Source organism: Oncorhynchus masou, chromosome 7 (genome assembly GCF_036934945.1).
Source record: "Oncorhynchus masou masou isolate Uvic2021 chromosome 7, UVic_Omas_1.1, whole genome shotgun sequence".
In the NCBI taxonomy this organism is placed as follows: domain Eukaryota; kingdom Metazoa; phylum Chordata; class Actinopteri; order Salmoniformes; family Salmonidae; genus Oncorhynchus; species Oncorhynchus masou.
Window position 1 is genome coordinate 22,541,321 of NC_088218.1, and position 135,812 is coordinate 22,677,132.

At 44.6% G+C, this 135,812-nt stretch overlaps 3 protein-coding genes across 5 annotated transcripts; all 3 read right to left on the minus strand.

Moving 5' to 3' along the window:
• Window positions 1–34,740: 34,740 nt before the first annotated feature.
• Window positions 34,741–40,598, minus strand: LOC135543055 (augurin-A-like). The gene is made up of 4 exons (XM_064970159.1): window positions 40,463–40,598; window positions 38,702–38,749; window positions 37,964–38,124; window positions 34,741–35,319 (listed from the first exon to the last, which is right to left on the minus strand). Exons 1-4 carry the CDS (start codon window positions 40,530–40,532, stop codon window positions 35,170–35,172), a joined length of 429 nt encoding a protein of 142 aa, XP_064826231.1. The 5' UTR covers window positions 40,533–40,598; the 3' UTR covers window positions 34,741–35,169.
• Window positions 40,599–54,340: 13,742 nt separating this feature from the next.
• Window positions 54,341–109,392, minus strand: LOC135543510 (cytoplasmic protein NCK2-like). Of its 3 annotated transcripts, none has more exons than XM_064970826.1 (4): window positions 109,303–109,392; window positions 71,801–72,042; window positions 55,905–56,659; window positions 54,341–55,621 (listed from the first exon to the last, which is right to left on the minus strand). In XM_064970826.1, the coding sequence occupies exons 2-4, from the start codon at window positions 72,024–72,026 to the stop codon at window positions 55,427–55,429; spliced, it is 1,176 nt and encodes a 391-aa protein (XP_064826898.1). In that variant the 5' UTR covers window positions 72,027–72,042; window positions 109,303–109,392; the 3' UTR covers window positions 54,341–55,426. The 3 variants fall into 3 exon arrangements, with proteins under 3 accessions (XP_064826898.1, XP_064826901.1, XP_064826900.1); XM_064970829.1 differs by lacking the exon at window positions 109,303–109,392 and adding an exon at window positions 97,544–97,719; XM_064970828.1 differs by lacking the exon at window positions 109,303–109,392 and adding an exon at window positions 73,869–74,236.
• Window positions 109,393–110,860: 1,468 nt separating this feature from the next.
• On the minus strand, window positions 110,861–111,758 carry LOC135543511 (diphthamide biosynthesis protein 3-like). Its single transcript, XM_064970830.1, has 3 exons — window positions 111,561–111,758; window positions 111,399–111,473; window positions 110,861–111,215 (listed from the first exon to the last, which is right to left on the minus strand). The coding sequence occupies exons 1-3, from the start codon at window positions 111,666–111,668 to the stop codon at window positions 111,141–111,143; spliced, it is 258 nt and encodes an 85-aa protein (XP_064826902.1). The 5' UTR covers window positions 111,669–111,758; the 3' UTR covers window positions 110,861–111,140.
• Window positions 111,759–135,812: the final 24,054 nt, after the last annotated feature.

Sequence of the window (135,812 nt, forward strand, 5' to 3'; positions counted from 1 at the left end):
GCCACCATTGTTCCTGTTCCCAAGAAAGCTAAGGTAACTGAGCTAAACGACTACCGCCCCGTAGCACTCAATTCCGTCATCATGAAGTGCTTTGAGAGACTAGTCAAGGACCATATCACCTCCACCCTACCTGACACCCTAGAACCACTCCAATTTGCTTACCGCCCAAATAGGTCCACCGACGATGCAATCTCAACCACACTGCACACTGCCCTAACCCATCTGGACAAGAGGAATACCTATGTGAGAATGCTGTTCATCGACTACAGCTCGGCATTTAACACCATAGTACCCTCCAAGCTCGTCATCAAGCTCGAGACCCTGGGTCTCGACCCCGCCCTGTGCAACTGGGTACTGGACTTCCTGACGGGCCGCCCCCAGGTGGTGAGGGTAGGCAACAACATCTCCACCCCGCTGATCCTCAACACTGGGGCCCCACAAGGGTGCGTTCTGAGCCCTCTCCTGTACTCTCTGTTCACCCACGACTGCGTGGCCACGCACGCCTCCAACTCAATCATCAAGTTTGCGGACGACACAACAGTGGTAGGCTTGATTACCAACAACGACGAGACGACCTACAGGGAGGAGGTGAGGGCCCTCGGAGTGTGGTGTCAGGAAAATAACCTCACACTCAACGTCAACAAAATGAAGGAGATGATTGTGGACTTCAGGAAACAGCAGAGGGAACACCCCCCTATCCACATCGATGGAACAGTAGTGGAGAGGGTAGTACGTTTTAAGTTCCTCTGCATACACATCACAGACAAACTGAATTGGTCCACCCACACAGACAGCATTGTGAAGAAGGCGCAGCAGCGCCTCTTCAACCTCAGGAGGCTGAAGAAATTCGGCTTGTCACCAAAAGCACTCACAAACTTCTACAGATGCACAATCGAGAGCATCCTGGCGGGCTGTATCACCGCCTGGTACGGCAACTGCTCCGCCCTCAACCGTAAGGCTCTCCAGAGGGTAGTGAGGTCTGCACAACGCATCACCGGGGCAAACTACCTGCCCTCCAGGACACCTACACCACCCGATGTTACAGGAAGGCCATAAAGATCATCAAGGACAACAACCACCCGAGCCACTGCCTGTTCACCCCGCTATCATCCAGAAGGCGAGGTCAGTACAGGTGCATCAAAGCTGGGACCGAGAGACTGAAAAACAGCCTCTATCTCAAGGCCATCAGACTGTTAAACAGCAACCACTAACATTGAGTGGCTGCTGCCAACACACTGACTCCATCAACTCCAGCCACTTTAATAATGGGAATTGATGGGAAATTATGTAAAATATATCACTAGCCACTTTAAACAATGCTACCTAATATAATGTTTACATACCCTACATTATTCATCTCATATGTATACGTATATACTGTACGCTATATCATCTACTGCATCTTTATGTAATACATGTATCACTAGCCACTTTAACTATGCCACTTTGTTTACATACTCATCTCATATGTATATACTGTACTCGATACCATCTACTGTATCTTGCCTATGCTGCTCTGTACCATCACTCATTCATATATCTTTATGTACATATTCTTTATCCCCTTACACTTGTGTGTATAAGACAGTAGTTTTGGAATTGTTAGTTAGATTACTTGTTGGTTATTACTGCATTGTCAGAACTAGAAGCACAAGCATTTCGCTACACTCGCATTAACATCTGCTAACTATGTGTATGTGACAAATAAAATTTGATTTGATTTTGATTTGTGTGCAAATGGCATGAGGAGGTAAGGCAATAAATAGGCCATAGTAGCAAAGTAATTACAAGTTAGCAGATTAACACTGGAGTGATAGATGAGCAGATGTTGATGAACAGATGATGGTGTGTAGTAAGTAGTGATACTGGTGTGCAAAAGAGCAGCAAAGTAAATGAAAACAATATTGGGATGAGGTTGGTAGATTGGGTGGGCTATTTACAGATGGACTATGTACAGCTGCAGCGATCGGTTAGCTGCTCAGATAGCTGATGTTTAAAGTTAGTGAGGGAATTGTAGGTCTCCAGCTTCAGCGATTTTTGCAATTTGTTCCAGTCACTGGCAGCAGAGAACTGGAAGGAAAGGGAGCCAAAGGTGGTGTTGGCTTTGGGGATGACCAGTGAGATATGCCTGCTGGATCGCGTGCTACGAGTGGGTGTTGTTATCGTGACCAGTGAGCTGAGATAAGGCGGAGCTTTACCTAGCATAGACTTATAGATGACCTGGAGCCAGTCGGTCTGGTGATGAATATGTAGCGAGTGCCAGCCGACTAGAGCATACAGATTGCAGTGGTGGGTGGTATAAGGCGCTTTTGTAACAAAAAGGATGGCACTGTGATAGACTGCATCCAATTAGCTGATTATAGTATTGGAGGCGTTTTTGTAAATGACATCGCCGAAGTCGAGGATCGGTAGGATGGTCAGTTTTACTAGGGTAAGTTTGGCGGTGTGAGTGAAAGAGGCTTTGTTGCGAAATAGAAAGCCGATTCTAGGTTTGATTTTGGATTGGAGATGTTTGATATGAGTCTGGAAGGAGAGTTTACAGTCTAGCCAGACACCTAGGTATTTGTAGTTGTCCACGTTTTCTAGGTCAGAATCGTCCAGAGTAGTGATGCTAGTCGGGCGGGCAGGTGCGGGCAGTGAACGGTTGAAAAGCATGCATTTGGTTTTGCTAGCGTTTAAGAGCAGTTGGAGGCCACGGAAAGAGAGTTGTATCACATTGAAGCTCGTTTGGAGGTTAGTTAACACAGTGTCCAAAGAAGGGCCAGATATACACAGTCTGCATAGAGGTGGATCAGGGAATCACCCGCAGCAAGAGCGACATCGTTAATATATACAGAGAAAAGAGTGGGCCTGAGAATTGAACCCTGTGGTACCCCCATAGAGACTGCCAGAGGTCCGGACAACAGTCCCTCCGATTTTACACACTGAACTCTGTCTGCGAAGTAGTTGGTGAACCAGGCGAGGCAATCATTTAAGAAACCAAGGCTGTTGAGTCTGCCGATAAGAATACGGTGATTGATAGAGTCAAAAGCCTTGGCCAGGTCGATGCACAGTACTGTCTTTTATCGATGCGGTTATGATATCGTTTACTACCTTGAGCGTGGCTGAGGTGCACCCGTGACCAGCTCAGAAACCGGATTGCACAGCGGAGAAGGGACGGGGGGATTCAAAATGGTCAGTGATCTGTTTATTAACTTGTCTTTCAAAGACTTTAGAAAGGTAGGGCAGGATGGATATACGTAGGTCTGTAACAGTCTAGAGTCTCACCCCCCTTTGAAGAGGGGGATATCCGCGGCAGCTTTCCAATCTTTAGGGATCTCGGAACGAAACGAAAGAGAGGTTGAACAGACTGGTAATAGGGGTTGCAACAATGGCGGCAGATAATTTTAGAAAGAGAGGGTCCGGATTGTCTAACCCAGCTGATTTGTACGGGTCCATATTTTGCAGCTCTTTTAGACAGTTGATCATAGAGCCTCAAGGAGATGCTGGATATACATCCCTTCACATCTCTTTTGAAGAGCTCCTTCCTGTCCATGTGCAGCTGATCTCCAGCACTAACCTGTCATCTTCACTGGCAATATGTCAAACATGGACAGGCGCAGTTGTTATGATTTGACTGGCACACATTCCAACAACACTTAGCCAGCCTACTCTTTTTCCTGGAAATGTATTTATCAGAACACTATATAAGAGCAGGCAGGCCGGCGTTAATTAAAGATGTTGAATGGATGATCTGCTGTGTTTGGGTGAGATCAGTCAATGCAAGTGTCATGTATTGAGCCCACAGTATAATACTTATTTTTTTCAGAGTGTGGAGGAACAAAACCTTATCAACCGAGAGTAAAGAGAGAAAAACAGGGATATGTAAAAGTAATTGGATGATTATGTAATCAGATAGTGTGTGTTCCGTTCCATGGCTGGGGAGAGGACAGGACGATGCCTCTACCAGACTGTTTAGAAATTGTGTGTGCGTGTGTGTGTGTGTGTGTGTGTGTGTGGTTTGGTTGGTTCTTCTATCCTTGTGGGGACCTAAAATCCCGAAAAGTCCCCACAAGGATTGTAAAACAAAGAGAATTCTCCCTCGTGGGGACATTTCCCATTAAGGGTTAGGGAAAATTTTGAATGGAAATTAATTTTAGGTCCCCATGACAATAACATAACGTGTGTGTGTGTGTGCTTGTTTGTGGTTTTTTTGTATGTGCGTGTGTGTGTGTGTGTGTGTGTTTGTGTGCAGCCAGTAGCCCATTATAGCTCATCTGGCCACCTGTTCTGATTGTACACTACATAACCAAAAGTATGTGGACACCTGCTTGTCGAACATCTCATTTCAAAATCATGGGCATTAATAAGGAGTTGGTTCCCCCTTTGCTGCTATAACAGCCTCCACTCTTCTGGTAAGGATTTACACTAGATGTTGGAACATTGCTAAAGGGACTTGCTTCCATTCAGCCACAAGAGCTTTAGTGAGGTCGGGCACAAATGTTGGCCGATTAGACCTGGCTCGCAGTCAGCGTTCAGGGCTCTGTGCAGGTCAGTTAAGTTCTTCCACACTGATCTCAACAAACCATTTCTGTATGGACCTCACTTTGTGCACGGGGCAATTGTCATACTGAAGCAGGAAAGGACCTTCCCCAAACTGTTGCCACAAAGTTGGAAGTACAGAATCGTCTAGAATGTCATTGTATGCTGTAGCATTAAGATTTCCCTTCACTGATACTAAGGGGCCTTGCCCAAACCATAACAAACAGCCCCAGACCATTATTCCTCCTCCACCAAACTTTGCAGTCAGCATTATGTATTGGGGCAGGTAGAGTTCTCCTGACATCCACCAAACCCAGATTCGTCTGTCAGACTGCCAGATGGGGAAGCGTGATTCATCACTCCAGAAAACGCATTTCCACTGCTCCACATGCTTCAGCACTCGTGTTCTGTGAGCTTGTGTGGCCTACCACTTTGTGGCTGAGCCGTTGTTGCTCCAAGACGTTTCCACTTCACAATAATTGCGTTGACAGTTGACCTGGGCAGCACAATTTGGACAAACTGACTTGTTGGAAAGGTGGCATCATATGTCGGTGCCAGGTTTAAAGACGCTGAGCTCTTCAGTAAGGCCATTCTACTGTCAACGTTTCTTTATGGAGATGGCTGTGTGTTCGATTTTATACATGTAGATGAAATAGCCAAATTCACTAATTTGAAGGGGTTTCGACATACTTTTGTATACTGTATATAGTGTAGCTGGCTACAATAACCTACTGTGGGGATCGTTACTCAGTGTACTGAACTTCATGATCAACCCTGTCCAATCACATGACTGTCTGGGGTTTATTTCGTTACTTTTAAATGTGTTAAATGCAACAGCTGTTGTTTCTGAAAATACTACATATGGGCTGCAGCGGGTCTCGGGGGCCCATCCGTGTGCCTGTCTGTTTACGGCAGGCGATCCCTCCGCACACAGCATGTTTGGGTGACTCTTCAGTCTCTCTCTCTAGGCTCATCTAGACACCCATGCTCGCTGCCATGTTTCTTGACCCCTCGAGACCTCAGGCCCGGCTGGGGTTGGAACTCTCTATTGGGAGACTTCCTTCCAGTGCTAGACTGACACTGACACTCCACAAAGTACCCTGTATCAATATCAAAATAATTAGTTTTAGCAAAGCCTCCTGCGAAGATGCAACAATTGATATGGTATGTGGTCAAAATTCTGAATGATTTCTTATGGAGAACCCTCCTGGCAAAGACAAAGGGAGTATGGATTTCAGTAAATCTATGGAACAGTAGTGTACTAAGTTCATCATTCAATGAGGCTCCTTTCCTGAATTTCACCGGCTTGGCAACAAATGTAATGAATAAACAAACAATCACTATCAGGTATGAAGGCCAGACGACCCAGATGCAGACACCTCAAATTAACAATGGTTTAATAATCCAACAGGGCAGGCAAAAGACAAGTCAAGGCAGGCAGGGGTCAGTAAACCAGAGGAGGCAATGGTACCGGATGGCAGGCAGGGTCAGGGTAGGCAGAGGTCAATAATCCAGAGGTGGGGCAAAGGTAACAGGATGGCAGGCAGGCTCAGGGTCAGGCAGAGTGGTCAGGCAGGCGGGTTCAGAGACGGGATAGGCAAGGGTCAAAACCAGGAGGGCAAGAAAAAGAGAGACTGGGAAAAGCAGGCGCTGAGAACAAAAACACTGGTTGACTTGACAAACAAGATGAACTGGCAACAGACAAACAGAGAACACAGGTATAAATACACAGGGGTTAATGGGCAACACCTGGAGGGGGGTGGAGACAATCACAAAAACATGTGAAACTGATCAGGGTGTGAATCACACATACACAGAAACCAAAACAAATACTTTCAAAGGAATGCACAGAAACAGTCACAGAAGAAGTGATCAAACAATTTTCTGGCCTACTTTTCAATCCTGTAGTGCAAAACTGCCATTCTTGAAGCAATTGCATACGGATTGCATTGCCTTGCAATCAGTGTGGCTCGAGTTGGCTCGTGTCCACTGTCAATCAACAACTCCTCATCTGTCAATCAACAACGATTCCTCAAACTTTGCTTCTCTTTGACCACGTCTTCAACTTATTCGTCTTTAGATCTTTGTATGAGTAGTTTCTCTAAATTCACTTATAAGTTCACTTTGGGTGACTTCTCAAACTGTAGAATGTTTCTACCATAAACGTGAGATTCTAGAGCCATATAGGCCTTTTTCTTTAGCCTTGTGTTGTCCTTGAATAGGGTTTATTCTCCCATTTTCGTTTCCATTATTGTAACATGTTGCTGGTCGAGACACTGTTCAGTGGGGCACATTAGTCAAAATGACAAGATAACAGCGCACTGAGGAGTCGATATTAAAGCAAAGTCTTCACTGAAGGTGAGCTGCTGCTTTGCAAGTCAAGTTAAGAACGCTTCCAGTCAGATACAGTAAAGAATCTATATATAGAGAACAGACAAGATGGGAGGAATTAATTTGGATTGAATTCATCCCTCATCAATTTGACTGAAGCTTTATATAAGGACTGCCTGTTTTGATCGAGGTAGGGTGTTATAGTGATACAAAATGTCCTGGGAAAGGTGATAAAACAAACCAAAAGGCTTATGGTACTCACAGACTGTTACCCCTCAAAGGATAATCACATTTAGGTTCAGAAGGGCCGGTGAACAGCGTCCAGACTGTCCACTTGGTGTCTAGACAGATGCTGCCCCAAACCATAGACATTAAGCACAGTAGTGTGAACCCCATATGATCTAATCCTCATTGTTCTGGAGAGGTGAAGGATTACATTGCCTTTTAATGAGGTGATCTTCTGATTTTGGTGCCAGAAAACATTGGAAAGTATTTTAAAGAGAGGTAATTCCTGGATTAAACGGTAACTCATGAGAGCTCTTGGGCCTGCTCCAAAACGTATCCTAGGTTAACAAGGTAAAAGATCTGGTTCAAGATCTGGTTGACAGAACATAACACTAATGTGACAGGGGAGGATAATCTCTGAGGGTACGTGTCTGAGGCTGCATCAGTGTTCCCTATTATGTTAACCATAATTCCTTCATTCCTAACACTCATTTGAACACAAAATACATCAGTAAATAAAGGTTGAGACTCAATGGTTGTAACAACAACATCCCTACAACATTATTCATAGACACATGCTTCTACCTTTGTTATAAGGGCACAAGGCGATGCAGACACTGGAGGCAGATGGTTCGAGTCTGATATTTATTATAATCCAAGGGGTAGGCAAGAGAATGGTCCAGGACAGGCAAAATATCAAAAACAGGTCAGAGTCCAGGAGGTGCAGAGTGGCAGGCAGACTCAAGGTCAGGGCAGGCAGAAAGGTCAGGCAGGCGGGTTCTGAGTCCAGACAGGCAAGGGTCACAACCGGGAGGACTAGCGAAAACAAAGCGAAGGAAAAAGCAAGAGAACAGAATAACTGGTTGACTTGACAAACTGGCAACAGACAAGAAGAACAACAACACAGGAATAAGTACCCAGTGAGGAAAACAGGTGACACCTGGAGGTGAGTGGAGACAATCACAAAGACAGGTGAAACAGATCAGGGCGTGACATTTGTAATGTATTCCAGGGCCATGAACTGACGTTTTGGGGGGTATGTGCTCCAAAACTAAAAGGTCCCCCCCAAAAAAAGAAAATGAGGTCACAGACTCGTTGAGTAATTATTACTTTGATTATTTAGTAGAAGTATTGTAGAGCAGTGAGGTTGAAGGTCACTTCAGGGATACAGCTGCTCCTCGACACTATCTCTAAATAAGACAGTAATGAGGGCAAATGAATAGAATACTGTGAGAAATACTGTAGCATACAATCACTACACCCTATATTAATATAATGTTGTTAGCAAACTCACTAGGCTATCATAAACTACAGCTAACGAAATGGCTAGCTAGATTACTGGATTAGTCCATTTTCTTTTATACATTGTGATTTATCACCAATGTTTTTAAATAATAACTTCATAATCTAATATCCAACATCTTTTAACTTCACTAGTATAATTTTATAATAATATAATTAATAATTACTCTAGCTATAGTTATGTAGCACATTGGTTGATTTGCTTAACATAATTAGAATATTTATTATTTGTCATATAAACATGATGATGACAATGATCATACACTATTTCATATTCATGATATATATAGCTTGCTGGCAAGTGGCTTGTGTGGTTATTTTTAGGGATGCACGATACATCTGTGAACATCTCGGAATCGGACGATATTAGCTAAAAATGCAAACATCGTTATCGGCCGATGTCTAGTTTAATGCCGATGTGCAAAACCGATGTCGAGGCTGACGTGCATACCTGCATACCTATATAACGAAGGTACATGACGTAATGACGCCACGTACAATTGTCCACTATACGTGCAACACAGCATTCCTAAACTAGCCCACAATGTCTGCTGTGTGGATCAAGCAAGTCAAGCAGTCATTTGAAAGAGTAACAACATTTCAGCGAGACAACTCAAAGGCGAAAATCATTAAAGCCAAGATAATGGAATTCATTGCCCTTGACAATCAACCGTTCTCTGCCGTGGGTGATGTTGGCTTTCGCCGACTGGTTGAGCATCGGTTAACACTACCAAGTGCTCTGTTTTTCGATGCTGCCCTACCGGAGTTACACAGTAATAGCATCACTGCTATTATCTTCACGACATACATACTATGGAATGCCGTTTGGGTCTTTGCGTGTCAAAAAGATACAATAGCACTGTCAAAGCTGTACAAAAAAGTCAGCAAACAAACAAACACCAGCCACAAACAATGTGTTTACAATACCGCATAGGTAATAAAGCATCATTTGTTCGACCGCAACTTCTGGGGTAGCTAGCTTTAGCTTGGTACCTAGCTAGCACCAATACAACCAGCCTGAAAACAATGACCATGTAGAAACTGCAGTCATTTTCATTATTCTTTGCATTTTGGAATCCTTGTGAGTAAGTATTAGCTGGGTTGCCACTTGTTGTTCGCCTATTGAAATTGAACTTCGGTTAATGAAAATAAATAGCTAGCCAGCTACTTAACCCTGTTGCCCAAAGCTAACGTTATAAGCAGCCAGCAAGCTTCATCTGACTAGTGAGGCTCGACCGGGCCGTGTAATGTGTTGTGAAACTAGCCACAATAAGGATTAGGCACAATAGTTGAATTTGTTGTTTGCCTTCAAAATAAAAGTATGTAATTGACAGTGATACAAATGAATACTAACCGCCACTGTTGTGGCTAATCCTTATTGTGACGAGCTTCACATAGATGGGTCCAACAACCATTAATCAAATAAGAACTGTCTTGTAAATTAGGGTTATTTTCGATGATGACGCCTAGCTATATAGTTAGCTAGCTAACCATCGTTAATGAAACAGATTTCGTTTTGCTATGTTTTTGGGAAAGAACATTGTTTGCATCCATGAGCTAGCTAGCTATTTGTTATGACCAGCACTGTAGGTGCGCGAGACAACTTTACCAGCATCATAGCATACGTATCGATGAATCGTGACATATGAAATACGAGTGATAGTGTAACCAATGTGTAATAACTACGTAAAAAATGTATGAACGCGTTCAATTATTATGTGATGTGCAGTCATATTCAGGTCCTGATTGGTCAACAAACTTAATTGACAGATCAAATAGTGTTATTTGACGGGTCAAATAGTGTTGAATAGTATATTTTTTTGACACGCAAGACCCAAACGGCGTTCCATAGAAATCCTGGTTGAGAATGAAACGACTAAACAAATGAACAACGAAACAGCACCGCAAGAAAGTGAAAGAAATCGATTTTGATTATGTTTTACTGGTAATGGGGACATACGTAAATGCCAACAAAATAACTTTTTGGTCAGTGTGGTGTGTGTGTGTGGGTGTAATCTTTATTTAACTAGGCAAGTCAATTATGAACAAATTCTTATAAAAAACTATCGGCCTATATCAAATCTTCCATTCCTCTCAAAAATGTTAGAAAAGGCTGTTGCGCAGCAACTCACTGCCTTCCTGAAGACAAACAATGTATACGAAATGCTTCAGTCTGGTTTTAGACCCCATCATAGTACTGAGACTGCACTTGTGAAGGTGGTAAATTACCTTTTAATGGCATCAGACCGAGGCTCTGCATCTGTCCTCGTGCTCCTACCCCTTGGTGCTGCTTTTGATACTATCGATCACCACATTCTTTTGGAGAGATTGGAGACCCAAATTGGTCTACACGGACAAGTTCTGGCCTGGTTTAGATCTTATCTGTCGGAAAGATATCAGTTTGTCTCTGTGAATGGTTTGTCCTCTGACAAATCAACTGTAAATTTTGGTTCCGTTTTAGGACCGCTATTGTTTTCACTATATATTTTACCTCTTGGGGATGTCATTCGAAAACACAATGTTAACAGCTGTACATTTCAATGAAACATGGTGAAGCCCAAAATTGCCCTCGCTAGAAGCCTGTATTTCAGACATAAGGACGTGGATGGCTGCAAACTTTCTACTTTTAAACTCAGAAAAAACAGAGATGCTTGTTCTAGGTCCCAAGAAACAAATAGATCTTCTGTTGAATCTGACAATTACTCTTAATGGTTGTACAGTCGTCTCAAATAAAACTGTGAAGGACCTCTGCGTTACTCTGGACCTTGATCTCTCTTTTGACAAACATATCAAGACTGTTTCATGGACAGCTTTTTTCCATCTACGTAACATTGCAAAAATCAGAAACGTTCTGTCCAAAAATGATGCAGAAAAATTAATCTATGCTTTTGTTACTTCTAGGTTAGACTACTGCAATGCTCTACTTTCCGGCTACCCGGATAAAGCACTAAATAAACTTCAGTTAGTGCTAAATAAGGCTGCTAGAATCCTGACTAGAACCAAAAAATGCGATCATATTACTCCAGTGCTAGCCTCCCTACACTGTCAAGGCAAGGGCTTATTTCAAGGTTTTACTGCTAAACTACAAAGCATTACATGGGCTTGCTCCTGCCTATCTCTCTGATTTGGTCCTGCCGTACATACCTACACGTACGCTACAGTCACAAGACGCAGGCCTCCTAATTATTCCTAGAATTTCTAAGCAAACAGCTGGAGGCAGGGCTTTCTCCTACTCCATTTTTATGGAATAGTCTGCCTACCCATGTGAGAGATGCAAACTCGGGCTCAACCTTTAAGTCTTTACTGAAGACTCATCTCTTCAGTGGGTCATGTGATTGAGTGTAGTCTGGCCCAGGAGTGTGAAGGTGAACGGAAAGGCTCTGGAGCAACAAACCGCCCTTGCTGTCTCTGCCTGGCCGGTTCTCCTCTTTCCACTGGGATTCTCTGCCTCTAACCCTATTACATGGGCTGAGTCACTGGCTTACTAGTGCTCTTTCATGCCGTCACTAGGAGCGGTGCGTCACTTGAGTGGGTTGAGTCACTGATGTGATCTTCCTGTCTGGGTTGGCACCCCCCCTTGGGTTGTGCCGTGGCGGAGATCTTAGGGGCTATACTCGGCCTTGTATCAGGATAGTAAGTTGGTGGTTGAAGATATCCCTCTGGTGGTGTGGGGGCTGTGCTTTGGCAAAGTGGGTGGGGTTATATCCTTCCTGTTTGGCCCTGACCGGGGGTATCATCGGATGGGGCCACAGTGTCTCCTGACCCCTCCTGTCTCAGCCTCCAGTATTTATGCTGCAGTAGTTTATGTGTCGTGGGGCTAGGGTCAGTTTGTTATATCTGGAGTGCTTCTCCTGTCTTATCCGGTGTCCTGTGTGAATTTAAGTATGCTCTCTCTAATTCTGAATCCTCTGGGTCATTGTTATTAGTTAAATACAGAGGGTGTGAGCTGAGGGTGTATATGCTTGCACTGAATGCACACGGAGTGGAAGATACAGTATGGGGCATGCGCTAGTGTATAAACTAATCATTAGTCTTAGCTTATACTCGTAACATTCTCCAATCTAATGTATTAGTGCAAGATGGGAAACAACACTTTTTTAATCAGTCTTCCCCAGTAATATCAGCCGACAGGGGAGCCAGGGTTTGATTTGCTTTGCGTTTAATGCAGAGTGATATAATTCATAATTCTGTTAATTGGTGGATAAAGAGTATGGATGGAGGGACACATCAGGGTTAAAGGTGATTCATCTTTATTTTTAAAGTGGATCCAACAGCGTTTTAGCAACATGAAATCTTGTTAAAAATCTGTTCATATACAACCCCAGGAAGAATATGACACCTACATTTTCTGACAAGCGAGCGCTTAAGATATGGTCGTTTTCATAAATTCATAGAATGACGTATAGTAAGGCATTTGTGAAAATTCTACAGCGTGGGAAAGCGCCTGTGCATTTGGACAATTAATAGACACGGCAGTAAATAAAAACCTAATAAAAAAACACGTGTCCAGGACAGGAGTCTAACCAATCAGAGGTACAGTAGGCCTATATGCAAATAAGCCATTTGCCACATGGGCCTACCGTCATACAGTTTGAACTGGACTGTGTGTTTACAGGCAGTAGCAACAGCACGACTTTAGATCACTAAAATGTATTTGCAAAAAGCCACAAAATACACCTGAATGGATTTCTGCAAACATGGAAATACCTCTGGAGTCCTCTTACATTTGGGAACTTTACAGTTCCTACTGATCAAACGACCATGGAAAAGGTAGGCTCTCTCACTCAGTAGCCCATGCACATCAACAAGATCCACAACTAATGCTCCACAGAGCAGGATGAGCTAAAATCTAACAAGGGAACATTAGATGCACCCTCTCAAACCCTTTCAGCTAGTTGGCCTTCTGAAGCTTACTTCCCACATATTTACAACTGAATGGAAACTTGCCAGCCTGCCCGCCTATTTGATCAAAGCCAAATACATTTAATTGTCAATTAAGAGATATGCTAAGTGTGGATAGCAGTCATTCAATTTCAGCTAGCTAACCAAATGACACCTTTTATTTTTTTTATTTAACCTTTATTTAACCAGGTAGGCAAGTTGAGAACAAGTTCTCATTTACAATTGCGACCTGGCCAAGATAAAGCAAAGCAGTTCGACACATACAACAACACAGAGTTACACATGGAGTAAAGCAAACATACAGTCAATAATACAGTAGAAAAATAAGTCTATATACAATGTGAGCAAATGAGGTGAGATAAGGGAGGTAAAGGCAAAACAAATGCCATGGTGGTGTCGTGTCTTTGGCTATGCCAGATTAAGTGATATGACATGCTATTCTATAAAATAATTCATGTTACCTAATTGAGCTAATCATGTACATGTAATTAACTAGAGAGTCGGGCTCCACAAAATAATATTTATAGAGCTGTTATCTTCCGAATAAACTCTTAAAGACCTAGTAATATTTTACATCAATAGCAGTCAATTTTTAATCGTCATCTTAATTCAGTCTCATCTGCAAGTTGTAAATTCTTGGTTATCTGCACGAACCCTGGCAAACAATTTGAATCAGCAATGCAAAATTGGGTTTAATTATTTATTTACTAAATACCTAACTAATCACCCAGAATTACACATACACATAATTAAATCATAACTTGATTACAAATTACGTCATAAAGGAAAATGTCCCTAGCGGGCGGAACAGATATGACAGCTTGTTACACAAAAGAAAAGGGGCTGGGTTTGAGTGAAAGAGCGGGAAGACTGAGGAACAAAGGGCGAAGCTGTGCTATTGTAAATACAGTATCTTATGCATTCTAAATTACCGCCAATTTGGAACAGGAAAATGCAATAAATATTTACTCTGAGCTGCGCTTCGGTAGGTTGGTGGTAGATGGAAGGCCGTGTTGTCCAACCGATTCCTTTGTCCTTTGAAGAATGTCTCTGGTTGTCAATTGGATACGTTGTAGTAACGTCGTTGTGTGATAGACGGGATACTCTGTCTGTTCCTTCCTAACCCTCGTTTGCAGCGGCAGTTGCTAACTCAACGGCTAGGAGGTATCACTTCTGTAGTGAATAAGAGTTCAAAGTTCATACCATTCGCAACCAAAGCTCACGCTGATGTTGGCTTCGTTCTATAGTTATTATCTGAACCATTCTGACAACAGACCGTCGTCCTCACGTCCTCGGAGCAGGAGGTTACATTGTCGTCAAGGGCTTATATAGGATGGGAGAGGAGGGCGTGTTTGAAAAGTTTTATAGCCCATGTCCCTTCACCGGGGCGGGCCACTGATTGAGCAGAGCCATATCTTATGAAAACCCAAATCTCACATTTTAGACGCTAAAATCACATTTCGTCCCATCACAAATAATTTCATATTCAAACATTTAAATTAAACAACAATTCCATGTGAATCTGATAACTCTGATGTGTTGACTTTCCACTGTAGAGTTTATGTCTTCTTATCATTGATGAGAATGTCTCAGATGACAACCGAACTGACATCATATTCATTAAGTACCACCGCATATGTTCAATTGGTTGGATTACCAGAATATTGTTCATTTCCACCCACCTTCTGATGTTCCCATAATCTCTATGTAAACCAAGGGTTTTTCAAATGTAACATCAGTAGGGTAGAGAGAGAGGAAAAAGGGGGGAAGAGGTATTTATGACTGTCATAAACCTATCCCCAGACCAACGTCATGACAGTGGTGAAGTAAATACAATATAGCAAGGTAAACACTGGAATGGTAGATTTGCAGTGGAAGAATGTGCAAAGTAGAGATAGAAATAATGGGGTGCAAAGGAGCAAAATAAATAAATACAGTAGGGGAAGCGATAGTTGTTTGGGTTAAATTATAGATGGGCTATGTACAGGTGCAGTAATCTGTGAGCTGCTCTGACAGCTGGTGCTTAAAGCTAGTGAGGGAGATAAGTGTTTCCAGTTTCAGAGATTTGTGTAGTTCGTTTCAGTCATTGGCAGCAGAGAAATGGAAGGAGAGGGGGCCAAAGGAAGAATTGGTTTTGGGGGTGACCAGAGAGATATACCTGCTAGAGGGCGTGCTACAGGTGGATGCTGCTATGGTGACCAGCGAGCTGAGATAAGGGGGGACTTTACCTAGCAGGGTCTTGTAGATGACCTGAAGCCAGTGGGTTTTGGCGACGAGTATGAAGCGAGGGCCAGCCAACGAGAGCGTACAGGTCGCAGTGGTGGGTAGTACAGTGCCCCCTTGAACTTTGCGACATTTTGCCACATTTCAGGCTTCAAACATAAAGATATAAAACTGTATTTTTTGTGAAGAATCAACAACAAGTGGGACACAATCATGAAGTGGAACGACATTTATTGCATATTTCAAACTTTTACAACAAATCAAAAACTGAAAAATTGGGCGTGCAAAATTATTCAGCCCGTTTACTTTCAGTGCAGCAAACTCTCTCCAGAAGTTCAGTGAGGATCTCTGAATGATCCAATGTTGACCTAAATGACTAATGATGATAAATACAATCCACCTGTGTGTAATCAAGTCTCCGTATAAATGCACCTGCACTGTGATAGTCTCAGAGGTCCGTTAAAAGCGCAGAGAGCATCATGAAGAACAAGGAACACACCAGGCAGGTCCGAGATACTGTTGTGAAGAAGTTTAAAGCCGGATTTGGATACAAAAAGATTTCCCAAGCTTTAAACATCCCAAGGAGCACTGTGCAAGCGATAAAATTGAAATGGAAGGAGTATCAGACCACTGCAAATCTACCAAGACCTGGCCGTCCCTCTAAACTTTCAGCTCATACAAGGAGAAGACTGATCAGAGATGCAGCCAAGAGGCCCATGATCACTCTGGATGAACTGCAGAGATCTACAGCTGAGGTGGGAGACTCTGTCCATAGGACAACAATCAGTCGTATATTGCACAAATCTGGCCTTTATGGAAGAGTTACAAGAAGAAAGCCATTTCTTAAAGATATCCATAAAAAGTGTCATTGAAAGTTTGCCACAAGCCACCTGGGAGACACACCAAACATGTGGAAGAAGGTGCTCTGGTCAGATGAAACCAAAATGGAACTTTGTGGCAACAATGCAAAACGTTATGTTTGGTGTAAAAGCAACACAGCTCATCACCCTGCACACACCATAACCACTGTCAAACATGGTGGTGGCAGCATCATGGTTTGGGCCTGCTTTTCTTCAGCAGGGACAGGGAAGATGTTTAAAATTGATGGGAAGATGGATGGAGCCAAATACAGGACCATTCTGGAAGAAAACCTGATGGAGTCTGCAAAAGACCTGAGCCTGGGACGGAGATTTGTCTTAAAACAAGACAATGATCCAAAACATAAAGCAAAATCTAGAATGGAATGGTTGAAAAATAAACATATCCAGGTGTTAGAATGGCCAAGTCAAAGTCCAGACCTGAATCCAATCGAGAATCTGTGGAAAGAACTGCAAACTACTGTTCACAAATGCTTTCCATCCAACCTCACTGAGCTCGAGCTGTTTTGCAAGGAGGAATGGGAAAAAAATTCAGTCTCTCGATGTGCAAAACTGATAGAGACATACCCCAAGCGACTTACAGCTGTCATCGCAGCAAAAGGTGGCGCTACAAAGTATTAACTTAAGGGGGCTGAATAATTTTGCATCCCCAATTTTTCAGTTTTTGATTTGTTAAAAAAGTTTGAAATATCCAATAAATGTCGTTCCACTTCATGATTGTGTCCCACTTGTTGTTGATTCTTCACAAAAAAATACAGTTTTATATCTTTATGTTTGAAGCCTGAAATGTGGCAAAAGGTCGCAAAGTTCAAGGGGGCCGAATACATTCGCAAGGCACTGTATATGGGGCTTTGTCATTTTGTAAATGACATCTGCACCTGCACCTCCGGCTGTAGCCACCGAAAAATTATGAGGGTAAAATGCCGGTCACTCACACACTCCTCCAGTAGATATGCTAGCTCAGGGGTGTCAAACTCAAATCAGTGCATGGGCCATATTAAAAAAACTACATTATTCGTGGGCCAGACATAGCCTATTTGTTCTTACAAAAAAAAAAAAATTTGCATCTGTGACACAAACTGGCCATTGTTTTATTAGAAATAATATGTCCTTTTATATTGTCTACTTATGTTCATAGGTTGCTGTATATAGCATTTTAGCATATTGAAATAAAAGAAGAGATAGATAATGTGTCCAGCCTTTGCTGCTATGCTTGCAGATGTACATCACATGCTGCGACAGTAAACAAAAAATATTTAACTCTAAATAACAAAAAAGTAGTTATAGGTTGTTGTAACGTTTATACATGTTTTACATTTTCTGTTATTTAGCATTTTGTTATTTAGCATTGCTGTATGGTGCACTTAACATGTATTGTATTGTATTGTAGTAGCCAGCCGAGGCTACTGCTCAAATGTTGCTGTCACTGGCCTACATGTTTATCCATTGCATGATGTTTTGTTGCAGGTTTTTTTTTTTTTGGTAATTAATGTCAAGCTTTAAAAGCCAAAGCCAGACTGCAACATTTTAGAAGCCTAGCTAGGACTGTGGCATGTGTCTGTACACATTCCCCCCACTGCACGCTGTAAACCGGACACACAAAGGCAGCACAATTGAAGTTGAATTCATTAATGCGAGTGTGTCAGGCTGTATTTTCATGAAGTAGATGACTCAACTGTTGACTCATTTATACTCACTTGTGTGTCCTATTCGGCACGCTGGCCTTGTTTGACACATGTGCGCTAGCCTAATAGCCACGTTACTGTATGACAGATTTGCGATCATTGCCCTTGCTAGTTTGAGTGTACAGGCATTCCTAGCCTTAGTTGTACAGTTGAAGTCGGAAGTTTACATACACTTAGGTTGGAGTCAATAAAACTTGTTTTTCAACCACTCCACAAATTTCTTGTTAACAAACTATAGTTTTGGCAAGTCGGTTAGGACATCTACTTTGTGCATGACACAAGGAATTTTTCTAACAATTGTTTACAGACAGATTATTTCACTTACAATTCACTGTATCACAATTCCAATGGGTCAGAAGTTTACATACACTAAGTTGACTGTGCTTTTAAACAGCATTCAAAATTTCCATAAAATTATGTCATGGCTTTAGAAGCTTATAATAGGCTAATTGACATCATTTGAGTCAATTGGAGGTGTACCTGTCGATGTATTTCAAGGCCTACCTTCAAACTCAGTGCCTCTTTGCTTGACATTATGGGAAAATCAAAAGAAATCAGCCAAGACCTCAGGAAAAAATTGTAGATCTCCACAGGTCTGGTTCATCCTTAGGAGCAATTTCCAAATGCCTGAAGGTACCACGTTCATCTGTACAAACAATAGTATGCAAATATAAACAGCATGGGACCACGCAGCCATCATACCGCTCAGGAAGGAGACACGTTCCGTCTCCTAGAGATGAACATACTATGGTGCGAAAAGTGCAAATCAATCCCAGAATAACAGCAAAGGACCTTGTGAAGATGCTGGAGGAAACAGACACAAATGTATCTATATCCACAGTAAAATGAGTCCTATATCGACATAACCTGAAAGGCCACTCAGCAAGGAAGAAGCCACTGCTCCAAAACTGCCATAAAAAAGCCAGACAACGGTTTGCAACTGCACATGGGGACAAAGATTGTAGTTTTTGGAGAAATGTCCTCTGGTCTGATGAAACAAAAACAGAACTGTTTGGCCATAATGACCATCGTTATGTTTGGAGGAAAAAGGGGGAGACTTGCAAGCCGAAGTACACCATCCCAATCGTTGTAAGGGATTTCCTCCTCTTCTTCCGAAGAGGAGAGGCGAAAAGGATCAGAGGACCAATATGCGGCGTGGTAAGTGTCCATGGTTCTTTTTAATACGTAATGTACAGATGAACAACTGACTACATAAAACAAGAAATGTGAAAACCCTAACAGTCCTATCTGGTGCAAACACAGAGACAGGAACAATCACCCACAAACACACAGTGAAACCCAGGCTACCTAAGTATGATTCTCAATCAGAGACAACTAATGACACCTGCCTCTGATTGAGAACCATACTAGGCCGAACATAGAAATACCCAAAATATAGAACAAACAAACATAGACTGCCCACCCAACTCACGCCCTGACCATACTAAATAAAGACAAAACAAAGGAAATAAAGGTCAGAACGTGACAATCGTGAAGCACGGTTAGATGGCATCATGAGGTAGGAAAATTTTGTGGATATATTGAAACAACATCTCAAGACATCAGTCAGGAAGTTAAAGCTTGGTCGCAAATGGGTCTTCCAAATGGACAATGACACCAAGCATACTTCCAAAGTTGTGGAAAATGGCTTAACGACAACAAAGTCAAGGTATTGGAGTGGCCACAAAGCCCTGACCTCAATCCTATAGAAAATGTGTGGGCAGAACTGAAAAACATGTGCGTGCAAGGAGGCCAACAAACCTGACTCAGTTACACCAGCTCTGTCAGGAGGAATGGGCCAAGATTCACCCAACCTATTGTGGGAAGGCTGTGGAAGGCTACTCGAAATGTTTGACCAATTGAAAGGCAATGCTATCAAATACTAATTGAGTGTATGTAAACTTCTGACACACTGGGAATGTGGTGAAAGAAATAAAGCTGAATAAATCATTTTCTCTGCTATTATTCTGACATTTCACATTCTTAAAATATAGTGGTGATCCTAACTGACCTAAGACAGGGAATTTTTACTAGGATTAAATGTCAGAAAAACTGAGTTTAAATGCATTTGGCTAAGGTGTATGTAAACTTTCGACTTCAACTGTATGTGCCAGTGTACCAGGCCAGCTGTGATTTACAACCTGATTTACATTTTTTGGGGACTATCAGCAAATGTATTGATGAATTATATTAATCATGCATTGAACTGCGTCTATCTATTCTGCCAACAATACCTTGAATTTGTGTCATTGAATTTTGACTCAAATGGAAAACCTCTTCTAAAGTTGGTTTTAAATCATAAGCTGGGAATTTGATATTTTTGACTGATATTATGACTGACTGTTTGTTTCATAGCTGCAAAGTAGTTAAAACGCTGTCATTTCCACTTTAATGACTTGTGTAGTGTTAACATTACATTATTCATCTCAGCACTCAAAATTAAATCTAGGTCACAAAAGACTGGGGATGTGTCCCAAATGTCACCCTATATCCTAATATTGCACTACTTTCCCATAGGGCTCTGGTCAAAAGTAGTGCACTACATATATAGACAAAATAGGGTGCCATTTAGGACGTGCCCTATGACATTATGCATTGTGGAAAAACATGATCAAACCCTCCTGCTAAATGCAGTTTTTAGTTTCACCTCAACAAGTCTTAATTCACATCCACATGGTAAATGCTAACTAAAATTGTTGAGTGTAGTTTCTCACCACGTTACTGTGCAAACCAATTTCAAGGTGAGAAAAGATAGCACTAAAGCTGTGTTTCTATCCATTCAGACAAAAGGATGGAAGTAGAAAGGACAGTAGGAAAGAGAGGGAAGAGGGTTCATCTTTAGAAGAAAACTGAGAACATCAGATCTCCGATACGTAAAGAAGGTAGGTAAGGAGATATTATGCTTTTGGGAATCAATCTGTTTTTATATTTTTGATATGGTTTTCATATAATAATTTTCAATTTAAACATTTAGTTTGCTTTAGGTATTCAACAAATAGATGCTGTATTTGTATTTGTTCTTCACCCCTGAATGACTGGAGTTATATTTCAAATTAATATTTCTCACATTCAGCTAGAAATAATGTATTATAATCTATTTATTACAATATAATGAGGTCAGGGCTCACTAGATATCCAAAACAGAGATACAGTATCAATCTCACAGTGACTGTGGCTAAATAAGTGATAAAAACAATAAATGAACAGAGGGGGGAATGGCAACACCATATATTGCACTGTGGTTGAGAGCATTGGGCCAGTAACTGAACGGCCACTGGTTCGAATCACTGAGCTTACTAGGTGAAAAATATTCTGATGTGCCCTTGAGCAAGGCTCTTAACCCTAATTGCTCATGTACGTCCCTCTGGATAAGACCGTCTGCTAAATGACTAAAATGTAAATGCAAATTAATCACTAGACGCTGTTAAAGATGCAGGACAGGAGGGAAAAATAATTGTTTCATCTTTCAGAAAACAAGTCAGAGATAATAGACATAACACTGTTTTTTGGTGCACAGGGGAAGCAGGACGCAGGCAAGATGCCAGAACAGCCAAGGTTGGGTCTAGCAAAATATTGGTGGTCCCCTTCCCGCTGGGACCACCCATATGTAAAAGTAGTGGCCCCAGCCGACTTGTAAGTCGCTTTGGACAAAAGCGTCTGCTAAATGGGATATATTATTATATATTATATTTATTTCAGAATTCGTCCTTTCTGACCATTCTGTGTCAACTTCATTGATTTTGATTGCTGACAACTGTCTGGTACCGTTACATTCAAGCTATCTTCCCAATAAACGGAATGTTTTCTCAGAAGTGGGATCCTGTTGAATATCATATCAAGATAAAATAACGTGTATTCAACTCAAGGGTAACACTGATTTCCATGGGAATGACCACTCAGAGCCTTATAACATGACACCTGATTGCAAGGGTTCACATTCAAAGGTCATTTCCGATTGAGCCGACATATGCAGCGTTTACCGAGTCTCTGCGACCCCGGGAACATTGCCTTTAATTGTCAGTCGCGCAATAAAGTGGATTAAATTGAGCCTGACGTCATCAATCGGACCTTCACTGTCATGAGACGTCTTGTAATTCGGCATCAATAATAACTGAAAATGAGATCAATTCAAAGTACTGCAGGCCCTCTCAACTAACTAGCTCTACAAACCTTTGAGTCCCCTCAGAATGGCTCTCTCTTCTGAGTTTCACACATTTAGTCACACTGTTGATGTAGGACAAGGCAGATGAGGTTTCTCCCCTCTCTCCACTTCTTCCAAATCCCCCTTTTATCGCTATGTGACTATTGGTGCATATTCTCAGAGCAGGAGAGTGGATAGTTTAGAGATTCAGATTGCACGTAAATTGGCTGTTAGTTAACTTAACAAGCCACTGTTCTTCCAGCAATAACAACACATTGTCCTGTTACTAACTGTGTTTGCTTGACTATGCCCTTAGACGTTTTTCACAGGAAACAGCTTTTTCCCCATGGTTTGTGCTGCATGAGAGTTTTCTACGTTGTTCTGTTCCCTTAGCCTCTCTTTGTTTTTGCTTCTTCTTATAATTGTGAGTCTCTCCCATCATCTCTGTCTGCTATTTCCTGTATTCCTTTGGTAATCCCCTAACACTTTGTAACACTGCCGACATTATGGAATTAAATATATTTTTAAAAAAATGATATATCGAGGCATTGTTGAGAATGTAAGGGCTATTAGTCAAGGGCCATGACCTTATCATGCTGTGCCAGTAGCGATAAACCCCTGGAGCGGCACATGTGGTGCATTGGGGAATCGTGTAACATAATACAACATACAGGTTACCTGTACACCTCATTTGCCATGGAAAGAAAATGCTACGCCATGCCATAAGTTCAACATTCTAAATATGTCTGAACAGCATAAGTTTGGGCTGGTACACCTGGTGTTTGACTGAGAGTGTTCCTCTCTTTATCTCCTATAGGTGTCACGCCTGCTCCCGATCTTCCCCCCTGACGCTCGAGGGTGCCAGGCTCCATAGCATTGCGCACTCCTGCCATCATCATTACGCACACCTGCCTTCCCCCATCACACGCATCAGCGATTATTGGACTCACCTGGACTCAATCACCCCTGTCATTACCTTCCCTATATCTGTCTGGTTCCCCGCTATGTTCCCTGCTTCTGCATTGATTGTCAAATGTCCTTGTTCACCCATGTGCTGACGCTGTTACCTGTCTGTTCCTCATTAAATGTTCAACTCCACATACCTGCTTCTCATTGCCGGCGTCGGTCCTTACGATAGAGACAGCTCGTCTCCTATAAAAACAACCCCCCCCCCCGTCCACACACACACACACACACACACACACACACTGCGGAACCCTATCATGACTATTTTCATGGAACATTAGGAACATCATGAGACTGCTGGGCGTAACCTTGATTGATATGTAGGCAGAGCTTCAGGGCACGGATTGAGCCGACATATGCAGCATTTACCGTGAATGCAGCGACCACGTGGAGACGTGGTGAAGAGTACGAAGACACCGATTGCCAAAATATGAATGCATACACATCCTTGCCGCTGCATTAAGGCTAACCTAACCTCTCCAGAGTTGAGAGTCTGAAAGCAAGAAGACCTGAAACAGTACTTTCATATTTCTTCTGGGTTTTGAAACAGTTTCAGGGTCCAAGCGGCATTAGCAGCATGTGGTTGAACACACGAAGCCTGACAGTCTCACATTAAGACTAGTTGCTCCAGCAGCAGTGAGAGAGGAACACAGGCTGGGGAGTTGTGTGGGTCTTATTATCATCAGAGGGAAGGCTAGTCCATGTCTTGTCTGCCAATTATCTGTAATAAAGCTGAAGGAGCCCTTGTTCAATGTGTGGTGGTGCCACTGAGGAGAGAAGAAGAGGGTCAGTCTCATGATACAGTGCATTTGGAAAGTATTCAGACCCTGTCACTTTTGCTACATCTTGTTACGTTCTAGCCGTATTCTACAATGGAACAGATGTATGGTTTTCCTCATCAATCTAAACACAATACACTGTAATGGCAAAGTGAAAACAGGTTAGTAGAAATGTTTGCAAATGTATAAAAAAACAGAAATGCCTTATTTACATACATATTCAGACCCTTTGCTATGAGACTCGAAATTGAGCTCAGGCGCATCCTGCTTCCATTGATCATCCATGAGATGTTTCTAAAATCAAATCAGCTTTTATTGGTCACATACACATATTTAGTGGATGTTATTGCGGGTGTAGCGAAATGTTTGTGTTCCTCGCTCCAACAGTGCAGTAGTATCTAACAATACACACACATCTACAAGTAAAAGAATGGAATTAAGAAATATATAAATATTAGGATGAGCAATGTCGGAGTGGCATTGACTAAAGTACAGTAGAATAGAATACAGTATATACATATGAGATGAGTAAAGCAGTATGTAAAAATTATTAAAGTGACGAGTGTTCCATTATTAAAGTGACTAGTGTTCCATTATTAAAGTGGCAAGGGATTCCATGTCTATGTACAGTTGAAGTCAGAAGATTACACACACCTTAGCCAAATACATTTAAACTCAGTTTTTCACAATTCTTGACATGTAAACATATTTAGAATTCCCTGTCTTAGTTTGGTTAGGATCACCACTTTATTTTAAGAATGTCAAATGTCAGAAAAATAGTAGAGAGAATGATTTATTTCAGCTTTTATTTCTTTCATCACATTCCCAGTGGGTCAGAAGTTTACATACACTCAATTAGTATTTGGTAGCATTGCCTTTAAATTGTTTAACTTGGGTCAAAATGTTTCGGGTAGCCTTCCACAAGCTTCCCACAATAAGTTCAATGAATTTTGGCTGTTCCTCCTGACAGAGCTGGTGTAACTGAGTCAGGTTTGTAGGCCTCCTTTCTCGCACACGCTTTTTCAGTTCTGCCCACAAATTTTCTATAGGATTGAGGTCAGGGCTTTGGGATGGCCACTCCAATTCCTTGATTTTGTTGTGGTTAAGCCATTTTGCCACAACTTTGGAAGTATGCTTGGGGTCATTGTCCATTTCAAAGACCCATTTGCTGTCACAGCCGTTGAAAGAACTGGACCAAGGTGCAGCGTGGTGAGCGTACATGTTCTCTTTATTATATCGCTGAACAAAACAATAAACACTACAAAAACAAACCGTGCAGCTTAAGGCTATGTGCCAACTTCCCACAAAGACAGGTGGGAAAAAAGGCTACCCAAGTATGGTTCTCATTCAGAGACAACGATAGACAGCTGTCCCTGATTGCTAACCCTAACCGGCAAAACATAGAAATAGAAATAATAGAACATAGAATACCCACCCAAACTCACACCCTGACCAAACCAAAATAGAGACATTAACAGGATCTCTAAGGTCAGGGCGTGACATTTGCGACCAAGCTTTAACTTCCTGACTGATGTGGGAAGAAAGATGCATATGCAGAAAATAAACCCATACAGTATGTTACAATACCGTATTTTAGGGTATCCAATAGTGTTACTGTGATATTTATTTTTACCATAAAACAGTACAGTGCATTATTGTAATCGTATTATGGTAGTGGTAAAGAATGGATGAATTAAACTCAATAAGGGCAGATTGGGGTTGTGTTTTACAGTATTTTACCGTAATTGCATGGGATTGGTGAAAGCAGGTTGACTGCTAGGTAATGTGTTTACATATTACAGAATATCAATGAATGCCAGTTTGGAAGCCTTTGCTAAGGCCTCTAAAATGGCAAGTGCTATAAAATACCACCTTTTGGTATTCCAAACTGAAGGTGACTACAGGGCAAAGGACATGGCAAATATTCAACCATTAAAGGTTTGAGACTTGCTGCCACTTCAATCTGTCCCCAATACTCATTTAATTGTTGGGGCAGTTCTACTGCATATCAGTTCAATTGGTTCAGCATTCTCACTAATGGTAGCACAAATGTAGCTTCTTTCTGGCTCATTAAAATAGGTTAATGAGCCAGAAACAACCACAAAATAACTTATTATAGCCACAAAATCAACATATCTTAAACCAATTTCTTTGGAATTAGCGGTAACAGTAACTTACAGGCTGCCAATAAGTTACCGTAAAAACAAGTTAAAGTTTTTACAGTGTGGTCAAATGGTTTTTGGCGCTCCAAAAATATGGTACAGTACTGTATTCTGTGGGGTAGAATTAAAGTACCCTTTTGAAATACAGCAATTATTTCCTTGCCAACAACATTTTCCCACAATGCATCATCATTCACAGTATCCTGGAGTATACTACAGTGCTTCACGGTATTTTACTGTTGATAAATGTAAAAATGTACCATGTAGATCACAGTTTTTCATTACAGTATAATATCCAGATGTCTCTCAACCCAATTACTCACAATTGTTTGAAAAAGTTGCCAGTTGCCAATCCAACAATGCCCTGCAGTTACAGTAATGTACTGTTAAACCAAAGTTTCTTTGGAATTTACGTTATCATTTACTGTTTACGCCTAAAATCACCCAGAGTGCATTGTCATTTACCACAATTTACTGAACATTATTAACATGATACTTTATTGTTAGTTTTATTGTATAATCCTGTCAAAACAACAAGACAGTTTTAAAGTGTGGTGGAGAGAGAGGTGGTGCGGGAGGGTGTTAGAAGGGTTGGGGGAAGTGTTGCACTTTGCATGTAAATGGTTGTTAGAGTGCTGCAGGGACCTGTATAGAGCCTGAAAGAGAATAATGACGACGATAGGAAAGATAGTTGAGGACACAGTGGTAATCAAGGGCAACTATTTGGATGTACTGTGACCTGGAATGACTTATGATCCGATCTATGACGTCTCAGAAAAAGCGGAAAGGGTTAATTTCTGCTGGGAGGTGATGAGAGCACTTTGTACACCCCACCAAGACCTGAAGTGTGAGGATTATTTAACCCCATCAGTCCCGAGACCCCAGAAAAAAAACACATCTCCATGTCCAGCCCATATATTTAGACTCACAATGAAATGTTTGACCATTTTATTTTCAGAATAACCAGGGCTACAATTAGAACATTAAACTAATTGACATAAACAGTTGCAATTGTGAGTTTTATTGACAAATGTCAATTTTTTTTAAACGATAAGAAGGAATTGATTAATGCTGTAAGTGCAGAAATTGTTTTCTCACTGGGAAATGAATACCCAACTAGTCAGTGACAACTGTTGAGTTGAGCTGGTGACCGCAACAATGTAAGCGGTATGATAGATACTATGTCCTGGGATTTACTATTATCTTCTAGGTAGAAGTGTCAGAGCAACCATGTGCGTGTTCGTGAGAGTCTCAGCTTTTCATAGATAGCTACAAACCATTCAGACTCTATAGACGTTTCTGTAAAAAGACCTGGCACCGGACCCCTTCAAGCATCTGCCCTTGTCTCACAAACAGAGCTCTAGCTCAGCCCCTGTTAATCACACAGACTAATGGTACCAACGGATGCGGAAGAAACAGACCAATCAAATGTTACAACCCAGATGTCTGCTCAAACGCACAATGTTTAAAATGAATTAGAAGTCAAAAACATGCTGGCGTCGTGGGGGGACTCATTGGGTTAAGGACAATTTAATATTTATTTAACTAGGCAAGCCAGTTTACAATGATGGCCTATAAAGGCCAAACCCTAACCCGGGACAACGCTGCGCCAATTGTGCGCCTCCCTATGGGACTCCCAATCACGGCCGGTTGTGATACAGCCTGGAATCAAACCAGGGTCTGTAGTGACACCTCTAGCCCTGAGACGCAGTGCCTTAGACCGCTGCGCCACTCAGGATCTCAATGCAGTGTTTGAACATCTTGTCATTTGAGGTTTGCTAGTGCATTAAAAAGGTATTTGGTGAAGCAGAAAGAAAGTTAACAGTGAAGGTGCTATCAAATGTTTCAGACAAATCTGTCTATTGTTTAATAGTTGGTTTTAAATTCTCATAATTTGGATACAAAAGAGTGACAGACTCTGTCTCATCAAGATGACTCAATCGATTTTGTGCCACAATCATGAGATTGCCTGTTAGTGGTGGGTGTAGCTGGTGCATGGAAGTCAGACACAGGAGAGCAGAGATGAATGGACAAAGCACTTTACTTAGGCAACCATGTCAGAACACAACTGCCCAAAGAACAAGTGAGGCAGCACAAAGTACAAAACCCAAGTACAAAGTACCGGCTGCCACAAAGCATGGGTATAAAACAAAACTCGGCACAAACCAGACAGACGTGTACCAACCTTGACAATATACAATACCCCACACAGACATGGAGGTAACTGAGGGCTAAATACACATGCTAATTAGTAGGAGATGTAAACCAGGTGTGCAGGAAGACAAGACAAAACAAATGGAAAATGAAAGGTGGATCGGCGATGGCTAGAAGACCCGGAGACCGAACGTCGCCCGAACAAGGAGAGGAACCTACTTTGGCGGAAGTCGTGACATTACCTTTCTAAAGCAAAAACCCATCAGGACTTCAAATTTATTTGGTTTTCCCGAAATTCAAAACAACAATCCCTTTTCTGTGAAATGAGTCTGATACCTAATTTTAAAAGGTCACCATTGTCTTCGTGATCGACTGAACAAGACTATAACATAAGATATCACACATCATGCAAAAGACAACTTTGTTGGGACAAACTTTATATTGCTACTGATATTTTATATGGTATATTTTTAAGAGATACCATAAATACAATATTTTATTTAAAGAATGAATGACGAAAGAAAAACGTTTGTGTCACTTGAATAGATGTATGCCTCATATTCCAGTTACCTCTGTTTGGTTTCCATGTCTGTATTCCGCCCAGAGCATCTAAGTGAAATATGTTCACAGCATATGCCATGTACAGAGATGGCATCAGGAGGCCGGGGAGTCGGAATAAGTTCATTAAACGCTGAGGTGGTAGCTAGGCATGGCACTGGGCTGCCCTTCAGCTATAAGACAAAGTCGCTCACGCTACAACTGTCCCCCACGCTCTGGTGAGAAAACAAACCTCAAGACGGACCAGTAGAGGACCTGTGTGACCATTATTTTTTTATGATTTTGTTTTAGATTACATTAGAAAACTTTATTATCCTCTATCATTTCCCTCTATAGATTGAAAGGTCGCATTTTGTCATTGTATAATAATTCTGGAGGGTCATTAAAAATTCCCTGTGAGTCAATGTATACGTACGAGACTGTCCTCCTCCATCCCTGTCAGTAATTTCGTGGCCGGTCTTCAGTACGTACTGCATAAAAGCCAGACATGACAAGTAATCTCTCTGAGGGGTTGGAACATGTCTTGTCAATCACACAGAGAGGCTTTGGTGTGAGCCCAGGGGAATACTGGATGAATACTGGATGTGAAAAGAGAGAGGACGTTTACATTTCTTCTGTTTCCTCTTTCGCTTCTAACCAGCCCAGGCCTGGCTTCTGTCTTAAGGTCCTAGAGGGCAGAGGGTGATTTAGTTAGAGTAGACCTTTCATGCAGACATACAGTATGTAGAGGCTAGATCTTTTGAGTCATGTCTGAAGACACAAGTTGGTGATGAAAGTGATTGTTTTCAGTAGGCGTTTGTGCCATTTAGGATGAAAGCCTGTGACAGAGGCTGAGGGATCGTTGTAGAACGAGGTCTGTCTGACGAGGCGACCGAAACATCATATCCACTTCCCCTTTTCCTCATCTCACATGTCAATAAGCAACACTGATCTTTGCTGATTATTCTCCAGTGTCATGTGACCATGTCACCTGCAGCTTCAGGGAAGTGCTTTCATCAAGTTCTGCCTGTCCTGTGTGGATTAGGATAATGCATAGGAACCATCTATCTGGACCATCATAAATTACACACTTCAATTTGAGCTATTCTCATTTCTCTAACTGGAATAATCTAGAGGAGCTGGGATCATTTGAAAATGTCTCTTTTTTTTAAATCTGCAGGCATCCTCTACCATGGGGGGGTTATCTGTCAATGGAGCTTCTACTGTAGTTGTTCTAATTTGTCTGTTTGAGGAGCCAGATTCTCACCCCAAAGGGGTTTTACTTCATAGCATGTGGTGCAGAGAGGATGTGCTTAGGTTGTTAGCAAGCTGTGCTGGAATCGAACAAGCCTTGAATGACATACATTTTCAAACACATCTACATTGACTGAACCTGGGGCCTACTTCCATTATTCTTGATAGAAAAATATGTATACCAGTATTCTATTTTTTATAAATTACAGGAAGCATGTCAGTGACACTCGCAACTATATTGTCTTTAATTAGTGCATCATAAAAATGTGTGTGTGTGTCTCAGCGTGTGTGGCATCAGTTTCATCAACACTAAATGACCCATTTTGAACGTTACATCGTATTTGTGCATCTTTGAGCTATTCACCATGCAAGCCGGCAGAAATACAGCCAGTTTGACGCGTCATACTGGCTGTATTTCGGCCTGCTTGAGCGGCATTATCGCTCAGATACATATGAAAACATGAAATGCACCGGGAATCGATAGAACACAAATACGACATAACATTCCATTGACCACCACATTTCTACCGCTTCTTCAATTTCTTCATACAAATCTATAATATGATGGATTGTTTGAAAATGAAGATAGGGTCTAACAAGTAATTCTATATTCCGATGGCTTGTTTCAAAATGAATATAAAATAACTTGTTAGACCCTATATTCCATTAAACACTCCAGTCTCCAAGTGTCTTGCTAGTATTTATCTACAACACCTGCCTCTTAGACCTCTTCTCATGAGACAGAGAGTTATTGAGCCCTCTGGCTCAGTCCTTGTTTCGCTCTGTAGCCTATGACCATAGAATACACATCCTCCACTAAGCAAAGTGCTGATAAACAAACACAGATCAATTAAATGAATCCATTCCCCCTCCCGAGAGCTATGGCTCTGAAAGAGCATTTGTCTAATGAACTGTCATGTAGAAGCTATGTTGTGCTGATGGGTTAGGCTGTTTGCTGTGTTGTATAGTGTCCCAGAGGCATGCATCCAAGGTTGTTGATTAAATAATAGTCAACATGCCATTTTTTAAACCTATAATCCTTAGTTGCTACATAAATTATTTGAGTTATAAAGTAATGATATATACCCATTGATTGTCAAAGAATATAACAAATGACTAATGAGCTTAGTTCAACTCTCATACCCCATCAGAACCCAAAATACAAGCTTATTTTACTCCGATGTCTGCAAACAACACTGTATAGCATAAAAACATGGTTATAACTAAAATGTAAATATCATGATTCGTCAGTCCTTGCATCCCAAGCGTTCTCTATGAATTTGAGAGTGGTTATGTTTCTCCAGGCCCATCCCTCTGCTTTTTACTAAATAGAGACAGGGAGATACTTTGTTATTTTTTCAATTAAGGATTCTAGCTTCAAGGCAATATATTCTCCTTGGAGTCTCTCATTCTTTTTTATAGCAGGTTTCCAGTTGCATGCATTCCAATTCTGGTGTCCCCTCTATGCCCACTTCACCCTTCCGGCTCAAAGTCACGGGCTCAAAGTCACGGGTGTACGAACAACTGGTCCTGGAAATCTAAATTGAGCACACCTGCTTCCCCATCGTTACGCACACCTGCTCCCCATCGTTACGCACACCTGCTCCCCATCCTTACGCACACCTGTTCCCCATCGTTACGCACACCTGGACTTCATCACCACCCTGATTACTCTCCCTCCATATATCCCTCAGTAAGTCTCAGTCTTCAGGCAGTATTGGTTTTTGGTTACGTTTAGTACGCGGATTCGGGTTAGTATTGATGATGATGATTAATTAAATTCACTTTCTGTTCCCTGACTCCCTGCATATATGTTACATCTGATCTTGGTAGTGGGTACCCACAGGGATGAAGGTTTGTATTTTCACCCAGCACTAACATACCTGATTCAACTAATCAACAAGCACCTTGATGGGCTGAATCAGGTGCGCTGGATGGACAGGATTGTGTATGCTACAGTGTGCTACAGTTTGCCATGTACTGTGTATTTAATACTGTATTCTCGACAAAGCTCATTGTAATTTCTACTACTGTACATTGCATTATAGTTACAGTTTTATACTGAACATATAGATTGCAGTTAATGTTATTTAGTGGATTCGTTGTGATGTTCTAGATGAATATTTGTAAAAACATGTTTTTTTGTGGAACTGTGTACGTGACCCATAAACGTTGATTTGTCATGCCAATGCCTCATGTGCATACAAATCCTTCAACTTGGAAATGTTGCTGTGAAATATTGCAAACCTCAGTGTCGGTTTATAAATATAATTTGATTGATTTATCCCGACAGCATGGAAATAGGTTATTGGATCTGCGCTGTGAGGAGGATAAGGTGTGTGTGTGTGAGCCATTAGTGTAGGTTCATATATATGCACATGGACAGATGTGGACAAGTGTGTAAGGGGAAGAAAATACACAATTCCCAGAACCCCCAGATAATAGCCTGAATGTTCTCCTCTGACAGCCATAATAGTCTAAAACTATTTCATTAACATTTCTCAGAACTGTCCATTGTATCTAGAAAGAAAAGCAATCAAGGTATGGTTGAGGTTTCATGGTCAGAAGGTATAGAAAAATAATAGTATTTTATATGCTACAACATCAGAGATGTGTTTTTTTTTTTGAAGGCAGAAAATGGACAAAGGAAAATGACATTGACCCACGGCATAGTGTCCACTTGCGGTTCCTGGGCTCCAAACAGCCCTGAGGGATGAGATGTCTCTCGCTGCCCAAGCACTTTGACACCTCGTAACCAGAGCCATTACGCAACAAAAAAACACATCAGCTTCCAGCCCACAAGACCCCCTTAAGCATTCCACAGAGAGGGACCATGGCTCTCTTGTTGCCCTCTTAAAAAGCACAAGTGCGCATCCCAAATGACAACCTATGCTCTTTATATTGTACTACTCTTGACCAGAGCACTATGGGGGGAATATGGTGCCATTTGAGACATACTCTTGGAGGTGACATCATCCTATGGCATTCACTAACCTAATTTGAACTTTCTCTTTATTTTCTATTATGCATATTTAATCATCTTCTCTCATATTGGGTGACTTAGCCTCCTGAGAGAATCCATAGTGATCTGTTGATGGCCTGTGTAGAGTTAAATAACAATGATAGAGAGATACTGTGTCCTAATATTTCTTCATTATTTTACTTGTAGGTATGTGCGTACTGTTGTGAATTGTTAGATATTACTGCACTGCTAAGCTAAGACCCTCAATAACATCTGCTAAATATGTGTATGAGACCAATCAAATTGGATTTGATTCAGAGGGACAGGGGGAAAACAACCTAAAAAGTCTATGGGAATGGAGTAGACCTGCTGAATGCAGTTACTCATGGGTTTTTATGATGGCCACAAATAACTGTAATTATGGTGTCCTTGATTTGTTGGTCACATGATGTCTTTCCTTATGGTTTGTATAGCCTTTATCTGTTGGGGCATCTGTATGTTTATCCAAATAATGCAGACTTCAGCATCTAAACTAATACTTCACAGCCAAACCATACGAGAAAGTAAATATTTGCGCTCAATTACTTTCCTTAACTGATCAAATGCATGGTAAACAACGTACATTTCCACACTAGACTAAACGTTTCTCTGTGAACATAATTCCCAGTTGGACGTGGCCTCATCTCTCATATGTGATTTCTAGCGCCCCTCTCTGGACAACATCTGAATAACACAACACGGAGCAGAATGAAGCAGGATCAGAGACGCATGTTGCGCATTCCAACAAGGATAAGTGGAAGTGACACTACGGTGTTTTATGGAATCAAAACATTGAAATTAGTATGGATGTTATCACCCACATGTACATTATTATTCAAATCTTTGACAGATCAACTTGTTTGTGTTATCAATTAGGGGCAGGAAATCTAACTGGCTGCGTGCCATAAGGCTGATTTGTGTGAATTAGAAAGATGGGAAACAGTGATGTGTGAGTGTAGCTATTCTCAGAAGAAATATTCTGGCTTCTGTCAATGTGGTGAGCAGGGAGTGGTGTAGTGTTGACAGAGATGTAGTTTTGACAAGATGGTATACAGCTTATTTCAGAAATGACTTTTCGTAGCAGGTTAGGATAACTTATGAGATGTAAGCTTGGGATCTGAAAGCAATAACATATGGCTCAGAACTTTACTCCCCTGTTTGACAGTTGTATAAGGCAGCCCTATCACAGGGAGCAACTCAAACAACTCAAATACAACACACTTTAATTACACAATAGTAGCAGAAACCGTCCCAATCGGTCAGTGCTATCTGGGAACCTTGGGAGGTCCCAACTCAACAATGAAGTTGACATGTTATAAATGGTTACGGTAAGGGTTAAGGTTAGGGTTGTGTTAGGGTTTAGGGTAGGGTTGTGTAAGGGTTTAGGGTAGGGACATCCCAAGGATCCCGGATAGCACTAACTCAGTGGGACAAACCACAGGTTAGAAGGGATAGCACTCACTCCCTAGTTTCTCTTCTCTTTTTCTTCCATTAAACTGTTGACTGTGGTTGGTGCCGCCATCTCGTCAGCTTGCTGTGTCGCCCCCCGTTTGCCATTATGTCACCACAATGTTTTGTGATAGATTGGCATCCAATCTACAGCCTGGTTGAGGTACTGCCTGTATCTGTACGGTCTGCTGGTTCACCACACTGGACACAACATGTACAAGAGTCATGAATTATTAAAGGTTTTGACTGTCTTTATTTAGTTATTCAGACAGATCAACCCAATGCATTGTGGGTCCCATCACAGCATGTACATCAGCAGGTCTCAATCTCCCAGACAGCAAAGGATACAATGTAGAGACAGTGAAACCCAATCCATAGTCTCGGACAAGCATGTCTTAGCTCTATTTCTTGCATTACAGAGAAGGCTACATTACTGTAGGTGTGCAGAATAGCATCAGAGGGATAAGTTGCAGAAGAGAGAAGCACTTATGTGATTGGGACAGTTCAGCGATTTTACATAACATATTTGTTTCCTTCCTTTGAAGTAGTCTTCAGGAAGGGAACACATATCTTAATATGTAAAATATCAGAACTATCCCTTTACGCTCATGTGATTTTTATGTTGAGACAGAGAAGCTGAGTAAATCACAGTGGGCCAATTAATAGTAGTCATAATTGACATTGGCGCCGTGTCTGTAGGAATCGGGGTCCTGGGGCCCGAAGGGAGCATTCTCGTCATAATGGTGCTGGCGACCTTGGTCTGACGACCGGGCCAGGTCCATCCAGTAGGACAGGTCAGTCTCAAGCCTCTGTGGGATGGATGGACAGCAAGAGATTAAACGTTAATGAAATCAAGCTAGAAGACTCGTGAACTTGTTTGAATGAGAGTGATTAGACAAGGTATTAGAAGAGGTAGTGTGTGTATTTGTGTGACAGTTGTAGTTGGAGAGATCCATCTCAAGGACAACTGGAGATACAATGAAATAAGATCATAGCAGATGCTTTGATCCAAAGTGACTTGCAGTACATTGAGTGCATTTTCACATATATATATATATATATATACTACCATTCAAAAGTTTGGGGTCACTTAGATATATCCTTGTTTTTTAAATAACAGCACATGTTTTATCCATTAAAATGACATCAAATTGATCAGAAATACAGTGTAGACATTGTTAATGTTGTAAATGGCTATTGTAGCTGGAAACGGCAGATTTTTAATGGAATATCTAGATAGGCGTACAGAGGCCCATTATCAGCAACCATCACTCCTGTGTTCCAATGGCATGTTGTGCTAGACGCCTCATAAGTCCTCAACTGTCAGCTTCATTAAATAGTACTCAACGTCAACAGTGAAGAGGAGACTCCGGGATGCTGGCCTTCTAGGCAGAGTTCCTCTGTCCAGTGTCTGTGTACACTTGGCCATCTTAATCTTTTATTTTTATTGTCCAGTCTGAGATATGGCTTTTTCTCAGTCGCCTCTTGACGTTGAGACTGGTGTTTTGTGGGTACTATTTAATGAAGCTGCCAGTTGAGGATTTGTGAGGTGTCTGTTTCTCAAACTAGACACTCTAATGTACTTGTCCTCTTGCTCAGTTGTGCACTGGGGCCTCCCACTCTTCTTTCTATTCTGGTTAGAGCCAGTTTGCGCTGTTCTGTGAAGGGAATAGTACACAGCGTTGTACGAGATCTTCAGTTTCTTGGCAATTTCTCACATGGAATAGCCTTCATTTCTCAGAACAAGAATAGACTGACAAGTTTCAGAAGAAATTCCTTTGTTTCTGGACATTTTGAGCCTGTAATCGAACCCACAAATGCTGATGCTCCAGATACTCAACTAGTCTAAAGAAGGCCAGTTTTATTGCTTCTTTAATCAGAACAACAGTTTTCAGCTGTGCTAACATAACTCCAAATATGGTTTTCTAATGATCAATTAGCCTTTAAAAATACTAAACTTGGATTAGCTAACACAACATGCCATTGGAACACAGGAGTGATGGTTGCTGATAATGGGCCTCTGTACGCCTACTGTATGTAGTAGATATTCCATAAAAAAATCTGCCGTTTCCAGCTACAATAGTCATTTACAACATTAATAATGTCTACACTGTGTTTCTGATCAATTTGATGTTATTTTAATGGACAAAAAACGTGCTTTTCATTCAAAAGCAAGGACATTTCTAAGTGACCCCAAACTTTTGAACGGTAGAGTATATAAGGTATGACACCAGTGGGAAATCAGCCTAAAGTAGTGTAAACATGTTTAAATAGATGAGGTTTTGGAAGGGACGGTGTGTCTGAGCTGGAGTATGACTGGCGTTAGAGGGCAACCTCACGTTCGTCTTGAATAATTAACTGACACGTTTTCTATTAGGCATTTCTGAAGTCAGGGGGCTTTATGTGGCGAGACGGTTTGGACAGGTCTGTCACTGTTGGACGATGGCCGCAGATGTGAGAATAATATTATGGCCCCTCATCGACTGATGTTGGAGCTGGGATGAACTGACACACGCACACACACACACACACGGGGGCAGCTGCTGAGCCCGCTTGGAGACAGGTGTCACAGATACCGACATTAACCCAATCACACAGCCTCGCTAACGGTTATAAAGAATATCAACACACACCTTATAATAGAGCTGTCTGGACAGTGGAGAGAGGTTACACACACACACACACACACACACACACACACTTTCTAATAGAACTGTCTGGATGGCGGAGTGGTTGCTTTATGTTGCTAACACATTGCTGTAGACGGGAAGTCATGTGTCTGTACAGCCTCCATGAGTCTGAAGCAAACACAAAGACTGACCTTTTCATATGTTCACCTATCATTCCTGTAAATGCCACCATGGGACTTATACAAGGATGGAAAAATAATCAGAGGTTCTATAACCATATTAAAGGGAAATAATTCAGATTAGATTAAAGGTAGAAGGAACATAATTAGGAACATAATAGGAATGTGCTTGCACTGTGCTCTACATTCTTCCTGTAAGTCAGTTATTTGTAATATCACATGGAATTGTATATTTAAGTAATAAGGCATGAGGGGTGTGGTATATGGCCTATACACCACGGCTAGCGGCAGTTCTTCCGTCGTACCTGGATACAGCCCTTAGCCATGGTATATTGGTCAGATACCACAAACAACCGAGGTGCCTTATTGGTATTATAAACTGGTTACCAACGTAATTAGAGCAGTAAAAATAAATGTTCTGTCATACACGTGGTATACGGTCTGATATAACACGGCTGTCAGCCAATCAGCATTCAGGGCTCAAACCACCCAGTTTATAATACATGATAGTATAAGATGCAGTTGTAGTTTACTAGATCGGATTACTGTAAGGACTGCAGGAATGTTTTACTGACCAATTGGTAAAGCATCTGTGTGTGCAGAGTGCAGTGCATTGTGAAGGCCGCAGTGTGCAGTGCACCTACCGCCTCGTCATAACCCATGTGCATAAACTGCATGATCCATTGCTGCACATCTGGCCTGCTGCGGTCCCAGATGTTCCTCTTGGGCCTCCGTAGGGAGGTCAGGAACTCTTTGGCCTTGGAGGGGGTCACCGCCACCCCCGCAGGCTTCGTACCTCCGCCCACTACGGAAATACAGGCAGGAGAGGTTAAGGGACAGGTTGCGGATGTAAAGAAGTCAATAAGCACACCTGTTTGCCCACAGCAGGGTCAGAGGCAGGGGGAAGTGTGCAGGGAGCAGGGGAGCTGTCAGTGACTGAGAGACAGAGTGGTTCTGACCGACTAGCAGTAGCCAGGACAGACAGGAGAGGAGCCTAAGGCTGCATCAGCGACACTCTATAAATATCAACGGGTGTCTTTAGATTATTTATAAGACTCATAAAGGCATCATCATCTGAAACTGTCACTTATCAAATCCAGACACGGATCCCACAGAGGACTGCGTGTGTGGAGGTCTGTCTGAACTTGACAGGGCTATTCCAAGCTAGACAAGTGTGAAAACTTTACCACCTGAGGTGGATTGTCGATAAAGTTATTTTTTAAAACATTTTTATTGAACCTTTAACTAAACGAGTGAAAAAGGTGAATTGTTTTCCTGGTGTGTATGACGTATGTGGATGTAGTGTGGCTCAGTGTAGTCAGTGTGTGTGTAGCCTCAGCTGTGAGATGTTTCTAATGAGAAACAGCCATAAACCATATTACCATCTCTTTTCTTCAGTAGTCTGTGGAGCTTGTTCTCCGCTGTGCCATCTGTTGGAGACGCACAGACAAAAGAGGTTAAATAAAGAAAAGCAGATATATTGTACTTGATCTAAACATTGCATCAGTTTGTATTAACTGTTATATCACTATTACGAAAGACGTACGCTGAGCGTACAACATATTTGTATTGAGTTGCACCCCCTTTCGGCCTCAGAACAGCCTCCATTCGTCGGAGCGTGGACTCTACATGACTCCCATATTGACTCCTATGCTTCCCACAGTTGTGTCAAGTTGGCTGGATGTTTTTGGGCGGTGAGCATGTTTGTTTATTTTGAAGAACATTTGCCATTGTAACCTCACCCACCGAATGCACTCTTGACTCCTTTCAATGCGCACCACAATTCTGTTTCTCTGAATTGCCCTGTGAAAGCCTAACACTGTAATGATTATATTTGATAATTTAGCTCGTCATGTTGGCAATAGAACACACTTTTAAATCATGCCCACCTGGCCCAAATTGTGTAAGGATCGTTTGAGGATTGCGTAAGCAACAACGGTAATTGTGTGATTGCAGGGTTGTGTTCCAAACGAAACAACTAAAACTATGCTTTGCTGTAGTTCCTCAATGGCACAGCTTTAAAAAAACAACATATAATTGAAGACTCTTCTTTGAGTCATAAAAGTGCATTGAAATTGCTTAGGAACCTGTTAGACCTCGCACTCAAACCATTTAAATGGTTTTGTCTTTAAATGGTTGTACCTACCCCAAATTCTCCAGGAACATTATCATCATGTTACAGAATATATCCAGAGTATTTTCGGATTTCGTTTTCAACAAATGTGGGGAAAAGTACAATAAAATGGACATAAAATCAACAGTGTTTTGGATTCAGTCTTATGTCAGATGTGCCCAACTTTGGTCTAATCATGTTCCCATTATCTCCAAACGGTTCCCTTTCAATTGTTACCATGGTTATGCATAGGCTTTGCATATTTATTCTGTCAGAAACATTTCAATGTAGCCCTATCCATACAGGCCCATTCCCACAAGTGTAAAGGGTCATGGACGTGTTGTATAAATGGAGTTCTTTAAATGCAGTGTGGTGTGGTTTGATGGCCGGTTAGAGAGGTAGTGAGCAGAGACCTTCTTCCTCTAGCTAGCAGACAGTAGACGGTAGGAGGGTGATATTCACGGACAAACAATGTGACACGAGGGTGTGAAATCCTTCCTCCAGGAGCTGTGGTTTGGTTTGACCTCCTTTTGTCCTCCACACACAAATACTTCAATCCATCTCTTTCTCCCCCTCCCTTTTTTTTAAACTCTCCCTCCCTCTTGCTATTCTCTTGGTTTTACCTCTCCTTTTTATCTCCCTCTCTCTTCTAACCATTATTCTTTCTCCCGGTGAGCTTCAAAAATCACAGCTTCCTACAGAGCATCCAAGGTGGTGGCTACAAGGCGGATAGAATAGCCACTGAACTCTTTCAAAATCAGATGTCACACTTGTCCTCAAGGAGAAGAAAAATCCAGTCTTGGCCGATCTCAGCCATTTCGAGAAATAGTGAGATGGGGAAAATGTTGAGACAGGCGTGCAGGCCCCCTTTTCGAAAATCTCTATTCTGCGTAACAATTTTGGCACGTGGCAACATACTATGACATTTGAATGCATCAACCTGCAAATTTACAGTATACATGTGATGGGTCTGTGAGTACACTCAATCACAAATGTACAATATGAATGTGAGTGACGGAAGGGTTTTTACCTGAGTGAGCGCAATAGGAGAGGAAGACCGTTAGCAGTAGAACCTGCAGACAGAGGTTGTGGAAAGCCATGGTCTCCGTCTCTCTCCCAGATGTCTCTCTGAGCTTCAGGAAGCAGTGGGTAGAAGAAGCGGGAAGAGAATCAGGAGCAGTGGAAGCAGGAGTCTCCCCACAGGCCCAGAGAACAAACATTCCTCCCTGGAGGAAAACCTGCTTGTGCCGGTTCAGGAATGTCGTAAAAGGCAGACCCAGCCAAACAGAAGCACTCGGTCATTCTCTCTCATTCAATGTGTGGGTGATATGTTTGTTGGATGGGTAATACTTTATTTGGATAGTCCATCTGTAGACGCTCTACAGACGGTCTACAAGCTATTAGTAACGCTTCAACTACTAACCAAAACCTTATCCTAGCCCTAAACTTAACACTTACCCTAACCCTTATTCTAAACCTAGCCCTAACCATCTGAGGCAGTTGCTAATCAACAGATACTTTCAACAAACTATTTTTAGGGCGCCCGAGTGGCGCAGCGGTCTAAGGCACTGCATGTCAGTGCTAGAGGCGTCACTACAGACCCTGGTTCGATTCCAGGCTGTATCACAACAGGCCGTGATTGGGAGACCCATAGGGCGGAGCACAATTAGCCCAGTGTTGTCCAAGTTAGGGTTTGGCCAGGAAAGGCCGTCATTGTAAATAAGAATTTCTTCTTAACTGACTTACCTGGTTAAATAAAAAAATCTAAAAATGACCATCTGTAGAGAATTGACTTTTTGGGACTATCCAAATAAAGTGCGTCTGAGCATTACTACATCGAGAGTAGTGTCCGTTTAAGATATTGTGCATTCTCTTACTGAGATAATCTGATGCTTTTCTGTCAAATATCTTTACACAGAAAGTGGGAATTGTAACTGTCAAACAACTTGTCAAGCCTGATCAATGATGTCATAGAAACACAGAAGAATGTCCTCAAAGACAAAGCAGAAAACCTCCATATCATATTTCCTCCACATAGTCGGCAGTAAATGATAGTTTTCCTGTGTGCTTTTTTTCAGACCAAGTAGTAACTTAACAAATTGCATCATAATGCTGTAATCAACAAATCGGGGACCATATTTATGGAACACAACTCAAGGAAGTTTTCCCCTGGGGCATGTTTCCATGCAGAAAGAGCAAAATATCTCAAGGGAAGGACAGATGTTTCTGAACATGAAAAAACACATCCCCACAGAGAGAAAAAAAAACTTTTGAATTTCATTTCCTTACTTTACTTTGAAGTTTGTCGAAGCCCCAAGATCATGGAGACTAGTCCTCTCTACACAGGTAGGGGGCAGTACATTTGATTTGAAATTGTTCCAATTCTGCACCCTTTTCCCAGTACCTACTCATTCAAGGGTTTTTCTTTATTTGTACTATTTTCTACTTTGTAGAATAATAGTGAAGACATTAAAACTATGAAATAACACATATGGAAACACGTAGTAAAGTGTTAAACAAATCAAAATATATTTGAGATGTGAGATTATTCAAAGTAGCCACCATTTGCCTTGATGACAGATTTGCACAATCTTGGCATTCTCTCAACCATCTTCATGAGGTAGACACCTGGAATGCATTTCAATTAACAGGTGTACCTTGTTAAAAGTTGATTTGTGGAATTTCTTTCCTTCTTAATGTGTTTGAGCTAATCAGTTGTGTTGTGACAAAGCAGGGATGGTATACAAAAGATAGCCCTATTTGGTAAAAGACCAAGTCCATATTATGGCAAGAACAGCTCTCAACTGTCTCTTATGAGGACCGCCACAGGAAAGTTATACTTTACATCTGCTGCAGAGGATAAATTCATTAGTTACCAGCTTCAGATTGCAGCCCAAATAAATGCTTCACAGAGTCCAAGTAACAGACCAGTGGCGACCCGTCATTCAGGGCCCCACCTGTTTGCAAACAATATAACGACGCCAGGACAGCGGAGTCAATCACCACCTTCCAGAGACACCTGAAACCCCACCTCTTCAAGGAATACCTAGGATAGGATAAAGTAATCCTTCTCACCCCCCCCCTTAAATGATTTAGATGCACTATTGTAAAGTGTCTGTTCCACTGGATGTCAGAAGGTGAATTCACCAATTTGTAAGTCGCTCTGGATAAGAGCGTCTGCTAAATGACTTAAATGTAATGTAAATGTAATATAACAATATAAAAAAACTATTTAATTAAAGCTGCATAAATAAAGCCACATCTGGGGTGGCAGGTAGCCCAGTGGTTAGAGCGTTGGGCCAGTAACCGGTAAGGTTGCTGGATCGAATCCCTGAGCTGACAAGGTAAAAATCTGTCATTCTGCCCATGAACAAGACAGTTAACCCACTGTTCCCTGGTAGGCTGTCATTGTAAATAAGAATTTGTTCTTAACTGACTTGCCTGGTTACATCTTTTTTTTTTTTTTGAAAATAAAAACATGGTTTCTTTTTTGCTTTCTTGAGTAAGGCATCTCCAAAATGCAGGTGTTTCAGCCTAGGTCAGTGCTTTCTGTGGTGGTGGGTCGTATTGCGTCTGATTGGCTCAGTTTTCTGTCACTCATGGGACAGTACATCACCCCTAAGTCTAAGGTTAAAGCTCTAAAAATGTTTCCCGTTGGGTTCTGCCATAGAGTTATATTAGAAGTGTCCATCCAAGAAGGCTCAAGGTCATTGGCCACAGATAGAATGACATCAAATCACATTATATCCACAGTAGCTTTGATTGGACTGATCATGTCAACATCTTACTTTCAAAGTCTTAGCTAGCAGTCATTATCATAAATCAAGTCGACAATCTACTAGCACATCCTTTTTAATCCTTGTCATATGAAGAGAAATAATGAAGAGATATTATAGATAAAACGTATCGGTGTTCATCGGCCATTGAACATAAAGATTGAGTTGTTTGGGAGGAATCCGTGGCTAACTGCAAGCAGTGCAAAGCAATTAGTAACAGTAGCTTGCTATTCAATGGAGTGGCTGTGTGTTTTTTTCCCCAGAGTTCCCATCAGAGAATGCCAGACTTTGATGACAAAGTTTGATGACAAAACCGCCGTGCCACCTTCATGTTGAAGTGAGCACAGCACAACGACGTGAGTCCAAAAATGTATTGTATGCTGCTGCATAAATGATGTAATATGCCAGGAAGATATGTACACTGTAGCTAAGAAAGTAATACTACGTGTATGTTGTGTTGTAAGTTGTTAGTAGCCCATGTGCCTCACCCTAATAACTTGGTCTATTTTCACCTCTTAATTTCGCTTGTTACTGTTCTGACTCGGTGGTGCTGCACACGTAGCCTATAACCTGTTTTTGAGAAATGTCATCATCTAATATTGTAAGAGGTTTCAATGTCTGCTTATATACCCCCTTTATCTGACTTGGTGTACAGGGAGAATACTGTAAGAGTGGCCCATGTTTTGCATTCTGTCACTGTACATTTCAAAAGTGCTGAACATATAGTTATATTGACTTGTTAGATATAGTTAGATTGTTTCGTTGCCAGACAAGGCTCCACTGCCAGCCAGGTGTAGCGGTGGCAAGGATTCGCTCCATAGTGCCTGAAAAGAAATCTCTGCTGTAGGGACAGTTTTATCAGTTTGTGGGCACCGCTTGTCGCTGTTATAGTGCAATTAATGTATTATTTAGTGTTGTATTGTTTAGTGTAGTGTAGTGTCAACGCTGGCATGAATAAAAAAAATGTACATGCTAAAATCGCCACTGTAACAGACAAATCTCAACATCAACTATTCAGAGGAGACTGCGTGAATCAGAGGCCTTCATGGTGGAATTACTGCAAAGAAACCACTACTAAAGGACACCAATAATAAGAAGAAACTTGCTTGGGCCAAGAAACACAAGCAATGGACATTAGACCGGTGGAAATCAGTCCTTAGGTCTGATGTGTCCAAATTTGAGATTTTTGGTTCCAACTGCCGTGTCTTTGTGAGACGCAAAGTAGGTGAACGAATGATCTCCTCATGTGTGGTTCCCACCGTGAAGCATGGAGGAAGAGGTGTGATGGTTCTTTTCTGGTGACACTGTCAGTGATTTATTTAGAATTCAAGGCACACTTAACCAGCATGGACTACCACAGCATTCTGCTGCAATACACCATCCCATCTGGTTTGCTCTTAGTGGTAATAGTATCATTTGTTTTTCAACAGGGCAATGACCCAAAACACACATCCAGGCTGTGTGAGGGCTATTTCATCAAGGAGATTGATGGTGCTGCATCAGATGACGTGGCCTCCACAATCACCTGACTTTGACCCAATTGAGATGGTTTGGGATGAGTTGGACCACAAAGTGAAAGAAAAGCAGCCAACAAGTGCTCAGCATATGTGGGAACTCCTTCAAGACTGTTGGAAAAGCTTTCCTCATGAAACTGGTTGAGAGAATTTGCAAAGCTGTCATCAAGGAAAAGGGTTGCTACTTTGAAAAAATACAAATATTTGTTCAACACCTTTTTGATTACTACATGATTCCATACGTGTTATTTCATTGTAGAATAATAGTGAAGACATCAAAACAATGTAGAAAAGTGTAAAAAATGAAGAAAAACCCTTGAATGAGTAGTTGTGTCCAAACCTTTGACTAGTACGAGTAAAAAATGTCCCTACTTTTGACCAGGTCCCATAGTACAATAAAGGAAACACGGTGTCGTTTGAGACGCAAACTCAGGAATCTCCCAAAACATGACAGTCAACCAAGATGACACCACCATGTTTAAGACATACAGCAACCTCGTCCTTGTCTGCTCTCTGCTGAAGGTAGGAGAGCTGTTAAAGGCATTATAAGTGAAATCAATAATTGGATATATTACCATCAGTTCAATGTGCTATTTTATTGTGTTGAATACCTCATTGACCCTCTCTGCAGATTGCAAATCAAGGAATTATGTGTTTGTTAGTGTGGCATTGTGAAAATGTATCAATGTCTATTCCAGATTATGGACAAACCATCTTTATCCTTGTCCCTAGGAGACATGGAACAGCTATTGGTCTATTTCTTATTGCGGTGTACAGACAGAATACCAAAAGTAAATTAAAAACACAGGACACAACAAGACTCACCTCTAGGCCTGTTGTCCGCCTCAGTCCCAATATTTACTCAAATAAATTTTTCACAAGAAAGAAATCCCCTCCAGCAAAACGTAGGACCACAAAATGTACCATATGTTTTTAATACACACTAATTGGCTAACAGTCTGCTGGTAAATATATACAGTGGGGAGATCAAGTATTTGATACACTGCCAATTTTGCAGGTTTCCCTACTTACAAAGCATGTAGAGGCATGTCATTTTTATCATAGGGACACTTCAACTGTGAGAGACGGAATCTAAAAACAAAAATCCAGAAAATCACATTGTATGATTTTTAAGTAATTCATTAGCATTTTATTGCATGACATAAGTATTTGATCACCTACCAACCAGTAAGAATTCCGGCTCTCACAGACCTGTTAGTTTTTCTTTAAGAAGCCCTCCTGTTCTCCACTCATTACCTGTATTAACTGCACCTGTTTGAACTCGTTACCTGTATAAAAGACACCTGTCCACACAATCAATCAAACAGACTCCAACCTCTCCACAATGGCCAAGACCAGGGAGCTGTGTAAGGACATCAGGGATAAAATTGTAGACCTGCACAAGGCTGGGATGGGCTACAGGACAATAGGCAAGCAGCTTGGTGAGAAGGAAACAACTGTTAGCGCAATTACTAGAAAATGGAAGAAGTTCAAGATGACGGTCAATGACCCTCGGTCTGGGGCTCCATGCAAGATCTCACCTCGTGGGGCATAAATGATCATGAGGAAGGTGAGGGATCAGGACAGAACCTGGTCAATGACCTGAAGAGAGCTGGGACCACAGTCTCAAAGAAAACCATTAATAACACAATATGCTGTCATGGATTAAAATCCTGCAGTGCATGTAAGGTCCCCCTGCTCAAGCCAGCGCATGTCCAGGCCCGTCTGAAGTTTGCCAATGACCATCTGGATGATCCAGAGGAGGAATGGGAGAAGGTCATGTGATCTGATGAGACAAATATAGAGCTTTTTGGTCTAAACTCCACTCGCCGTGTTTGGAGGAAGAAGAAGGATGAGTACAACCCCAAGAACAACATCCCAACCGTGAAGCATGGAGGTGGAAACATCATTCTTTGGGGATGCTTTTCTGCAAAGGGGACAGGATGACTGCACCGTATTGAGGGGAGAATGGATGGGTCCATGTATTGCGAGATCTTGACCAACGACCTCCTTCCCTCAGTAAGAGTATTGAAGATGGGTCATGGCTGGGTCTTCCAGCATGACAACAACCAGAAACACACAGCCAGGGCAACTAAGGAGTGGCTCCGTAAGAAGCATCTCAAGGTCCTGGAGTGGCCTAGCCAGTCTCCAGACCTGAACCCAATAGAAAATCTTTGGAAGGAGCTGAAAGTCCGTATTGCCCAGCGACAGCCCTGAAACCTGAAGGATCTGGAGAAGGTCTGTATGGAGGAGTGGGCCAAAATCCCTGCTGCAGTGTGTGCAAACCTGGTCAAGAACTACAGGAAACGTATGATCTCTGTAATTGCAAACAAAGGTTTCTGTACCAAATATTAAGTTCTGCTTTTCTGATGTCATTTCTTATGTCATGCAATAAAATGCAAATTAATTACTTAAAAATCATACAATGTGATTTTCTAGACTTGTTTTAGATTCCATCTCTCACAGGTGAAGTGTACCTATGATGAAAATTACAGACCTCTGCATGCTTTGTAAGTAGGAAAACCTGCAAAATCGGCAGTGTATCAAATACTTGTTCTCCCCACTGTATATCATTGTCTATGGGATCAAATATTTCTCTTTACCTTGTTAGTAAATTAGATCCAATACATTTACCAATGCAAGCATTTGATCACATTCCATTGTTTACTAGGGCAAGATGAAATTAATGAAAGTATGTCCCTGTGCTTCAAAGCAAGCCATCCTTCTGCGGGCGATGTTCAGTTAATGGTAGATTAGGTTTTCAGGGAGCCCCTGCTTCACCCACTGACAGGACGCTATGGCAAACATCTGTCAGCGTGCAGACTGACTCCTCCTTAAGAGTAAAGACACACTGAGAGAACTCAGCTGCTGTGGCTTGTATGGGAGTCACACGACAGACCCCTCTGTCTGTAAGGAACATACACGCAGGGGACAATCCCCTTGTGATTAGCATGTGATAATCTGTGAATAGCATTATAAACTGGGATGGAACACACCTTAACCTTGGAGTTTGAATGGTCTGCCTGGAACGTACCCTTAGAGTGAGAGGATCAGTCTGTGATCCTGTGAGAGGGAGGAATACCTGCACTCAGCGCAGGCCTGGTCTTTGCTGTGAAACAGGGTTCAAAGAGAAGTCAGAGAGATGGGGGCGAAAATGTCTCTCTCGCACACACACACACACTGGGGGAATAACTAACACTTAAGATGGGTAGATTCTGAGAAATAGGAGAAAGGTCACGCTTCATGAGATTTGTACATAACACACAGCATCTTAATGCTCCTTTGGTGTGTGATTTCTTAGAGCTGTCAGCCGTATATAAGTGTTTAGGTGTACTGTGTATCTACGAGGATGATACACAACTACACCATCTTAACCTGACACCATCTCTACATCCACCTATCCTATCCCCTCCGTCCACCTGTTATCATGGCAACTGGGGGAGGGCTTGTTCTTTAAAGTGTGTGTTAATGGTCAAATTTCCCCCCATGTTGCTTGATCAACCCGCACGCCACTACACACAGCATGCCCTATGCTCTGCCACCACACAGCATGCCCTATGCCCTGCCACCACAGATCACTACACAGCATGCCCTATGCCCTGCCACCTCAGGCCACTACACATTATGCCCTATGCCCTGCACCACACCACTACACAGCATGCCCTATGCCCTGCCACCACAGGCCACTACACAGCATGCCCTATGCCCTGAAAACCTATGCCCTGCCACCACACAGTACTTCATATTCACTGCCTCTCTCTGATCTCTCTCAGCCAGCATGACATGCAGTTGCTGCCTGCCAGGGAAAAGAACACACAGATATGAAGAGGGAAAAATTAATTGGAGAATTCAAACACATCCACATCACTGCTCTTTGAATCACTCAATAGTAAGTTACAGAGATCTCTGGTATGTGAATTTGCATAGGGTCGATTACACGGATTAAGCAAGTTATTTTTAGTTCAAGAATAAACAAAATCTGTGTTCAGGAAACTAGACCAGAGTAGTAGGTTTAAGCAAGCCAGGATTCTGGCAGACAAACATGCTGATAGCTGCTGCACGATTGTACTTTTCCATGAAGCAATTGTTTAACAATTTTAAACTTGTGCACCAAGCACATCTTCTGAGAGGAGAGCTTTGCATGCAACGGCTGTTCAAGACAAGTTTAAAGAAACAGACTTTTCACAAGAAGTAAAGATCCAGGGCCCTGGGAGTTTAATTGGGTCGTAGAAAGGTGGTTTCACACACAGAACACATACAGATTTATTGTTCATGGACACAAAACAAGGCAAAGTCAAGTGTATGAGAGACCTGATCTGGTGTCAACGTGTGTTCTCTGTCTATCACACATACAGTACTGAGCATCAGATGACCTCCATGCAGAGGTACGTGTCACTATATGTCTTTTCCAGGGTCCTCTGAGGACGTAGAGGAGGCCTATGTATACAATTTACACTACTTGCATGCAGTAGAGAGATGTTGGTTCCAGTTCCGGTCCCGTAATCATAAAGCGTCTCAGAGTAGGAGTGCTGATCTAGGATCAGTTTTTAATTTTCAGATCACAATTCATTAGATTACATGGACAGGGGGGCCTGATCCTAGATAGATCATCATTCCTACTCTGAGTCTCTTGATACGGCCCCAGATCTAAGCTCAGCCCCCCCCACCCCCCCCCTATCCATATACTCTTATTCTTTTGGATCTAAAAAAGGCTAAACTGATCCTACACCGGTTTTTATATACATCGTTGTTGTTGTTGTGGTTCCTCACTCCTCGTCAGGGTCGGACAGCTCATAGCCCAGGCGGCTGACGGAGGGGAAGTGAGCCCAGAAGGTTCTGGACAGGTCTTCAATCTTCTCATAACCAGCATGCTCGCGCAGAACCTCCACCCAGCCAAAGAAGTCAGAGGTGGTCAGAGCCCAGTTGGGAATGCTGCGCTTCTCACGCCCCACATCTGCTGCTGGAAAACCAATGAGAGCACGAGAAGAGATGAGGACGTCAAAAGGGAACCAATCAGAGGTTGAGTGAATGATACTGCACTTCACGAACACTGGACACATGACACAACTTGACATGTTGATAGCTGTTTACTACATACATTATTTTCAGTGTAATACACAATCTGTATTCATTGATTATACATGTGTGTTTGTGACATTGATAGAACCACCGTACAGAACCTTTACTAAAGGGCAGTCTGCCTCACCAATGGGAAAATCTACACTGCAATTTCCCCACTTCCTAGCCTCCCTGCTACACCAACCATAACAGCATCGTTCATTTCTCCGTGTTCACCTCTCTGTCACCCCTTCACTACAACCTGAGCTTAAGCCGCATTCCTTTAACCAAAGTCAATAAAATACCTTGTAAAAAACGGCTTGTCTTCGAATTGAAACCAAAGCCCCCGTTGAGCATCTCAGGCTTATGGTTGATTAAAGACCAGTCTGGAGCGAGTGGCTCCGGACATCCCCTAGGCCCAGAGATAGGCCTCCCACTGTGGGGTGGTGGGAGAGAGGGCCAGGTCCACGCTGGGAAAGCAGGCTGCCACAACAACACTCAGCTCCCAACTCAAACATAACAACGGTGTGAGTGAGAGACTATAGAAATATGATGATAACTGAACCATGTAGTGTGGAGGCACCAAGGAAGTCTTCTCTCGCATCTGTCCCTCTGACCTCTCTCCTGGCCTCTTGCTGTGTGTGTACATACACTGAATGTACAAAACATTAAGAACACCTTCCTAATATTGAGTTGCACCCCCACCCCACCATCCTTTTGCCCTCAGAACAGCCTCAGTTCGTCAGGGCATGGACTCTACTAGGTGTTCCACAGGGATGCTGGCCCATGTTGACTCCAATGATTCCCACAGTTGTGTCAAGTTGGCTGGATGTCCTTTGAGCGGTGAACCATTCTTAATACATACGGGAAACTGTTGAGTGTGGAAAAACCCAGCAGCGTTGCAGTTCTTGACCAACTTAAACCGGTGCACCTCACACCTACTACCATACCTGTTTGTCTTTCCCATTCACCCTTTGCATGGCACACAGACACAATCCATCAATTGTCTGAAGGCTTCTTGAGCCTGCCTCCTCCCCTTCGTCTACACTGATTGAAGGGTATTTAACATGTGACCCCTGGTTACCCAGTCTCCCGGTAACACACACTCACCGTTGCCATTTTCTCTTGCTGTTTCCTCAGCCTCTGCGTGAGAGGGAGAAAAGACAATAACTATTCATACTGAAGGCACCCTATGGGTCTTCATGGTGACTCACACATCCCTGTTGATGGGTGACTTGTGACAAAACAGAGATAACGTGAATTAGTCTAGCTAGTGTTCTCAGTATTAAAGTGGATTTCATTGTACCAATCTCTCGTTCTCACTAGGATTGAGGAGTGCTTTTTAAAAAATCTCTGTCTATCAACTCCCCCCTCCATCTTTGTCTCTATCTCTGACATTGCCCAACACGCTGGGCAGGCAGCAGCAGATTAACAGACGGGGGTGTTGCAGACAGAGGGAGGGAGATGGGGGCAGCGAGGTGGACAACAGGGGATGAAGAGGATATGGAGCGTCTGACTGCTAAGTGCTGCTCTGACATTCAGACATTCACAGCCTTTATTAAATCTCCTCAGAGGATAGGAAGGTCACGGCAGATCAATGAAGAAGTAAGTAAAGGCCAGTGGAGAAACACAAACCTGGGTTCAGCTACTATTTGAATACATTTCAACATACTTTATTCTGGGCTTGATTGAGCTTGCCTGGCACAATAGAACCAATAGAATAGTCGGGAAAATACAAACCCTGCCCATCTGGCACTCCAGGCAGACCGAAGCAAACGCTAAACGTATTAGAAAATTCTTGAATAGTATTTGGACCCAGGTCTGGGAGGATACATAGAGGAGAGGAAAGATAAACGCTCAGCTTGGTCAACAGAGACTAGAGAGAGCTAAGCACGGTAGGCACACAGTGTAATATTTCTACCGTCTCAATGAAAACGAAAGAGGGAGAGAGAAATCGAAAGAAGGGAATGAACTGCGACTGGTCTATTCTGACCCACATAACCCACAACCAGCTGCTTTTCATCAGAACAACGCCATTTCCACTCAATCAAATATCTCGGAGTGATGTTGTGACAAAAGCTCTATGTCTCTGAATAGCCAATACTGCACATGCATTGTGTAGTCAAGGCAAGCAGGAAGAAGCTCTATTCAATTAAATATACAGTATTGTGGTGTGTTGTTGAAGAAACAGTACCAACGGTCCTTATACCAATACAAAGAACACTGTATATCATGGGAGGGCATCCGTTTCAGTTGAAAGAAAAACCTTCAAAACTTTCTCCTTGTATTCCACAATAAAATCCAAGTTGACAGAAAAATGTGCAATTGTAAACAATGTAAAGAGATATGTTGAGTACTAAACTTCATATTTGGTGCATGGAGACAGAACCCAGTAAAAACACTATAATCAATACCTGTCTTATGTGTTGCTGTTGACTGTACCGGCTGTTGAAATGTCAGAAGGTTACATTCCTAGTGAACTAATGGACAACATTCCCTCAGGGGAAACAAACTGTATCTCCAAGGTAATTAGTTCCAGTTGACGGTTTCTGAGAGTTGCTCCAGACTGCAGTAAGAGACAACAGCAGGCCAATAACAGTCTCATTCAGATGTAACATTCAACATCTCAATAGTGGAGGATTCCTCTCTCCATCTATAGCACAAAGAGCAGAGAACCCAGTAGAGGTAGTGCACTTTTCTCTGTTCTTTCACATCAGCCCAGAGATATTGGAGAGATGAATTGAAGAGGCCGCCACCACTTCAGACTTGAGTTTCATCCAAGTACACCTCACAATCCAATACTAACCATATGCGCAAAACAGGTTCAAATGATGTTGAAGAGATGTCTTGTAGTTATCACTGATGAAAATGACACAGGCTCCGAGGCTCTCACCACTGTGGAGTCCTAACAGGCTGACTTACCTATTAGAGAGAGGAGAGAGCCAGCAGGACGACTCAGAGCAGCATTGAGACGCAAAGACGAGGCATGGTTCTGCACGGCGGTAGGCCGTACAAAGACAGAAACACAACCACAACCTGTGAGAAATTGTCACAGCGTTTACCACCCCCCCCAAGAGTTCTGCTCGTTCCGAAACATCTTAAGGTTCATCTTGGGGAGAGGATTTGTGCCAGAGAATGACACAACAAAGTAGGTTTGAATCAAGCAGGAAGACTAAGAGCTACATTTAACATTTTGAAGGAACATTTCAGATTTTGCAGCAGGTGCAGTGTTGGCATTTCCCCCCCAGTAACAAGATAAATCACCCAAAACAAAATCAATAAACAATCTTCATTTACACTGATACAGGTATCTGGTGTTGGATCCGGGCTCTTCGTCCTCTTGCTCTGGGTGTGTGTGTGTAGCGTGCGTATGTCCAGATATGCCGAGACCCTGGATGAGAGGACAGATACAGTAAACAGAGCTGTCCAGGGTATGTTGGTCCTTCACACTTCAGATCCACAAGCAATACCTTACCTCCGAACCAACCGTCCTCTCTGTCCTACCCAGCCTCCACTTCTCACACCTGAAGCAGGCATGTCAACAGACTGAAATCCTTCCTTTGTGGACGAAGGGGAGACGGGAATGTCAACACTCTCTTACCCCTCACCAACTAGGTCCGATGCAGACAAGTTGTACCAGTCTAGATAACTTACCATTGCTTATGTTCCCGAGCATGACAATCATGTACTGTTGCAGAAAATAGTATTTGTCTGTTAATATCGTCCATTCATCTAATAAAACACAATTATCAATCATCCTTTCATGTACAGTAAAACGTTCGATCAATACCTGCACATCTCGAAAGTGACAAAAGCTCAAAGCAAATGGATGCATGTGTGACGCCGAGATAAAAGCGTCTGCTCAATGGCACATATTATAATATTAGAAAAGACAAAACTAGACAAAAACACCACATAGTCGTACACATACCGTAACTGTGAGCCAAGGACTGCGTTCTCTCTCGACTCCTCTTTTCGTACTTCTACACGATCTCAACCAGACGACCACAATGGAGGCCTCAAGTACAGTCCACATTCACCTCTGTTTGTCCCTGAGGAGTTGTACAGGACCATTACGTCTCGGCAACACCTGTCTTGGATCTGGCTAGCTATATCTACACTCATTTATCTCTAGGAAAGAGACAACATGGCTACCATGGGTTAGGTTGTAAGGTATCAGAAGCAGTGTCTGCTTCCCAAATTACATCCTATTACCTAAATAGTCCATTACTTTTGACCAGGGGCCCATAAGGTGCAATTTGGGACAAACTATATTTGGAGACAAACTAGATCTCCTCATGCCGTATCGGGATTAAGGAGAAGCATTACAAACGTTCTGATAAAACGTAAACGAAGCAAGCACTTTTGTGGTTACCTAAGCTCTTGCATCAGGATGGGCCTTCAGTTCCTGAAATGACGAAATCCTACCTGCAGTAACATTGCCATCTGCTGGTAGAAAATGGTAAATACAGAAATGCAATTTGAATGTATTCTAATTGAACAAGATTGAACAATATTTTAAAAACGTGAAAGGGAATAAAATGACACTGCAGACAAATGTGCAACCAGAAAGCTTATTTCGGCAAAACTTTTAATTGAACAAAAGTATTTCAATCCTCAGTCACCACACCATCTTGGAGTACAGTACATTCCGCTGTATCTAAATTCATATAATATTCACCCTATTCTTCTTTTTAAATATACATACACAGCTGAAAACAAGATTTAAATAACAGTGCTCAGTAACATTAAGACACAGTTTTTCATCTTTAAAAGCAGGAAACAAATTTTGAACAGACTTTGATTGGCAAAGTCTATCGCTCTTGAATCTCCATCCTCGGTCAGCGACGTTTCCACTCGGACGTTGAGGAAAGCGGTGGATTCGAAGAGAACGTTAGGGGCACATTTGAGCAGTAGGAGGGTGTGGCACATGGTCGGCAGTATACATCGACGGACATTCAACGCGCAGCTTCCTGACCGTGTCCATTCCACAGTACACCTCCAGGGGGCGTCCTTTCCTTATCTGGTAAATACAGTACAAGTACCATTTGTGGTGCCTTTCTTTCTGGTACAAGAGTCTATGGAAACGTAATAGTACTTTCTGCAAGGGACGGGTCACTCGTTAACGACAGACAAAGCAACAAGACCTGCTGGAGACAAACAAAAAGAGAAGAGCTGTTTCTCTCCTCCCGTTTGTTTTTTTGTCTCCAGTGATAATGTGATGTCCCGGTCAACACGTGAAATATTCACTTTCGTAGCGTATGTAAGCTGTCATGAAGGAAACATTGACTGTAAATCCCCGTCCGTGCTCAGGTGGAGTTGTCAGGCAAGGCAAAGAGCGGGTGCTTACAGACGGGCCCTTACTGAAGCTGTTCTCTGGACACTTCTGGACAGGACGCGGTGTCATTATTCTGAAAGGAATCTGAGCTACGGTGGCCAACATGTTCCATTTGAGTCTCTCTCTGTTGAGTTTATGGTGACTTTTAGCAGCTGTATTGAAGGGCCATGGGCAGACCAGTGGATATTGCTGTGCTCAATCAGTCAGTCGGAAGTCCGTTAATAAGGCTTGTTATTAGGCCGAGCACCGGGGTCCGGAGTGTGTGTGTGTGTGTGTGTGTGTGTGTGTGTGTGTGTGTGTGTGTGTGGTCACAGCAGAGGTTTGACCAGGTAGAGTTTGTCTCCATGTTCGCTGGTGAAGATCGGGGCTTTTTTGTAATGCTCCACCAGTTCATCCATGCTGCTGAAGCGTCTCTGGCCGATACAGTAGACCCCCTCCGCCAGCGCAACCTTGAAGTGCTTGTTCTTTCCCATCGCCTTGAGAGACACGGAGAAATCACTGGGCTGGGAGAGAGAGAGCGAGAGATAAGAAATGGATGACTATTGCCATGGAGTTTCATTCTTAAGCCACTAGAGGGGGCCTTAGTTCTACTGTAAAGTCCACCCATCCCACTGAATAATGTACGATTTCCCTCAAGACAGCTTTCCCAATAAAAACAGCTCAAAACACAGTATGATAAAGCTATTGTAAACCATAGAGTACATTATCATATAAATAATAAGAGACACGAAAATCAACTGTTCTCCACCCATTTCCACCAATCACAATACTCTCTCGACCACTCACCGATGATTCGCTGTCTCTGACCAGGAAGTCTCCCTGACTTCCTCTCTCGTTGAGCGCACACTCTGCCTGATGCCTGGTCACTCCCCCATAGTACCAGTCCTTCCCGGCAAACTTTCCCACGCGGGCCGGCCCTGTGTAGTTGATCTGGGGCGAGTGGGGGCCCGAGCCCATCCCACCCCCGGGGGCTGGATCGTCGCTAAGGATAACCACATAGTTCTTTGGCACCAGGCCCACCTGTCCACGGGCGTTCCGACACCGCCACCACTCGGGGTCGTTCTCCGGTTTCTCCAGCACCACCATCACCTCGCCCTTTTCAAAGTTCAGCTCCTCATCGGTCACAGAGCTGAAGGGGTACAGCGTCTGAACAGTGTGGATCGCCCTGGTGGTCCCGTTGGTCACCCCTCCCGACCCTGCTCCCTGTCCTGGGTAACCTCCGCTTAGGTCCCCCCAGACAGCCTCCTCCTCTCCCTCCTCCAGGACATAGTTAGAGGGGAACCAGCCTACCCGACCTTCAGAACTCCCTCGCCACCAGCCGTCGCTACACTTCTCCATGACAATGACCCTTGACCCCTTCACCAGTGTCAGCTCGTCTTCCCGCTCCGCCGTGTAGGCGAACTTGACCAGGGCTGGGATGCTGAGGTCATAGATACGCTCGGCGCTGCTACCTCCGCCACCATTGGACGGGTACTCTGCGTCCGTGCTGGGTGTTGGCGAGGCATCGCGGGCACTCGTCTTCCTCTTCGTCTTCCCCAGGCCTTAGAGAGGGAGAGACAGAGAAATAACTTGGTACAATAGACAAATATTTATACCACATATTGAAGATCTCCGCAGTAGTTCCACAACAGAGCAGAATAACATAGTAAAAAGTCCCTCAACATATTAGAAAAAGTCCTGAGGTGAAAATGTCTCCAAACCGAAAGCCCAACGTGGTCATTGAGATTGAGTAGGCAGCTATGCTACTCCAAAAACAGCCTTCAAGTGAGGTGCAGCAGCAAGCTGGGCTAATTAGCTCCTAGTACTGCTGGTAGAGGACATTCCAGGGTTAGGAGGTCACCACTTCTCTTTAAGGCTGCAGCCAGGGAGAGAGGTAAACACTTCAGATAGAGTTAGGGGGGAGTGAGGGGTTTTGGGTAATTAGTGCTGGAAGGCCAGAGGGGAGACCGGGGGGGGGTTGGTTCTGGGTATTGATAGTAGAGGTCAACCGATTAATCGGAATGGCTGATTAATAAGGGACGATTTCAAGTTTTCACAACATTCGGAAATGGGTATTTTTGGGCGCCAATAAAATAAAATAAATGTATACCTTTATTTAACTAGGCAAGTCAGTTAAGAACACATTCTTATTTTCAATGACGGCCTTGGAACAGTGGGTTAACTGTTCAGGGACAGAACGACAGATTTTCACCTTGTCAGCTCGGGGATCCAATCTTGCAACCTTACAGTTAACTAGTCCAACGCAATAATGACCTGCCTCTCTCTCGTTGCACTCCACAAGGAGACTGCCTGTTACGCAAATGCAGTAAGCCAAGATAACTTTAATGCTAGCTAGCAACTTATCTTGTAAAAACAATCAATCATAATCACTAGTTAACTACACATGGTTGATGATATTACTAGATTTTATCTAGCGTGTCCTGCGTTGCATATAATCTGACTGAGCATACAAGTATGTAAGTATCTGACTGAGCGGTGGTAGGCAGAAGCAGGCACGTAAACATTCATTTAAACAGCACTTTTGTGCGTTTTGCCAGCAGCTCTTCGTTGTGCGTAAAGCATTGCGCTGTTTATGACTTCAAGCCTATCAACTCCCGAGATGAGGCTGGTGTAACCGAAGTGAAATGGCTAGCTAGTTAGAACGCGCTAATTGTGTTTCAAACGTCACTCGCTCTGAGCCTTCTAGTAGTTGTTCCCCTTGCTCTGCATGGGTAACGCTGCTTTGATGGTGGCTGTTGTCGTTGTGTTGCTGGTTCGAGCCCAGGGAGGAGCTCGGAGAGGGACGGAAACTATACTGTTACACTGGCAATACTAAAGTGCCTATAAGAACATCTAATAGTCAAAGGTTAATGAAATACAAATTGTATAGAGGGAAATAGTCCTATAATTCCTATAATAACTACAACCTAAAATTTCTTACCTGGGAATATTGAAGACTCATGTTAAAAGGAACCACCAGCTTTCATATGTTCTCACGTTAGCTTTCTTACATAGCACATATTGCACTTTTACTTTCTTCTCCAACACTTTGTTTTTGCATTATTTAAACCAAATTGAACATGTTTCATTATTTACTTGAGGCTAAATTGATTTTATTGATGTGTTATATTAAGTAAAAATAAGTGTTCATTCAGTATTGTTGTAAGTGTCATTATTACAAATCAAATAAAAATCGGCCGATTAATCAGTATCGGCTTTTTTGGTCCTCCACTAATCGGTATCGGTGTTGAAAAATCATAGTCGGTCGACCTCTAATTGATATGCGATGTTAATCCCTCTCAGGCAGCTACTGGCCAGACCAATGTAAAGGAAGGCTGTTTAGGAGACAGGAAACGGAGATCAGTTCTGCATCCCAAATTGCACCCTATTCCCTACATAGTGCCCTACTTCTGACCTATTTACCTTTAACCTCTTTCAACAACAACCCCCCAAACCGGTCCCCCACTGTAAACTACTCCTGTAAAATTAGGCTCCTCCTTTCACTTTAGACTCAATCCCTCGAACTTGCTCTCTGAACATTGACACATCTATTTAAGACAATATAGAGAATCACTCATGCATGCAGAAGAAAGAGGATCATTGTTGTTTAAAGCCTAGTGTTAGACAGAATTAACCTCAACCCTCTCAGCCACTCCCTCACAGCCAGGTAGGAGAGCACTCACCTACAACCCCCCTTCCTCCTCCACCCCGCCCCCCCTCTTCCTCCTCCACCCCGCCCCCCCTCTTCCTCCTCCAAAATACAAAATACATTTGTCACTCACTGAATACGCCGTGCCTGCAACGATCGTGATTTACTGTCGTTACGCTCGGTGTGCACTTCCAATAAAGGACTAAATAAACATTCACAAGCAACCGAAAACAGTTCAAGGTATTGTTTTGAACCGTAAGAGGCTGCTTTGCCCAGATACTGGTTCAATAATAGAGTAGCCTAGATCCTACATACGGAGAAACACACACACACACACACACACATATATGGAGACCGACAGCATGATGGACCGAACAAGTTAAATATGACCCACAACAAACAGAATAATACACCCTCAGAGTTAAAATGACAAGAAGACAGCCCTCGTCTCCATGAATCAGCCTCCACCATGACACAAAGGCCAGTGGCAGCGTCACAGGGAAACCGGGGATAAGAAGCTGCTTCTGTTTCGGCCTGGGGGGTGGGAAGAAAGTGAGCGATTTGGAAAACAGTGCCCTTGAGAGGTGGGGGGCGGGGGGAATGGAGGATGGTGAAATACCATCACTTAGCCCCTGTCACAACTATCCCCCATCAACAAGCCATTCCACCCCTCACACAACAAGCTGTGAGAAGGCGGCACCATCACTATTTATAGCTTTCACAGAAATAAAGGAAATAGCTAAGATTCGTTTTACATACGGGATCGTACTGGGCTGTTGTTTTACACAGTAGGGCCGATGCCATTTCAAGGGGTTGTAGAGCAAGCAGCAGGCAGGCAGGGAGATTAGCATTTACACACACAACTTTTCTAGATGACGCACATATACCTTCCTTCCTCAGCAAGCTCTAACAGCTGGTCCATGACTTTCATGCTCATTCCTCTGCAGCATGCAACAACAAACGAGGCACTCTGTGCTGCGCTCACACACCACAACGGTAACGACACACTAACTCACAGTCGCCCCCACTAAGCAACGCTGCGATGACAGTGACAACACTAATTAGACAACATCAAGCGCTAATGGGAACCTGAAAGATAATCAAAAAATAAGTAGGCATAAATCGCGAGGAAGTGCCTTGAGAGCATAAAGCACAATTGGCCCAGCGTCGTCCGGGTTGGGGGGGGCTGTACTTGGCTCATTGCTCTCTAGCGACTCCTTCTGGCGGAACGGGCGCCTGCACGCCGACCTCGGTCGTGAACGATGTTTCGTTCGATACATTGGTGCTGACTTCCAGGTTAAGCGGGCGGGTGTTAAGAGGCGCGGTTTGGCGGTTAATGTTTCGGAGGACGAATGACTCGACCTTCACCTCCCGAGCCCGTTGGAGTTGCAGCGATGAGACAAGATCAAAATTGGGGGTCAAATTAAAAAATTGGGCCCTCACCAAGCCATCCATTCGTTCAACTGGGCCCTCACCAAGCCACCCATTCATTCAACTGGGCCCTCACCAAGCCACCCATTCATTCAACTGGGCCCTCACCAAGCCAGCCATTAATTCAACTGGGCCCTCGCCAAGCCATCCATTCATTCAAATGGGCCCTCACCAAGCCATCCATTCATTCAACTGGGCCCTCACCAAGCCATCCATTCATTCAACTGGGCCCTCACCAAGCCATCCATTCATTCATTCAACTGGGCCCTCACCAAGCCATCCATTCATTCATTCAACTGGGCCCTCACCAAGCCATCCATTCATTCATTCATTCAACTGGGTCCTCACCAAGCCATCCATTCATTCATTCATTCATTCAACTGGGCCCTCACCAAGCCATCCATTCATCCAACTGGGCCCTCACCAAGCCATCCATTCATTCAACTGGGCTCTCACCAAGCCATCAATTCCACCAGGCCCGAGGCGAGTCACAGTGTGGACCCATACAGCTGACTCGTTGATGCTTAACGATACGCTCTTAATTTATGCTGATTAAGAAGAACAGGCCAGGGACAGGTGCAGGGAAGCAATGTAGAGGACCTGGGGACAACTGTTCAATGTAACAAAATGGTGATTGCAGAGTAACACTAATCATGTATGGCTACTGCAGTGGTACTGGAGGAGTGAGAAAATAAAAGTAATTCGATGAGAAGTGACTGCCAAGCTATTCAGTATCAATCCCAGATATAGGCCCATTTCATGGGCTGATGAATAGAACAGGCTGTGCTTAGTCAGAATGTTCTCCTTGCAATATAATGCTCAGATGGTCTCCGATAATAGATAATTGGTCCACTGCCCACCATGCTATTAAGTAGCAGTGTGATCCACAAGAAGAATGTGAGTCCAGGTGGTCCTTAGTGCCCTCCTCTCTCCCCTCCCACCCTGTGTTTCTCGCTCCTCACACCCTGTGTCTCTCGCTCCTCCCACCCTGTGTCTCTCGCTCCTCCCACCCTGTGTCTCTCGCTCCTCCCACCCTGTGTCTCTCGCTCCTCCCACCCTGTCTGTCTCTCTCCCCCTCCCTCCTCTCTCTCCTCCCACCCTGTCGGTCTCTCTCTCCTCCCACCCTGTCTGTCTCTCTCTCCTCCCACCCTGTCTGTCTCTCTCCCCCTCCCTCCTCTCTTCCCCTCCCACCCTGTCTGTCTCTCTTCCCCTCCCACCCTGTCTGTCTCTCTTCCCCTCCCACCCTGTCTGTCTCTCTTCTCCTCCCACCCTGTCAGTCTGTCAGTCTGTCAGTCTGTCTGTCTGTCTGTCTGTCTCTCTCTCCTCCCACCCTGTCTGTCTCTCTCCCTCTCCTCCCACTCTGTCTCTCTCCCCCTCCCTCCTCCCACCCTGTCTGTCTCTCTCTCCTCCCACCCTGTCAGTCTCTCTCTCCTCCCACCCTGTCAGTCTCTCTCTCCTCCCACCCTGTCAGTCTGTCTGTCTGTCTGTCTGTCTGTCTCTCCCTCCTCCCACCCTGTCTGTCTCTCTCCCTCCTCCCACCCTGTCTGTCTCTCTCCCTCCTCCCACCCTGTCTGTCTCTCTCCCTCCTCCCACCCTGTCTGTCTCTCTCCCTCCTCACACCCTGTCTGTCTCTCTCCCTCCTCACACCCTGTCTGTCTCTCTCCCTCCTCCCACCCTGTCTGTCTCTCTCCCTCCTCCCACCCTGTCTCTCTCTCTCTCTCCTCCCACCCTGTCTCTCTCTCTCTCTCTCTCTCTCCTCCCTCTCCTCCCACCCAGTCTGTCTCTCCCCCTCCCTTCTCTCCTCCCACCCTGTCTCTCCCTGTCCTCCCACCCGATCTGTCTCTTTCGCTCGCACTCCCTCTCTCCTCGTCTGTCGCTCTCTCCCTCCCCCCCTCCCACCCTGTCTCCCTCCCCCTACCTCGCACTCTCCTCCCACCCTGTCTGTCTCTCTCCCTCTCCTCCCACCCTGTCTGTCGCTCTCTCCCCCTCCCTCCTCTCTCTCCTCCCACCCTGTCTCTCTCCCCCTCCCTCCCCTCTCTCCTGATGAGACACTTCACTTAAGGTGTGATATGAGACTAATGAATCACTCGCCAGCAACTTTTGCTTTATTCAATTTTCATAAAGCTGATTTTCTTCTCCATGTGTCTGTCTGAAGTTAAATTCCAGCACAGGGAGGATATACTGTAAACCGATACCTAGGCTACATCTACCTATATCTACCCTACAATCACTGATGCATATCGGAGTAAGATGATTATCTGAGGTTTGCCAGGAACTCATTCTCTCTTAATTACATTTTTTCCCCTGCACGATGGCTGGGAAAGCTGTGTGGGTGTACTTAAGAGGACGAGGGGATGGAGGACGATGGAGAGAGGAGGAGGATATACTGTAAACCGATACCTAGGCTACATCTACCTATGGGAGGATATACTGTAAACCGATACCTAGGCTACATCTACCTATGGGAGGATATACTGTAAACCGATACCTAGGCTACATCTACCTATGGGAGGATATACTGGATGCATATCGGAGTAAGAATGGAGCGAGAATGGAGCGAGTAGAGGCGGAGAGTGCTCGTCTCCCAGACAATACTCTCGTCGTTTAACTCTACACACCCCTCGACGGCTCTCCGTCGCTCGCTGTCACTTATCAAATCAAACCTTAGAAATTGCTGCTCAGACAAGAATGGCTCCGTCTGTTCTACTGTCCTCCGATCACCCATCACCGACTCAATTCCCTTGACAAGTCTCTGCATTCAGATAGGAAGAAACTTCAGCAGTAGCAGCTTCTGGCTCGGAGTAAAAGCCGAGCACCACTTTTTCTCCAAACGCATCTCACAAGTTCCGGACAAGCACAACGTAGTTCGATCTATATACTAGGACTGCAACACGATCAGCTTGACAACACAGGTTTTAAAAACGCTAACATTTAGTACTGACCAGCAACGCTCTGGTTAGCTAGAAGGCACATCGTCTTCCCTGGCTGAGCAGCATACTACATTTGGGCCCCTGAAGTTGTCAGCAAAGACAACGTGACCATATACATCGCATGGCAACAAATCGAGCCGCGACAACAATGTCCAACTGCCAGCCCTGAATGGTTGAACACCGTATTGACAGAGCCAGTGGCCTCAACACAACTCTCATTACACTGACATTATGACAGAGCAAACGTCAAATCAATGAGGGTAGCACACCAGAATGAGATCTGCAGAGTGGCCAAGACTCAAAGAATGTAGCTAATCAAGAGGAAAGTCCTTTAACCACCTTGTTTACAGAATCGGTGACAAGCAAGAGTCATTAACAAAACATATCTTCATCAGACAACTGTACTTGGAGGGTTAATTTAAAAACACAATTCATCTACTTGACTGCCTTAGGTCACCCAATTTTAAATTAGCCACATCTTCGACAAAACATTATTTATTTGTCATTATGAACTGGGTGGTTCAAGCCCGGATGCTGATTGGCTGACAGCTGTCGTATATCAGACTCATATCACGGGTATGACAAGACATCTCTTTTTACTGTTCTAATTACGTTAGTAACCAGTTTATTATAGCAATACGACACCTCGGGGGGGTTGTGGTATATGGCCAATATACTACAGCTAAGGGCCGCATCCAGGCACTCTGCGTTGGGTCGTGCTTAAGAACAGCTCTTAGCCATGGTACGTTGGCCATATACAGTTGAAGTCAGATGTTTACATACACCGTAGCCAAATACATTTAAACTTTGTTTTTCACAATTCCTGACATTTAATCGAAGTACAAATTCCCTGTATGCTGTCCGGTCCTCTGGCAGTCTCTATGGGGGTGCCACAGGGTTCAATTCTCGGGCCGACTCTTTTCTCTGTATATATCAATGATGTTGCTCTTGCTGCGGGCGATTCCCTGATCCACCTCTACGCAGACGACACCATTCTATATACTTCCGGCCCGTCCTTGGACACTGTGCTATCTAACCTCCAATTGAGCTTCAATGCCATACAACACTCCTTCCGTGGCCTCCAACTGCTCTTAAACGCCAGTAAAACCAAATGCATTCTTTTCAACCGATCGCTGCCTGCACCCGCATGCCCGACTAGCATCACCACCCTGGATGGTTCTGACCTTGAATATGTGGACATCTATAAGTACCTAGGTGTCTGGCTAGACTGTAAACTCTCCTTCCAGACTCATATCAAACATCTCCAATCGAAAATCAAATCAAGAGTCGGCTTTCTATTCCGCAACAAAGCCTCCTTCACTCACGCCGCCAAACTTACCCTAGTAAAACTGACTATACTACCGATCCTCGACTTCGGCGATGGAAGCAATTTTGTAGATGACAACACTCTACTCAGCAAACTGGATGCAGTTTATCACAGTGCCATCCATTTTGTCACTAAAGCACCTTATACCACCCACCACTGCGACTTGTATGCTCTAGTCGGCTGGCCCTCGCTACATATTCGTCGCCAGACCCACTGGCTCCAGGTCATCTACAAGTCCATGCTAGGTAAAGCTCTGCCTTATCTCAGTTCACTGGTCACGATGGCAACACCCATCCGTAGCACGCGCTCCATCAGGTGTATCTCACTGATCATCCCTAAAGCCAACACCTCATTTGGCCGCCTTTCGTTCCAATACACTGCTGCCTGTGACTGGAACGAATTGCAAAAATCCCTGAAGTTGGAGACTTTTCTCCCTCACCAACTTCAAACATCTGCTATCTGAGCAGCTAACCGATCGCTGCAGCTGTACATAGTCTATTGGTAAATAGCCCACCCATTTTCACCTATCTCATCCCCATACTGTTTTATTTATTTACTTTTCTGCTCTTTTGCACACCAATATCTCTACCTGTACATGACCATCTGATCATTTATCACCCCAGTGTTAATCTGCAAAATTGTAATTATTCACCTACCTCCTCATGCCTTTTGCACACAATGTATATAGACTCCCCTTTTTTTCTACTGTGTTATTGACTTGTTAATTGTTTACTCCATGTGTAACTCTGTGTTGTCTGTTCACACTGCTATGCTTTATCTTGGCCAGGTCGCAGTTGCAAATGAGAACTTGTTCTCAAATAGCCTACCTGGTTAAATAAAGGTGAAATAAAAAATAAAATAAATAAATAAAAAACAAATTCCCTGTCTTAGGTCAGTTAGGATCACCACTTTATTTAAGAATGTCAAATGTCAGAATAATAGTAGAGAGAATTATATATTTCAGCTTTTATTTCTTTCATCCCAGTGGGTCAGAAGTTTACATACACTCAATTAGTATTTGGTAGCATTGCCTTTAAATTGTTTAACTTGGGTCAAACGTTTTGGGTAGCCTTCCACAAGTTTCCCACAATAAGTTCGGTGAATTTTGGCCCATTCCTCCTGACAGAGCTGGTGTAACTGAGTCAGGTTTGTAGGCCTCCTTGCTCGCACACACTTTTTCAGTTCTGCCCACAAATGTTCTATAGGATTGACATCAGGACTTTGTGATACCCACTCCAATACCTTGACTTTGTTGTCCTTAAGCCATTTTGCCACAAATGTGGAAGTATACTTGGGGGTCATTGTCCATTTGGAAGGCCCATTTGCGACCAAGCTTTAACTTCCTGACTGATGTCTTGAGATGTTGCTTCAATATATCCACATCATTTTTCTGTCTCATGATGCCATCTATTTTGTGAAGTGCACCAGTCCCTCCTGCAGCAAAGCACCCCCACAACATGATGCTGCCACCCCCGTGCTTCATGGTTGGGATGGTGTTCTTCGGCTTCCTCCAAACATAGCGATGGTCATTATGGCCAAACAGTTCTATTTTTGTTTCATCAGACCAGAGGACATTTCTCCAAAAAGTACGATCTTTGTCCCCATGTGCAGTTGCAAACCATAGTCTGGCTTTTTTATGGCGGTTTTGGAGGAGTGGCTTCTTCCTTGCTGAGCGGCCTTTCAGGTTATGTAGATATAGAACTCGTTTTACTGTGGATATAGATACTTTTGTACCTGTTTCCTCCAGCAAGGACCTTTGCTGTTCTGGGATTGATTTGCACTTTTCGCACCAAAGTACGTTCATCTCTAGGAGACAGAACGCGTCTCCTTCCTGAGCGGTATGATGGCTGCGTGGTCCCATGGTGTTTACACTTGCGTACTATTGTTTGTACAGATGAACGTGGTACCTTCAGGCCTTTGGAAATCGGTCCCAAGGATGAACCAAACTTGTGGAGTTCTACATTTTTTTGTCTGAGGTCTTGGCTGATTTATTTTGATTTTCCCATGATGTCAAGCAAAGAGGCACTGAGTTTGAAAGTAGGCCTTGAAATACATCCACAGGTACACCTCCAATTGACTCAAATTATGTCAATTAACCTATCAGAAGCTTCTAAAGCCATGACATCATTTTTTGGAAATTTCCAAGCTGTTTAAGAAGGCACAGTTGATTTAATGTCATGATTATTCAATAGTCCATAAAGAACCGTTAAGGTAGATTACAGTTTTAGTTCTTTTGAAAAAGGTTCCAGTTGGCAAGACTGTCTGCGTCCCAAATGGCACTCTATTCACTATATAGTGCACTACTTTTGACCTGAGCTCCTTTATAAAAAAATAAAAAAACATAGCACACTATATAGGGATCAGGGTGATATTTGAGGCACCCAATGTGAACTGTTCCACTAAGATGAACGGAGGACATGGAGTTGAGTTTCATCCTAGCTGGGTTGGCACCAGGTCATTATTTGTGGGAAGGTGAACGGAGGTCATTATTTGTCATTATTTGTGGGAAGGTGAACGGAGGACATGGAGTTGAGTTTCATTCTAGCTGGGTTGGCACCAGGTCATTATTTGTGGGAAGGTGAACGGAGGACATGGAGTTGAGTTTCATTCTAGCTGGGTTGGCACCAGGTCATTATTTGTGGGAAGGTGAACGGAGGACATGGAGTTGAGTTTCATCCTAGCTGGGTTGGCACCAGGTCATTATTTGTGGTAAGGTGAACGGAGGACATGGAGTTGAGTTTCATTCTAGCTGGGTTGGCACCAGGTCATTATTTGTGGGAAGGTGAACGGAGCCAACGTTTCCACAGGCAGAGCATTATACTGACTGGCACCCAATGGAGAGCTAAGAACACATCAGAAGCCTATCAGTAGACCCAGCTCCAAAACAGAAACGGAGGTCATTTGAATCGCTACAAAAGGGCTGCAGTTGTGTTGGTAATTTTAACACCTCAGTGGTTAGAGATGATTATGTACTGCACAAACCTGATTACTTAGAACACACACACACACACACACACTTTATGACTAAATAAACATAGAAGATAAGTAGACCTATACTAGATAGGATTCAAATCAACTGGTGACTGACTAAAGCAAATATTGCATCGCTTTGGTGTTTCCAGTGAAAACATGAAGGCATAACACCTGCCGTGGAGAAGGCAAACGTGTCACTGGTTGAAGTAACCCTGGTAATAACCAATCAGAAAACAGATGGAGGCCCAGCCATACACACACAGGGGTTGTCCTTGGAGGAAGCCACGGTTATAGCAAGTTGTCTGGAGATGATTGGTTAAATGTTCTGACATTTCTACTGATCCCCATTGGGGATGCAAACAATTCAATACAACAAGAACATAGCAGTTAGCAAGTTCACGTGTGGGTGCGTTCAAGGCGTGTGTGTGTTTAAGCGCATGCCCGCATTAGGAATCACAGTTTACAGTGTGTAAGCCTGATGGTATTTGAGTGTGCATTCCTTACACAAAGCAGTAACACCCACCTTCCACCACTTCATCTGCCTTGGGGGGGAGAGGGGGAGAGAGAGAGTGAGTGAGTGAGTAAGTGAGAGAAAGAGATGCCAAAAAAGATGTGTCTCACTACAGGCCTGACAACAGAGAACAAAGAGAGCTGTTGTGGATATAGAGTTCCCCCTTTGAACAGTGTCTCCAGGTTTATATTAATTGATAAATAGCTGGAGTGGTAGGGAAGAGTATGTGTCACTGATAGCAGCAGAAAACACCCTCAGGTTACTCACTATTTATACAACGGGTGGGGTCTAATCCCCGTGCTGATTGGTTAAAACCGCATTTCAGCCGGTGTTTATTCCACAAGTTACCACCGGCTAAAGCTATGACGTGGAAATGCCTATTTAATCTGTTCCATCTCACTGTGCAATCCACTGTCTCATCAGCCCAGCCAGGCAATTTACACATTTGACCTCCACTATAAAAAGCATTTCGACATTATCTCCCATTTCTTTTAGACTAGCAATTGCTTTTCAATATCGGAGATGTGTATAAAACTTGCGGGTCTGTCTCTCTGACATTTGCAACATTATTTCAATATTGACATTTCATCTACAGCTGTCCCATAGTAATGAACGTGTCGGGGTCGGGAGATCGGGACGAGACAGACAGGCAGCTTTTCTCAGCCAGTCAAAATCCTGAATCAGCATCATTTTTATGGACACGTACAAAGAAATGTCAACAGAAAACAGGTCAAACTAAATTAAATGCAGCTAGTTTGCAGTCTTTCCAGCTTCAGTTTGACGTGATTGTGTTAGCTGTGTTGTTGGCTAGCTCCTCTGAACAACAGTGTCCTGACGAGAGAGCAAGTTTTCTATGGCAGGCAAAATGGTGCATCATTAGCTCATTGTTATGAATGTATCGAAATCCATGTCACTAGAAAACAGCTTAAACCAATGAAAATGCAGCCACTTTGCTGTTATTCTCGCTTTTTGACATGACTAAGTTAACCGTAGTTGGCTAGCTAGCAAGCAAGGGATAAGACCGTTGCCAGCCAGTATGACAATGGAACATTCAGAATGAACGACTGAGTCGTGTCCATAGATACAGAACAAAAAGACTTAACGACTGAGTCGCGTCTCTGTCAACCGAACCGATATAACGAACAACCTGCCGGCTTGGGTAGCAACCCCTAGATTTGTGTCAGGACCATATCTCGTGGAAGGATGAAATAGTATGAACAAATGAATCCAAATAAAGTTAATGAAAATATGTCAATCATTATTTGAATATGTTGGTAACCTGTTAAAAGGTGATAACGCCCTCGAAGCCGGTGTTTGGAGGATATATTGGCACGGTTTCTTGGCCCGAGACGATGTTTCTCAACACCTGTGCCAATATATCCTCCAAACACCAGCTTCGAGGGCATTAACACTTAAGCAGATATAGTAGAAGCCTAATAGTCTAATGCAGACCAGAGTCATATTCAGGAAGCAAATGTGTTGAACGTTGCACATAGAAATATCATGAATAGAGCCAACAAGAACCCTTATTCTGTCAGAGGTCTGTTCTACATAACATATTTCCACCTGAACGCTCCACGGCGACGCTGTTGGGAGTTGGATAGAGAACACAGTAAGTAGGTTATTTCCGTGATGAGACATAAAGGAGACAGATCTGTGTAACCTCTGTGAAGCTTGTTATAGCCAATCCACGGAGCAGAACAACATGGCGCGTTGCCAGAGAGCTGCTGTAAACGATGGACACAACCTGTGTTCGTTCTATCCTGCCAGAGGGATCCACACGGCAGGTCACTGCAAGTTGGTTACAAATGCATTCCACTGACACAGAGCAAACGGTGGATTGTTGAAGCGTGACGCAACCTTGGGGACAACATGCAACCTTGGGGACAACATGCAACCTTGGGGACAACATGCAACCTTGGGGACAACATGCAACCTTGGGGACAACATGCAACCTTGGGAGCAACATGCAACCTTGGGAGCAACATGCAACCTTGGGAGCAACATGCAACCTTGGGAGCAACATGCAACCTTGGGAGCAACATGCAACCTTGGGAGCAACATGCAACCTTGGGAGCAACATGCAACCTTGGGAGCAACATGCAACCTTGGGAGCAACATGCAACCTTGGGAGCAACATGCAACGAAGACAGACATCCTTTGACTGAAAAGGCATGGACATAAGCCAACGAAGACTGGAAGACCATAAGTGTTTTAACATCCAAAACCCATCAGGGAGGAACAGCAGTGAACTATGTTTCCTGAGAGAGAGAGAGAGAGAGAATGAAATCCAGCCACATTAAAAGACATCCCATAAACTAAAAATGGTTGGCTCTGGTTGCATCCGGTGTTACCAACAGCTGTCATAGCTTGGTTTTACAGTTCTTAACATTTAATACCATTCCATTCCACTCCACTCAAAACCAGATTCATTTAACCCCCATTTTAACACACGTGCCCTTGAGGTTGCCATAGCAAACAGTAGGAGACCCTGTCAGACTGTCATGACGGAGGTTAGATATCGACCTGTCAGCTGTGGGCCCGAACAGCCTTCAAATGATTGATTATTCCCTAAACAGCACAACACGTGCCACGTGTTCATGGTGAGCTATCCACTCTCTGTCTGCCCAGGCCTACAATTTATCTTCTCAATTTATCCTCACTAAACATTATGTAGATTATTCATCTGCGATGGATGATAGGGGAGATTAGAGATGTGAAAAATGTTTCCAGGGGTTCCAAAGGCTCATTAATTCACAGAGAGAGAGAACAAAAGTGAGAGAGTACAGATGAGTGTACAGCTAGCTACATCAGATAAAGCAGTATTCAGGGACAGTAAATGCCATGGGCCATGGCCTGTTTCTCCTGACAGAGAGATTTTACTACCAACATACTCCTCCCCTCTCTCTCTCTTACTGCCCCCCCACCTCTCTGTTTTACACATTCTAATTCTCTCCATCTCTCGGCTTTCAGCATAGGATGCGTGGCTGATCAGAGACCCAGCGCCGGGATCAGACAAGCAGCAGGTTGTTAATTGCATTGTCTGTCAAGACCTCTGGCAACTAGGCAAAGCACTAGGAGAAATCATCTTGGCTAGTAATCCTATTCTTTTAAGTCTCATCTATCTTGTGCATTTCTGATGCATGCGCCTATTCATCCCTGATAACATTGAATGGCAAGGTTCCATCTCATCACAACTTCAGTTCCTATTGCCCAGTATCACTCAAGTGTCGACCACTTAAATGAAAAAAATGCATTGCCTTGCCCTTTCGCTCCATTTGGAAAGGATCTCCAATTCTCTGTGAGTACGAACATCTTTGTATCTACCAACAGATATTAATTCATTAGCCTAATAAGGGCGAGAGTTCTACCCGATCAGTCCACAGTGAGAATTACAGGAGCTCAGCTAATCCCAGCTGTTGTCCAGCCAAGAAAATCTTTGATCATTGCACTTCATATTAAATTAGTTCTTACCTCCTCTGACCTGGGAAAAAAGCAGCTTCAATACCGGCATTTCTCCTGATCGATCACACCAGCTTTCCCTAGCCTGATAATGAATAGCTTAAGGGACAGCCTCACAAAACAAAACTCTTCTGTATTAAACATACTGTTTACAAATCACCAGCATTGAGAAATCATTTCTAACTGGAGAGTGTAAGTGTGTGAAGGAGTCAAGCATTTAACAGTGCTTCATCCGCATTAAACACACGGAGGTGAGACGCCTCTGTGGAGGCACCCCTCGAAAACAGCAGAGAGAAGAAAACACACACACACTACTTGGAGATAGTGTGCACCGCCTCTGTGCACCCCTAGAAAACAGCAGAGATGACCTGTCTTACGCACACCCTCGTCCACCCACCTACACACTTAACCCAAACTCACCGAGTGTGTCTTTGATGTTTTTCACCAGCGAGGCCTTCTTTAAGCTGTTTTTCCTCTCCACATAGTTAGAGGGGACGTAGCCGGTCCGGTTGGAGGCGTTCCTCACCCTCCACCACGTCTTGCTGTCATCCAGGAGCCACAGCCGCTCGTTTTTCCGGATGTCAAGTTCCTGTTCCTGCTGAGCCGAGTAGTCCCACTTGGCTATAACTATCACCTCCTCCGTCATTTTTCATGGAGCCCCTCTGGAACAGAGAGACATACTGTTAGGTCAGGGTGGGGTTAACAGTAGGGCTGTCACGGTGCCCTTTATCGCAATATTCTTTACATGGTAAAAAAAAAAGAAGAAGAAAAACACAAAGAAACTCTTTGGTCCTTTAAAATCCTACTGTATTTAAAATATTGTGCGCTATAGCTTGGAAAATAAACAAATGCGACTCAGGATAACAACATAACGTTAGTTTACAACATTAGCTCCGTTTTCCTAAAGAAGTTAAATCCACTTCGCGTGTTGTTTCCTTGCCGCGATCCTAAGGAATTGTCCCTGCCCTAGTTAACAAGGCATTTAACACTCGAAAATGCACACACAGACGAACACCAGCAATACACACACATGAATAAAACGATGAGGTGAGCCGTTTCCGTGCAAAACTCTCGAGAGAGAGAACATGTTTCTCACACACACACACACACACACACACACACTCTGAAGCCAGTCTCAGAGGGATGGTGCCATCCACCACTATGGTCTGTTTGTGTCTCAGACTGACATGGTGCAGGCCTGGACTTGGCACTTGGTGTCTGTCACACAGCTGTTGTTGTAAGACATCTGGCAGAGCGAAGCCTCTCTGCCCTGTAATCCAGGTAGGCTGAGAACTACCGTGTGTGTGTGTGTGTGTGTGTGTGTGTGTCTCCTTCCCTACTTGTCAACTAAGCTGGGAGTTCACGCTTTACTTCCAAACCACACAAGAGCCTCTCTCTTTTACCAGCTTCTCTTATTATTCTTAAATGTACCAAATTAGTCAGCTACACACTGAGCAGAACACTGTTCTATGTTAAATGCGTCTATACACATGCACGGCTTAGAGAGAGGAGAGAGGAGAAAGAGTTATGGCAGACAGCACCTGCCGTTCTAATAAGGAACATATCAAACCGATCCAGGAGATATCTAGTGCTGATGCACACTGAGGGTAAACACAAAGACTGGGGTCTATTCATGGAAAGAGAGATGGAGGGATTGGAGAGGGAGAGATGGAGGGAGGGAGGGATTGGGGAGGGAGAGATGGAGGGAAGGAGGGATTGGAGAGGGAGAGATGGAGGGAGGGGATTGAGAGGGAGAGATGGAGGGAGAGAGGATTGAGAGGGAGGGAGGGAGGGAGGGAGGGAGGGAGGGAGGGAGGGAGGGAGGGAGGGAGGGAGGGAGGGAGGGAGGGAGGGAGGGAGGGAGGGAGGGAGGGAGGGAGGGAGGGAGGGAGGGAGGGAGGGAGGGAGGGAGGGAGGGAGGGAGGGAGGGAGGGAGGGAGAAAAACGAGAGGGAGATGCCAAGATGGAGACATTAGGGTCATGGGCAGGGGTAAAAGAGATGAGAGGGGGAGTAGAAAAGGAGATAGAATGAGTAAGCCAGAGAGAGCGAGAGAGAGACAGCGAGAGAGAGACAACACGGAGTGCTCTCTTACTGGATGGTGTCCCCAGCCAAACCGTGTGTGTCAGAGAGATATTGCAGTGACAGGCCGATTTTCCTTCCAGGGCCAGGCAGAGGTGCCCTCACCCATCGTCCTGACACCCTCCATAGGGATGAGGCTGTAAGCCAGCCAGCACTGGAGTCCCCAGCCCTCTCACCCATCACCCTTCAGCGGGACGGCCTTGACAAGTCATAGAGGGAGGGCTGGGGGGTTCCAGGCGCCAAGCAAAAACGATAATGCACACACTTCAGAGCTGTCACACTAACCACTGGCCACTTCTCCGCCTGACTGAGACCGCATTATTCACAGTTCATACAGTCTTTCTTTTCAACTCGAAGGGCCAGTTTTCCAGACCCGGATAAAACTCTTTGAATAAAAAGCATGCTCACCTCGATGTAAAGTGTTCTTTAGTCTAAGGTTCCAGGAAACAAGTACGTAGGGCTGCGAGGGTTGCGTCTTTACTGATTCGCTGTTATTTCTACAGCCCATTGAGTTTGATATGACTCAATAAGGCTACAGTAAAGAACCTCAGTGACCCAGCAAGAGAAAGCCACTATTGTCTGAGAGTGATGATGTCACCCTACTGGAATTCTTTCCTCTCTCATCCATGACCGTAGGGCAGGAAGAGCCTGATAAAGGCTGTCAAGCCTACTGTCATCAACTGGCAGGGTTAAAAGGCACAAACATGTTGAAGACATTATTTTCAAGCAGAAGTTGATTTTGGGCCTAATGCTGAAAACAAATATGCAAATTGCAAAGCCATAAAACCTATTTACCTCAACGCACCATAAATCCAGTCAAAGTTACTCAACTAGACTTCGATCCTAATCCTATGGATTTTCACCATTACAGAGTAGGCATTCACATTTCATGGCTATTAGAAAGGGCTCACAGAGCTTGGTCTTTCCACACAGCTGTACCCCCCCCCCAGTGTTAGTTATGAATAGGAGGTGTTCATGAAGCAATACAGAACAAATGTAAGTGTCTTGAGTTGTGTTTGCGTGTTCTACGGTCTTGTAAATATATGATATTGTCACGATACTTAGGTGCCTATGTGATATGTTTTGCGAATCTCACAATTCTACATGCATTGCGAGTCGATACTGTGATTTTATTGCGATTCCACAGTCCTAACATATTGCTTATGTTTGCTGCCGGCGGACAAGAGACAGCGTTGAGAAAACTAGTTTTGATGTAAATTTTAAAAAAAGGTGCTGAAAACAAATTGGCTCTCTATTTCAAAAAGAAGATAGCTTGTTCTCAATGAAGGAAATACATTGACATTTTGGTTCAGGTACAGTCAACTAGAGCAAAAATAACAATGCGATAGTCAAAACGATACAGTATATCGTCAAACATATCCTCGATATGTAACTGCATCAATTTTCCCCCATCACTATTGATATGGTATCTTGGCTTTAGCATTCACCAGGATTTTGCATTCACCAGATTTAGTGTGCTGGTTCTGAGAAGTATTCTTTAAACTTTTCCTGAAGCAATTGTTGATATCTTGAAATTGTTCATATCTAGAACATTTTTGGTATCTTGAAAATGTATGTGTTCTTGCTAAGATTCTCTTGACAAATGAATGATGAAATGCATTTCTCATACATGGCAGTACAGTTTTTAGACAAAAAGATCAACAATCTGTGAAAAGGACTGGAGTGTCTTTTCAACTGAAAGCCCCCCAAAATATAGACTTCATTCAGTGTCCAGAAAAGTGGATTGGCAGTATAGGCACATGTACAGGGAACTGCCAAAATAAAGGAAACACTTGAGTAAATGTTGGATACAAATTATATTGAGAAAAAAAAAGATAATTAGGTTCTGGTGCCTGGCCTTGTACACTATATTCAGACTGCCTGTAATTATACAGTGGGGCAAAAAAGTATTTAGTCAGCCACCAATTGCGCAAGTTCTCCCACTTAAAAAGATGAGAGAGGCCTGTAATTTTCATCATAGGTACACTTCAACTATGACAGACAAAATGAGAAAAAAAATCCAGAAAATCACATTGTAGGATTTTTAATGAATTTATTTGCAAATTATGGTGGAATATACGAATTTGGTTACCTACAAACAAGCAAGATTTCTGGCTCTCACAGACCTGTAACTTCTTATTTAAGAGGCTTCTCTGTCCTCCACTCGTTACCTGTATTAATGGCACCTGTTTGAACTTGTTATCAGTATAAAAGACACCCGTCCACAACCTCAAACAGTCACACTCCAAACTCCACTATGGCCAAGACCAAAGAGCTGTCAAAGAACACCAGAAACAAAATTGTAGACCTGCACCAGATTGGGAAGACTGAATCTGCAATAGGTAAGCAGCTTGGTTTGAAGAAATCAACTGTGGGAGTAATTATTAGGAAATGGAAGACATACAAGACCACTGATAATCTCCCTCGATCTGGGGCTCCACGCAAGATCTCACCCCGTGGGGTCAAAATGATCACAAGAACAAAGCCTACCATCAGTAACACACTACGCCGCCAGGGACTCAAATCCTGCAGTGCCAGACGTGTCCCCCTGCTTAAGCCAGTACATGTCCAGGCCCGTCTGAAGTTTGCTAGAGAGCATTTGGATGATCCAGAAGAAGATTGGGAGAATGTCATATGGTCAGATGAAACCAAAATATAACTTTTTGTTGCATCCAAAGAACACCATACCTACTGTGAAGCATGGGGTGGAAACATCATTTTTTGGGGCTGTTTTTCTGCAAAGGGACCAGGACGACTGATCCGTGTAAAGGAAAGAATGAATGGGGCCATGTATCGAGAGATTTTGAGTGAAAACCTCCTTCCATCAGCAAGGGCATTGAAGATGAAACGTGGCTGGGTCTTTCAGCATGACAGTGATCCCAAACACACCGCCCAGGCAATGAAGGAGTGGCTTCGTAAGAAGCATTTCAATGTCCTGGAGTGGCCTAGCCAGTCTCCAGATCTCAACCCCATAGAAAATCTTTGGAGGGAGTTGAAAGTCCGTGTTGCCCAGCAACAGCCCCAAAACATCACTGCTCTAGAGGAGATCTGCATGGAGGAATGGGCCAAAATACCAGCAACAGTGTGTGAAAACCTTGTGAAGAATTACAGAAAACGTTTGACCTCTGTCATTTCCAACAAAGGGTATAAAACAAACTATTGAGATGAACTTTTGTTATTGACCAAATACTTATTTTCCACCATAATTTGCTAATAAATTAATTAAAAATCCTACAATGTGATTTTCTGGATTTCGATGAAAATTACAGGCCTCTCATCTTTTTAAGTGGGAGAACATGCACAATTGGTGGCTGACTCAATACTTTTTTGCCCCACTGTACAATCCTGAGGTACTATGCCTTCTGCTGACATTTTGAACATCAAAATGTCACATGCTTTATGATAGATTTTGATCCAAGATTTTAATGTCCATTTAAGACATCCATAATTGAGGGCGCAGCATCCCTAACGGAGGGCGCAGCATCCCTAACGGAGGGCGCAACATCCCTAACGGAGGGCGCAACATCCCTAACGGAGGGCGTAACATCCCTAACGGAGGGCGTAACATCCCTAACGGAGGGCGTAACATCCCTAACAAAGAGCGTAACATCCCTAACGGAGGGTGTAACATCCATAAAGGCAGTTTTTCCTCTCTAAAGCAAACATGGAAATGACAATCTTTTCAAATTTATAAATTGTGTGTTCAAACTTTCCTTCGCAATGGCTATCTATGTTTTGATCTGAGATGTACAAACTCAGCTAGGTTGTCGTCTTGTTCCATCACTGCTCTGCTCTGTCTGCTCACACCCTGTTCAGCTTGGTGTGCAGTGGAATGCCAGCATAGTGCCGTGGTAAGTTCATCAATAGATGTAATATTTCATAAAAAGGCAACAGATCATTGTAACCGTAAATAGAACATTGCCCACACCTTAATCATTGTCAAAACAGTTATGGTAGAGTATAGGAATCTGACAACATTGAGAAATAACTATATTGCGTTTTCTTCTCAGAAGATGGAGACAAACTGTTCGAGGCTTACTCAGGAGGGTTTGGAAGATCGTGACCTGCTCTGGCATCTCAGAAGAAGAGAACTGTGACAGAAGGTCAAGATCTCACACACACACGCACACACACACGTCTACAAAAATCACAATTTCTTATTATGCGTCTTGTGTATATTGTGCATTTCAACAAATATAATACTGAACTGAGAGGAAGGTTAAGCAAGTATTACTTAATAATAACTTTTGAAGTCTTTAATAGATCATTAGGGCACAAAGCCTGTATTAACCAATAGCAGAGAGTGCTTATGGAGGTCAGGAGAGCAGAGATTGCCCTAGAGGGGATAGGACCAGGAGGCTGGGGAGGATGTGGACGAGTTTTCAGTATAATTGCATAAATGTGCAGCAGGGTCGAAGCTGCCTGTAACGGGTAGGAGAGAGATTCCTAACGGGTTTAACCAGGCTCAACTCAGCCAATTTCTCAGCCAGCTCTGTAATCCAATTTGAGGATCCTTTTTATTCGTCTGAGACCAGGAGAAGGGGAGGAGAGGGGGAGACTAAGAGAAAGATGGGGGGCAAGGTGAGAGAAGGATGGGGCGAGTAATACAAAGGGAGCGAGGGGGCAGAAAGACCGAGGGAGAAAGAAAGAGTGGTCTTTCATTAGAGAAAATAGGACCAATGATGATCAATGTGAAGACCAGGAGAGAGACTGGAAGAGAGGTTCATCATCATGCTACTGTATGACTCAGTATGAGGGCAGCAGAGTGCTATAAAGACAATGACCTCAAACGGGAAACCTGTGGACACAGACAGGGCTGCAGTGCAGAGCTTCCAGTACGGACTGGGTTAGAGGCTATAGGAGCAGGCAGTGCAGAGCTTCCAGTATGGACTGGGTTAAAGGCTATAGGAGCAGGCAGTGCAGAGCTTTCAGTACCGACTGGGTTAGAGGCTATCGGAGCTGGCAGTGCAGAGCTTTCAGTACCGACTGGGTTAGAGGCTATCGGAGCTGGCAGTGCAGAGCTTTCAGTACCAACTGGGTTAGAGGCTATAGGTGCTGGCAGTGCAGAGCTTTCAGTACCGACTGGGTTAGAGGTTATAGGAGCAGGCAGAGCACGCAAGGGGGAGAGTATGTGGATGGAGCGACAGAGGCTAAGCACAGTTCCCAGTGCCAGCTGTGCTCTCTGCTCCCCCTTCGACCCCCTGCTGGCTGGGTGGCGTGTCTCAGCTCACCTAGGCCTAACCAGCCCTGACAGCAGGGACCACTGCCAGGGTACCATGTCATGCCATGCCAAGTGGAGGGCATATGAGAAGTGTGGAACTAATAGACTCATTTTGTGTGTGTGTTTGTGTCAGGGTTTCCGTTAGCCGGTAATAGCTGGTTTTTGGGCGATTTAAGAAAAGAAAAAGGGGAAAAAAGCTGAGTAAACAAAATAGGTGCCGGCCAGTTGTCCGGGAGAAGAAGAAAAAAATACAATTGTGAAATAATGGTTTTTAGCATATTGATTGATGGAAATACTAGTTAGGGTTGCAAAGGGTCGGAAACTTTCCAGGTACAAGTTTTCCATGGGAAGTTAAGCCCGGGAATTTGGGGAATTTTGCTTAAATTCGTTTTATTTTTTAAAAGTTAGCTTATAACAGTGAACCTTTTTTTGTGGGATACACATAAGGCAATTCTAGGTTGTGACATATTTTGGTTAAACTATCCCCAATTCAATGGAATTGCAACCCTCAGCATGCACAGTGCATTCTTCCATCACATGTGCAGCTGATTCTCAAGATCTTGCACACTAATGAGATGCTATTGAGCCCACACAACTACACTGTCTGAGCCAAGGACTGCATGCTTTATGGTATGTTTTGATTACAATACTGGGTGGCCTGAATATATTTTATATGACATACATGTTTTTTGTTAACTAGTAAATAGTAGCCTACAGCAAAGTGTGTTTAAATCATTTCTAACTTGTTTACAATTTCTGCTAGTTAGTTTTTGCTACCATGTGGGTTTTAGCTTGCTTGAGCCTGCTAACTGAGGTGTTAATTCACAACATGTTTCCGTACATGTCTCATTTTAAAACATTTATCTTACAAAAGGAGTTGTTTAATCGAACTGCTTAACTATCTATCTGTACATGGAATTGTATTTGGGGTTTTATACAATTTTTACAGGAAAATGCCACATGCACAATCAGATGTGTGGAGACATTTCACTGCAGCTAATGTAGAAGGAAAAGCTGTGTACATTTACAAATACTGTGCCAAATCATATGTGAAGAATGCAACAAAGATGCAGAATCATCTGGCCAAGTACATAAGGTTCCCTCTGCGCTCACAACAACCAACCTCTGACAAAAGTCCATCTACTTCTATTCAAGGGGAAAATGATGAATAATCATACACCTTATCGATAGCAACAGCTCATGGTCCCCCTGGAATCAGTTTTGACTCAATGGAGGAACATTGTCAGAGAAATGCTGATTAATGTCTTGTTCGAGCTGTGTATGCAACTGGTTCACCTCTGATGCTCACAGGCAATGTGTATTGGAATAGATTTCTGAATGTTCTTTGCCCAGCATACACCCCTCCAACCAGACATGCTTTATCTACTAATTTCCTGGAAGCAGAGTTCAACATAGTTCAAGTGAAGGTCAAGTAAATCATAGAGAAAGCAGACTATTGCAATCATCTCTGATGGGTGGTCGAATGTTCATGGGCAAGGAATAACTAACTACGTCAGCTCCACCCCTCAACCAGTATTCTACAAGAGCACAGACACAAGGGACAACAGACACACTGGTCTCGAAATTGCAGATGAGCTGAAGGCAGTCAATGACCTTGGACCACAGAAGGTATTTGCACTGGAGACAGACAATGCTGGGAACATGAAGGCTGCTTGGTCTAAAGTGGAGGAGTCCTACCCTCACATCACACCCATTGGCTGTGCTGCTCATGCATTGAATCTGCTTCTCAAGGACATCATGGCACTGAAAACAATGGATACACTCTACAAGAGAGATAAGGAAATGGTTAGGTATGTGAAGGGTCATGAAGTTATAGCAGCAATCTACCTCACCAAGCAAAGTCAGAAGAATGAGAGCACCAAATTGAAGCTGCCCAGCAACACCCATTGGGGTGGTGGTGTCATCATGTTTGACAGTCTCCTGCAGGGGAAGGAGTCTCTCCAAGAAATGGCCATATTACAGTCTGCTGATATGGCCAGCCCCATCAAGAGGGTCCTCCTGGGTGATGTATTTTGGGAGAGAGTGGTAAGCAGCCTGAAACCTATAACAGCAGCCATTGCACGGATTGAGGGAGACAATGTCATCCTGTCTGATGTTCAGACTCTGCTTACAGATGTAAGAGAAGAAATCCGTACTGCCCCGCCCACTTCACAGTTGCTCCAAGCAGAGGAAACTGCAATTCTGAAATACATCAAAAAGCGTGAAGACTTCTGCCTGAAGTGTACATGTTTGACCCCAAGTATGCTGGCAAGAGCATCCTGTCTGGTGCAGAGATCAACAAGGCCTATGGTGTCATCACCACCTTGGCCTGGATGAGGGCAAGGTTCTTGGCAGTCAGGCGAAGTACACTTCCAAGCAAGGGCTTTGGGATGGAGATGCAATATGGCATCATAGCCACCTGGTGGAAGGGACTTTGTGGATCTGAGGCTCTTTCCCCTGTTGCCTCCATCTTCCTCCAAATCCCACCAACATCAGCCGCCTCAGAGCGCAACTGGTCCTTGTTTGGGAACACACACACCAAAGCACACAACAGGCTGACCAATACAAATGTTGAAAGATTGGTAGCCATCCGGGAAAATGTGAGGCTTTTTGAGCCTGACAATGAGCCATCCTCAACAAGATTGGAAAGTAAAAGGGAAGATGAGGCCTTAAAGTCTCAAGAGGTGGACATTGAGGAGGTCCAGGGAGAAGACATGGAAGCCTGAGAGGAAGACAACCAAAGCTTTAGTTTCTAGACTATCATTTTATGTTGAAAACGTTTTAGGGAGATGCGATGGATCATTGGGGATCATTCAATATTCCATTTCTTTTGTTGTTCAGTAAAATCATCCCATGTGAAGAGTCAACTCATTTAATTAAAGTTCAATTTGTAACTACATGTATTTATTTATATTGGAATTATTTATTCATTTCCAATTATTTCTACTTATGATAAGGTAAAAGGTTTATGTTTGTCTGCATATGATAAATATATCCAATGCAAAAAAAAATAGACATTTAAATTGTATTAATATTAATTTGCATATATTTTCCACGGAAAGTTTCCACCTCCGAATATTCCCCAAAATGTGCATCCTGTTTCGGATCCCCCCGGTACTGATGCTCATTCTGTTCATCGGCTTTCTCGGCTTCACTGAACGGGATTCATTATCATCAACCCCGTATTGTCTTGTCTAATTGCACACACCTGGTTCCCATATCCCCTGATTAGTATGTTATATATGTTCCCTCTGTCGGTTATTGTTCCCATGTCCGTTGGTGGTGTGAGCGTTGGTGCAGCTGTTAAACTGCGTGCTATATATATATATATATATATATATACACACACACGTTTGGGCACAGCAAGTTTTTGTATACGTGTTTGTTTGGCGTGTATTAAAACCCACATTGTGTTTTCCTGCGCCGGTCTCCAAAATCCTTTATACAAGCGTGACACAACCCTAATTCTACTCAATGTAAATACATTTGACTGGTCATGATTCTCGGTCGACAGCTTAATTTGCATAATTTTGTGCTATTAAATTGGTGCGCGTGTACAGTATATTCGTTATGTATCATTTACAGCACAGTCTGGCCGGAAAATCCGCCCGACAGCGCGAAAGCTGCTGCTACAGCATGTCAAACGGTAAATGCATAGGCAACGGAAGGCAGACTTCATCAGCGCGTCACACACCGCTTTGCAACGAGCTGGTAGGCAGTATGCATATTTAAAACCTGAACGTTTTCCTACATATGAGCCTGGCTTTAAATTAGCCTAGCCAAAAATCAGACCATATCCGTGGAGCAAATTATTTGATATCAACTTTTTTATTTTCCAGTAGCAAGATGCACAATCCTAGTCATATTAGCAACCCATGCTAGTTGCTGCATATTAGATCTCCCCTCTTTCTATATTTCTAAACGGATATTTTCATTTGGGTTACTTGAAACCCCTTTGCATGCACGGTCTTTTCCTGCTAATTGCATTGTGGAACGAACATTCGCGAGTAGCCTACTACTTACTGCCTTGTGCGCATTGCTGCGCTTATAATGTGAAGAAACGCTAGTGTATCAACAGTTTCAACTAAACGTTCTAATCTGTTGCATCAAACGCATAGCTTTTTTTACATTTTTTTCTACTGGTTGTATGAATTTGGAATCTATCATCCCACAACTGTCCCAGAGTATGTTTGGAATTGGTCATTTCTTTCACAACTAGCTCACCAATAGAACAGGTCAACTGTTCTACTATGGGGGATAGTAGATTGACATAGTGATTTTGCTGTTCGTTACTCGTCTTGTTGGCGAGTAACGAAGTAAGGAAAAGTACATGTGGACAGTTATTCTAACATCTTCAAAGTGCGCATCAGAATTTGGCTAGAATGACCGCACATTGTTGAATCATATAGACTTGCATGTTCTGTTAAAATATAATTTGTGTCATTCTGTGCACAGTGGGTGGAAGCCCTAATCAGATGGTAAATTCAAATGCCACCGGTCAAATGTGAAACCCTGGTGTGTGTGACTGGAGACTGGCAGGCCCTAGGGTCCACTCTTTCTCAACTGCTACATTAACTACTCTGTCATCCTCTGACCTCAACTAGGTATCCTACAGCAACCATGTCTGATGGGACACCAGAGTTGAAGTTCAGTCTAAAAAAAAATGATATTCTGGAGGCTTCAAGCACACCACTACTCCCCATACTCATTTTTAACCTATTGGAAACAGCCGCTATTGAGTCACCCATCAGCCCCTGCAGATAGCCTAGAAGCCAGCTAAGCTTCTCTGAGCCTCTCTCAAGACAGATGAACAAATACTGTCCGAGGGCCACGGAGTCTGCAACCTTTCCATATTGCCTTTGAATGAGTGCTACATGTACACTTTGCCTGGGAGTAAAAAAATAAATAATGTAAAACTGGAATGTGGTCCTGGAGGACCGGAGTCTGTTGCTGTGCCTCTATCTGAACACATGTTCAAACACTGGGCCTACAGCTAGAGCCTACAGCTACAGCTAGAGCCTACAGCTACAGCTAGAGCCTACAGCTACAGCTAGAGCCTACAGCTAGAGCCTACAGCTAGAGCCTACAGCTAGAGCCTACACAGATCAGAAGGACCAGACGTGCAAGATCCTACAATGTGATTTTCTGGATTTTTTTCCTCATTTTGTCTGTCATAGTTGAAGTGTACCTATGATAAATTACAGGCCTCTCATCTTTTTAAGTGGGAGAACTTGCACAATTGGTGACTGACTAAATACTTTTTTGCCCCACTGTACATACATCCAGGCACCGATGGAGGTGTTGAGTGGTTCATTACTTTGTGCAGATGGGTCTGCTGCTCTCTGAGCCAGAGACTACTCCAGCACTGAGCGACTCAGTGAAGCATTAGGCCAGGCGTAATTGGACAGTAAAATGCATTCTCTTATCATTCTCACATGGTTGAAAGTCTATAGGCTCTTATAGATTGATATCATACTACAGATTTAAAAATGGTTGTTTTATTCGACATTCATGCGAATACAAATTTAAGTGTAGGCTATTTCAGTGCCGGCTTACAGTGTCCCTATACTCACCGCTGCACCATGAACACTGCTCCCAAACTGCACTTCCCTAAGAAAGACAGATGAGCGGTTGGGTTCAGTTTTGACCTGGTAAAATCACTACATTTCCCCATGCGGTTGAGACCCGGAGACCAGACTGTTTTAAAGAATGAGGAATAAGTAATGCGATGATCTAACAGCATTCAGTTCCACTCAGCCCACTGTACCATGTTGAATGGCTTTTTTTAAAAGGTCAACGTTTATGCTACAGCTCTACAGCTTCTCTCCTTCCATCTTTTTTTCCTCTCCCTCCCTCCCTGCGGAGCAATTTCTTAATTGAAGTGAGATTCGGTTTGGCTTTTATAACTCATAAATGTCTCTGAGCACACCCATTTGCCTTTCTCAGTTGTAGTCTATTAAAGATATGGATCTGACTACCAGCTGCAATAGGAAGGTCTTATCTGTTGTTCTCGGTTCTCACCGATTCGCTTTGAATTTTTAAAGCCTGTCCTTGAATAAGAGGAAGGCCAAAGACTGCAAATTAACAGATGCATTGTCTGATTCTAATTGTTGTTTTTTTATTCATACATTTTCCTTTAGGGGCTACATTGTGGTGTTTTGTAATATTAGATAGTCGAGGCTGTTTGATCAGACACAGCCAACATATCTCAACACTAGCCTGGTTCAAGACAATTTTTATTTAACTAGGCAAGTCAGTTAAGAACAAATTCTTATTGACAATGAAGGCCAAACCCTAATCCAGACGACGCTGGGCCAATTGTGCGCCGCCCTATGGACTCCCAATCATGGCCGGTTGTGATACAGCTTGGAATCAAACCAGGGCTTGTAGTGACGCCTTTAGCACTGAGATGCAGTGCCTTAGACCACTGCGCCACTCGCAGACTGACGACTGTTTTTGTTGCTTTTTAGTGTCCCTGTCTATCTGAGAGCACCTGCCTGGTTAGCACTAGTCTGTAGAGGCTGTTTGTGTTGTGACAGCTCCCATGGTGCTCTCTGGACCTGGGGTCACAGAGGTCATGTCACTGACTTCCTGGGTGCAGACTCCTGTGGCGGGCCGGGAGCAGTGCACGCTAACTAAGGTTGCCAGGTGCACGGTGTTTCCTCCGACACATTGGTGCGGCTGGCTTCCGGGTTGGATGCGCGCTGTGTTAAGAAGCAGTGCAGCTTGGTTGGGTTGTGTATCGGAGGACGCATGACTTTCAACCTTCGTCTCTCCTGAGCCTGTATGGGAGTTGTAGCAATGAGACAAGATAGTAGCTATTAACAATTGGATACCACGAAATTGGGGAGAAAAAGGGGGTAAAATTTAAATAACAAATAATAATAATTAAAAGAGCACAGTGCAAACTGACACCACGGCACTGTATACACAGGCAGCCCAATTTGGATATTTTTTCCACTAATTGGTATTTTGACCAATCACATATCTTTACACATCAGATCTGATTGGTGAAATGGCCAATCAGTAAAAAAATAAATAATAATTGGGCTTGGGCTGCCTAAATGCAGCCCGCTAGTATCAGAAGACAGACCAGAAGAGGCTGGCTGACACACATTGGCTGCTATAGGGCCAAGCCTTATCTCATGTTGGCACAACTGTGGTCTAAAACACAAGCATACACACTTTCATTAGACCTCTATTGTAATATCGAAGAGGCACAGAACTGAAAAGAGCCCGTGATGATTAGACATTTCTACATCTATTATCTCAAAAGAAACAGAAGGATACTAAGTGCTTTAATAGCTTTGCTTGACACAGAAAGAAACACAGTTTGATCTCACTAAGTGTTCACTTGCCTGCTTCCTTAATGACAAAGATCCTTTGGTGGGAGTGAAAGCATTGCTGCCAAGAGGCAAATCAATTCTAAAGCTGAGGACATTTGTTTGCATGCCAGCCAGCCGCCAGCTCCTCTGTGATCAATCTCACTGTGCCTTGTGTTGATTTTTACAACTCAGCCGATGCCATTTCCCTCAACCACAATAGAACGGACAGTTTTCCAGCTCGTTTGAGGAACAGAATGTCTGCATCATTGTACAGGGCTGTTAAAACCGCTGCCAAACCCAAATAAGTTGACCTTGGACTCTGTCTTATATCGTGCTCTAGGGTAGCAGAGGGGAAGAAGGATTCTCTCCATCTCTGTCTCCCACTCAGTCACAGCATTCCGATGATTTCTTTACACCGGGGACCAAAAGCCAAGATCAACGGTTCTTCATGACCATGTGGCCAGACCAGTTATAGTTGTTAAGAGATGGTTAATCCAGCTATACTTTGAGGGTGAAAGCAGCAGTATCCCCGTAAAGTAGGTAATCCAGTGACGTAAAGGGAGTTTAACTGTTATCCCACTGTGAGGCTTAACAAGCATAAGCCATCCAAATTGCCACTGTGACTGTGGAGAAATGATTTTTACACAACGAACAGAACAAAAATATAAACAACGTGTCAAGTGTTGTGACCCATGTTTTGTGAGCTGAAATAAAAGATCACAGAAATGTTCCATACACACAAAAAACATATTTCTCATCCCTGTTTGTGAGCATTTCGCCATTGCCAAGATAATCCATCCACCTGCCCGGTATGGCATATCAAGAAGCTATTTAAACATCATTATCATTACACAAGTGCATTTTGTGCTGGGGACAATAAAAGGCCACTAAAATGTGCAGTTGTCACACAACAATACCACAGATGTCTCAAGTTGAGGGAGCATGTAATTGGCATGCTGACTGCAGGAATATCCACCAGAGCTGATACCAGAAAATTGAATGTTAATTTCTCTACCATAAGCCACCTACAGCGTGGTTTTAGAGAATTTGGCAGTACGTCCAATGGGCCTCACACATGTAACCATGCCACACCAGGACCTCCACATCAGACTTCTTCACCTGCCGGATCGCCTGAGGCCAGCTACTCGGATAGCTGATTAAACTGTTTGCACAACCAAATAATTTCTGCACAAACGGTCAGAAACCATCTCAGGAAAGCTCATCCGCGTGCTCGTTGTCCTCACCAGGGACTTGACCTGACTGCAGTTTGGCGTCGTAACCGACTTCAGTGGGCAAAAACTCACCTTCAATAGCCACTGGCAAGCTCGAGAAGTGTGCTCTTCACTGAATAATCCTGGTTTCAACTGTACCGGGCAGGTGGGAAACAGTGTGTATGGCGTGTGGGCAAGCAGTTTGCTTATGTCAACGTTGTGAACCGAGTGCCCCATGGTGGCAGTTGAGTTATAGTCTGGGCAATGAATAAGCTATGGACAACGAACACAATTGCATTTTATCAATGGCAATTTGAATGCACAGAGATACCGTGATGAGATCCTGAGGCCCATTGTCATGCCATACCTAACCAAGTTTTCTTCCAGCTTGACCCACTTAACTATAGTCTGGTTCCAGATCTGTTTGTGTGTTTGGCTTTACAATGACAATACGTGAGTTGGCAAGACAGCACAAACAGATCTGGGAACCATCAGGCTGACATTAACCATGGTAAGTAGGGCTGCACTATATGGGCAAATAATCAAATTGCGATTTAGATCAAAACACTTGGATGAACTGTTGTAATCATATAAATAAAATTAGTTTTCTGATTCTATGGTTGGTGTTGTTTGGCATGACAACTAAATGACAAAGCCAGGTACAGTAGAAGTTTATGTGACAGGGTAGGAACCAAAGTGTTGGTCAGTGTGTTACATAGTAGGAACCAAAGTGTTTGGTCAGAGTTTCCCAGGGGACCCTTATTACATTTGAATGTTACATTCATGGCACTTAAAACAATTGCAGCCTCATGCAATATGGATATTGCACATGTCAATATTGCAATTTCAATTAATCGTGCAGCGCTAAATGGTAAGCATCACTTAATTTCACTATTAGCCTACAAAATGTTCATTTATGTAAGAGATGGAGTGCATAGGAGCCTATCAGACCCCAATGATGTTTACGATTCCCACATTTCAGATTTCACCCAAGCCATTTGAGGACATGTGAAAACCTAGGTGGCTCTGAGAAAACAGCCATTTAATCCCAAACAGATCTCTGCAGGCAGCTGTGGGAAGATTAGCATTGACAAACTACAGTGTGCGTAGCCTGTTGGGATGAGAGAAACAGTTAGGAGGATTGTAGGGTAAAAATAGAATGGGGGCCGAGGGGTTAGAGGTCAGGAGTCATAGTGTTGAGGAGAGACAGGAGAGTCCCAGTGGCTGTCAGAACCATGTAGGCTAGTCAATAAAAAAAAACACCCTTTTGGAAGCTTAAAAAAAAATAATTCAAGACGGGAAAAAAAAAAACAAAAAGAACAAACTTGTCCACGCTGACCCTGTGTGAAAAATCATCCAAATGTTACTGCCAGGGCTCCAAGTACAAAGAAGAAAGGATGTAAAAACAGCTACAGTCAGTGGGTGCATGGCCAAAAATCCCCCCCTATCATCTCTTTCCTCTCCTCCTCACCATCCTCCCCTTTTCGCCTTCCCTGAATGCCCTTGAGTATTAGTCTTTGATCTGGAGGAGCTGCCCGCAACTTGTAACGCACAGAGAATTATTGGCTCTGGAGTACATCATGCTTCCTGTAACTGTCCTTCCCTCAGTCTAACTCTCCTCTCCGACACAGACAGAACTCATAAGCACAGCACGCATAAGCACAGCACGCATAAGCACAGCACGCATAAGCACAGCACGCATAAGCACAGCACTCATAAGCACAGCACGCATAAGCACAGCACTCATAAGCACAGTGTCCGGAGGTTGAGGATGGAGGAACCGAAAGCAAGATGGCACAGCAGAGGTGTGGAGTGATGAGGATCGTAGGGAGGAATAACTCTACTCTTTAATTATTATTGAAATGTGTTGTGCTTTCTGGTGCCAGCTGACTGCCGTAGCTTCACCCAAGCGGGTGCTTCATTTTGTTAATAGTGAAGGAGTAGCTAGCTTAGACCTACTCCGGAGTGCATGAACTGCAGTGGCTGAGCTCAAACTTCAACCGAGTCACACAGAGGGGAGGGACAGCGAGACCTTGATGACACAGACCGGCTTTGCTTGCTCCTCCCCCTTAAGACCACTTTCCTCCGATGACCGCTCAGGCCAGGAACTTTCCTGGCCCTCTCATGACCTTCCATCTCATGAATGATGTTTTTTCTAAATTGCTTGTCTTTTTTTGTTGCTTTAAAATGCTTTGAGATTTTAATGAATAGCACTTTTGTTATTATTATAATTATCAGAACCTTGCACAGTCAATGTTATGTACCCTCAATGGCGGAGCTCTGTCTCTCTCTCTCCCTCCACACTGTGTGCAACTCTGACCCCAGTACCACAGCAATGTCATTAAAATAACACTGTCAAAGCTGCTGCTGTGTCTTTTATGACTAAAACTAGGTCTGTTTTGGAAGAGGTCGTTTTTTTGTTGTTGCCATAACTCAACACGACATAAATGATTGATCATATATTGATGTGGTTCTCCAGACGTTCGACTCCTCTCCAGAACTATGTTTCTGGAACACTCCAGACTTCACCTGGCTCGTGGGCTGAGCTAGAAGACCATATACAAGGTCTAAATACACGTGGCGATGAAAAATGAACGAACCAGTCAGAATTATTAATACATTGCACTTGAGATAAAAACAAATTTAAAACTAAATCCTTCAAACCTTTTCTTAAAAGCCAACTTTTTTTTTTTTTTTACCTCGGTGCTTATCGACTTCATCCAAGGCTCCTTAAGTCGTCTTCTGCTCAGTTTAACAGGGATTCATGGATATGGTACCGCTGCCCTTCGTGATGATAAAGTCCAACCATTACTACTCTGGGTTATGCAGATGACTGCGCTATTCCACCACATTCAAATCAGGCTCCTGCAACATAGGTGACAGCAATAGATGTGCTCCTTCCACACATATACCATGAAAATGCACGCACACGTCGATTGAAAGAGCAAAGGAAATGGCTCCGTAATATCATCAAAACACTGTACACAAAGTGTGTGCACGGTCTCGTTCGACCTCTCTCGGCAGCATGTGCTTCCAGTGCTCCCTCTCTTCCCCTGAACCTCTAGACCGACTTCTGGTTTCAGTTAGCGCTCACAAAAATGACCCGCTGCAGTGTCAGCTAGCTGAGCACCTGTCAAAACAACTGGGCCCTCCTCCTCCAGATGACCTTGACTACAGGCTCTCATTCATTCATTCATCCATCCATCCATCCATTCTCTACTGTACAGTTGAACAATTCACTCATCTGGGACATGGACCTAGTTCCAATTCTAAGCCACAGACCTTGAATGGACCACTCCTCAGGAATAAAAAGGGAGAACTTGTACGCACCCTTTGGCCCCTGCTTTAAAGAGGATGTGTCTCCTGTCCTTGCATGTACACAGATAAGCTAGTGGTCGGTACTCCTTTTTAAAATGTCAGCGTATTTCCCTACGACTCAAAGCATCTGCATGTTTAATCCACACTGACACCATTTAAAAGTAGATCAGACCACGGCCAGATCATTACTGTACCTACAGACAGACAGTTGAGGTGACCTATGAGATTGCAGATCATGACTATCAGGGAGATACATGGCCAATGGCAGCCAGGGACATAATGAAACACTCCATAGAACATTCACTTGTTGTGAACCTACAGCCATTTACAAGCAAGGACCAGGGGGAGCCGGGGCCCATCGGCAGGCAATAATTAGCCTGAGAGAGACTGGCACGGATACAGCAGTATTCTTTTCAGGCCCATCACAATAAATCCCTAGCCTAGCCCCGAGCGAATAGACGGGCTGTTGTGCAAGAAAACAAGCATCTCCCGTGAGATTATATAGCAGGCATGTGTGTGTGCTGTCAGAAGATCCAGAGCTTCACCCAACATCTTTCAAAATGCAGCTGCTCTCCCAAAAACATGACCGAACACCCAAGTGGCAGAAGCTAGGCCAATGGTAACTGTTCCCAGAAGCTAGGCCAATCGTAACTGTTCCCAGAAGCTAGGCCAATCGTAACTGTTCCCAGAAGCTAGGCCAATTCTAACTGCTCCCTCCTTATCTTGTGATTCCGCAACAGATTTGAATCACATTAAAATGCTATTATGCTATTAGTTCCATTTGAGCAATTGCTGATTGGTAATTGGAGTAATAATTGGTTTAATCTGGCAAAAGCCGACTACTATGCAGAAAAAGACGGACAGAAGACACAGTCTTTCTACACCCATGGAATGGGGCTCCCGAGTGGCGCAGCTGAATCACAGGCTGAATCACATCCGGCCGTGATTGGGAGTCCCATAGGGCGGCGCACAATTGGCCCACGTCGTCCGGTTTTGGCCGGGGTAGGACGCCATTGTAAATAAGAATTGGTTCTTAACTGACTTTCCTAGTTAAATAAGGGTTAAATAAATAAAACATTGCAAAGAACATTCCAGCATTACTCTCTTCATTACTTAATATAAGAGAAAGAGAGAGGTTTTTCTTAACTACCAGGTCCATTCCCCAATCTCATTAAAGGATAGAACTCAAAATGTAGGCCTCTGCTCTGCCCCCTCTCAGATTCATCATTACCTCCCACTTCCTTTTCAATTACTGCGGATTCTGCCCCAGCGAGTGAGCCATATTTATCCTGGCTAAGGACATCATTTTGGATTTCTTTTAATGACAAGCTTTTGGTCATTTTTCCACTCCGTCTTTCTCTCTCTGCCTCTTTCTAACACTCTCCCACTCACAATGTCTGTTCTGGAAAAGGTTGTGTCGTCCAAGTGAATACGATTTGTTGCCTGCAACTTGGAATAGCCTTATTCTTGGCAAAAAGGTGGGCTGTGTGAGATATCACTTTAAGCAAAAAGGCTAAACACTACAAATGTGTTACTCGGTTTCTGTCTGTCCGTTTGCTCGGTGTTCCTAATGTAACTAGTGTCACACTGTCGCCCCAGAGCCACATAGGGAAGTTATGGGGAGGTGAAGAGGTAGTCATACTCTGTGTCGTCAGCAAGACAGTCACAGCTGTAACATTCAGTTCCTCAACAATTTACAATGATGTTTGTCCCCTCAAGCTAATATCTCACTGCTCAATATCACACATCACAACCCCGCTCAATATCACACATCACAACCCCGCACCATATCACACATCACAACCCCGCACCATATCACACATCACAACCCCGCACCATATCACACGTCACAACCCCACCATATCACACGTCACAACCCCACCATATCACACGTCACAACACCGCACCATATCACACGTCACAACCCCGCACCATATCACACCTCACAACCCCACAACCCCGCACCATATCATATCACACATCACAACCCCACCATATCACACATCACAACACCGCACCATATCACACGTCACAACCACCGCACCATATCACACGTCACAACCCCCACAACCCCGCACCATATCACACGCACCATATCACACGTCACAACCCCGCACCATATCACACTTCACAACCCCGCACCATATCACACGTCACAACCCCGCACCATATCACACGTCACAACCCCGCACCATATCACACGTCACAACCCGCACCATATCACACGTCACAACCCCGCACCATATCACACGTCACAACCCCGCACCATATCACACGTCACAACCCCGCACCATATCACACGTCACAACCCCGCACCATATCACACGTCACAACCCCGCACCATATCACACGACACAACCCCGCACCATATCACACGTCACAACCCCGCACCATATCACACGTCACAACCCCGCACCATATCACACGTCACAACCCCGCACCATATCACACGTCACAACCCCGCACCATATCACACGCACCATATCACAACCCCCGCACCATATCACACGTCACAACCCCGCACCATATCACACGCACCATATCACACGTCACAACCACACGTCACAACCCCGCACCATATCACACTTCACAACCCCGCACCATATCACAACCCCGCACCACATATCACACAACCCCGCACAATATCACACATCACAACCCCACAACCCCCACCATATCACACGTCACAACCCCGCACCATATCACACATCACAACCCCGCACCACCATATCACACGTCACAACCCCGCACCATATCACACGTCACAACCCCGCACCATATCACACGTCACAACCCCGCACCATATCACACGTCACAACCCCGCACCATATCACACGTCACAACCCCGCACCATATCACACATCACAACCCCGCACCATATCACACATCCAACCCCGCACCATATCACACATCACACGTCAAACCCCGCACCATATCACACATCACAACCCCGCACCATATCACACATCACAACCCCGCACCATATCACACGCCACACAACCCCACCATATCACACGCGTCATCACAACACACCGCACCATATCACACGCACACCCCGTCACACCATATCACAACCCCGCATCACACACCCCCCCGCACCATATCACACTTCACAACCCCGCACCATATCACACTTCACAACCCCGCACCATATCACACATCACAACCCCACCATATCACACATCACAACCCCGCACCATATCATCACAACCCCGCACCATATCACACATCACAACCCCGCACCATATCATCACAACCCCATCATATCACACATCACAACCCCGCACCATATCACAACCCCCGCACCATATCACACATCACAACCCCACACCATATCACACATCACAACCCCACACCATATCACAACCCCACACCATATCACACATCACAACCCCGCACAATATCACACATCACAACCCCACACCATATCACAACCCCACACCATATCACACATCACAACCCCACACCATATCACACATCACAACCCCACACCATATCACACATCACAACCCCACACCATATCACACATCACAACCCCACACCATATCACACATCACAACCCCGCACCATATCACACATCACAACCCCGCACACACATATATCACACATCACAACCCCACACCATATCACACATCACAACCCGCACCATATCACACATCACAACCCCGCACCATATCACACATCACAACCCCGCACCATATCACACATCATCACACAATACCACAACCCCACACAATATCACACAACCCCAGATCACCACACAATATCACAGCCCTGCACAACATCACCACACAATATCACAGCCCTGCACAACATCACCACACAATATCACAGCCCTGCACAACATCATCACACCACACAATATCACAGCCCTGCACAACATCACCACACAATATCACAGCCCTGCACAACATCACCACACAATATCACAGCCCTGCACAACATCACCACACAATATCACAGCCCTGCACAACATCACCACACAATATCACAGCCCTGCACAACATCACCACACAATATAAATGTATTTCCCAATGTTTCTCCTCACTAGTTGAACAATAGGTCCAGGTTGATGTGAAATGTTCCAAAAACAGGGAGAATAGAGAGAGAGTACAGATAATTGGAGGCAGAAGAGGCAGCCTGACAAAGGGAACAGAATTAAGTGATATACAAGCCGGAGGACACACAACTAACACACATTGCTACTTATTACAGAGAGGAATGTAAACAGCGATAATTAAATGAGCCCATTGGCTGACAAGGCCAGGGGAAACATCAACAGTTAAACAGTTGCTCTCAGCCTACAAAAGGTCCATTCAACTCAAGATAATCCATTCCAATTACTCAGATGATTTGTTTGATCTTTCTATTTTCATTTTTGATATTTTAAGCATAGTCTAAGACATTCAGGAGTTTTGTAGTAGCCAATCTTAAGCGAAATCAGGAGTTTTCATTAAAAGAGATCACACTGTCATTAATTGTTATTCAAAGAGGACAAGATTAGCATGGTATGTTATTAGCATAGTGCTAGTGATTTAGGTTCCTTCAGTAGTCAGTATGGACCAGGGAGCTGCTGCTACTGCTGCTGAGTGGGAGGCAGTGGTAGGAGTATACACATCGTGGCCCTCTCGGTACCCACACAGTGATTGCCTGGTTTGTACATCTGCATCAGAGGGTAAACTAGAGTGCAGGAAGAGTCATAGACAGACATAACAGACAGAGAGAGACAGACAGAGAGAGAAGCTGGTACAGCTACATCCGTTGATCTGGCCTTGACCCGCAGTGCCAGAGTGCGTGAGGGACGAGTGTGTGTGTCTGTGTGACTGCCAACTTACCATCTAGGTCTAATCATCTGACTACGCTCTCTGACAACCCAGTGCCGTCACAGGTGGGAGACGGACTATTCTCCCGAATTCTGAAATAGACGGCGGACTGACTCACACATGCACGCGCATCCTCCTACGCACACGCGGTGTGAGCAATGAATGATGTCCTCTTTGGCCATAGTTTTTGCCTGCCCGCTTGGATGTTATGGAGCAGCCAAATATCCCCGCTATGCCCAACTTGCTCTCGACAAAGGCCCTAGATCAGATGAAGCATATCGTGGCTTTTAACTGCTGGCTGATCGTCAAGCCCCGGTAGAGCAAAAATGACAACCACAGGCATCCACTGGGCCTTTCAGTGCTGTCAGTTACACAGTCAAAGGGCGACAGGTTACCTAACTGAAAGACATGGAAACAATGAATCCTTGGTAATTCAGATGGACGTGCAACAGCATGGACGAATGATGGATGGATGGGTGAGAGATGGAAGGAGAGGAGAGAGGGAGGGAAAGAGAAAGAATGCTTTTAAAAGCCTTATCAGAACGGGGATGCACACAGTAATTGCGTTCCACTTGATTTGCTCAGAGGGGCCTGATGACACCCACACACGTACACCTCAGAGTGAACCCATCCCGTGGACTCGCTCGCTGCCTGCTGCGTTAAACACTGGTTTTATTCCCTCCTTTGTGCTAATCGCTGTTATCGGTCTCTGCCAAGCAGGCTGGAGAGCTGAGTGTTTCAAATGAGACCACATTCAATCAACACAGTCCATATTTAGACTGGGTCTCTCTCTCTCGTGTGATCTCCATCTTCCTCCACAGGTCTAGCAGAGAGTGATGATGAGATCGCAAAGCCACCAGAAATGGAAAGTTGTGGGATCCATCATGTTCGCAGAATGGCTCTTTCCAACAGACAAGAACTGACGACATCAGCTACCGTTCAGACACAGAGGTGAAATATGCATGATAGCATGAGTGAACAGGCCTATCACATCAGGATTAGCTGTCTGGAGGGAATGGGAGGGAAGAGGGACGAGATCTACGACCTAAACAGGAAGGAAGAGGGGTCAAATGTTACCACAACAGCTAGAGACTGTGCCTTTAGGAGCCTCAGGGGCCAAGAAATGTCCCTCTCTCTCCCATAGTATAGTCACGATACAGGAACTACAGGCTCCCTAGGTCTCTCAGGAGACTATTACTGGCTATTGGAGCAGCGAAGACCCCTGGACATGCATATTAATATCATATTAACATAGGCCTACATGATAACTAAAACCATAGGGTTAACGGAAGAGGCCTGGGAACCTATACTTCCTGTGTCGTGACTGGGTCCATATATGTTAAAAGAAGAGGTAGAACGAGGATCGGAACCCCTTCCAGAATTCACCTGCGAAATCGTGATTTTGTCCAAAGCACCGGAAGTAATGCTGCTCGTTACCTCACGCATCCCGTTGAATCATGACAGATCTACGGTACCGTTTACGTAGTCTGTCCACGAGAGATTATGAGAGCAACTAAGGGAGGTGTGTGTAAAAATGTCTGACTACCCCCCTCGGTCTCAGCTACGCCCTCCACTCCACCTCGTCATCCTAAATGCCCTAAACTGCCCCTTCAGACTCCGCTTTCCTCAAATTGGATTTCCAGTGTAGTCTCTGGCTCCACATCGTGGGCTGCATACCAAGAGCTTTAGAAGGTCCTTTAGGCAGTGTGACAACATTCACGTCTGCTGCTAGAGCACATACTTTTAGTCTTATTGGATGTATAACACGTTTTATTTCGAGAGAGAGAGAGAGAGAGAGAGAGAGAGAGAGAGAGACTGCAACAGTCTGGTTCATCCCAAGGCTCTCATTCAGTACTGAGGAGAGAGTCTGGGCCTGATCACTGTCTGGTGAGGGAACGGGTTTGCAGGGAACAGACACAAAGAGCAGAGAAAGTAGCCTCATTCAAAGAAAACCCATCTTTATTCTATGAAAAGAAGAACATGGAGACGGAACAGCAAAGCGGACAAAACAACTCAAGGCCTGACCAGAAAGAGCAAGATCCTGTCCTTCTGAATTTAAGATCCTGCCTTTCTTAGAAACCAGTGGGAAAAGACATAGACCTGTAAACAACAGCAAGCTCTCTTACATAAACCAATCTTTTCCAATAAATAAATATATATATATATTTGTTTTAACATGACCAACCTTTCAGAACCACTTCTCAGTTCAAATGTGGTCCCGACTCCTCTTCAGCCTGTCCACAGATTGTGCCGTATCCCTCCCTGCTAGCGGGTTTAAAAAAATAGCACTGTAACATGCTTCTGTTGGGAAAGCTGCTCGGAATGGAGGTTTGAGTGGATAGAGAGAGTGGGTCAAGGGAGAGAGACAGAGAGAGACAGGGAAAGAGGGAAAGGGAGAGGGAGCTGTAGAACGTTCTAGAGGGAATAGTCAACTCCATAGATAGACTCAGAGGCAGGCTCTGCCTCACCCTAACCTGCTGCCTCTGTTGACAGTGAGGCATGGTGGCATGCAAACAGAACATAACTAAGTATTTAGTTAAAGCCTCAAAACAGTAGGTCAAAATGTAATCTTGTTGTCTGTCTGATTTAGCTTTTTCCATGGCCAAAATAACACAGATGTAGTGTATTGTTCTATCACACTGTTAGTGTCATGAGTACAGCAGGCTATTAGAGCCATCAGCTAACATACCTACAGAACAATGTCCCCAGTTTTAATTTTCACAGCAAACATCCCACCTGCTCAACACTGGATGACCAGCTCCATGAGGCATTCCGACATTCCGGTAAAGGTCACAGGCTCAGGACTGTGACCTGGATAGTTTGAGGTCAGGCGCAGGCCACAACGTAGGCCTATTCTAATCTATGACAAGCCTGCTGCAAAGTATTTTTCTTCGTCCATAGTCACAAAACAACAACCATGTAAAAGTAGGGTGTGCTGTCAATTGCTGCATCTGAAAAGTGAATTTGCCATCCCCGTGGTTCAAACTTCAGAAGAGCATTGAGCCAGTACTCAAACTTTTGCTGGTTCGAATCCCAGAGCAAACTAGGTGAAAAATCGTTCAATGTGCCCTTGAGCAAGGCACTTCACCCTAATTGCTTCTGTAAGTCGCTCTGGTTAAGGACGTCTGCTAAATTACTAAAATGTCAAATGTAAGGGTGGTCCTACTATTCCAGCAATGGCTGCTAAATCTCTGAAGAATTTTGAGCAAGGGGGCTTTTAAGTGGCAAGAAAAGTAATTATGATGAGTGCTGTTAGCGTATTAGCCTAAACTTGAATTGTTATGAGGGGTAGCTAGGAAGATTATGCCTTTCAGATGCTTTAATTAAGCTCATTCAAAATGGCACAGCAGTGGAATCTGACATCCCATCTCCACAACAGTTAGCCTAAAACAAGCTCCAACTGGAAAAGCCTTTACAAAAGTCCACATGAATCTGTGCAATTGGCCATCATAGCAGGAAGCTGTGGATGCCTCAGCTGGACAGAGGTTGTTTTCGTGATGACCAGAACCTGCCTGCCGTTTCCTGGAGGAAGAGGAATCCCTCATTTGTCCGTACACAGCTGTCAGTTTGGAGTCAAAGTTGCTGTACTCCCTAGGATTCATCAAATTAACCTGAGCCTGAGAACCTAAACTGAAAGATCTGGAGCTCAAAGCATTTCTGTTGCCAGTATACTGGGTAAGCAGAGGCTTTGACCGTCTGACTCTGATAGGCATCTTCAGTTTCTCATTGATCTCTCCCATGATTGAAATCTGCATGTTTCAAACCCTGATTTATGCGAGACAACAAAATAGATGTTGGGGAATTCATCTTGGCCCAATTTCTGAAAAACTCTAGTCACTCTTCCAGGTACGAACTAAGATGTTGAGATTTGAAGTGAAGTGATTGTGGTGGAAATCTGGCATCCACTGCACATCCTGAGACTGTTGTGATAGCAACCGCCTGGAGTTGAAATCTGTCGTTCTGAGCTGAAGTGCTGAGAAAACAGAGACCGTAAGAAACTGTGAAATCTATATTCCAGAGGAAAAGTTGAACAAAGCAGGTAATATTCAAATCTCTCACATTGGTGGAGTCAGATGACCCATTACTATTCGCCTAAAGACAGAACAAAAGCCGCTTGTCTCTGAGAATCGCAGATGGGATAATCATCCATTTCACAAACATACCGGTGGGAGATAGAACTGTGGAGACGAGGCAGGCGAAACAGATGGAGAATTTTCAAATTACGTCTTATCAAAACACAACTGACATTTCCACCACCACATGAAAGTAGAGGAAACAGTGCAAGCCAGCAACAAGGTTCCCCAAGAGACATTGTAACCTACCCATGAGCCATCTTCTAGCGAAAATATTTTATTAGCTCAGACCAATTAAGGAATAATGCTTCTGATGTCGGCACATCTTAATGAGATCAATTGCCAAGCGTGCCAACTGCCAACCCTTCAATTTTATGAGACAATCCAGTGTCTTTTGAGTAACTGTCAGATATTATTAGACAGGACATGTCTACAGGGGCTGTTTCTCCTCTCCCGTCGCCTTTCTCACTCTAAATCTCTCTCTCCCTCTCGGTTTCACTTTGTCCCATTTAGCACCGACAGCCAGAGTCACAAGTGACACAAGTGTTCCGTGACAATGATTATGATCTGGTGACACCAGGCTCTGCTTCACTGATAGAATTGCTCTTTGATCTCGAAGTGTAAAATCCCTACTCGGACAAAAACCACTCTGACATGCACACTCAATGCAACAGAAACATTTCTCTGCATTATACTGTGCTCCTGTTGCAGTTCACATTACCACGGTAATCTCACTGTCATCCAGCCTGTTTTGAGGCCTGCTCTAGTCTAGGTCTTCACAAAGAAGCGTACAAACTGGAAACTGCATGGGGTGTGTGTCTATTATCTGCATATGGCTTACTTAATTGATGGATGATGTCAGTCATACACACTAGTCTACGTTGTTAGGCCAGATAACATCCTCTTTCACGTCGACTCTGATTCACTGGAGAGTTAATGTTGTAGATTCCCCTTTTTTCTTGGAATCTGCTCCTCTTGAAAAAGGAACAACCATTTCTTCTTTGTTGAGAGGTTCCCTCTCCTGTTCTGTTTTTCATCTCAAGATGAGTCTCTGTCTTGGCAAACCTGAACACGCAACACTGTGGCCATGTGGGATGGGGGAATGACATCATTATGTAGCCGAGTTTGGTGTCAGGAAAACCAACCTCTCACTCAACGTCAACAAAAACAAAGGAGATGATCGTGGACTTCAGGAAACAGCAGAGGGAACACCCCCCTATCCACATCGAAGGGACAGCAGTGGAGAAGGTGGAAGGTTCCTGGGCGTACACATCACAGACAAACTGAAATGGTCCACTCACACAGACAGTGTGGTGAAGGCGGCGCAACAGCGCCTCTTCAACCTCAGGAGGCAGAAGAAATTTGGCTTGTCGCCCAAAACTCTGACAAACTTTTACAGGTGCACAATCAAGAGCATCCTGTCGGGCTGCATCACATCCTGGTACGGCAACTGCACCGCCCTCAACTGCAAGGCTCTCCAGAGGGTAGTGCGGTCTGCACAACGCATCACCGGGGGCAAACTACCTGCGCTTCAGGACACCTATAACACCAGATGTCACAGGAAGGCCAAAAAGCTTGTCAAGGAAAACAACCTGGGGTGACAGGTAGCCTAGTGGTTAGAGCGTTAGATGAGTAACCGAAAGGTCAAATCCCCGAGCGGACAAGGTAAAAATCTGTCGTTCTACCCTTGAACAAGGCAGTTAACCCACTGTTCCTAGGCTGAATTTGTTCTTAACTGACTTGCCTAGTTAAATAAAGGTTTAAACAAAAAAAAAGTTTTAAAAAATTAAAACGTGTACACACACACACACACACAGACACACACTGCAGTTAGGCTATTTAAGCTACACTGATGCCTTCACAATCCAGAAAGTGGCCTCCCCTTGACAGCCCTTTGGTCTGCCTACACACTACAGCCCAAAGATTTCCTGACTGGCTTCGACCAGAAGCCAAGTAAATCCAACCCCTGCCTTTTTGTTATCCGTCTACAAGCAGAAACCCCGATAAGACCCTTTCACACGATAAGAAACAGCAACAGTGGTGAGGATTTCTTTCCCAACACAATGTTCTCTTCCAGCAAGTAGCTTTCAAGATCACAAGCATCCCAAGGCTTTAGGCTTATTTTTCAAAGCTCGCAATATGACAAACCCAGTTGTATTCATGCACTGTGTCTATGCTTGCCCACATGCACTGTGTCTATGCTTGCCCACATGCACTGTGTCTATGCTTGCCCACATAATAATAATAATATAATAATATATCCCATTTAGCAGACGCTTTTGTCCAAAGTCAAGTCGGCTGGGGCCACTACTTTTACATATGGGTGGTCCCAGCGGGATGCACGTGTGCTCTACCGACTGAGCCACACATGCACTGTGTCTATGCTTGCCCACATGCACTGTGTCTATGCTTGCCCACATGCAGTGTCTATGCTTGCCCACTTCAACTCCGAAATGGAGAATGCTCAAATAGCACCTTCCCTCGGGGGCGAGACGCCAACTGTAGCCTTGATACTGGAAATATCCCTAGCTACTGGAACTGGGTTAAAAACTCACTCAGTAAACAATCCTCATAATGAATTAGCAACACGGCTCCTCGAAAACTAGTATCACGTTTTACAGCTACCCTAAAATTTTGCGCACTACCAAGTTCCCACAGACTGAATCAAAGACTGGTTCAAATGATGTTCTTAAAGATACTAGATAGAGGAAGGAGTTCAACTTCCTGTAAGAAGCACTAGAGAATATTGTTGTTGGGCAGCCCCCCCCCCCCCCGCAGTGACTCTTCTTATTAACACACTATGCAAAAGCTATTATCGTCTTCTCAGGAATTCAGCCTTCTTTGTGTTGATCTCACCAACCCCCATTGTCACACCTCTGAGAAGCAGAGGTTCTGTTGAGATTACATCATGTAGGACATGTCCTAAATTACATGTTTACTGGGCTCTCATTTTTGATGACTTATCTAGAGCCTTTGATAGAGTTCTAGCCCCAGAACCATTGACCGCTCTGTTTGGTACAGTTGATGGGAATAACCACGAAGGGAAAGCAGTCTCTCTTTGTACTCTATTAGCCAAAAGGCTCATATTGCAATTTTTGAAACTGGAGACTGTACCTACCTTTGAAATGTGGTTACGGGATTTAGGGAATGTAACACACATGGAAAAGATTCGATACAATACCTCCAATAGAAGTCCAATATGGCAGCCGATACTGGATAAATGGTCTAGTCCCGCTTCATAACTTGGTTGACGATCTGCTGCTACTCTGTGCTGTACTCCACTCAATATTTATTTTTGGCTTAACTACACTGCTTGTAATGACTATATGCTGTCTTCTTATACATGTACCACCTAATAGGATTCTTATTTTGTGTATGTGTGAGTTAAATTTTGTTTTGTCCTCTAAATTGGCCATCCCATTCAACAGTACAATGAATGTCATTGTTAGTATTGCTGTCTTTTTTATTTGATTTTTTATTGTAAAATAATAAACATATTATTTACAAAAAGAGATTACATCATGTAGGTGTTATATCTGATTGGAAGTTAACGTTACAGTAATTCTATTGGTAAACAACTCAGATTTGGAATCCAAACAATGTTATACACGGTCTTAGATTCATTGTCTCTTTCTCTTTTTTGTTCCTGACCTGCTGTGGTGAGATTCTCTCTCTCTCTCCCTCTCCGATCATGCTTAGAAGTGCCTCGTAATGCTTTGAAACTTAAGCTTCATATAATGTAAGTCATTAAATACACTTAGAATTCCATTCTCATGACCATTCCTTGATTTTAGACAGCTAAAAGCATAATACTTGCATGTGGTCTACATAGCACCTTGCATATTGCTAAATCATCTTTACGGAGTCAGATGTACATATAATAGACTCTTTGCATGCGAGGTATACAATATAGCGCATGCTTACATATCAAATATTACCACATTACATTCTCCAAATGGAGAAGGAGTAAGGAAATACAATATCAACACCAGGTGAAGTGACACAAGGTCCGGTAACTAGTGTTACACTGCAAGCCACGCAAATGCTCCATCTTTTCTCCGTTGCAAAGGGTGTTCAAGTGGGGCCACACTGAAGTATCCCACTACTTACTGCCAGGTGCACTAGCAGTTCCGCATCCAAATCGGGTAGACATATGCTACCAACGTGAGAGAGTCCGGGAACTGCGTCAGCCCTCACTACCAAACAGAGCGGATCATTGTACCATGCCTCCTTCTCATGTTCAGAGGTTACAGCATGCTATTGGGATAATCTCTCATGTGATGAAAAAAACATGTTTGAGCGCCCTAGGGTAATCAAATGCCCTGAGCATAATCTAGACTACCATTGAGTTAGTTCTGGGTCACACTGACCAGGATGTGGCTCAGCCCGAGGTTTTCTTGGATTCACTGGTTGCATCCCAAATGGTACCCTATTCCCCGATTGATTTTTTCCCACCTTTATTTAACCAGGTAGGCCAGGTGAGAACAAGTTCTCATTTACAACAGCGACCTGGCCAAGATAAAGCAAAGCAGTGCGACAAAAACAACAGAGTTACACAAACAAGTAGAAAAGAAAAATAGAAAAATCTATGTACAGTGTGTGCAAATGAAGAGTAAATCAAATCAAATCGTAGGGGGGGGTAGGCAATAAATAGGCCACAGAGGCAAAATAATTACAATTTAGAGTGATAGATGTGGAGATGATGTGCGAGTATAGATACTGGGGTGCAAAAGAGCAAGAGGGTAAGTAATAACATGGGGATGAGGTAGTAGGGTGTGCCATTTACAGATTGGCTGTGTACAGGTACAGTGATCGGTAAGCTACCCTGACAGCTGATGCTTACAGTTTTAGAGGGAGATATAAGACTCTAGCTTCAGAGACTTTAGCAATTTGTTCCAGTCGTTGGCAGCAGAGAACTGGAAGGAAAGGCGGCCAAAGGAAGTGTTGACTTTGGGGATGGACAGTGCAATATACCTTCTGGAGCGTGTGCTACGGGTGGGTGTTGCTACAGTGACCAGTGAGCTGAGATAAGGCGGGGCTTTACCTAGCAAAGACTTATAGATGACCTGGGGCCAGTGGGTTTGGCAACGGATATGTAGTGAGGGCCAGCCAACAAGAGAATACAGGTCGCAGTGGTGGGTACTATATGGGGCTTTGGTAACAAAAAAGGATGGCACTGTGATAGACTACATCCAGTTTGCTGAGTAGAGTGTTGGTGGCTATTTTGTAAATGACATCGCCGAAGTCAAGGATCGGTAGGATAGTCAGTTTTACGAGGCTACATTTGGCGGCATGAGTGAAGGAGGCTTTGTTGCGAAATAGGAAGCCGATTCTAGATTTAATTTTGGATTGGAGATGCTTAATATGAGTCTGGAAGGAGAGTTTACAGTCTAACCAGACACCTAGGTATTTGTAGTAGTCCACATATTCTAGGTCAGAACCGTCCAGAGTAGTGATGCTAGTCGGGCGGGAGGGTGTGGGCAGAAATCGGATGAAGAGCATGCACTTAGTTTTAATAGTATTTAAAAGCAGTTGGAGGCCACGTTTGGAGTGTTGTATGGTGTTGAAGCACGTTTGGAGGTTTGTTAGTACAGTGTCCAAAGAAGGACCAGATGTATACAGAATAGTGTCGTCTGCGTAGAGGTGGATCAGATAATCACCAGCAGCAAGAGCGACACCATTGATATACACAGGGAAGAGTGTCGGCCCGAGAATTGAACCCTGTGGCACCCCCATAGAGACTCCCAGAGGTCTGGACAACAGGCCCTCCAACTTGACACACTGAACTCGATCTGAGAAGTAGTTGGTGAACCATGCGAGGCAGTCATTTTAGAAACCAAGGCTATTTAGTCTGCCAATAAGAATGCAGTGATTGACAGAGTCAAAAACCTTGGCCAGGTCGATGAAGACGGCTGCACAGTATTGTCTTTTATCAATGGCGGTTATGATATCGTTTAGGACCTTGAGCGTGACTGAGGTGCACCCATGACCAGCTCGGAAACCAGATTGCACAGCGGAGAAGATGCGGTGGGATTCGAAATGGTCGGTGATCTGTTTATGGACTTGGCTTTTGAAGATTTTAGGAAGGCAGGGCAGGATGGATATAGATCTATAACAGTTTGGGTCTAGAGCGTCTCCACCTTTGAAGAGGGGGATGACCGCGGCAGCTTTCCAATCTTTGGGGATCTCAGACGATACGAAGGAGGTTGAATAGGCTAGTAATAGGTGTTGCAGCAATTTCGGCGGATAATTTTTGAAAGATACTAACGCAGAACGCCACAGGATGTGTTTGTGCTGGTCAAGGCAGTCAAGTCTGGGGTGAACCAAGGGCAGACCCTGAGCATTAAGGTAGTATTAAAGCCATGTCTCAGTAACCGCTGGAACAGGAGTTGACTTTATGTGCTAGATAACATTTACCTCATGTAAAAGGAAAGTCAAAGTTTCCTCCAATACTTTAAAGTACCATTACTCTCACTCATCCTTGTTCCTGGCATTGATGATTCACTGCACAGCGATGAAATAGTAAAAAGGCTACTTTTTCCACGTCGACCTCTAATACAAAAATGACTTATTCCAGACCTCCATCAACATCACTCTTCTTCTAGTTCTGCTTCACCCAACTGTTGGGGAAATAAAGAGTAGAGGGAGGCCTTGTTATGGATAATGGCCTGCCTGATTGTGCTGTGAGCTGGCTTGGACTGGTCAAGGACTTTGCACTACACAAAATTTGCAAGCCAGTTGAGTGTAATTGCTTTGCTACAACTATGTAGCTAATGAAGTTCTAACAATATTGCTCTTGGAAGTTGGAACCAGTCCATTTTGTGAAACATGTGCCATCTGCTGTAGCCTGTTAAGTTGACACATTGTGAACTAGCTGAAGACTGATATTAGCACACAGCCTAGATAAGTGAAGAGGCAGCTAACGTCGAGAGTAGAGTTTTACAGGCAATTCAAACACTCTGCAGAGAGACATTTCAAACCTGGAGCTTGGATATTATTTTTGGCCATGCAGGTTCACTTTAGGATACGGTAGAAACACATGACTGCAGTACTACAGATATTAAATGTATTCCCAGATTTCATTTTCACAGTTTAAAGGGATAATTTGAGATTTTGGCAATCTACTTCCCCAGAGTCTGATGAAATCACTGATACAATTTGTTTGTCTCTGTGTCCAGTATGAAGGAAGTTAGACGTAGTGTCGCGAACTATTGCTAACTAGCATTAGCACAATGACTGGAAGTCTATGTTTTTTTTCCACTAGTTAGCAATTGTGCTAGTGCTGGTTAGCAACTTCCTTCAAACCAAACACTGAGACATAAAAATTGTATACACTAGTTAACTTGACTCTGGGGAAGTACATAAAGGGCCCCATTGCCAAAATCCCAAAGTATCCTTCTGAGAGTCATATCATTATTTATGTTTAAAAACACTATGGTTGACCAAGTTCAACCCCAATCATTACACAATTATTCTAGCCTGCACTCATTGGTCTGGTTGCCAATGCATGTCATTCAACAACTAGTCAGTCTACATCCAAAGAATCATTCTATTTGTAGTTTAGACTGCTATTTTGATTTGCTTTTAATAGCAGTGTGAGAACTGAAGCAAAACTGCATTTGAGAGTCAAATGATGTTACCAGCGACATTTTGCAGGCAGATGAAAATATTATGTCTGAAGGATGTTACTATTCTCTCAGTTAGACCTGTGCAGGTGAGGAAATAATAAGCATTGAGAACTGAGAGGGAATTTCTGGTATCTCTAGCACAGGTGCAGAAGCTCTATGGTTGCATTTTTTTCACTTAGCCTTTTGACCAATCAGATCAGCTCTGAAAAATATATTATGTCAAATACCAATTAGTGGGAAAAAAATATCAGAACTGGGCTGCCTGTATAAATACAGCCATAGTGATGGAAATTAAGTCTCCGATACAGAGCTGGTTAAGATTGACACTGACTGAACAGACAACGTAGTTAGTATAGGTTATTGCTTCCTTAATGCTGGTCCGGAGGACAAACTGTGTGTTTGTCTCTCCTTTGTATTGACATGGTTGTGGCCTCAAACAAAAAAACATGTTAAACATTGTATGTCTAAATTAGGTCAGCGGTGGTCGGTGCCATTTAAGATGAGGGAGATATTCCATTCCATACTCCTCTCACCTTTTCCCTTTGCTTGTGGACTTCAATGCACAACACATCAGCTGTATGAGACCAGGCGAAAAAACCTTTACAAGCCAAACCATATCATAACCTCTACACACAGCCTACATCGTTGTCACCATATTAGCTAAAGTAACGTCACAGTCAACATAGCTAATAGAACTAACACGTTAGCAAAACAGCTACAATCATGAAGTAACGTTACAGAGTACAGTCAGTAAGCAGTTAAGTAAATAGTTTAGCAATAAATTAGTAAAACCAAAAGTTTACCTTGACTTGGCTATGACTATCTGTTGGATAGTCATAGCCAGCTAGCTAACATAGTATCCCTGTTTGCGCTGGATGTTTAAGTAGGTTAAATTAGCTAGCTGCATTTTTTAGCTAAGTAAGTGAAAGTGAGAAAAAAATACAAAATGCCTTTCTCTAGCTTTCCTTCATTTTTTAAGAAATTAATTTGTTCAAAACTGTTCAACTATTGTCTTTCTCGCTCTTTGAATCAACTACTCACCACGTCATGCACTGCAGTGCTTGATAACTGTAGCTTATGCTTTCATTCTCCGATCCTTTGATTGGGTGGACAACATGATAGGTTGGAGGACGTCCTCCGTAAGTTGTCATAATTACTGTGTAAGTGTATGGAAGCGGGTGAGAACCATGAGCCGCCTATGTTTTGTATTGAAGTCAATGTACACAGAGGAGGACGGAAGCTAGCTGTCCTCCAGCTACACCATGGTGCTATCCTACAGAGTGCTATTAATCAATTATTTGGTGACGTGAATATATTTAGTATAGTTTTATCTAAGAAGGTTAACTTTAATGTTTTACTATTTTTATGAAATTCACTGAAGGAGGATAGTCCTCCACTTCCTCCTCTGAGGAGCCTCCAGTGGTTTAGGTGTGGCCAAAGAAATTGTAGACCTAAAAACTGAAGGTGTTCATTACACAAAACGGTTTAAGTCCCATCTTGCCTAGACCTCTTGGGCTTGCAAGCCAACACCCTCTGACATAGAGAATAATGGTTGTATCTTCTTCATCGCCACAGTTTCAGGTTGTTACAGTTGAGCAAAAACAGGTACACCACACCTTATCATGGCCATCAAAAAACTCACCTCACAATAAAACAACAGAAACGCATAGGCAGAATGCATTATATTTTATATGTATTGTGTGTGTAGTTCAACAATTACACTGGGCATGTATGAGCACGTTTTACATAGAAGAAAAATAACATTAATGCTTATTGCAAATAGGCCTACATGTTGCTCACAAAGACCGTCTAACTACAGTATGTAAACAAATGTACCACGAATGAAAATCGAAGCCGAGTGATTATTCAAGAGATATAATGTTAAAGTTTGAAACATAACTAATACAATGTTGCAAAAAATATTAGCAAAAGCGCAAACACTCATCTCTGTCGTAGCCTACCAAGCGGCAATGGGCTATTGTATTGTACTGCCGTGGACAAAGCCAAAGATAGAAAACCGCATGGACAAACACAACAATACTATTCTACTTTCTCGGCGCCGAATCCACGAGCCTTATTCTAACCGTTGTATTTTCTAATCTTCAAAATAAAAATCTGAATCTGCTCGTAATGTTGTCATTAACCAAAACCAACAAATGCCAGTCATCACCAACTGCACCTCCCGTCAAGCAAAGCAACCATAACTTTGCGCTCAGTTCGTCAGCGTTTCGTTGTGTTCTTACCTTGGTGGTTTCTCCAGTTGAATCGGATTAGCAGGTCAGGAATTTGCAAAAGGAGTCTTCGATATTCACTTTCGAGGTCTAAAAGTTGACTTTTAAAAACCAATGTGCTTGGTTATCTCTTAACGACGTCTCTTTTTTTCGCAGGCCCTTCAACTCGCTGGGTTGCTCGTCTCCTCCTCTACCTCCAGCTCAACCAACTGCCTTGAAATGTGACGTCACGCCTGCCAAAAGGAAAGGGTAGGGAGCACAGAGCACAACACAATTATTGTACACATATTACATCACATTTGCATTGTCTTGTATGCCTATCCCTCTCAGCAGAGCAATTCATGACTGTTTGTGACTGATTATCACACTTCACACAAAGGATTATTGTCACATGAATAATGACTATTTTCCTCCAGATGTGAGGGAGTAATGATACATAATGCCATCCACACAAACATCATGGACGCTACTGCTCAGTGCTCTAACTCCCGCTCTCCCTCAGCAGTGACCTGCTCTGTGAGGCTCCTCTGAGTGCTGGCGTGTTTGTCAATGCCAGCCTGCCGTTGCTGTGGCCCGCCTGATGAGAGATGCAGTTAGACGTGTTGACTTGTGCTCAGCTTCCTCCCTCGCCACAGCATCAGCCACAGAGCTGACTGGATATTGGATAAATAGACAGGCAGGACCTTCAATATCATGTGAAGGACACCATCATGTTTTCTCCCTGGATGTGTCCCAAATGGCACTCTATTCCCTACATAGTGCACTACTTTTGACCAGAGGGCCCACAGGGCTTAGGGAATAGGGGGCCATTTGGGATGCACAGCTCCTCTCTCTGACAGGTCAGGCCCTGCTGTGAAAGAGCTGGTGGTGTGAAACAGTAGCTACGCTGTCACAGTATCAGTCAATATTATAATATGGTTACATGGGTCTTTGGAATGAGTCATTTTATTGTATTGGCTGAGGGACGATTCTGTACTCTTCCCGGATTTAAAGGAATGGACTGGTGTAAGAGAAGTATGGTGGGAACTTACATGCTAGATCTAGCTTACGCCAATCCAATGTTGTTTTTTTAAATCCATGAGGGGGAGAGAAGGGTATGTAAATAGGGAATTGTAATTCAGCCATTTGTTCATCCATAACATACAGCCAATATGAATAATTCATGTTTCTCGTATGACTCATAGATTAAAATGTAAGTGTCAAGAAGGTCACTGCCTCACACACACCCACCAGAGCCAAATCCTTTTGTTATAAATCATGGCATTTCAAATGGCAGAGCACTACACTGTTGAAATATTTTCAAGTAAAGGGTATGTAAGTAGGATTGGCCTAAGCATAGGCTAAAGAGTTTCCACCATATTTCTTACACCAGCCCATTTCTTTTAAATTGAAACAATCTCAGAAATCCCAAGGATAGTATCTGTAGGTTAGAATAGAGAGAAGTCTATACACCCATTTATTCCCTGTACTGTGTACAGTAAGTAGGCCTGTGTTTTTCCTTGAACATCTGCCTCCCCTGCTGCTCAAACATAAAAACTACAAGCAGTTAACAAGAAGAAGAAAAACGGTATTCACTTCATCCTGGTTTAATCTTGAGGCATCCACAAAAATGCATAAACATGTTTATAAAAAAGGGAGTGAAAGACTTAAAAGAATAAAGGATTTATTTAAATACATTGTGCAAATAGTAGTGGTTAGGGTCCTTTTACGTGACTCTGCAAAACCAGACCTCACCAGTGAAGCATATCGTTCATAATGTGTCTTTGTGTTGTGTGGAAGCACATACAAATGCAGCAGGGTCCACTTTTACTGATGGGAGATGACAAAATGAAGGGGATGTGTCATCGCTGTCAGGAGGACGGAGTCAATTGCAATCTGCTCTCTGTAGTTGGTGCTTCGATTACCTCCCCAGACATAAATTCCTCCTGGTGAATTGAGGTGAATAGGGAAATAGATTAGTCATCATGAACGAAATAGTTATAATATCAGAGAAAGATAAATCTATTCAATGACAAGTAGCTAGTCTCGCGAGGCCTCCTAATTCCCGTTTGATCAGAACGTGAGAAGCCGAGACTATCGAAACACCAATATCAAAACGGAGAACAAACCTTGTCGTAGATTACTTTAACAATGAGCGAGCAGCTCGGACACGTCGCCACCTCTTCACCATTTTCCAAATCCTCCTGCAAGTAGAGAGATTAAATACAACAACCATCACAGGCGAGTTGGCACAACGTGACTCGCAGGGGATCTTCTCACGGTGTACTTACTTTGGTTATGGCAAATCTGTCGCCACATGGGCAGGGAAAATAGTATGTCTCTTCATCCTCGTCATATTCAAAGTCCTCGATCTCAACTTCGTCGTGAAAGACCGACATTATGAGCGTAAATTATTTTATTCGTACCCAGCTAACGAGTTGGAGACATTACTCTGTTTCGCGAAAGTGTGACGTGCCATATCTGCGCAGTCGCAGATCATCGCGTCATCAAAAGTAAGACTAAACATGACCACCAGGGGTACCATAGAGTTCTCTATGGTTATCTTTGGTTATGCTCTGACAGTGCATTCGGGACGTATTCAGACCCCTTGACCCCCCCACACACACACACAGTTTGTTACGTTACAACCTTATTTTATTCCCGCTCAGCCCAGTCAAAACTGTTCGCTGTTCTGGCCCCCCAATGGTGGAACAAACTCCCTCACGACGCCAGGACAGCGGAGTCAATCACCACCTTCCGGAGACACCTGAAACCCCACCTCTTCAAGGAATACCTAGGATAGGATAAAGTAATCCTTCTCACCCCCCCCTTAAATGATTTAGATGCACTATTGTAAAGTGGCTGTTCCACTGGATGTCAGAAGGTGAATTCACCAATTTGTAAGTCGCTCTGGATAAGAGCGTCTGCTAAATGACTTAAATGTAAATGTAAATGTAATTTTAAAATTAAATGTTTTCTTCATCATTCTACACATAATACCCCACAATGACAAAGTGAAAACAGGTTTTGCAAATGTATTAAAAATAAAAAACAGAAATACCTTATTTACATAAGTATTCAGACCCTTTCCTATGAGACTCGAAATTGAGCTCAGGTGCTTCCTGTTTACATTTATCATCCTTGAGATGTTTCTACAACTTGATTGGAGTCCAACTGTGGTAAAATCAATTGATTGGATATGATTTGAAAATACAAACACCTGTCAGAGCAAATACCAAGCCGTGATATCAAAGGAATTGTCAAGGCACAGATCTGGAGAAGGGTACCAAAAAATACAGCATTTAAAGTCCCGAAGAACACAGTGGCCTCCATCATTCTTAAATGGAAGAAGTTTGGAATAACCAAGGCTCTTCCTAGAGCTGGCCGCCCAGCCAAACTGAGTAAACGAGGGAGAAGGGCCTTGGTCAGGGAGGTGACTAAGAACCCGATGGTCACTCTGACAGAGGTCCAGAGTTACTCTGTGGAGATGGGAGAAACTTCCAGAAGGACAACCATCTCTGCAGCACTCCACCAATCAGGCCTTTATGGTGGAGTGGCCAGACGGAAGCCACTCCTCAGTAAAAGGCACACGACAGGCCACTTGGAGTTTTTCAGTGGCAGGGACTGGGAGACTAGTCATGATCGAGGAAAAGATGGAACAGAGCAAAGTACAGAGAGATCCTTGATGAAAACCTGCTCCAGAGCGCTCAGGTCCTCAGACTGGGGGTGAAAGTTCACCTTCCAACAGGAAAATGACCCTGAGCACACAGCCAAGACAACGCAGAAGTGGCTTCGGGACAAGTCTCTGAATGTCCTTGAGTGGCCCAGCCAGAGCCCGGGTTGAACCAGATCGAGCATCTCTAGAGAGACCTGAAAATAGCTGTGCAGTGACGGTCCCCATCCAACCTGACAGTTTGAGAGGATCTGCAGAGAAGAATGGGAGAAATCCCCAAATACAGGTGTGTCCATCTTGTAGCGTCATACTCAAGAAGACTCAAGGCTCTAATCGCTGCCAAAGGTGATTCTAATCGCTGCCAAAGTAAAGGGTCTGAATACTTATGTAAATGTGATATTTCTGTTTTTTCATTGTGTGGAGATTAATGAGGGGGGGGACAATGTAATCCATTTTAGAAGAAGGCTGTAACGTAACAAAATGTGGAAAAAGTCTAGGGGTCTGAATACTTTCCGAATGCACTGTAAACCAATTCACCAAATTGGGACTTCGAATGAGAATACAAAGTTCAAATATAGGAGGTCAATTAGAATCAAAACAGACCCTCAGGTTTGGCGACATGCTTTCACCTTTACTCTACAACTTGTCTTTGCCCTCCAGCTGGTCAAAGGGTTATGTTTCAGCGACCTTTAATCCCCAAAGGACATATGATCTCAAACACATTACCCACAATGATTTAAGACACTTAATGTCAGCCCTGTAGTCCCACAAGTTTCATCAGAATGTCTTTCAGTCAGAGAATGCCACGGAGACCGATTCTCTTGTGAGTGAGGAGTGCCCTCACTGAGTCGAATGTAGCAGAGATTTTTGGCCTCCGCTTCATATCTGTATAAAGATACGACCAGGTGGATCAGGTGATGTGGAAGAGTTAAGGAAGGAATGGATACATTTTTATTTACAGTGCCTTGCGAAAGTATTCGGCCCCCTTGAACAATGCGACCTTTTGCCACATTTCAGGCTTCAAACATAAAGATATAAAACTGTATTTTTTTGTGAAGAATCAACAACAAGTGGGACACAATCATGAAGTGGAATGACATTTATTGGATATTTCAAACTTTTTTAACAAATCAAAAACTGAAAAATTGGGCGTGCAAAATTATTCAGCCCCTTTAAGTTAATACTTTGTAGCGCCACCTTTTGCTGCGATTACAGCTGTAAGTCGCTTGGGGTATGTCTCTATCAGTTTTACACATCGAGAGACTGAAAATATTTCCCATTCCTCCTTGTAAAACAGCTCGAGCTCAGTGAGGTTGGATGGAGAGCATTTGTGTACAGCAGTTTTCAGTTCTTTCCACAGATTCTCGATTGGATTCAGGTCTGGACTTTGACTTGGCCATTCTAACACCTGGATATGTTTATTTTTCAACCATTCCATTGTAGATTTTGCTTTATGTTTTGGATCATTGTCTTGTTGGAAGACAAATCTCCGTCCCAGTCTCAGGTCTTTTGCAGACTTCATTAGGTTTTCTTCCAGAATGGTCCGGAATTTGGCTCCATCCATCTTCCAGCAATTTTAACCATCTTCTCTGTCCCTGCTGAAGAAAAGCAGGCCCAAACCATGATGCAGCCACCACCATGTTTGACAGTGGGGATGGTGTGTTGTGGATGATGATCTGTGTTGCTTTTACGCCAAACATAACGTTTTGCATTGTTGCCAAAAAGTTCAATTTTGGTTTCATCTGACCAGAACACCTTCTTCCACATGTTTGGTGTGTCTCCCAGGTGGCTTGTGGCAAACTTTAAACAACACTTTTTATGGATATCTTTAAGAAATGGCTTTCTTCTTGCCACTCTTCCATAATGGCCAGATTTGTGCAAATTACGACTGATTGTTGTCCTATGGACAGAGTCTCCCACCTCAGCTGTAGATCTCTGCAGTTCATCTAGAGTGATCATGGGCCTCTTGGCTGCATCTCTGATCAGTCTTCTCCTTGTATGAGCTGAAAGTTTAGAGGGACGGCCAGGTCTTGGTAGATTTGCAGTGGTCTGATACTCCTTCCATTTCAATATTATCGCTTGCACAGTGCTCCTTGGCATGTTTAAAGCTTGGGAAATCTTTTTGTATCCAAAACTTCTTCACAACAGTATCTCGGACGTGCCTGGTGTGTTCCTTGTTCTTCATGATGCTCTCTGCGCTTTTAACGGACCTCTGAGACTATCACAGTGCAGGTGCACTTATACGGAGACTTGATTACACACAAGTGGATTGTATTTATCATCATTAGTCATTTAGGTCAACATTGGATCATTCAGAGATCCTCACTGAACTTCTGGAGAGAGTTTGCTGCACTGAAAGTAAAGGGGCTGAATAATTTTGCACGCCCAATTTTTAAGTTTTTGATTTGTTATGTCGTTCCACTTCATGATTGTGTCCCACATGTTGTTGATTCTTCACAAAAAAATACAGTTTTATATCTTTATGTTTGAAGCCTGAAATGTGGCAAAAGGTCGCAAAGTTCAAGGGGGCCAAATACTTTCGCAAGGCACTGTATGTCTCCCCATGTTTGTTTGTCCTGTCATTCGCTCCAGCATTATTCGATTATTGGGGCATTTCTAGGAAGCAAGACTTTGTGAGAGGAACAACAACAACAAAAATTGAATGAGATAGCTTCTGTAGTACTAGCATGAGAGAGTGACACATTTTTAGGCCTTGCTGCCCCCCCCCCCCCCAAAAAAAAAAAAAAAAAAAAACTATTCTCCACCCACCCCATCAGAAACACAAATACACACACAATAAGCAGTGAGATTTGACAGGTTCCAGGCGCTACAGGCCTTACATCACTTCTCTATACAGGTCAAAGTAACATAGACCTGGGGAACATAAACCACTCTTCCACTTCTTGGATTTCTCACCTTATCAAACTTATGATTCTGTGAAATGCTCATTTGGGATCTGGATTGGGCACAATTACATTTTGTAGGCCTTAATTCTGAAATATCTTGAGAATTCCCTTACTTGGAATTGGTTATAGGTAATGAATGTGATTGTAGGCTGTTGAGCATGCTTGTACATCACATTAAGGTGCTGAACTACTTATCCAACTGAGCTGAGCTGTGTGTGTGTGTGTGTGTGCCTGTGTGTGTGTGAATTAACAGTACCTTTCTAGGGTATGTTACATCACATGATTAAAGACCCAGTTACTCATGTTTGATCCCCTGGAATCATCTGTGTGTCACATAGTGTATTCCAAGTACAACCTCTTATGTTATTTGATTCTGAGAACTCTTGATGGAAGATCATCAGTGCACAAAGCCCGAAAAGATTTGCTGCCAGATTGGAACTATGAAATAAGACGATTTATGTTATGAGGCTGGATGGAACTCGTGAGGAAGGATGAACACATGAATAAGGGAAACAACAAGAGAACCAGACTCATGTGATCATAAGTCGTAAACAACAAACCCTGAGAGGATAATTGCATAAGCAGAGTCAGCCAGGGTGAATTAAGTGGATTTGCCAATTAAGACTTCAGAAGGCTCGACGATGCTCAACGGAAAAACGTCATCCCAAATTCTGAAAGGGATGCGTATACACATGATAGGCTGAGATTCAATTGGGACACTTTGAACTTATTTTTTCCAGCAAGTGAAAAGTTGACTTAGTCTGTATCAGTATTGTGAATTATTGAATGTTCAGGCAGGTCAGTGGTTGCCATTTGTCACCGTATCACTGGTTCCATCAGTTTCTAGTGTCCTAAGTGTTACGTAAACTCAACACGGGCTTCTTTAATAAAATTCAACATACTGTAGTTTATCTGTATGTTGTATCAAACTCTTTTTTTTGACCAGGAAAGTAGACTGAGAATGCATTATCTTCTCGACCTACAGCAATGAGCAAGGTAGGAGTTGCAAGAGGAAGAGAAAGGTTGAATAAGTGAATTGGAAGCATTACCATTGGCTCTAACCTGTGGCTGGCAGGGAATCTAATCCAATTAAATTCTGTTTAGCTAGAAATCAAATTTGTGCTCCCATTTGTTACATCAGCTCTACAGAGACACTTAAAGCTAATACAAAGGGGGATGCCTTTGGATTACCGCTGAAAAGGATAGTTCAGATTTGGGAACAAAGGCTTCATATGAAATGGCACCCGATTCCTTATACACAATATTACTTTTACCAGCAAAACCTTGTCTATGAGGCTAATTGCTATGGAGCCGGCTGGTGGACAAGACTAGACACAGCCTCGCATAACCCCGTGGCCCTATAAAGGGATATCTGGTGCCATTTAGGATTCACCCAAGATACACTGGCGTTCCCGGATCTACAGGATCACCAGGTGAACTGTTTTGCATGGCTGCCTGTATCACAAGGCTCTAAACTAGGAGGCAATGTCCTACTCATGTTTACTATACATTTTGTGGTCCTCTGTAGCTCAGTTGGTAGAGCATGGTGTTTGCAACACCAGGACAGTGGGTTGATTCCCAGGACCACCCATATATAAAATGTATCCACTGCAAGACGATTTGGAAAAAACTGCAGAATTGCATATATTGTTGTTATATTATTATTAGAATATAATAGATAATAATATAATGTTGATATATGCGATTTTTATGATATATTATGATATTATCTTCATTATCAAGACATAACCTGTCACGCCCTGACCTGAGAGAGCTTTTTATGTCTCTATTTTGGTTTGGTCAGGGTGTGATTTGGGTTGGGCATTCTATGTTCTTTTTTCTATGTTTTGTATTTCTTTGTTTTGGCCGGGTATGGTTCTCAATCAGGGACAGCTGTCTATCGTTGTCTCTGATTGGGAACCATACTTAGGTAGCTTTTTCCCACCTATGTTTTGTGGGTAGTTTTCTTCCGTCGAAGGAGAGCCAGACCAAAATGCAGCGTGGTAATTTTCATACATGTTTAATAAAGATGAAAAAACGAACAATACAAAAACAACAAACGGAACGTGAAAACCTATACAGCCTATCTGGTGACAACAAACACAGAGACAGGAACAATCACCCATGACACACTCAAAGAATATGGCTGCCTAAATATGGTTCCCAATCAGAGACAACGATAAACACCTGCCTCTGATTGAGAACCACTCCAGACAGCCATAGACTATGCTAGATACCCCCACTAAGCCACAAACCCAATACCTAACAAAACCCCAGGACAAAATACACCACAATAAACCCATGTCACACCCTGGCCTGACCAAATAAATGAAGACAAACACAATATACTTCGACCAGGGTGTGACAGAACCCCCCCCCCTAAGGTGCGGACTCCCCGACGCACACCAAAAACCATAGGGGAGGGTCCGGGTGGGCGTCTGTCCATGGTGGCGGCTCCGGCGCGGGACGTGGACCCCACTCTATCAAAGTCTTAGTCCCTCCTCCTCGCGTCCTTGGATAGTCCACCCTCGCCGCCGACCATGGCCTAGTAGTCCTCACCCAGAACCCCACTGGACTGAGGGGCAGCTCGGGACTGAGGGGCAGCTCGGGACTGAGGGGTAGCTCCGGACTTGGGGGTAGCTCGGGAATGAGGGGAAGCTCGGGAATGAGGGGAAGCTCGGGAATGAGGGGAAGCACAGCACTGAGAGGAAGCTCAGCACTGAGAGGAAGCTCAGCACTGAGAGGAAGCTCAGGCAGGTAGTTGAATCTGGCAGATCCTGGCTGGCTGGCGGTTCTGGCAGATCCTGGCTAACTGGCGGATCTGGAAGAGTCTGGCTGACTGGCGGATCTGGAAGAGTCTAGCTGACTGGCGGATATGGAAGAGTCTGGCTGACTGGCGGATCTGGAAGAGTCTGGCTGACTGGCGGATCCTGGCTGACTGGCGGATCTGGAAGAGTCTGGCTGACTGGCGGATCTGGAAGAGTCTGGCTGACTGGCGGATCTGGAAGAGTCTGGCTGACTGGCGGATCTGGAAGAGTCTGGCTGACTGGCGGATCTGGAAGAGTCTGGCTGACTGGCGGATCTGGAAGAGTCTGGCTGACAGGCGGATCTGGAAGAGTCTGGCTGACAGGCGGATCCTGGCTGACTGGCGGATCAGGAAGATCCTGGCGGATCTGGAAGAGTCTGGCTGACTGGCGGATCCTGGCAGACTGACGGCTCTGGCTGCTCCATGCTGACTAGCAGCTCTGGCTGCTCCATGCTGACTGGCGGCTCTGGCTGCTCCATGCTGACTGGCGGCTCTGGCTGCTCCATGCAGACTGGCAGCTCTGGCTGCTCCATGCAGACTGGAAGCTCTGGCTGCTCCATGCAGACTGGAAGCTCTGGCTGCTCCATGCAGACTGGCAGCTCTGGCTGCTCCATGCAGGATGGCAGCTCAGGCTGCTCCATGCAGACTGGCAGCTCTGGCTGTTCCATGCAGACTGACAGCTCTGGCTGCTCCATGCAGACTGGCAGCTCCTTGCAGACTGGCAGCTCCTTGCAGACTGGCAGCTCTGGCTGCTCCATGCAGACTGGCAGCTCTGGCTGCTCCATGCAGACTGGCAGCTCTGGCTGCTCCATGCAGACTGGCAGCTCTGGCTGTTCCATGCAGACTGACAGCTCTGGCTGCTCCATGCAGACTGGCAGCTCTGGCAGCTCCATGCAGACTGACAGCTCTGGCTGCTCCATGCAGACTGGCATCTCTGGCTGCTCCATGCAGACTGGCAGCTCTGGCAGCTCCATGCAGACTGGCAGCTCCTTGCAGACTGGCAGCTCCTTGCAGACTGGCAGCTCTGGCTGCTCCATGCAGACTGGCAGCTCTGGCTGCTCCATGCAGACTGGCAGCTCTGGCAGCTCCATGCAGACTGGCAGCTCCTTGCAGACTGGCAGCTCCTTGCAGACTGGCAGCTCCTTGCAGACTGGCAGCTCTGTCTGCTCCATGCAGACTGGCAGCTCTGGCTGCTCCATGCAGACTGGCAGCTCTGGCAGCTCCATGCAGACTGGCAGCTCCTTGCAGACTGGCAGCTCCTTGCAGACTGGCAGCTCTGGCTGCTCCATGCAGACTGGCAGCTCTGGCTGCTCCATGCAGACTGGCAGCTCTGGCAGCTCCATGCAGACTGGCAGCTCCTTGCAGACTGGCAGCTCCTTGCAGACTGGCAGCTCCTTGCAGACTGGCAGCTCTGTCTGCTCCATGCAGACTGGCAGCTCTGGCTGCTCCATGCAGGCTGGCAGCTCTGGCTGCGCTGAACAGGCAGGAGACTCCAGCGGCGCTGTAGAGGAGGAAGGCTCTGGCAGTGCTAAACAGGCGGGAGACTCCGGCAGTGCAGGAGAGGAGAAAGGCTCTGGCAGCGCTGAACAGGCGAGGCGCACTGTAGGCCTGATGCATGTTGCTGGCACTGGTGGTACTGGGCCGAGGACACGCACAGGAAGCCTTGTGCGGGGAGCTGCCACCGGAGGGCTGGTGCGTGGAGGTGGTACTGGGTAGACCGGACCGTGCAGGCGCACTGGAGCTCTTGAGCACCGAGCCTGCCCAACCTTACCTTGTTGAATACTCCCGGTCGCTCTGCCAGTTCGGCGAGGTGGAATAGCCCGCACTGGGCTATGCAGGCGAACCGGGGACACTGTGCGCAAGGCTGGTGCCATGTAAGCCGGCCCAAAGAGACGCACTGGGGACCATATGCGTAGAGCCGGCTTCTTGGCATTTGGCTCGACACTCAACCTAGCCCGGCCAATACGCGGAGCTGGAATATATTGCACCGGGCTATGCACCCACACTGGAGACACCGTGCGCACCACAGCATAACGAGATGCCTGCCCGGTCTCTCTAGCCCCCCGGTAACCACAGGAAGTTGACTCAGGTCTCCTACCTGGCTTCGCCATACTTCCTGTGAGCCACCCCCCAAGAAATTTTTTTTTTGGCTGACTCTCGGGCTTCCATCCGCGTCGCCGTGCTGCCTCTTCATACCAGCACCTCTCCGCTTTCCCCGCCTCCAGTTCTTCCTTGGGGCGGCGATATTCTCCAGGCTGAACCCAGGGTCCTTTACCGTCCAGTTCGTCCTCCCATGTCCATTCCTTCTCCTGCTGCTGCTTTTGCTGCAGCTGCTGCTGCACCTTGGGGCGGCTACACTCCCCTGGTTTAGCCCAGGGTCCTCTCCCGTCGAGGATTTCCTCCCATGTCCAAGAGTCCTGTGTCTTTGGCCGCTGTTGCTGCTGTCCATTACCACACCGCTTGGTACTGTTGTGGTGGGTGATTCTGTTACGGTTTTCTTCCGTCGAAGGAGAGTCGGACCAAAATGCAGCGTGGTAATTTTCATACATATTTAATAAATATGAAAAAACTAATAATACAAAAACAGCAAATGGAACGTGAAAACCTATACAGCCTATCTGGTGACAACAAACACAGAGACAGGAACAATCACCCACGACACACTCAAAGAATATGGCTGCCTAAATATGGTTCCCAATCAGAGACAACGATAAACACCTGCCTCTGATTGAGAACCACTCCAGACAGCCATAGACTATGCTAGATACCCCCACTAAGCCACAAACCCAATACCTAACAAAACCCCAGGACAAAACACACCACAATAAACCCATGTCACACCCTGGCCTGACCAAATAAATGAAGACAAACACAATATACTTCGACCAGGGCGTGACACAAATACTGTAACGTGATTTGATTTGATTCAGATTTTTGGTGCCGCATAGAACCCCTTTCAATGATTCTTTATAGAATCTTTATGGAGCCTGGGGTATACTTGGACCAGTGGTCCTCGAAGTCTTGAAGCCCATCCTAGAGACGGGGGTCCCGGGGGGATCAATGGCTGTTGGTGTGCTGTCACTTTTATATAAGAAGGGGGAAGTAACAGACCTTGGCAACTGGCGGCCGTTGACCATGCTGTGTGTACATTACAAGCTACTTGCAAAGGTTTTAGCAGACCGGTTGCGCACAGCCCTTCCCTACGTCGTCCATGAGGATCAGACGTGCGGGGTAGAGGGCCGCTCTATTAGATGGAACCTACAGTTAATCAGGGACTCCATCGCTTGGGTTGAAGATAGAGGACTGCCTTTAATGGTAGTAGCGCTAGATCAGGCGAACGCCTTTGATCACGTGAATAGATCCTTTTTATTCAGAGTGTTAGGTCGATTAGGATTTGGGGAGAAGTTCATAGGATGGATTCGTACATTATATGTCGGAGCGGGGTGCCGAGTTAGTGTAAATAGTCACTTGGGTGATGTTTTTGACCTCTCGTCTGGGGTCAGGCAGGGGTGCCCACTCTCGGCTCTCCTCTTCGTTCTGTACATGGAGCCTCTGGGGGCTGCCATTAGGGCAGACACAGGGGTGGAAGGCTTGTTGATCCCTGGAAGTGGTGGGCTGCGTGTTAAGATGACGACACTTCATTGCTGCTGTGCAAGGACTTGTGCCTGACAAGGTCCCTTGCCATCTTTGGGGATTTCACCTGAGCGCCGGGAGCGGTTCTGAACCATGCAAAGTCTTGCGTCAAGTTTTTCGGAAGATGGCGCGGTAGAACGGATGTGCCCGGGGGGTTATCTCTCTGTGAGGGGGCCCTGAGGATTCTCAGGGTCCATTTTGAGACCTCCGGCTCAGCGACGCTAAACTGGAACATGCGTATCGCAGTGGTACAGAGGAAGCTAGCAATGTGGTAGGCTAGGTATTTGTCTTTTATGGGCAAAGTCCTGGTCCTAAAGGTGGATGTGTTGCCATCTCTTTTGTATTTGGCGTACATCTACCCATTGCCGGCTTGTCTGAGGAGGCCTCTAGTGAGGCTTGTGTTTCAGTTCATGTGGAGTGGCAGGTGCGAGTGGGTTGCCAGGGCACGCATGCTCTGTCCCATCGGGGAGGGAGGTAGGGGGGTACCACATTTCCCCCTCAAGCTGGACGCAATTTTCGTTTCTTTCTTGTTAACGGAGCTTGCTCATCCAGTGATACACCCGTACGGTTCCCTCCTGCGGGTGTTCTTCTCGTATCAGGCGAGAAGCGTAATGGTGTGGTTTAACACGGGTCCTCGGGAGGAACAGCTGCCGTGGCACTTTGGTCATGCGGCCAAGTGGCTGCGTGCACACCCTGAGGTTGAAGTTGCCCGAGTAGGTTTAGATCACAGGCACCTGTACGAGGAGGTCAGAAAGGCAGGGAGTCCGGCGCCTGTAGTGGGCATCTCGGAAGTGGTCTGGGAGGGAGTGCAGGCGCGGGGTCTGGACAACAGGCTCAAGGACCTGAATTGGTTGAGCCTCCATAAGTGCTTGCCGGTACGTTCCATCATGTACGGGTATAGTTTGGTGCAATCCCCCACCTGTCCAAGATCCTCTTGTGGCAGGGAGGAGACTGTGCGCCATGTCTTTTGGGACTGTGCCTTTGCCGGAGTAGTATGGGCTAGGGCACGGGTGTTGTTAGGTTTGGTAAGGGGGGATTTTGTATTGACGTGGGCCAGGTTAGAGAGAGGTGTAGGGAGAGTGAGAGGGACGGATAGGGACAGGTTTCTGCTCTGGCTTCTCATTAGTCTCTTTAAACGGGGGCTGTGGGAAGCCAGGCAGAACATGGTGAAGACAGGGAGAGATTGGGGGGTGGAAGGGATAGTGAGGAGGGTGGAAGGAGATTTGAGGGGGAGGATGAAGAGGGAGGAGAGGAAGTGGGGGCAGCATGCTGCTCGGGAGAGGTGGAAGGGGGTTTAGGGCTGGGTGTCATTTAGATTTGTAAGGGGATAGATTAGGGACGGGGAGATAGGGAAAGGTAGTTTGTAGGGTGACGGGGAGGGAAGATGCTCCCCTGAGGTTTTGTTTGGGGTTTTTGTTTAGTTAAATTAAAATACCATTATTGGAGTATGTATGAAAATGATGAGTTGTAAAGAATGAATGGTATTGAAGGTAATAAATTGTTTTTTATTTAAAAAAAGATAGGACTGTTTAGGTTTTCACGTTACGTTTGTTGTTTTGTATTGTTTGTGTTTATTCGTTCAAGAAACATGTATGAAAATTACCACGCCGCATTTTGGTCCGATCCTTGCTACACCTCTTCGTCAGAGGAGGAGTTAGAAGAAAACCGTAACAGAATCACCCACCACAACAGGACCAAGCGGCGTGTCAACATGCAGGAGGAGAAGCAACAGCGGCAGCAGGAGCAACAAAATCTGGACTACACAACTTGGGAGGAGGTAGACAGGTGGGCGGTCGACCCAGGGAGAGTGCCGGAGCCCGCCTAGGATTCGATGGAGCAGTGCGCGGAAGGTTACGAGAGAATGAGGTTGGCGAAGCAAGCACGGCAGTGCAGAAGGAAGCCCGGGAGTCAGCCCCAAAATTTCTTGGGGGGGCTCACAGGGAGTATGGCGACGTCAGGTAGGAGACCTGCGTCAACTTCCTGTGGTTACCGGGGGGCAAGAGAGACCGGGCAGGCACCGTGTTATGCTGTGGTGCGCACGGTGTCCCCAGGTGCAAGGCCCGGTGCGGTATATTCCAGGTCCGCGTATCGGCCGGGCTAGATTGAGCGTCGAGCCAAATGCCATGAAGCCGGCTCTACGCATCTGGTCCCCAGTGCGTCTCCTTGGGCCGGCTTACATGGCACCAGCCTTGCGCACGGTGTCCCCGGTTCACCTGCATAGCCCAGTGCGGGCTATTCCACCTTGCCGCACTGGCAGAGTGACCGGGAGTATTGCTCAAGAGCTCCAGTGCGCCTGCACGGTCCGGTCTACCCAGTACCACCTCCACGGACCAGCCCTCCGGTGGCAGCTCCCCGCGCCAGGCTTCCTGTGCGTGTCCTCGGCCCAGTACCACCAGTGCCAGCACCACGCATCAGGCCTACAGTGCGCCTCGCCTCTCCAGCACTGCCCGAGCCTTCCTCCTCTCCTGCGCTGCCGGAGTCTCCCGCCTGTTCAGCGCAGCCAGAGCTGCCAGCCTGCATGGAGCAGCCAGAGCTGTCAGTCTGCATGGAGCAGCCAGAGATGCCAGTCTGCATGGAGCGGCCAGAGCTGTCAGTCTGCATGGAGCAGCCAGAGCTGCCAGTCTGCATGGGGCAGCCAGAGCTGTCAGTCTGCATGGAGCAGCCAGAGCTGTCGGTCTGCATGGAGCAGCTGAAGCTGTCAGTCTGCAAGGAGCTGCCAGTCTGCATGGAGCTGCCAGTCTGCAAGGAACTGCCAGTCTGCAAGGAGCTGCCAGTCTGCAAGGAGCTGCCAGTCTGCAAGGAGCTGCCAGAGCTGCCAGTCTGCATGGAGCTGCCAGAGCTGCCAGTCTGCAAGGAGCCGCCAGAGCTGCCAGTCTGCAAGAAGCCGCCAGAGCTGCCAGTCTGCATGGAGCAGCCAGAGCCGTCAGTCAGTATGGAGCAGCCAGAGCCGCCAGTCAGCATGGAGCAGCCAGAGCCGCCAGTCAGCATGGAGCAGCCAGATCCGTCAGTCTGCCAGGATCCGCCAGTCGGCCAGACTCTTCCAGATCAACCAGTCAGCCAGACTCTTCCAGATCCGCCAGTCAGCCAGACTCTTCCAGATCCGCCAGTCAGCCAGACTCTTCCAGATCTGACAGTCAACCAGACTCTTCCAGATCCGCCAGTCAGCCAGACTCTTCCAGATCCGCCAGTCAGCCAGGATCTGCCAGTCAGCCAGACTCTTCCAGATCTGCCAGTCAGCCAGACTCTTCCAGATCCGCCAGTCAGCCAGACTCTTCCAGATCCGCCAGTCAGCCAGACTCTTCCAGATCCGCCAGTCAGCCAGACTCTTCAAGATCCGCCAGTCAGCCAGGATCTGCCAGAACCGCCAGCCAGCCAGGATCTGCAGATCTAACCACCTGCCTGAGCTTCCTCTCAGTGCTGTGCTTCCTCAGTGCTGAGCTTCCCCTCAGTCCCGAGCTTCCCCTCATTCCCGAGCTACCCCTCAGTCCTGAGCTGCTTCAGTCCCGAGCTGCCCCTCAGTCCCGAGCTGCCCCCAAGTCCCGAGCTGCCCCTCAGTCCCGAGCTGCCCCTCAGTCCCGAGCTGCCCCTCAGTCCAGTGGGGTTCTGGGTGAGGACTACTAGGCCATGGTCGGCGGCGAGGGTGGACTATCCTAGGACGCGAGGAGGAGGGACTAAGACTTTGATAGAGTGGGGTCCACGTCCTGCGCCGGAGCCGCCAGCATGGACAGACGCCCACCCGGACCCTCCCCTATGGTTTTTGGTGTGCGTCCGGGAGTCCGGGAGTCCGCACCTTAGGTGGGGGGGGTTCTGTCACGCCCTGGTCGAAGTATATTGTGTTTGTCTTCATTTATTTGGTCAGGCCAGGGTGTGACATGGGTTTATTGTGGTGTGTTTTGTCTTGGTGTTTTGTTAGGTATTGGGTGTGTGGCTTAGTGGGGGTATCTAGCATAGTCTATGGCTGTCTGGAGTGGTTCTCAATCAGAGGCAGGTGTTTATCGTTGGCTCTGATTGGGAACCATATTTAGGCAGCCATATTCTTTGAGTGTTTCGTGGGTGATTGTTCCTGTCTCTGTGTTTGTTGTCACCAGATAGGACTGTTTATGTTTTCACGTTACGTTTGTTGTTTTATATTGTTCGTGTTTATTTGTTCATTAAACGTGTATGAAAATTACCACGCCGCATTTTGGTCCGATCCTTGCTACACCTCTTCGTCAGAGGAGGAGTTAGAACAGGGGTGTCAAAGTCAAATGGACGGAGGGCCAAATAAAAAATTTAGCTACAAGCCGAGGGCCGGACTGTTCGAATGTTCATTGAAAAATTTTTAAATGACGCATATAGTCTAGTGAACCTAATTGAACCTACTGAAAACCTAACAAATATATTCCAATATGATCAGATAAATAAAGCAATATTTTCTTATGGCTCTGTCAGTAATCTTTAATTTTCAACAGACACAAAAGACAAATTTCCTTTATATAAAAATCCCCATAACATGAACATTAAATGAAAGAAACCGGTATTCAAGGCACCATCAGTAGCCTATATTTTCTATTTTAGCAAAAGTGGGCTAAATTTACTTCAAAGAAAAAAACAATAATAGCAATTTTCTATCATCCACTCAACTGAAATATTTTTAAAATATAATTGGATTGAAATACAATAAAATAAAGTGCAAAAATCTATTAATCAAAAACAACACTTTGTTTAAGGAGAAGTAACATGCAGTGAAAACAAATATTAAACTTTAACTTTTAAACTTGAACTGAGTAAAAACTCTAAACATGTGATTGCACAGTAATGTTCACTTGTTTGAGGTTGAGGGTGATACTTGGTGGTGTCCCATCTTTTCCACAAGTTCATCAATGTTCGGGGTAAGGCTCTGAGCTGAGGAAATCCTCAGAATTGAGTGGAGGTGTTCAGCAGTAAGTCGACTTCTGTGTGATGTTTTGTTCAGGTTCATCAAAGAAAAAGTTGTTCACACAGGTATGTGCTGCCAAACATAGACAACGTTTGAGCAGCCTGGATGCGCAGCTGGGGCATTGTGTCGGGGAGGAAACGGGCGAACTCCGCAGCACCCACTGCCGCATATTTTGCCCTCAGTGCATCATTGCATTGGAGGTCAATCAACTCCATTTGGAGGTTTGGTGGTGAGCTTTCCACGTCAACAGCAAATGGGTTACCGAGCAGTTCCAACCTGCTTTTTTGTGCTTCAAAGTCAGCAAATCGGCGTCGAAAGTCAGCGGCAAGCATACCTATTTTATCAGCCAACTGTGCGCTCGGGAACGCACTGGTAGAGAGCTTCTCTTTCATGGTCTGGCAGCTGGGAAAGTGGCTCAAATTTTCTTTCCGCATCTGCGTCTCCCACAGAGTCAGTTTGGTTTTAAATGCCTTCACTGTACTGTACATATCAGAGATGACATGATCCCGACCCTGCAGCTGCAAGTTCATTGCATTCAGATGACTCGTAATGTCACACAGAAAAGCCATTTCACACAGAAACATTTCGTCTCGGAGTTGTGTTGTGTCTTTCCCTTTGCTGTCCAAGAACAGACAAATCTCCTCACGAAGCTGAAACATCTTTGAAGCACCTTTCCCTGGCTTATTCGCACCTCTGTGTGATAAGGCAAATCACCATGCTCCGTTTCTAACTCCGTCAGAAATGCCTTGAACTGGCGGTGATTCAAACCTTTGGCTCTGATAAAGTTAACTGTGCGCGTGATGATGCTCATTACATGCTCCATTTTCAAGGCTTTACCGTGGTGTATGATACAATGATAAGCTGTCAGCTCACCTGTCGCGTTTTCCTCTTGCATCTTTTCCCGTATCTTCGCCACCAGTCCGCTCCTGTGTCCACACATATGCTCCGTCGGTTGTCAAACCCACGAGTTTTTCCCAAGGCAGCTCCATCTCATTTACACATCTTGACACCTCTTCATACAAATCATGCCCCGTAGTTGTGCCATGCATAGGACGTAAAGCCAAAAACTCCTCTGTCACGCTTAGGCTGGAGTCCACTCCGCGGATGAAAATTGACAACTGGGCAATGTCAGAAATGTCGGTGCTCTCATCCACAGCCAAGGAATATGCAATGAAATCTTTTCCCTTTTTCACAAGCTGCTCTTTTAGATTGATGGACAACTGGTCTACTCTCTCGGCAATGGTGTTTCTGCTCAGACTCACATTTAAAAAGAGTTGCCTTTTTCTGGGCAAACTTCGTCACAAACTTTAATCATGCAGTTTTTGATGAAATCCCCTCCGTAAATGGCCGGGCTGATTTAGCGATCTCTTCTGCCAAAATAAAACTGGCCTTGACAGCAGCCTGGCCTTGTGATTTGGCTTTTTTGAACAGAGCCTGTCGAGATTTGAGGCCTCGTTTTAATTCCTCTGCCTTTTGTAGCCTTTGTTCCATGTCCATATTCTTGTTTTTGTCCGCGTGTTTCGTTTCATAATGTCGTCTCAGATTATACTCTTTCAGTACCGCCACACTTTCTCCACACAGAAGACACACAGGTTTTCCAGCTACCTCCGTGAACATATACTCCGACTCCCACCTTGTTTGAAACCCCGGTTCTCAGTGTCCACCTTCCGTTTTGCCATTTTTGATGGGTATCTGAAAGTTAATTTTACTGTGATGCTGACGACTGCTGTGCCAATAAATATTGAAATGAAGCAGCCTACTGCTCGGTGCGTCACCGTTGCATTGTGGGAAATGTAGTATTGGTGCGTGTAAAAGATCTGCGGGCTGCCGGCTTGCTGCGGTCTGCGGGCCGGTTCTAATAATAAATCAAGATCATCCCAGGGGCCGTAAAAAACCTTCTCGCGGGCCGGATGTGGCCCGCGGGCCTTGACTCTGACATATGTGAGTTAGAAGAAAACCGTAACAATTTGTCCTTAACCAACAATGCCATTTTAAGGAAAATAAAAGTGAAGAAAATATTTATATAAAACTAAAGTATAAAGATAGTAACACAATAAAATGCAAATATGGTGGTGCAGCTGTAAAAGAAAATTGAGGATCTGAGGACCCATGCCAAATCTTTTCAGTCTCCGGAGGGGGAATAAGTGTTGTCGTGCCCTCTTCACAACTGTCTTGGTGTGTTTAGACCATAGTTTGTCGGTGATGTGGAAACCAAGGAACTTGAAGCTCTCTACCTGCTCCACTACAGACCCGTTGATGTGAATGGGGGCGTGCTCGGGCCCTCCTTTTCCTGTAGTCCACAATCATCTCCTTTGTCTTGTTCCATTGAGGGAGAGGTTGTTATCCTGGCACCACACTGCCAGGTCTCTGACCTCCTCCCTATAGGCTGTCTCATCATTGTTGGTGATCAGGCCTACCACCGTTGTGTCGACGGCAAACTTAAAGCCTGTGTGGAAGCACCTGCTTTCAATATTCTTTGTATCCCTCATTTACTCAAGTGTTTCCATTATTTTGGCAGTTACCTGTATATGAGTGCTGCCAAAATGCAAAGTACATACTACACCGAGGGGTCATCTAGGAGCACTTCATCTGGTCCCAAATCTGTTTATGCTGTAGGTGTTGACAAGACAGCATGTCACTGCGAAGAGATTGTCACTCTATAATTTCTTCAATAGATGTTTCCAAGACCAAGGACCTGTCTCGAGTCATACAAGTCTACACACACTATCTCTCTCACAGCTTATCTGTGTCAGGATATTAACATTCCCCTTATCACATTAAGTCCAGGCTATGTTTGGAACCACACTCATGGTTTGGGTTGTCCCCAGGACCATGAGTGCTAGATGACGTTAACAAATGAAGAGAAATATTTCACTGCACCCAGGACATTTTTGCCATACACTTTTGTTGGAGTGAATGTCACAAGGCAGAGTGGAATTTCAGAATGTGGGCCAACGACCTTCATTTGACAATAAGACACATCATTTTTACATCATGTCTGTTCATGTAACAGCTCTCAATGGGTTCCATATGACTAATAAAGAATAGGACCGTAAAATGTGATTATTGTTGGATTGAATATCCCTTCAATTTGGATTAGGGTCTCCAGAAGCATTCAATGCCAGTTGACACATTTTCTGTAATCATATGTTTGTATTGGAGTTGAACCAATCTGTAAATGATCATTAACCCAATTACCATGTTGTAAATCCTCCGACATAAACATTGCATAGGCAAACACAAACCACAAAAGGCTTGTTCAGTATGGTATGAGCACTGTGAGGCGTGCAAATTGTGTGTTAATTGACGATGGGTGCAAGGCCCCCCCCCCTCCAGAACTCTGTGAAATGCCATGTGAGAGGCAGCCGAAACCCACAGAGGACATATGCTTAGGATCTCTGTTCCAACCAGGAGAGGGAGGGAGCGAGGGATGGGGAGAGGGGAAGAGAGAGGCGCCAGACTGCGTTCTCTCATCCCCTGGAAAAGTATTACCCCGAACCCCTACTCTACCCCTCCCATCATTACAGTCTCACACCCCCTACTCTACTCCTCCCATCATACAGTATCACACCCCCTACTCTACCCCTCCCATCATACAGTCTCACACCCCCTACTCTACCCCTCCCATCATACAGTATCACACCCCCTACTCTACCTGTCCCATCATACAGTCTCACACCCCTACTCTACCTCTCCCATCAGACAGTATCACACCCTCTACTCTACCTCTCCCACCAGACAGTATCACACCCTCTACTCTACCCCTCCCATCACACAGTATCACACCCCCTACTCTACCCCTCCCATCATACAGTCTCACACCCCCTACTCTACCCCTCCCATCATACAGTATCACACCCCCTACTCTACCCGTCCCATCATACAGTCTCACACCCCTACTCTACCTCTCCCATCAGACAGTATCACACCCTCTACTCTACCTCTCCCACCAGACAGTATCACACCCTCTACTCTACCCCTCCCATCATACAGTATCACACCCCCTACTCTACCCCTCCCATCATACAGTCTCACACACCCTACTCTACCCCTCCCATCATACAGTATCACACCCCCTACTCTACCCGTCCCATCATACAGTCTCACACCCCTACTCTACCTCTCCCATCAGACAGTATCACACCCTCTACTCTACCTCTCCCACCAGACAGTATCACACCCTTTACTCTACCCCTCCCATCATTACAGTCTCACACCCCCTACTCTACCCCTCCCACCAGACAGTATCACACCCTCTACTCTACCTCTCCCATCATACAGTCTCACACCCCCTACTCTACACCTCCCATCAGACAGTATCACACCCTCTACTCTACACCTCCCATCAGACAGTATCACACCCTCTACTCTACCCCTCCCATCAGACAGTATCACACCCTCTACTCTACCTCTCCCAGCCTCCCACTCAGACAGTATCACACCCTCTACTCTACCTCTCCCACCAGACAGTATCACACCCCCTACTCTACACCTCCCATCAGACAGTATCACAACCTCCCTACTCTACCCTCCCATCAGACAGTATCACACCTCCCTACTCCACCTCCCATCAGACAGTATCACACCCTCTACTCTACCTCTCCCACCGGACAGTATCAGACAGTCTCCCATCAGACACCCCCTCTACTCTACCCCTCCCATCAGACAGTATCACACCCTCTACTCTACCTATCTCCCATCAGACAGTATCACACCCTCTACTCTACCTCTCCCACCAGACAGTCTCACACCCCCCTCTACCCCTCCCATCATACAGTATCACACCCTCTACTCTACCCCTCCCATCAGACAGTATCACACCCCCTACTCTACCCCTCCCATCATACAGTCTCACACCCTCTACTCTACCTCTCCCACCAGACAGTATCACACCCTCTACTCTACCTCTCCCATCAGACAGTATCACACCCTCTACTCTACCTCTCCCACCAGACAGTATCACACCCCCTACTCTACCTCTCCCACCAGACAGTATCACACCCCCTACTCTACACCTCCCATCAGACAGTATCACACCCCCTACTCTACACCTCCCATCAGACAGTATCACACCCCTACTCTACACCTCCCATCAGACAGTATCACACCCCCTACTCTACCTCTCCCATCAGACAGTATCACACCCTCTACTCTACCTCTCCCACCAGACAGTAACACACCCTCTACTCTACCTCTCCCACCAGACAGTATCACACCCCCTACTCTACACCTCCCATCAGACAGTATCACACCCCTACTCTACCCCTCCCATCATACAGTATCACACCCCCTACTCTACACCTCCCATCAGACAGTAACACACCCTCTACTCTACCTCTCCCACCAGACAGTATCACACCCCCTACTCTACACCTCCCATCAGACAGTATCACACCCTCTACTCTACCTCTCCCACCAGACAGTAACACACCCTCTACTCTACCTCTCCCACCAGACAGTATCACACCCCCTACTCTACACCTCCCATCAGACAGTATCACACCCCTACTCTACCCCTCCCATCATACAGTATCACACCCCCTACTCTACCCCTCCCATCATACAGTATCACACCCCCTACTCTACACCTCCCATCAGACAGTATCACACCCCCTACTCTACACCTCCCATCAGACAGTATCACACCCTCTACTCTACCTCTCCCACCAGACAGTATCACACCCTCTACTCTACCCCTCCCATCATACAGTATCACACCCCCTACTCTACCCCTCCCATCATACAGTCTCACACCCCCTACTCTACCCCTCCCATCATACAGTATCACACCCCCTACTCTACCCGTCCCATCATACAGTCTAACACCCCTACTCTACCTCTCCCATCAGACAGTATCACACCCTCTACTCTACCTCTCCCACCAGACAGTATCACACCCTCTACTCTACCCCTCCCATCATACAGTATCACACCCCCTACTCTACCCCTCCCATCAGACAGTATCACACCCCTACTCTACACCTCCCATCAGACAGTATCACACCCTCTACTCTACACCTCCCATCATACAGTATCACACCCTCTACTCTACCTCTCCCATCAGACAGTATCACACCCTCTACTCTACCTCTCCCACCAGACAGTATCACACCCTCTACTCTACCTCTCCCACCAGACAGTATCACACCCTCTACTCTACCTCTCCCACCAGACAGTATCACACCCCCTACTCTACCCCTCCCATCATACAGTATCACACCCCTACTCTACCCCTCCCATCAGACAGTATCACACCCTCTACTCTACCTCTCCCACCAGACAGTATCACACCCTCTACTCTACCTCTCCCACCAGACAGTATCACACCCCCTACTCTACCTCTCCCATCAGACAGTATCACACCCTCTACTCTACACCTCCCATCATACAGTATCACACCCTCTACTCTACACCTCCCACCAGACAGTATCACACCCTCTACTCTACCCCTCCCACCAGACAGTATCACACCCCCTACTCTACCTCTCCCATCAGACAGTATCACACCCCCTACTCTACACCTCCCATCAGACAGTATCACACCCTCTACTCTACACCTCCCATCATACAGTATCACACCCTCTACTCTACACCTCCCACCAGACAGTATCACACCCCTACTCTACACCTCCCATCAGACAGTATCACACCCTCTACTCTACACCTCCCATCATACAGTATCACACCCTCTACTCTACCTCTCCCATCAGACAGTATCACACCCTCTACTCTACCCTCCCATCAGACAGTATCACACCCCCTACCTACCCCTCCCATCATACAGTCTCACACCCCCTCTCCCCCTCCCATCATACAGTATCACACCCCTACTCTACCCGTCCCATCATACAGTAACACCCCTACTCTACACTCTCCCATCAGACAGTATCACACCCCTACTCTACCTCTCCCACCAGACAGTATCACACCCTCTACTCTACCCCTCCCATCAGACAGTATCACACCCACTACTCTACACCTCCCACCAGACAGTATCACACCCCTACATCTACACCTCCCATCAGACAGTATCACACCCTCTACTCTACACCTCCCATCAGACAGTATCACACCCTCTACTCTACCTCTCCCATCAGACAGTATCACACCCTCTACTCTACCTCTCCCACCAGACAGTATCACACCCTCTACTCTACCTCTCCCATCAGACAGTATCACACCCTCTACTCTACCTCTCCCACCAGACAGTATCACACCCCTACTCTACCCCTCCCATCATACAGTCTCACACCCTCTACTCTACCCCTCCCATCATACAGTATCACACCCTCTACTCTACCTCTCCCATCAGACAGTACCACATCCTCTACTCTACCTCTCCCACCAGACAGTATCACACCCTCTACTCTACCTCTCCCACCAGACAGTATCACACCCTCTACTCTACCTCTCCCACCAGACAGTATCACACCCCCTACTCTACCCCTCCCATCATACAGTATCACACCCTCTACTCTACACCTCCCATCAGACAGTATCACACCCTCTACTCTACCTCTCCCACCAGACAGTATCACACCCTCTACTCTACCTCTCCCACCAGACAGTATCACACCCCCTACTCTACCCCTCCCATCATACAGTATCACACCCTCTACTCTACACCTCCCATCATACAGTATCACACCCTCTACTCTACACCTCCCACCAGACAGTATCACACCCCTACTCTACACCTCCCATCAGACAGTATCACACCCTCTACTCTACCCTCCCATCATACAGTATCACACCCTCTACTCTACACCTCCCACCAGACAGTATCACACCCACTACTCTACACCTCCCAACAGACAGTATCACACCCCTACTCTACACCTCCCATCAGACAGTATCACACCCTCTACTCTACCTCTCCCACCAGACAGTATCACACCCCCTACTCTACCCCTCCCATCATACAGTATCACACCCCCTACTCTACCCCTCCCATCATACAGTATCACACCCTCTACTCTACACCTCCCATCATACAGTATCACACCCTCTACTCTACCCCTCCCATCAGACAGTATCACACCCTCTACTCTACACCTCCCATCAGACAGTATCACACCCTCTACTCTACCTCTCCCATCATACAGTATCACACCCTCTACTCTACACCTCCCATCAGACAGTATCACACCCTCTACTCTACCTCTCCCATCATACAGTATCACACCCTCTACTCTACACCTCCCATCATACAGTATCACACCCTCTACTCTACCCCTCCCATCATACAGTCTCACACCCCTACTCTACCTCTCCCACCAGACAGTATCACACCCTCTACTCTACCTCTCCCACCAGACAGTATCACACCCTCTACTCTACCCCTCCCATCATACAGTATCACACCCTCTACTCTACCTCTCCCACCAGACAGTATCACACCCTCTACTCTACCTCTCCCATCATACAGTATCACACCCTCTACTCTACCTCTCCCACCAGACAGTATCACACCCTCTACTCTACCTCTCCCATCATACAGTATCACACCCTCTACTCTACACCTCCCATCATACAGTATCACACCCCCTACTCTACACCTCCCATCATACAGTATCACACCCTCTACTCTACCTCTCCCATCATACA

Bases quoted from the DNA above. Each gene is read 5' to 3' on its own strand.
- LOC135543055 (XM_064970159.1), bottom strand. From the start codon at position 40,532: ATGGCTTTCCACAACCTCTGTCTGCAGGTTCTACTGCTAACGGTCTTC. The intron at 38,750-40,462 runs GTAAAAACCCTT...CGTCTCCAACAG, and splicing joins CTCCTATTGCGCTCACTCAG to ATGGCACAGCGGAGAACAAG. The intron at 35,320-37,963 runs GTAGGTGCACTG...TCCATCCCACAG, and splicing joins ACATGGGTTATGACGAGGCG to AGGCTTGAGACTGACCTGTC.
- LOC135543510 (XM_064970826.1), bottom strand. From the start codon at position 72,026: ATGACGGAGGAGGTGATAGTTATAGCCAAGTGGGACTACTCGGCTCAG. The intron at 56,660-71,800 runs GTGAGTTTGGGT...TCCCTCTCTAAG, and splicing joins AAACATCAAAGACACACTCG to GCCTGGGGAAGACGAAGAGG. The intron at 55,622-55,904 runs GTGAGTGGTCGA...TCTCTCTCCCAG, and splicing joins TCAGAGACAGCGAATCATCG to CCCAGTGATTTCTCCGTGTC.
- LOC135543511 (XM_064970830.1), bottom strand. From the start codon at position 111,668: ATGTCGGTCTTTCACGACGAAGTTGAGATCGAGGACTTTGAATATGAC. The intron at 111,474-111,560 runs GTAAGTACACCG...CTCTACTTGCAG, and splicing joins ACAGATTTGCCATAACCAAA to GAGGATTTGGAAAATGGTGA. The intron at 111,216-111,398 runs GTTTGTTCTCCG...TCAATTCACCAG, and splicing joins TTAAAGTAATCTACGACAAG to GAGGAATTTATGTCTGGGGA.